At 43.6% G+C, this 144,179-nt stretch overlaps 1 protein-coding gene across 2 annotated transcripts; it reads left to right on the top strand.

Annotated features, from left to right (window-relative positions):
- Positions 1-17,808: 17,808 nt before the first annotated feature.
- On the top strand, positions 17,809-105,855 carry LOC147641020 (ferredoxin-dependent glutamate synthase, chloroplastic-like). 2 transcript variants are annotated; one of them, XM_086817370.1, is made up of 33 exons: positions 17,809-18,449; positions 18,686-18,998; positions 66,038-66,480; positions 66,668-66,799; positions 66,989-67,087; positions 67,246-67,316; positions 68,663-68,759; positions 68,914-69,006; positions 69,134-69,279; positions 69,370-69,529; positions 69,622-69,732; positions 69,833-70,048; positions 70,141-70,298; positions 70,471-70,600; positions 70,686-70,744; positions 71,011-71,116; positions 88,026-88,122; positions 88,370-88,485; positions 88,576-88,773; positions 88,986-89,096; positions 101,914-102,153; positions 102,245-102,343; positions 102,533-102,628; positions 102,708-102,905; positions 103,001-103,075; positions 103,677-103,805; positions 103,980-104,078; positions 104,165-104,307; positions 104,389-104,482; positions 104,611-104,849; positions 104,937-105,015; positions 105,105-105,188; positions 105,263-105,855. In XM_086817370.1, the coding sequence occupies exons 1-33, from the start codon at positions 18,195-18,197 to the stop codon at positions 105,422-105,424; spliced, it is 4,848 nt and encodes a 1,615-aa protein (XP_086673496.1). In that variant the 5' UTR covers positions 17,809-18,194; the 3' UTR covers positions 105,425-105,855. The 2 variants fall into 2 exon arrangements, with proteins under 2 accessions (XP_086673496.1, XP_086673504.1); XM_086817378.1 differs by lacking the exons at positions 17,809-18,449; positions 18,686-18,998; positions 66,038-66,480 and having other exon boundaries at positions 66,961-67,087.
- The last annotated feature ends 38,324 nt before the right edge of the window (positions 105,856-144,179 follow it).

A 144,179-nucleotide genomic window follows, 5' to 3' on the forward strand; every position in this document is an offset into this window, starting at 1 on the left:
ACCAAGCTCTCTTTGGAAGAAGGGGAGTTGAATCTCTCTACCAAAACCATGGGAGTGCCAACTCCCCCCCTCCCACACTATGATTAATACAAATCAAGAAAAAAAATCAAACAAAAATTAAAGATTTAATTTTTTGCTCTAAGAAAAACTTGGGTTTAACCTCTTACCAAGCACCTTGAAACTCCTGCTACTAACATCTAGTTAGTAGTCACAAATTATAGTACACATGAATGAGTGAACTTAGCAAAGAGTAGCAACAACACAAGCATCACATGTATGTATTTAAAAGTACTTTCCTTCATAGATATCCTTGAATGAAAGAGGATTTGCAATCAATACTCTTGCATAGTGGGCAATCACATTATGCTCAAATGCATCAACAATTCTATGATAACCATTTTCACCATCTCCAACATGTACTACGAAATTTGAAATGCATGTGTGATCTATCTTCTTTCCACAAAAACCAACAAGTTGGTCATCTCTTGCTATCCACCTCACCATCCTCTTGATCATAGTCTCATCTTCAGCAACAATGATAGGTACACTTCCCATGCAAAGCCCATTTTTCAACATATGATGCTTATATGTTTCTGCCACATGCTTGAATACATCCTCTCTCAATCCGGTCCTATAACAAAGAGCTTTTCTCATAGCCCTAGATGTAGTTGAAAGATGTGGACCTTGAAGATTCGTGGAGAGAAAGTTATGCAATCTTGTACCTCCCCAAAGCTTTACAGCTTCAAAGAGATTTTTTGTTGTATCAGAATATCGCTTTCCTTGACCCACTCTTCCTATGTTTTGAGAGATGTCGATGAAAAAGTCCCACAAAGCTTTCTTCCCCTCAAATAAGCCATGCTTCTGTGCATTCACAATATCAGTGCAAAACTTCTTTACATCTCCTCGTACCAAGGCTTCAGAAACACTTTCTTGAAGACTTCTCACCTTTACACTCAAAGTAGCAACCGTTGTCCTTGTGAACCATATTTCTTTTTTGAGTCGTCGAACCATTATGTTTTTAGTCCTAGTAATTCTCAATATCTCAGAATGAGTCAAGCAATCCAATCTTCTACCGCCTCAAGTGTCTCTTAATCCTCTTTCCCCTCTAGACTGCATGTCTCGATACACACGCATGCAAAAATCTCTCTCCTTGGGAATGGATGCACATGATGAGCACTAGAGATTGGAGAAGGGAACTCCCTCCAAACTTACCCGCTTGCAATCATTGTGACAAAATGTGCCATTGATCTCAACAAGCTCTGTTCCCAATTAAATCACTGCCTTTGTGCTTGGCTCACAAGTCCAATGCACACCTCCTCTACTATCATCCAAGAAACACTTTACATTGATCATGTGATTTCTAAACTTATATGATCCTTGCCAAAATCCCCAACAAAGAGTAGCAAGCAAACTCTCCTCTGCACAGTACATAAATTCTATTGTTCTCTTCATAGAATAATGATTATTAAAAGAAAGACGAAAACAAATCCATAATGCCAAAAAATACCAAGACTTGTTAAAGCTGTATACCTGAAGGTCTTTGTGGCAACTTAGAACCTGATGCATTGGAAGCATCTACATATCAAACATAGTGAAAACTATTAGTTAGAGTAAAAATTTCATTGTAAAAAAAAACAAATGTCCTTTTCTTGAATTAAGTACCTGTGGATTGGATTGGTTTAAAAAAACCAATCAGATTTCTTTGATTCTTGTCCAAGACCATTACTTTACTTGGGCGGCGTACTTTCTTAAGCTCATCACCATCTCCTTTAGTAGCGGCTTTCACATGAAGCTTTGACTTCATGTGCTCTATCATGCACAATCTCAAAGAACCTCTCTTTGGGAACAATGGTAGCCACTTATCATCCAATGGACACCTTATGAAAACCTTTGACAAGGTAGTGTAATCTCCAATAGTTTCAAGAACAAGTTGAAATTCTAGATCATTCTCACTTCCAAAAGAAGAAATCTCAAACATTGCTTCATCTATTTTTTGTTTATTTTGTGTCTTTATCTCCTCCAATGATGGTGTGACTCCAAGCATGTCATGCCTTTGCTTCCCTTTCTTATCCAAGCCAATAGCTCGTAAATGAGATAATGACTTGATATGTGAGTGTGTGAAATTGTATAGAGTATCATGCCCTCCTTGACCATAAGAGCATTCACACTCCTCACACCAAATTTGAAACAAAGCTTTCCCTTCCTTATCCGTAGACATAAGCTCAAACCTATCATGTCGACCCATGGATTTTAGCTTTTCCTTAGCGTTCTTGATATCCCTCTCCCACCTTTTTATCTCAGATGATATGGCAAGAAGATTTTTGAGTCTATTTTTTGGAACATCTTGGACAACACTCACATCATCCCTTGTCGACTCCATCCCATTGCTAGATACATGAAGATCACTAGCTCTAGCTTCCATGGATGGCTCCGGCTCATTGCTAGCCCCCTCAGAATTCACTCTTTGACGCTTGCACGGTGACTCACTCTCCTCTCTCAATTGAGTGGTGACCTCTTCTACATCAACTGTCCATCTCTCCTCTTGCTTTGATCCAACAAGAAGCATTCTAGAACCTCCCAAAAAGACAAAGTCATTTGAGATGAGACTATCAAGGACAATCTCCTCTCATAAATCTTTATAGGTTCCTCCTTCTTTGAGAAATACAAATCCCGAAACATGGCTTTGATCTGTACCCTCATTTAGACGAATCAATATTTCCTTTCTTGCCATACTTATCCAACATTAGCAAACTACAGAGCAAGAGATTCCCACTTTGAATGCTGCAAAATCAATGTAGACAAACCAAGAAAGCAGCTGTCCACTCAGGATACAACATTCGCACAGTGCTAGGGGGTTGTTCCTGCCCATAATAAGCTCGAAACATAAGCACATTAGTTGAAAATGCCTACCAAACAAAAAAAGGGCTAATGACTTAAAATCACAAATTTCTAAAGTGGAGACAAGTGAATACCTATGGGGTAGATGTCTTAGTGGTTTTTATTGGAGTTCCCATCTCCCATGTGCCCATGTCTGACATGAAACTCAGGAGCCACCAGTCCCAAAGCTCCCTGCCCAACCACTAGAGAAGAAACTTGTAGAAACAACCCACTTAGACAATGATTAGAACACATAACTGCTTGCTGGATTTTCTGTCATGATTGGAACATAATCAGAAATATTGAAACATAATGGTCTGCACTTATGATAATATGGTTTGCACTTATGCATTCTGGCCTGCCCTTATGGCATTGCAACCTGCCCTTCCCTTATGCATTATTCCCTTCCCTTATGCATTCTGTCATTCCCTTATGCATTATGACATGCCCTTATGCATTCTGACCTTCCCTTATGGCATTGCAACCTGCCCTTCCCTTATGCATTGTGCCCTTCCCTTATGCATTCTGCTCTTCCCTTCTGGCCTACCCTTCCATGACTCTCCTTTTTACTACAGGCATGGAATAAATGCCGATCAGGCCTTTGAGGCACTTTGTCTGGACATTGCTGAGTTTCAAGACCAAGGTAGGGTCATAGTGATGGGGGATCTAAATGCAAGAGTCGGACAAATGCAATTCCAGCCTATCATGTAGATGAGTTGGATAAAGAATCTGAATTCGAGGTACAGACTGGATGTAAAAATTACAGCAGAACATTAAAAAACAACAATCAGATAAGTAGAAAGGTTATGTTTGCAGATCTGTTTGCACACAGATTTATTTGAACAGATCTGCAGATCTGTCAAAATAGATCTGCATATTTGTTTATGGATCTGTTCAAAATAGATCTGCAGATCTGCTTACAAATCTACTCAGACAAGATGTTACCGAGTTCTTACCAAGGAGAGATTGAAGCTATTGCTATGAGCTGCAGGGTGAAGAGAAGATGCTGTTGTTGTGGAAGACATGAAGCTGCTGCAAAGGAAGATAAGGAGTTGCTTCAAAGATGATAATTTTTCTTCTTGAGAAAGTCAAGATCGGTGCTGCCCAGGGAGGAGGAATCTGCAGATTTCAAATTGTTGTGTTGTTGAAGAGAAAAGGAAGCTACTACAAATGGGGTTTTCTCGGCATGGTTGCCAGTTTTATGGTTGTTTTTACAAATGCTACAATATTAGGTCTATTGCTTGTTTCAATGAGTTTCTCGTTCCTAGTTGAGCATGCTTTGGTGTCTTCATAGAAGAAAGAAAGACAGTTTAACATGCAAAGGGGTTGGCATTTTTGGAAGGATTGTCAAGAAAGCCTTGTGTGGAGGGAATGCCCTCTATCAACCAGTGTCGATGAAGACCATAATGGCCTTACGAGCCTTGTGAACTCACTGAAATAATGTTGCCTCAAGTAGGAGGCTTTGATATTTTTGTAATGACCACAATGAAAGGTAGCAATACATTCTAATGTAGACAGAAAAGAGAAAAGCGCAGCAGAACAGGATGAGCTCATGTACCTCGCACAAGGAAGAGGTCTTCGTAGATTTCAGCCTTCAACACCTGCATCAGAATGAAAAGGAAGCCGGCCAGTACACAAGAATCATGGAGAAGCCTATGATGTGAAGAAGTCGGCAATGTTCAAATTCTATACTTGAAAGAGAAGTTGCTAAGGCCACTACTAATGTACCTTGGCTGTAGAAGTTGCTAAGGCTGCTACTAATGTACCTTGGTTGTAGAAGTTGCAGACACAGGAAGACGGCATAGAAGACTTACGAACAATGTGCATAGAGGAAATCATGCTCATGAGCAACTGGTGATAAACTCGTTGAGGATTGAGAAGAAACCACCTGAAGATCGTAAGCTGAAAGAGAGGCACAAGTCTATGTCACAATGCTTGTCGAAAACGAGTTGCAATAAGTGTTGCTAGTCTTGAACAAGGTAGCAGGAAACTTCAGAAGTTCAGAAGAAGCAATGATTTGTGGAGCAAAAAGGAAGCACAGCGAGGCATTTTGATGCCACCGGTGGCAGGGGCAGATTTACGAGCAGCTTTGGTAGCGAGCTGCTTACGGAGAGCTTTATCACAAGTGGATTTTCAGGCAGTTTGTTTGGTGCGAGCCATGGATGCCAGCAAGGAAGAATTGTTAGCTTTGGCGATGGGGCGGAAGCCCATAGAAGCTTTTGGCTATGGCGATGATAGGGCAAATGATACAAAGAAGGAAGAGCTTGAGGTTGGCCACATTGTTGCTTGCACAACAATGGACAAATCGACAAAAACCTGCTGCTAGAGTGAAGCTCGAATGTGACGGCCAATCTTTCTGTGGAGAAGAAGAAGTTATCTTCATTGTGATGAAAACCTAAGGGTTTTAAAAAACCCTATTATTTGTGGATGGAAAATCCCTATGAATATATGGTGCATATGAAAACCCCTATCATACATGAAAAAATGGCACAATATTGGCTTGTGTGGTAAACTGTGGATGTATTTGATTGTGATCAACATGCGGGTGCCCTGCCCTTGCGTTGACATAAAATGGATGTAATTTTCTCTCACCCATGTTTATGAGGGTCCTCTGCCCGAGCCCACGGGTGCTCAAAAAGATATTTAATTGTGGTGTGCAATAGTGTACATTGTCAAGGTCTCTTGTATGCCATGGAGAAACCAATCTATGGAGAGAGGTCATCAAATGCATCTCCCCCTCCCCCCCACCCTTCTTTTTTCCCTCTATCCCCTCCTTAAATTTAAGTTCAATATAGAAAATTAAGAGGGGTCTACCTCTAATGTATACGCTTAAGTGTCCCCTTCCAAAAACCCCCTCCCTTACACTCACGTGATACCATACAACATCTATAGTAAACCCCCCGGGGGCTGTCACAACACAGAGTATGCATCCACGTTACTGCCACTTTAAAGAAAGATACATTTTAAATTTTTACTGAAAAAATAAGGCATGGATGAATTATGCTTGAGTTATAGCATTGAAAAATACATAATTAACACAAAGTAATAAATTGAAAAATAAGTAGTTAAAAAATTATTCACTTGTTATGAAATGAAATGGATGTCACAATGGATAACACAGAGTTAAAACCTCACAAACTTTAAAACTTATCCGGTCGTTGTGTAAAATTGAACAAGGACATAAAATTACACAAAACTTTAAAAATTGTTGTAGAATTGAACAATATAGAGAACAAAACTCTCAAATAAAAAGATAAAGCATCGATTCATCATTATTATTAAATATTGATTGTAATATACATAGATTGTATCAAATACTTTTTACAACAATTCACCCTCTCAAGTTTCAATAGAAAGCTAGCATAAGCTCAATGGATGGTCAAAACGTTGCTTCAGGCTGAGTGTTAATCTTTTTTAACATCTCAAAAAAATCAAGTAGGTTTCTTTTAGCTACCTTCTCTTTTACAAACATTTAATGTGTTACAAAAAAGCTAATATGATGTAGTTTATCCCAAGTGGGACGTAATTTCGGTGAGCCTTTGTTGTGCTCCTCAAAATTCTCCTTGAAAAAGCTAATCGTTGGATAATTAACCAACCCAAGGCATATATATCTGATTCTTCACAATAGGCATCTTGATTTTCAGGATCTAAAAGTTTTGGTGCTTGCTAGGGGCTTAATCAATTCCCATGTTTAGCTTCATTCTTCATGATATCCCATGATACATCAATTGTTACCAGGAGGCCATTGCAAATAGTTCACATACTCTCTTTTCTCCCCTATAAACATTAGCAACCCCCAATCTATAATTCCCACCCTATATGCATGATCCTTTGTATATTCCAGCACAATATTGTATGTGTGGAGGTCACAATGAATAATTCCCCCTGCATGAGCAACCCCCATGGCCTCACCTAGTGCATGGATTATATTTGGTAACCCTTCCAAAAAGGCTTCCAGTGGGTCCTTCTATACGTAGGATTCAAAATGGGATCCTCTTGGGATTCTTATTGTGCCTCGCTATTTTGCAACTTGGTGATTGTATGCCTGATAGTCCCACGCTTATAGGGGATGGTCATCTGTAAGGATCCCAACATGCCACCATTGTAGTAAGGGAACATTATCAATAGGGGGACTGGCGGGTAAAAGCAATGCATTTGATAAGGCCTTGGTGCAATATTTACATTCCATAATCGCTTCTACAAATAACATCCTTTGTACTTCTTTGTACTTCTTTCCTACAAAAATAACTTGTGGAGGGAAAAAAGCATAGGCCTTCAAACTCCACTATCCAACACTACCCAAAAGTACCCTCTTCGATTTGGCTCTTGTACTCGATAGCCTCATGAGGCACCCCTACTAGGTATGAGCACTGTGCATTTCTAAAAGTAAGTTCAAAGTGTGCCGTTGTACCTACTATCTCACGTCGTGAAACGCCCCCGTGCCATAAAAAATAAAAAATAATAAAATAAGACGTTTCACGCGTTAAGGTTTCACGCCAAAAACAAAAAATAAATAAAATTCGGACGTTTCACGCATTAAGGTCTCACGCCAAAAAAATAAACATATTGCGAACCATATTCGGGCTACTTTTTAAGTGTCTAAACGACGAAATCACGAAAAAATCAGAGACAAAGTTGTAGTACTCCAAAAACACTACAACTCTCTCATGTAGAGTTTTTCTAAATTCCTTTTAGAACATATTCAAAAACGGGCTACAAAACAGGGAAAATATTTTCAGAAAAAAATTTCATCTTGAGACAATGATGGAAAACTGGTTTTGAGACCTTCTCTTCCATCAAGGATACTATTGGCATGCACCTTTTCTTGAAAAAATATATGTAAGGTCATCCACATACATGTAGCACCTAAACTAATTAGGGCAAACGGACACTCATTTGACCTAGCGAAGGGTACGCCATGCCTTCTAACATTATAAGTAACAAGCTGTAAGAAAACCTAGCGAAGGATATGCCATGCCTTCTAACATTATAAGTAACAAGCTGTAAGAAAACCTAGCGAAGGGTACACCATGCCTTCTAACACTATAAGTAACGGGCTGTAAAAGAAAACGTAAAAAGAAAAAAAAATGTGCTTGCTCTTTAAGGAGCAATTAACATCAAGATATGGCAACGATAGAGGGATTATGTGGGCTCACACCCAGACTAAACCCAATGGCCAATATCTTCGAGCCATTGAGGTCCATGCCCCAAATGCATCTCCCCATTCCATTTACCATGCCTACAACAAGCGTGTCATCAAGTTTTACGCCCCTTGTCACGTCGATCCCTCCAAGATTTGGTCCCTTGCCTAGCATTATTACAAGTCCTAAGCCTTTAGACATGCTAGGTACCAACCCTTTGCAACCGCTAGATACCCACACCTGGGATGTATTGACTAATCTAGGAAGGGGGGTTGCCCAAGGTCTAAGTGAGTCCCTACCCACATTAGCACTCACACACAGCCTCCGTGATTCATACAAAAACACGGCCGTACAGATTTTCAAAGTCATGGGCAAATATGATGGAACAACTGATCCTGTTTAATTCATACAAATGTTTGAACTGAGATGTGAAGCCTTTGTAAATCCAAACTGCCCCACCAAGGTACATGTGTTGAACCTATGCTTAGTGGGGATCTTAGTGGGAAAGGCTAGTCGATCGTTCATCACATTGATGCCAGCGAATGAAGATGAACTTCAGGACTTTGAGAATAGCCTTTATCCCATGGCTTTTCAAGACAAGGTGATCGGTGGAGTGCAGCGAAAGAACTCTATTTAATTGAGCGTGGAAACAAAATGAAAACATTATTTTATCCTCTTCGAATAAAAATCTTGGACTCACGAAGTGAGCCATGGAAGAAACTAAACGATGCTCAATTGAAGAGATGTTTCATGATGGGCTTAAAGAATAACAGCTTACACAACTTGATCATTGTATCCAATCTGAAAACATTCGATCAATGTTGTAAAGAATCAATACATTTAGATGACAACATGATGGAGGATGAACACTATACAAGATGTTCCTCATCCAAATCAAGTGATGCAATGGTTAAAGAAAAATTGATCTCGAAATTGTTATTCCCTAAATTCTATAAAGCCTTGCTTAAAAGCTTTGAACCGACATATGTAAGAGAGGACGAGCCCCTCAAAATCAAACATCCTTAATGCCTCTCCAAGTGATGGGCGAAATGCCTTGTGTTGAATGCAATTACTACGTCCAACCCAATCTCCATTGTGCGTACAAGGTGCCTATTTTTCTCTACTGCATTTATTGCAAAACCTTTGGTCATGGCACACCGAAATGTCCCAATTCATCTACAATGAACTCAAAACCTTCATCTCTTGTGCCCGAAACAAAAACAGTTCAAAGGGTCGAAACTGCTCAAGAAATAGTTCAACGAAAACACTTTAGTGTTTCAATTGTCGTGGATCGCACAAAGTAGTAGACTGCACAGTTTGGAATACTTCCATGCCCACAGTCATCACTGACACTTTGCAACCCATATGTGAAGGATGTGGAATTGATCACATATTCCAAGATTGCCCAAGGTGAGTTGCTTCCTTGCAACTTGTCTCACAAAATATAACTCTTAACATCTTGAGTGTACAAAATAGGTAATTGTCCATGGTATCCTTGAAGGTGCTTACACGCTTACAAGATAAGGTACGAGAAACAATAAAAAAGAATGACTTCTTTAACACTTCAAAATGGGTAGAAGAGCATGTTTTAAAGCAAAAACCAAAAGAGAAAGCAAAACCTTCTAAACCCAAGAAAAACCTTCTAAACCCAAGAAAAACAAGGGGCAACAAACTATAGAAACTAAAGCTGAAATAAAGGACGATATAAACCCAAAAGAACCAAAAGCTACACATGATGCTGAAGCATCAACCACACGACAACGGCTACCACACAAACCACAACACCAACATGTGTGACGCAAGATACAAAAGCTTGAAAGAAATCTTGTTCTCGTTGCATGGGCAAACCTAATGAAAACGTGACGATCCAAGGAAAGTCAGAAGATGATACAAGTTCTAGTACATCACTTAGTGAGTATGAAACAAGTTCTAGTACATCACTTAGTGAGTATGAAACAAGTTCTGATTCGTCACTAGGTGCACCTCGTAGACCAATCAAGAAACTAGAACCCACCCACCCACCCCAAACTGAAAATCATGATCACATGACATATGCGAAATGCAAAAATCATGCTAAGGAGAGTATGCTTAGCATTGTTACGTGTTATACAAGATCACCGATTGTGATTGAACCTCATAATGTTAATCCTAAAAAAGCAACCAAAATACAAGAACTAGAGGAGAATCGCTTCTCCTTTCAAGAGGAAGACGTGCTCTCTACAAAAGACTCATTAAAGACTGATTGCACGAATGATGCGGTTAAAAAAGCACGCGAGGAATTCGATGAATCCCTTACAAAATTAAAGTAGTCTCTCAAATCCTCATTTGGAGGAGTGCTCTTCTCTCGTGTGGTGAAGCTAACATAGTGTCGACACTTGCACTATTAAAGGCTTAACATAAGTTATACCAAGACATAAAGAGCTACATAAGAATAGGACTATAAGAATTCGCAAGTTTCCAAACAGACTTCAATTAAAATTGTCAGAGGACCGAGTGTGACATTGTACACATTGGGGACTCTTGAAAAAGCTGAAAGCCAAGAAGAGGATGAAAGTGAATGGGAATATGGAACCAAAATGAGATCTGAAGCTGAAACATCCATGGTTCCTCTTAAAGATTCTATCATGGTATAGTTGGATTTTCCTACATGCAATGATGTTAAGTGCAAACGCGCATTGATTAGCCCTCGAGCTAGTCATAACATCATGACAATAGACCCTTGGGTGTCATTAAGACAACCTCAAATCATCCCTAAAGACAATGGTCTTACAAGAGATGCTAATAGACAAAACATTGAAGTTCCAGATTACTTTACCTATGCTACTCAAACAATCGGTGGAAATGTGGAATTTAGATTCCATGTTACCCTAGATCCCCTTGAGTATGATGGCATCCTTGGTAGAACTTGGATAAGTGACTCGTTGTATTCAATTGATGAATCCATGCAAACAGTCACCTTGAACACTCCTGCAGGTATGTGAAATTGCTACAGAAGGAAGAGACCTTAGAGGAGCTGGAACTTCCAACATATCTTACTAAGAATATCCCAAGAATTATGGTTGGATTAGAAATTTCCACTAAACTCACTACAATTCAAGCACAGCTTTATCCAACATGAGAGAACAATCTCATGACCCTCGAGTTATGGGATTTGTTAGATCAACCTACACTTACGGCTCATCTTAATAGAATTCCATTCACACAAAACTTGAACATGCCATGTTTAGGGTACTTTGAACATACAATGTATATTGAAACTAACCCCCTTATTTTTGTGATTGAGTATGTGTTGGAAGCAAATTTGATATTGGGGCATAACTATTGTTGCCCAAGCACCACTGTGCTTTGCTAGCGATAGGGTCATCATGATGGTCAACAACACAAAGTTTACAATACCAAACTGCTAGGAAGAGGATCCAATTCTAATGGATTTCTATGATGCTAAACACAAAAAGTTACAAGCCCCTTCCTCGGAAGCCCTTCTACATGAAAACCTCCCATCGGCGTCTCACTAACCAACTCGGACAATAATGTATCTATCCCTTCCACTCCATCCTCACCAACGGATTTCATTGCCAACACCTTGCAATCAATAGCTATTCTTGAAAAAGTTCCTTAATAAGTGCAACCGTTTACCTTAACACAGGGACTCAAGGGAAGAGAATAAGAGCCAAAGCCTCTTCATCAACCAACCTCAACAAAGGAGACGAGTGCATGCTCAAAAGCATCATCATCAACAGCCACTCCACAAAAGACTCAAGCCTCGTGTCGTCAACAAATGACCATGAGTCTCAAACCCGTAACCTCAGCGCCAACCAATGTGAAGGAGGACCTAAAACCTTCTACTTCAATCAAAAAGAAAACTCCACCAAGACAACCAAAATCAAGGTATCTTAATGGTATCAAAATGTGGGTGGAGAAGCAGCTACTTGTAGCCCAAGGTTGCCTTGATCATCAAAGCCTCGTCCTCAATGCAGCACTCAGAGGCTAAACAAAAATTAAAGTACTCCACAACATCATCCACAAAGCCTATGTGAGTTTCGCAAAGAACTCCAACATCTCAACAAGTGTGGGTACCAAAAAGATTACTGCAAGCACAAGGGTACTACCAATGAAATACCAAAGCTTGGATTCCCAAGCGCATCAAAAGTCCCCTAAGTCTGCACAAAAAAAGAAACCTTAGCACCAAAATCATCAGCCACCAATTCATAATGTTCATCAAAGATGGGTGCCTGTGTACATGCTTCAACAAAAAGGATACTATGATGGTAATCCCATCATATGGTTGCCAAGATCGAACAACAAAGGAAGGGACGCTTCACCAACATCTTCAACCCCAATAGCTTCACATAAACTTTGACAAGAACGGAGACCTAGGCAACACCAAGCAAGCCACTCAACCTCTCTTGTGCATATAACACCTACACAAGAGCTTGTGTGTTCAGTTAACCCCAGCGGTGGTAACCAACCAAAAGCTGTACCTACCGCCTCGACAACAATTGAGCCACAAATTCAAGAATCAATACCCATGTTTGCCAATGGAGACTTATGAGCGTATCAAGACAAACTCACAATGCTCTTTTCACCCCTCTAGATGAGAAGCATGTGTGCAGAAGCTACTACGGGACATCCAAAAAGAAGCCTATTCTCTCAAAAAGAAGAGTAGACACAAGACCCTATTTCTCGCAAGGTGGTAGCAAACAAAGAAAAAAAAGAGAGAGAGAGAGAGAGAGAAACAAAAAACAAAAAAAGGAAAAAGAAAAAAACACAAACGCAAGGCTACCACAAAAAATGGTAAAATATCAAGAAACTCTCTTCACTAGCCAATACATTTTCGTTAAGCTTATAGTTTACTATTTTTTTTTGGCTAAGTTAAAGTAATAGCTGTTCCATGAGTATATATCCATACTCATACACTAGAGGACATTTGCACCAGAGCCTCACCACCATCGACAACTTTCCAGGTACATCTTTGGATAGGGGGGCCATGGTGGGCGAAAGCCTGGTCAATGGTACACAACCCATCACCTGGAACTTTCCTTCAAATTGCAAACCTCTCCAAACACAAGTCTTCCCAACACATTGATCTCTAATCCTTGGTGAAGATATATAAATTAGCCTCACAACTCGATATACTTCTTTAATGCCTCGCCAATAAGTGGCTACTTCAACAAGCATCAGAGTCCAATTGACTCCTTTAATGTACTTCATGTATATTTTCTTCATAAGAGCACTTAAATATACATAAAGGCATAAAAAGCACATGGGAATAAGCATGCAGGAACACGTCCTACTCACCAAAATTTGGCAAGAATCCTGCCAACAAAAAGGGACTTCATTGAAGACCAATTTATTCAAATGATGAATGTCGCTTCAATGAATCAAATGAGGAATTGAGAATCATAATCTTGTTCCAATGATTTTGTCTACATTCCTCCAGATCCTCGTTCTCTTCTCCCCCATTATTACTATCTCCTAGTTTCCCAACTAACAAAAATCCAAAATGATTGCTAAAAAACAACGTGAGCAAAAAATATCCAAAAAAAGCTCACAAAAATATAAAAATGCAATCATTCGCAAATAACCCCACCATCCCCACCCCATTAAGAATTCCCATCAACAACGCTTGTTAATTCTCCACACACAAAGGTCTTTAACGCAATCACGAGGACGTGATCAACATCAGGAAGGGGGGAATGTTAACCCATTCCTAGGGTTAACAAGAGCTACTACCATTATCTTATATCAAATAGTCAAGGTAGATACACCAAAATGTTATACATTCAAGATATGAAGCAATGGTGTCCAAATCTACAACTTGGACAGGCGCCCGTAAATGGCCCGATATAATACTTATAGCGATTCCCGCTTCAAAAGCGTGTGGTAGTAAGTTAGGATGAATTTCCAAGTGATGTACTTCATGGATATATTATCAGAGTAGTCATTGTAATAGCATTAGGCCTCTTATGAGCCTAAAGTGCCCAACCGGCCACAATTTAAGTGAGTGTGAACACTTATGGCCATGTATATAAGTGAATATCTCTCATAATACAAAGAGCTCTCCCATTGTGTAATAGAGTCTTGCTCTTGTTAATCCTCTTACTTATCTCTTTCTCTACTGCATGCTAGTGAGTGTGTGTGAGTGACGTGTGAGTCTATGTCATGTTGAAACTCTTTGTGTATCGAGAAGTCCACTTCTAAAAACAAAGGTAAAGAAGGTTTACACGTCTCTATTCCTCATGAAAGGAATCGATTTAAGATGGTCCCATATCCCTTACTCTTCTTCCAGGCTTGGTATCGTTCTTTTTATTTAATCTATTGTTTCCAATTTGTAAGGCGTCAGGCCCTCCTGGCCTATTGTCTATCCTACTTGATCGGATTTTCATAAAAAAAATTGTGTGGTGGATCACTTTGGTTACCGGTAATGCCATCTTTTGTGTGGGCTCAAAAATTTATTCTCATAGTTGACCTTCTTTGGATTCGGAGTTCTTATCACTAAACGATTGTCCGCTGTCGACGAGTGCTTGACTCTGCATCACGGATTCTTAAGTCTTGTTTCAGAAAAATCCTTCTCGCAGATGATGTGTTTTAACTCCTCATCGGGTTTGAACTCAAATCATTTGGTTATAGAATGCAGTTGGATGATGTAATTAACTTAATTTCCTGTTGTAAGATGTCAATGATGCTTGTGTGATGCACATGCCGACTACTAATCCAGCAGAAACAAAGCATGTAAGTTGGTTAGCAGGAGAGGGTTTCAGGGGAACCGTCTCTTTATATGATGTAGCTATTTCAGACCTCGCTAATGCCCTCTTGCAATCCACAAAGAAGAATGCATTCATGCAATCACGGAGCAGGCCCTACAATAACAAAGTTGATGGAGAAGGCCAAAACATCAAAAGCTCCAAGTTCGTCAAGCACTAGTAGATTGGTGAGGGAAGTAGTGAGTGACACACCAATGCATGTGTAACCAAACTTTTTTGGTGATAACATTACTGTTAGCCGGCGTTGAAAACCCACAGTTATAAATCTTGAGGAAGATAACTCATCACATCATCTAGAGTATGCCATAGAAAACCAGCCATGCAAGAAACAAGGTAGGAGATTAAGCTTTCGACCCACTATTCCTTTAACTACAGGTGGTCAAAAAAATGCAGAGGGAGAGACAATTGAAGCAGAGCTACAGGAAATTGTGGACAGTGACATACAGATTCAATGTGGGCTATACGTCGAACATCTCTACATAGCAAGGTAACTTGCCAAGGATGGTTAGGTGGCCAAGATGGCAAGTGCAAAAAGAGCATCAAGAATTACAGGCAAGGTGTTCTAGCTCCTTCTTTCTATGGTATGAGAGAATGGTCTTGGGGGGGGGGAAGGGGGGGGGGGGCGGGGCAAAGGCGTCAATTCATGTGGTTTTGATAGCAATGTGGATCATACTTAAAGAGTATGTAACACCGTCTGTCAATCACGTGCTAGACCCCCGGTTGTTTGGCCAGTGGAACGTGGTACAAACCTGACTGTGGATGAGATTTGAGAATTGGAGGGTGGTGGGTTTGTGTTGCAAAAGGGACAATGTCAGGAAGCAAATGATATAGACAAACGATCAACAAGGTACAAAAGTGGCATATCAGATATGGTAGCCAAGCTAATAGATTCACCAATTTCAAGTACAGCTACGGTCTTTGAGCATTTGGTCATTAAAGTTGGGCAGATGGAAGTTTTTGTAATTGAGACTGAGGAATCACTAGTGCGCAATGAAAAATACCAGGTGACTATGGGAATCCATCAAGCACATGTCCCGATTTTCAAATTAGGGTGCATGTAAGCACCTTTACTTTGTATATTTGCGTATCTTTGGGTTAGATAATATGTTTATATATCAACCCACTCTAAAAAAGGAGGACCTAATGAGAATGTTCAACAGCAGGAGAACAATGTGAAAAGGACCTAGTACTGTTGATGACATTGTACTATAGTTTTGAAAGGATCCTTCACGCTGCAAATAATAAAATGTCAAACTATTTACTTTTCGTTTTTTTTAAATGTTTTAGCAGAACAATTAACATGGTTATATGTCAATGCCTTGAATATGTTCATTCCATTCATCTACCAAAAAAAAAGTGGATAGACATGCATCTACTTTTCTAAATTTAGGGAAAAGCCATGCATGTACTTTTCTAAATTTAGGAAAAAGCCAAGCATCTACTTTTCTAAATTTAGTGGGTAACTATGTAGCTTTTTACTTTTTTGCTTTGTGTATCTATAAATTTGACCCTTTCCTCTTACTCTAATCCTCACTTCCAAATCTTGTTGCTTCCCTCTCCCTCTTGTTGCCTCCCTCGCTCTCTCATTGTATTTCTCTCCCTCTCTATTGTTCTCTTTCTTATAACCCTCACGACCATCAACTACCTTTGTTCATCTCTAATGGCTTCTTCTAATAGCCCTAGCTATACTCTGAAGGAAATCCTGGAAAGGGTTTGCAAAGATTTATGCAACAAAATGGGGGGAGATGCAACAAAACATCTTAGAATCACGGCAGAGGCCCATAATCTTTGGACAAAGATAATAGCGGATGAGCTTATTGATTCTAGAGATTTGTTTGTGTGGAACATGAAGATTGGAAGCGCCATCATCGATACTTGGCGAAGTTTCGGATATATTGCTGAAGAGACAGAGAAGTCGTTTACGGGAGGAGGTAAAGAATAAAGTAGCTGAAAAAAGTGTATAGGTGTACGATCCGTATAGGTAGTTACAGTATGTTTTCAATTTTAAACAATGTTCGATTGCAGTAGCCCATGTGATAACTTTTTTTGGGGAATAAAGTGGTTTCAACCATAAATCGCCATGTCTTTTGTATTAATTGTGGGTTTGTGTTGTTATGATTAATTATGTCAAATTCTTTGTTTATTGTATGTTTTGAATAGCAACGTCATGTTCATCTCTCTCTTATTTCCTCTCTCTGTCTCACTTCCTCTTCCTCTCAAATAATTAGGCCATGATCTCAATCATAATTGAAAAATTATTGACCTTAATAAATTTACATTCATAATTGCTTCTTACACAAGGCATAGTAGATAGCTTGTATGTATAAATCTTGAAATTATTCACCTTGTTAATTGTACTCACGTGCAAAGATATGCTGTCACATGCAAAGGCTTTAAATGCCATGAAATCACCTACAAAGGGCATGGAGTACCATGTAATCACATGCACATATAAAAGATCCAGATGCAATAACATCCACATGTAATAACATCTGGATGTTTGCTCCAATGTTTCTGCATTTGTATCTTGAGTTTATCTGCCACCGTTCTTGTTAGCTGGGCAGTCCTCATTATTAGGGATATTGCCAGCATATTTGGATTGCTTTGATGCACCTCCCAATCCTATGAGCACTTCATCTCCCTTTCGAGCACCCCCATTTCCCATTGTTGGCAGAGCTGCATTTTCATCACCCATATTTGCCTTTGTAAAGGGCTGAGCCGGACCAATAGGACTGTAGGGTAGACGGCCTCTCATCGTGGGTAGCTTCGGCCGCATCAAAGGGGGTGGAGCATTAGAGATGCAGCATAGTGGTGGTCGGGAAAACAAAGGAGGTGCATACCCTGTTCAACAGAGAACCAAATGATGCAAAAGGTATTGTGGGCTGTGAACTTACATTGTCTTGGTGGGTTGAGACATTAGGAGATGTAACCGCCCAATTCCACCTGAAGTCATGAACAGCACCAGTGGACCACCCACACCCGGTGTGAATTGTACAAAGCTGGCCAAGTAAGCTGGCCAAGTAGTTGACCCCATGTTGCCGTGAGCGATGCTGGACTTGGGGAGGCGCACACAACCTTTTGTAGCGGGCCATCAAGCTCGTGACCACACGTTTGAGTGAGCCGCACCAGGTTGTGGGAAAGAGAAGTAGTGAAGAGCCCAGACAGCCAGCGAGGGAGGAGCGAGAGAGTAGCACCACGGGACCCTCTCGTCGTCTCTTAGCTTTGCACAATCGCAAGCTGCGAGCTCCATCACCAGCTCTGTGTACCCTTATCCTCTTCAGCCTCACTCTTACCCTCGCCTGTTCATAAGCAACGTCACGGCCTCTTCTTCTTCTTCTTCTTCTTCTGCTTCTTTTTCTTCTTCATTTTTATCGCCATCGCCCCAGCAGCAGGAGTTCCTGTCTCTGCTTCAATGGCGCTCTCACAGTTTTCGCCTTATCGCGTCCTGAACACTCATCGTGATGGCCTAACCCTAAACGTATCTTTGCCTGGCCCCTGTTCCGCGAAGCTTGATCGGCTGCAGGGTCTCCCTACATTCACTGGTCTCCGCCTGCAGGATCGATTCAGAGTAGTGTATTCTGAGAAGCGAGTCCGCAGCATCAAAAACTGGAAGGGAGTCTGCTCTTCTCTCAGCTCGCAAGCACGCCTTGGCCATACCGTCTCTGAGGTAAGTTTGTGAATGCTCTATGATGGGTAACTATGTAATTGCAAACCCTGTATCTTTTCATTGACGTACATGACCCATGAATTGCAAACTCAAACCCTTTCCTTATCGATACTTCCTGTGTTTCAATCCAACACATCAGTTTTGCTGATGTGTGACCTGATGCATGATTGTGGAGATATGTGATCATTAGGGTGAGGGACTTGTGTCGTGTTTATATTTCTGGGTAATGCTTTCAGGTTGTGAAGCTAGATGATCTCTTGGCAGAGAGAGATGCATGTGGTGTTGGCTTCATTGCGAGTTTAAAGAATGAGTCATCTCACAATATTGTTCAAGATGCGCTCACCGCACTTGGTTGCATGGAACATAGAGGTGGCTGCAGTGCTGATAATGATTCTGGGGATGGCGCGGGGGTAATGACGAAAATTCCATGGAACCTTCTTCAAAAGTGGGCGACTGATCAAGGGATTTCCTCTTTAGACAAAGCTAAGACAGGTGTAGGGATGATTTTTTTGCCAAAGGACAAATCTCTAGCTGCTGCAGCAAAGGAAGGTAACGAGTGGGCAATTCAATTTCTTCATTTACTGCAACATATACATTCTTTATACTTCGTATGTTTGATGGTTGCACTTCTTACCTATGTTTACATGTTGTACTGCCTTAAGATGTGCTAAGTGTGAGGTAGCTAAGTTCACTCATGCCTGAGGTGCCAGGAATGATTAAAACCTTATTGCTTCAGGGTAAGCTTGTACTTTTCAGTATCTCTGAGATTTCAAGTCTGCCAAACCCAGCGTTGTCTCACTCTGGTTGTAGCAGTTTTGTTTGCTGCTGTGATTTGATGCTGGGGAGTAGTTCTCAATGATATTATTAGCCCTCTCTTTCACTCTGCAGACATCTGGTGTCGCTCTAAGAGATGGATGAAGGCATATTCTCCTTTCAAATTCAGCTCTGGAGTTTGGATTCTATTTCAAGGACCCTTCTAGGTGAGAGGCTCCTTAGAAAGCTTCCTAGGGGCTATGGAGACTCCAGAGCTTTCGAAGAAGCTTGACCTCTTGGTGGAGATGGTCATGGTGAATCTACTTGCTCCAAGTCAACTAGGGCTTACGAATAGGCTCTTCGAAGTTTAGATAGAGGGCGGAGCTTCCATGCAATGATTGCCATCAACTTTTGAATGGCTTATATTTCTCAATGGTCTTTTAAGGAGTCTGACGGATGTGTTAGAACTGAGTCACAAAAGCCATCAATTAGTGTCAAACGCGATAATATTTTTAATTGCTCAACCAGGGCTTTTCCTTATAAAAGGGGCCCTATAAATATGAGGCGGTTTTGCTCATCCAAATGTAGAGCTTTCACAAGCTCTCACATGCACTTCTTGTCCTATAGTGCCTTTTGGACATTAGCAGGCCATATTTAGAGATCAGACTTCTGTAAGGTAGGATAGTTCAACTTTGTGCAAGGTGTGAGCCTTTGTATGGGATATTATTTTTGGAGTATACCTAGGTTTAGAGATTTATGGTTTGTTGTAATAGCTTTTTAAGTTGACTAGTGTAATAGACTCGTTACAGTTGCTACACGTTTTGTGGGCCATTTTTGTTAGCATGTAGGTCTAGATAAGATCTAGTTGTTTATCAAGTTTTGATGAGTTTAGCATGGTCAAATTAAGTGTGTGACTTGTGACTGCCCATGCACTTAACATTTGTGAACAAGGGCTTATTAAAGTGTGTGGGTTTCTTGGACTCACAATGTTCTATTGCGTGCTAAGTGGAGCGATGCATCAAGGAGGTTCGAGTGTTTTCATGGGGACCAAGTGAGCAAACTTGTTTTGAGAAGCTTAAGGTGAATGTTGTCGGTTCTGGTGCTTTGACGTTTGATTTGGACGAACCCTCAATGGCTTTCTGCGATGCTCGTGGAGGAAACCTTTGAGAAGCTTTGAAGTTTGTGAAGCGAGCGGAGCTACGCCACAACACTTATGACAAGGAGTTGAACACAATTGGCGGCACTCCTAGATAGGTGTGGAGTTTCGGTCTGCGTAGATCACCAATTACCATGGTATTTGTAGATAGTCTTATGAGGGCTCATCGACTCGACAGCTTTGCTAGTGGCATCCTTTTTCTCAGTTCTATTTTCAGATCGTCTATATGTCAAGCAAGGAGAATGTGGCCTTGTGATGGTGATTTTTTTTGTCACTTTAGCGGACATGCATATCTTATGATTTTCGTCCAAGTGATGGTGAGCTGCTGTACTTCATAGTTATATTCTTTGAGGGTGTGAATACCCCATCAGCTACGTATCTCAAAACTTTTCTTTTACTTAGTTTTTATTTTGAAAATATTCATACATTATTTCTCTTCATCTATCAATTAATCTATTATTATTATTATCATTATTTAAAAAGTCCCCACACCCCCCCCTCTCTTGGTGGTGGTAGTGGTGCATAGTTGCCACGAAACTCTGAAGGGCTCGTTTTTGAAACTCCGTTTCGGTTTGCAATCATGGGCTGAACAAAAAAACGAGTCGAAACCCTTCAAGACCTCGATCACGCGCACGGAAATGACTTGTTAAATGTTTATTTCATTGTTTAGATCAAAAGGCCTAGGCCCTAGGGTTTGGAAATTGTAATTTGTCACACATTATACTATATTACACATTAGTATGCGTAATATAGTATACTGCATACTATAATGTATACTGAATCAATGCATTATGCTTTTGAAATTTGTTTTTATCAACTTTTAAAGAAAAGCATGACCATGTCTCGACTTTCCACCAAGAGTTTTCAGTTGATATGTATGAAGTCATGAATGTACCATTAATGCAGGATTCTATGTAAAATGTGTGTATATCTATGTCTCAAGTAAGTATGTATGTATGTTTATGTGTTTTTAATATTGAAATGAGAAACTCTATTTCTTCTATTTCTTAAAGGGGCCGAAACTTTGAAACTCCGTTTCCTGCCCTTTTTGTTTCCATTGTTTCTAAAACTCCTAGACACTATGTAGTGGTGGTGGTTGTTCCTCCTCCTCCCTCTCTCTCTCTCTCTCTCTCTCTCTCTCTCTCTCTCTCTCTCGGACCCTCCACGAGCTGCTCTGGACCTACCTCGCTCGAGAGGAGTTACCTCGGACCGAGCCTCTGCACTCCAGCGTGCCCGATGCCCTCGATCCCCCTGTCGGCCACGATCACCTCATCAACTCGAGATCCAGGACATGCTCCACCGCCATCGAGCTACCTTTCCACATGACATAGCTGAGGGAGACCTCTCGGCCATACTCGTCAACCCCATGCTTGACATTTTGGAGAGTGGTATACCATCTACTCGGAGCTGATGTTACTCCCATGTTTTTTATGTTAGTTTTCCATGACGAGTTTCCATGGACAGTTTTGTATCACCTCAGTGAGATAGCTATATTTATGTTTTCATTTTGTTTTATTTTCCATTCCATGATGAGATATGCCATGGACATTATTGTACCACTTTGGTCTCATAGGCCCATTGGTGCTTTAGTAGATGCTTAATATATCTTTCTTTCTTTCTTTCTTTCTCTCTCATATTTTCTTCTTTTTCAACTTGCTAGTTATACACATGTATAGTTTTGCAGATTATCTTTATTATATTAGTATTATTTTTTCCTATGTGTGTTCGATGGTAATCTTTCCTATTTTGCTTTGTTTGTTTTTAGTGATTCTCCTCTTTCCATTAAAATTATTTGTAAGTTTAGATTCTTCTGGCCTTATGATGGCATATCTTTTCATCACTTTAGCGGACATGCGAAACTTATGATTTTTGTCCAAGTGTTGACCAGCTGTTGTACTTCATGGTTACATTCCTTGAGGATTTGAATACTGTTAGAAGTCATCTCCTGTCTTTACCAGATACTAGGGCCTTTGTTGTGGGTGTGCCTGCCCTTGTAGGTGTTTTTTCTCATTTTTCCTCACTCCCCATATTTTTCCTATATTTTCCCATTTATCTGTGGCTTGGGGGGGCAGTCATGAGCTGGCAGGCGCATACATCTTCTCGCCGACTATACCCGATTGCAGTACAGAGCTGGCTGACTCGTGTTTGTTGGCCGATTGGTCTATGTGGCAGGTCGTGGAGATTTTGTACCTGTCGGTTGCCTTTGGAGCAGGTCGATTGCTACTTGGGGGACAAATAAAATGGCCCCACACCCCTTGCCATTTTGTGTCTTGTATTCAGGATTCTTCTTGTGCATATAAAGTAGAGTTACACGCCTCTCTCTCCATTGCTGTCTTTTTCTGCACTTGCTCGTGTTTCCGGATTTTGTCATCATCTCCGCTGGGTATTCTGACATGGTATCAGAGCCCTAGGCTCTTGATAGATCTTGGGAGTTGTGTGAGCAAGAGGGGGACCGTTGCGTTGTTGATTGGAGGACTGTTCGGGAAAAGGAGAAGCAAGAGCACGGCGGGTTGATTTGCTGGACAGCCAGTTGTTTGCAGGTGTAAGTTCTTCTTTGTTCCCACCCACCCCTCTTTTCAGTTACATCCCCGCAATGGCAGATCTGCTTGAGATGGTTGAGAGACATGTGAAGATCCTAACACTCCCCACGTTCCCGGTGGACCGTCAGTTGGACGGGAACAACTACGGTATATGGAAGGTTATGATGGAGTCTGTTCTGGAGTCTGACGAGCTTGCTGATTTGGGGTTCCACGGCCGGAGGTAGAAGAAGGGGAGTTATCGTCAATTCGTAAGGACCGGGAGGCACAGGCACAGGCATAGTTGTGGAATTGTGTCAACGCTAGGGTCCGTTCATTTATCTTCCTCAACTGCACAGCGCAGGTAATCAATCATATCAAGCATATGACGCTGGCCAGAGGTATATGGCAGCATTTGGCTTCTCTTTACAACAGGGTATCGCCCATGAAGAGGATTTCTTTGGAAGTACAGATGCGGGCTATGAGCCTTGCAAAGTCGTCGACGATGCGGGAGCATATTAACAAGGTGCAAGCTCTTTAGCAGGAAGTTCTTCAGGTTGGGAAGGAGATATCATTGGAGTACATGGCCATAACATTGTGGTCGCATTTGCCCTCTCAGTACTTAGCATTTTACTCGTCTTTGATTACCAGTGGTGGCAGGCTCAGCACCATCACATGGGCGGAGCTTGTGCCCATGATCTTGGACCAGGAGGAAAGATTCTCGAACCCTCCATAGGGCGGAGGTTCGGAGGCCTTAACTGGCCAACGGTCGAAAGGCCGTAACAAGGGCAAAGGAAAGGCTTCACCACAGAAGTCTTCTGAGAAGAAGTCCGACGTTGACCCCGAGAAACTAGAGGCAGAGAGGACCTGTAATGATTGTGGGGAGAAAGGCCACTATTGGAGGCAGTGTTCCAAGCGAAAGACCGAGAAGGGTGAAGATTCCTCAGCAGCAATCATGAAGTCTCTGGCTTTTGTGCACTTGGAGGTGATGGACACCGATGTTTCAGTTTCTTCAGGCAGGGAGGAGGTTGGAGGACTCTCCGCAATGGATACTCGGGAGCAGTAAGAGGCAGTCATCTATTGCCTTGTCGTCGACAGAGGCAGAGTACTGGGCTGCTTGTGGTGTTGTTTGTGAGGTGGTGAGGTTGCGGAGGTTACTTGGCAGGATTGGGCTCCCACTGGAAGAACCCACGGTCATCTAGAGGCACTTTGTTCGTGAACAGATCGTTGCTAATGACATCTTGCTAGAGTTCTGTTCGATGGAGGACAGTACGGTGGACCTCTTCACAAAGTCGCTATCTCAAGAGTTGCTCAGGTGGCACTCCAGCTCCCTGTGGTTGGTTTCACAACTAGGAGTTGAGAGGGGGTGTTAGAAGTCATCTCCTGTCTTTACCAGACACCAGGGCCTTAGTTGTGGGTGTGCCTGCCCTTGTAGGTGTTTTTTCTCATTTTTCCTCACTCCCCATATTTTCCCATTTATTTGTGGCTTGGGGGCGCAGTCCTGAGCTGGCAGGCGCATACATCTTGTGGCCGACTGTACCCGACTGTAGTACAAAGCTGGCCGACTGGTCTATGTGGCAGGTCGTGGAGATTTTGTACCTTTCGGCTACCTTTGGAGCAGACCGATTGCTACTTGGGGGCCATAAAAAAGGCCCCACACCCATTGTCATTTTGTGTCTTGTATTCGGGATTCTTCTTGTGTATATATTGTAGAGTAACACGCCTCTCTCTCCATTGCTGTCTTTTTTTGCACTTGCTCGTGTTTTCGGATTTTGTCATCATCTCCGCTACGTATTTTGACATGGTATCAAAGCCCTAGGTTCTTGATAGATCTTGGCAGTTGTGTGAGCAAGAGGGGGACTGGTGCGTTGCTAATTGGTGGACTGTTCGGGAAGAAGAGAAGCAAGAGGATGGCGGGCTGATTTGCTGGACAGCCAGTTGCAGGTGTAAGTTCTTCTTTGTTTCCACCCACCCACTCTTTTCAGTTACATCCCCGCAATGGCAGATCTGCTTGAGATGGTTGAGAGACATGTGAAGATCCCGACACTCCCCATGTTCCCGGTGGACCGTCAGTTGGACGGGAACAACTACGGTATATGGAAGGTTATGATGGAATCTGTTCTGGAGTCTGACGAGCTTGCTGATTTGGGGTTCCACGGCCGGAGGTAGAAGAAGGGGAGTTACCGTCGATTCGTAAGGACCGGGAGGCACAGGCACAGGCATAGTTGTGGGATCGTGTCAACGCTAGGGTCCGTTCAGTTATCTTCCTCAACTGCACACCGCAGGTAATCAATCATATCAAGCATATGACGCTGGCCAGAGGTATATGGCAGCATTTGGCTTCTTTTTACAACAGGGTATCGCCCATGAAGAGGATTTCCTTGGAAGTACATATGCGGGTTATGAGCCTTGCAAAGTCGTCGACGATGCGGGGGCATATTAACAAGGTGCAGGCTCTTTAGCAGGAAGTTCTTCAGGTTGGGAAGGAGATATCATTGGAGTACATGGCCATAACATTGTTGTCGCATTTGCCCTCTCAGTACTCAGCATTTTACTCGTCTTTGATTGTCAGTGGTGGCAGGCTCAGCACCATCACGTGGGAGGAGCTTGTGCCCATGATCTTGGTCCAGGAGGAAAGATTCTCGAACCCTCCATAGGGCGGAGGTTCGGAGGCCTTAAGTGGCCAACGGTCGAAAGGCCGTAACAAGGGCAAAGGGAAGGCTTCACCGGAGAAGTCTTCTGAGAAGAAGTGCGACGCTGACCGCGAGAAACTAGAGGCAGAGAGGACCTGTAATGATTGTGGGGAGAAAGGCCACTTTTGGAGGTAGTGTCCCAAGCGGAAGACCGAGAAGGGTGAAGTTTCCTCAACAGCAATCATGAAGTCTCTGGCTTTTGTGCACTTGGAGGTGATGGACACCGATGTTTCAGTTTCTTCAGGCAGGGAGGAGGTTGGAGGACTCTCCGCAATGGATACTCGGGAGTAGTAAGAGGCAGTCATCTATTGCCTTGTCGTCGACAGAGGCAGAGTACTGGGTTGCTTGTGGTGTTGTTTGTGAGGTGGTGAGGTTGCGGAGGTTACTTGGCAGGATTGGGCTCCCACTGGAAGAACCCACGGTCATCTAGAGGCACTTTGTTCGTGAACAAATCGTTGCTAATAATGACATCTTGCTAGAGTTCTGTTCGATGGAGGACAGTACGGTGGACCTCTTCACAAAGTCGCTATCTCAGGAGTTGCTCAGGTGGCACTCCAGCTCCCTGTGGTTGGTTTCACAACTAGGAGCTGAGAGGGGGTGTTACAAGTCATCTCCTGTCTTTACCAGACACCAGGGCCTCAGTTGTGGGTGTGCCTGTCCTTGTAGGTGTTTTTTCTCATTTTTCCTCACTTCCCATATTTTTTCCATATTTTCCCATTTATTTGTGGCTTGGGGGCGTAGTCCTGAGCTGGCAGGCGCATACATCTTGTGGCCGACTATACCCGACTGCAGTACAGAGCTAGCCGACTGGTCTATGTAGCAGGTCGTGGAGATTTTGTACCTGTCGGCTACCTTTGGAGCAGGCCGATTGCTACTTGGGGGCCATATAAAATGGCCCCACACCCATTGCCATTTTGTGTCTTGTATTCGGGATTCTTCTTGTGTATATATAGTAGAGTTACACGCCTCTCTCTCCATTGCTGTCTTTTTCTGCACTTGCTCGTGTTTTCGGATTTTGTCATCTCCGCTAGGTATTTTGACATGGTATCAAAGCCCTAGGTTCTTGATAGATCTTGGCAGTTGTGTGAGCAAGAGGGGGACTGGTGCGTTGCTGATTGGTGGACTGTTCGGGAAGAGGAGAAGCAAGAGGACGGCGGGCTGATTTGCTGGACAGCCAGTTGCAGGTGTAAGTTCTTCTTTGTTCCCACCCACCCACTCTTTTCAGTTACATCCCCGCAATGGCTGATCTGCTTGAGATGGTTGAGAGACATGTGAAGATCTCGACACTCCCCACGTTCCCGGTGGACCGTGAGTTGGACGGGAACAACTACGGTATATGGAAGGTTATGATGGAATCTGTTCTGGAGTCTGACAAGCTTGTTGATTTGGGGTTCCACGGCCGGAGGTAGAAGAAGGGGAGTTACTGTCGATTCGTAAGGACCGGGAGGCACAGGCACAGGCATAGTTGTGGGATCTTGTCAACGCTAGAGTCCGTTCATTTATCTTCCTCGACTGCACAGCGCAGGTAATCAATCATATCAAGCATATGACGCTGGCCAGAGGTATATGGCAGCATTTGGCTTCTTTTCACAACAGGGTATCGCCCATCAAGAGGATTTTCTTGGAAGTACAGATGCGGGTTATGAGCCTTCCAAAGTCGTCAACGATGCGGGAGCATATTAACAAGGTGCAGGCTCTTTAGCAGGAAGTTCTTCAGGCTGGGAAGGAGATATCATTAGAGTACATGGCCATAACATTGTTGTCGCATTTGCCCTCTCAGTACTCAGCATTTTACTAGTCTTTGATTACCAGTGGCAGGCTCAGCACCATCGCGTGGGAGGAGCTTGTGCCCATGATCTTGGACCAGGAGGAAAGATTCTCGAACCCTCCATAGGGCGGAGGTTCGGAGGCCTTAACTAGCCAACGGTCGAAAGGCCGTAACAAGGGCAAAGGGAAGGCTTCACCGGAGAAGTCTTTTGAGAAGAAGTCCGACGCTGACCGCTAGAAACTAGAGGCAGAGAGGACCTGTAATGATTGTGGGGAGAAAGGCCACTATTGAAGGAAGTGTCCCAAGCAGAAGACCGAGAAGGGTGAAGATTCCTCAGCAGCAATCATGAAGTCTCTGGCTTTTGTGCACTTGGAGGTGGTGGACACCGATGTTTCAGTTTCTTCAGGCAGGGAGGAGGTTGGAGGACTCTCCGCAATGGATACTCGAGAGCAGTAAGAGGCAGTCATCTATTGCCTTGTCGTCGACAGAGGCAGAGTATTGGGCTGCTTGTGGTGTTGTTTGTGAGGTGGTGAGGTTGCGGAGGTTACTTGGCAGGATTGGGCTCCCATTGGAAGAACCCACGGTCATCTAGAGGCACTTTGTTCGTGAACAGATCGTTGCTAATGACATCTTGCTAGTGTTCTGTTCGATGGAGGACAGTACGGTGGACCTCTTCACAAAGTCGCTATCTCAGGAGTTGCTCAGGTGGCACTCCAGCTCCCTGTGGTTGGTTTCACAACTAGGAGTTGAGAGGGGGTGTTAGAAGTCATCTCCTGTCTTTACCAGACACCAGGGCCTCAGTTGTGGGTGTGCCTGCCCTTGTATGTGTTTTTTCTCATTTTTCCTCACTTCCCATATTTTTCCCATATTTTCCCATTTATTTGTGGCTTGGGGGCGCAATCCTGAGCTGGCAGGCGCATACATCTTGTGGCCGACTATACCCGACTGAAGTACAGAGCTGGCCGACTGGTCTATGTGGCAGGTCGTGGAGATTTTGTACCTGTCGGCTACCTTTGGAGCAGGCCGATTGCTACTTGGGGGCCATATAAAATGGCCCCACACCCATTGCCATTTTGTGTCTTGTATTCGGGATTCTTCTTGTGTATATATAGTAGAGTTACACGCCTCTCTCTCGATTGCTGTCTTTTTCTGCACTTGCTCGTGTTTTCGGATTTTGTCATCATCTCCGCTACGTATTTTGACATGGTATCAAAGCCCTAGGTTCTTGATAGATCTTGGCAATTGTGTGAGCAAGAGGGGGAATGGTGCGTTGCTGATTGGTGGACTGTTCGGGAAGAGGAGAAGCAAGAGGACGGCGTGCTGATTTGCTGGACTGCCAGTCGTAGGTGTAAGTTCTTCTTTGTTCCCACCCACCCACTCTTTTCAGTTACATCCCCGCAATGGCAGATCTGCTTGAGATGGTTGAGAGACATGTGAAGATCCCGACACTCCCCACGTTCCCGGTGGATTGTCAGTTGGACGGGAACAACTACGGTATATGGAAGGTTATGATGGAATCTGTTCTGGAGTCTGACGAGCTTGCTGATTTGGGGTTCCACGGCCGGAGGTAGAAGAAGGGGAGTTACCGTCGATTCGTAAGGACCGGGAGGCACAGGCACATGCATAGTTGTGGGACCGTGTCAACGCTAGGGTCCGTTCATTTATCTTGCTCAACTGCACAGCGCAGGTAATCAATCATATCAAGCATATGACGCTGGCCAGAGGTGTATGGCAGCATTTGGCTTCTCTTTACAATAGGGTATCGCCCATGAAGAGGATTTCCTTGGAAGTACAGATGCGGGTTATGAGCCTTGCAAAGTCGTCGACGATGCGGGAGCATATTAACAAGGTGCAGGCTCTTTAGCAAGAAGTTCTTCAGGCTGGGAAGGAGATATCATTGGAGTACATGGCCATAACATTGTTGTCGCATTTGCCCTCTCAGTACTCAGCATTTTACTCGTCTTTGATTACCAGTGGCAGGCTCAGCACCATCACGTGGGAGGAGCTTGTGCCCATGATCTTGGACCAGGAGGAAAGATTCTCGAACCCTCCATAGGACGGAGGTTCGGAGGCCTTAACTGGCCAACGGTTGAAAGGCCGTAACAAGGGCAAAGGGAAGGCTTCACCGGAGAAGTCTTTTGAGAAGAAGTCCGACGCTGACCGCGAGAAACTAGAGGCAGAGAGGACCTGTAATGATTGTGGGGAGAAAGGCCACTATTGGAGGCAGTGTCCCAAGCGAAAGACCGAGAAGGGTGAAGATTCCTCAGTAGCAATCATGAAGTCTCTGGCTTTTGTGCACTTGGAGGTGATGGACACCCATGTTTCAGTTTCTTCAAGCAGGGAGGAGGTTGGAGGACTCTCCGCAATGGATACTTGGGAGTAGTAAGACGCAGTCATCTATTGCCTTGTCGTCGACAGAGGCAGAGTACTGGGCTGCTTGTGGTGTTGTTTGTGAGGTGGTGATGTTGCGGAGGTTACTTGGCAGGATTGGGCTCCCACTGGAAGAACCCACGGTCATCGAGAGGCACTTTGTTCGTGTGCTAATGACATCTTGCTAGAGTTCTGTTCGATGGAGGACAGTACGGTGGACCTCTTCACAAAGTCGCTATCTCAGGAGTTGCTCAGGTGGCACTCCAGCTCCCTGTGGTTGGTTTCACAACTAGGAGCTGAGAGGGGGTGTTAGAAGTCATCTCCTGTCTTTACCAGACACCAGGGCCTCAGTTGTGGGTGTGCATGCCCTTGTAGGTGTTTTTTCTCATTTTTTCTCACTTCCCATATTTTTCCCATATTTTCCCATTTATTTGTGGCTTGGGGGCGCAGTCCTGAGCTAGCAGGCGCATACATCTTGTGGCTGACTGTACCCGACTGCAGTACAGAGCTGGTGGACTGGTCTATGTGGTAGGTCGTGGAGATTTTGTACCTGTCGGCTACCTTTGGAGCAGGCCGATTGCTACTTGGGGGCCATATAAAATGGCCCCACACCCATTGCCATTTTGTGTCTTGTATTCGGGATTCTTCTTGTGTATATATAGTAGAGTTACACGCCTCTCTCTCCATTGCTGTCTTTTTCTGCACTTGCTCGTGTTTTCGGATTTTGTCATCATCTCCGCTATGTATTTTGACATGGTATCAAAGCCCTAGGTTCTTGATAGATCTTGGCAGTTGTGTGAGCAAGAGGGGGTCGCAGTTGATGCTGTGGATAATGTGTTGATGCCTTACAAGCACTCAATGTGCCTGTAAATCAAGGGGCTTTCATGTATTGGATGTATACTTGGCCAGGGGAAGCACTGTGAAGACTTTGGATGCCTTCATGTGCGTCAATGTACCATGTATGATCAGAAATTGATCTTAAATCAAGGGGCTTTTCAAGATTGTATGCTGGTTGAGCTTGGCAAAGCAGCAAGCAAGACTTTTATGCCTTGAATCCTCAAAAATCAGCTTGCAGTCAAGGGGCTTTTGCCCAATTTCTGTTCGGGACTGTTGTATGCAGTGTTCGGGACTGTAAAAGTCTGATTTTCACTCATTTGGACAGCCAGAAGAGCATTTATTGCTACTGTACCTGCTGGTACAGATTTGGCACAGCTTTGTGCAAGTTTTGGCATGGCTGTACACTGATTTGAGTGAGGAAAAGGTTCAATTTCAGCTGCTGTACTTGCCGGTACAGGTTTGGTACATCATTTATGAGCAATTGGTACTGTTTTACAGTACTTTGGAAGGGCAATAGAGCACATTTAAGGTGCTGTCCAAAATCTGCAGCAACCAGATTTTGGTGATTTCATCACATAAAGTGGGAGAAAAGTTGCATTCTTGCTTCCGCAGTAGTGGGAGATAAAGCTTGGGAGAACAACAGTGAGCACTTTGTGTGCTTTTGGTGCAGTGTTTGCACATTTTTGCAGGGAGTCAGGCATTGACAGGTTGCATATTGCTATGGCAACCACAGGTGAGAGCTCTTCATTGCTTCACATCAAGAAGCTTGAAGGCTCACATAACTATGATATTTGGCAAACCCAGTGTTATAATGTGTTGCTCCAGAAGAAGCAGCACAAGCCTATCAAAGAAAGGGGTGTAATGCCCGCTTCTCTTACTGCTGAAGAGTGGGAAGATATGGATGAGCTGGCAAGATCTACTATCATGTTGTCTGTGTCAGACTCTTTACTTTTCAGCATTCGTGAAGAGAAGACAGCTTGGGGAATGTGGCAGAGATTGCAGGACTTGTATGCCCAGCAAAGTGCCTCAAGCAAAGTGTATTGGTTGAAGAAACTCATAGGTCTTCAGATGAAGGAAGGGGCGTCTATGAGAGCCCATCTAAATGAGTTTAATGGTATTGTCAGCCAGGTCATTAATCAAAAGTTGGCAATGGACGATGAGTTCAAAGCCACTTTTCTGTTATGTACTTTGCCAGAGAGTTGGGACACATTCAGGACAGCCACTAGCAATTCGCATGCTATGTTGTCATATGCAGATGTTGAGGGTGCTCTTCTTCAAGAAGAGATGAACAGGAAAAACAACTCTGTTGGAAAGTCCAATGCAATGAATGCACGTAGGAGATCCCAGCAAAGGGGAAAAAGCCAAGAAAGGGGAAGGAGCAAGTCTCGCTCCAAAAAGGATTTGGAATGCCATTATTGTGGCAAAAAGGGACACATTAAAAAGCAATGCTACAAATGGAAAAATGATCAAAAGGAAAAGGGAAAAGGCAAAGACAAAGAGAAAGATGAAGCCAAAGATGTAAAGCCAAAGGGCAAAAGTGGAGTCAAGATTGAAGAAATCAATGTGTCACATGCAGGTGGCAGTGAGGATGAGGTCCTATTTACGTCTTCACTTGATGCCCATTCACTTCTTACAGGTGGTCATGGTATGCACTCATGGATCATTGATTCGGGTGCCTCCTTTCATGTCACAGGTTGCAGAGACTTGTTTGTCAGGTATACTGCTGGCAATGAAGGAGTGGTTTATTTGGGTGATAACCATGCATGCAAGATTCTTGGCAGAGGTGATGTGAGGCTTGTGTTTTCAGATGGCTCACAGCTTATGCTCCATGATGTCAGGCATGTGCCTGAGATCAAGAAGAATCTGCTTTCTACTGGACAGCTTGATGATGCTGATTATGTTACCACATTTGGTCGTGGAAAGTGGAAAATTAGTAAGGGCTCACTGGTTGTTGCCAGAGGCTCTAAGGTGGACACTCTTTACTTTATGCATGCAGGTGTTTGTCACCATGCTAATGTAAATGCAACCGAGCTGCCGGAAATCTCTATGTGGCATAGCCGGTTGGGACACATGAGTGTCAAAGGAATGGAGCAATTGTCTCGTTTGGGTTACTTGCCTTCTCTAAAGTTTTCAAGTTTTCAGTTTTGTGAGCATTGTATATATGGTAGGCAACTATAGTGTCCCGACAAGAAAGCTCTTGGACAGAAAGATGCTCAGTTAGAGCTTGTGCATACAGATGTATGTGAGATGCCTCAGCTTTCTTTGGGAGGGGCAAAATATTTTGTGTCTTTTATTGATGATGCCACACGTAAGGTGTGGGTTTATCCTCTTCGTTTGAAGAGTGATACATTCTCAGTGTTTCAGAAGTTTGTTGCTCTAGTTGAGAATCAAACTGGCAAAACACTGAAGGCTTTGCGTTTCGACAATGGTGGAGAGTATATGTCCAAACAGTTTCAGGACTTTTGTGATGCTAAAGGCATCAAGAGGGAGCTCTCTACTCCTTATGATCCTCCACAAAAGGGGATAGCAGAGAGGATGAACAGGACCATTCAGGAGAAGGTCCGTTCTATGTTGTCACATGCTGCATTACCTCATGGTTTTTGGGCTGAAGCTGTTATGACAGCCGTTCACCTTATAAACAGGTCACCTAACACGAGGCTTGGTGGGAAAGTGCCAGAGGAAGTATGGACAGGGAAGCCTCCGTCATACAAGCACTTGAGAGTGTTTGGTTGCGTTGCGTACATGCACATACGTAGGGAAATGCGCACCAAACTTGATCCTAAGTCTCATAAATGCATATTCCTAGGATATGGTGACAAAGGTGAAATGGGGTATAGACTTTGGGATCCCATGAATAGAAAGATCATACGCAGCAATGATGTCATTTTTGATGAAACATGCATGTATAAGGAGCCTGCAAGGCAACAGGAGCCTAGCAGAGTCATCTTTGATGATGATGGACATCATGGACAACAACCAAGGGCTGTAAATCAGCCATTACAGCAGGAAAACCAGCCCTTAAATGGTGCTGAAAATGGTCCAAATGGACAGCCAGAGATGGCAGAAGATATCCCTATGGATATACCACAGTTAGAGGAGATACCGGGCATGAATTTTCAGCCTTATGGCATGGAACAAGAGCCACCAATGGGTGATATGCAGGCTGGACAGCAACCTGCAAATGATGGTCATTGGGTACGGAGGTCTACAAGACCCTCCAGAGCCCCTGATAGGTTTGTTCCAGGGGTTGACTACTTGATGCTCACTGACTGTGGGGAGCCCTCATGTTATACGGAGGCTTTACAGAGGGCAGACAAGGCTCTTTGGGAGCGTGCCATGAAGTCAGAGATGGATTCTCTGCACAAAAATGGAACATGGAAGTTGGTGCATTTGTCTGCAGGCAAGAAGGTTTTGCCATGCAAATGGGTTTACAGGCTCAAAGTTGCACCAGATGCAAAGCCAAGATACAAAGCCAGGTTAGTGGCTAAGGGCTTCAAGCAGGAATATGGTGTGGACTTTGATGAGATCTTCTCTCCAGTGGTCAAAATGACCACACTTAGAGCTGTGTTAGCTTTGGTTGCGCATGATGATCTGGACTTGATTCAGATGGATGTGAAGACTGCTTTTCTTCATGGTGATCTCCATGAGGAGATATATATGCAACAGCCAGAGGGTTATGCAGTAAGTGGAAAGGAGAAGCTTGTATGCAAGCTGAAAAAGAGTCTTTATGGGCTCAAACAGGCACCAAGAGAATGGTATCATAAATTTGATACATTCATGAAATCACAGCATTTCAGGAGAAGTGACATAGATCACTGCTTGTACACCAAGAAAGCTTTGGATGGCAGTCTATTGATCCTCATCTTGTATGTTGATGATATGTTGATTGCCGGGAAATCTCGTAAGGAGATGGATACCTTGAAGCAGAGGCTGCATCAAACCTTTGATATGAAGGATTTGGGTGATGCAAATCACATTTTGGGTATGCGGATACTTCGGGACAGAAATCAGCATGTGTTGTATTTGTCTCAGAAGGAATACATTGGCAAAGTCTTGCAAAGGTTCAATATGGACGGGGGGAAGAAGACTAGTACTCCTTTGCCTCCATATGTGAAACTCAGTGCTATGGACAGCCCACAGTCGGATAGTGACAGGGCTGATATGGCCAAGATTCCGTATGCTTCAGCTTGTGGCAGTCTCATGTATGCCATGGTTGCTACTAGGCCGGACATTGCATTTGCAGTGGGAGTGGTTTCTAGATACATGGCCAACCCTGGCAAGAAGCATTGGGAAGCAGTGAAAGGTGTCATTAGATACCTGAAGGGCACACAGGATATGTGCATATGTTTTGGCAAACAGGATGCATTAGTGCATGGTTACACGGATTTGGATTATGCTGGTCATCCAGATAACCGGAAATCTACTACCGGTTATGTGTTTACATTCACAGGAGGTGCTGTGTCATGGATATCCAGGATGCAGAAGTGCACAGCCGTATCTACTACAGAGGCCGAGTATATTGCAGCCACAGAGGCTTGCAAGGAGGCATTATGGCTATCTCGATTAGTGGTTGATCTGGGTTATACAGGGGATATTCCATTGTTGCATTGTGACAGTCAGAGTGCCATCCAGTTGGCAAAGAACCCTATCTTTCATGCAAAGACGAAGCATGTGGATGTGAAGTATCACTTCATCAGAGAGGTGATAGAGAACAAGCAAATTCAGCTTGTTAAGATTCATACGGATGACAACCCGGCAGATCTGTTGACAAAGAGTTTGCCTCTGGAGCGGTTTGCTCATTGCAGACACTTGATGGGCATTGGATGAGGCCAGTTTCAGCCTTGATATGGCCTTGTATATTATCATGTACATGCTGATTTTTTCTTTTTCCTTCATTTAAGGGCACTTTGCCTTTAAGTGGGAGGTTGTTGGGGTAAAGGCATTATGCCCACCCTTATAGTGTGTACAAGCCCATAAGTTATAGTACATAGTACACTTAGTACTTTTAATGTACTAAGTGCACTATGTGTACTAGTGCAATATACATGTGTGATAGGGGAGTCACACACTCATATTATGAGTTGACTTATCCCCACAACTCTCTCTCTCTCTCTCCCTTGTTTCTCTGTGTATGTCTCCCACACATGAATTACTCTAACCCTAATTCTCCCCTTCAAAGCTTGCTCCTAGGTATTAAGGACCTTTTCAGATTACAAAGAAGATCAATGATGTATGATATCGGTTGGACCTTCCAGACCATTGGAGGATTCATAATACCTTCCATGTGAGTTTATTGAAACCATATACAGGATCACCTCCAAAGGAGTGTGCATTGGAGAATCCACCAAAGGTGGAAGATCAAGAAGAAATTTTGCAACCAAAACAGATTGTGTTTCATTCTGTGAGAAAAAGAGGAAAGACAGTGGTCAGAAAGTTCCTCTTGAAATTCAAGAATTATTCACCATTGGAAGCGAAATGGATGCCAGAGGAGTACTTCAAGAACTATTCAGAGATACTTCGAGCTTATGAGGAAGTGGTTGGTCTAGATGTATTTGAAGTACAGACATAGACGTCTTGAGAATAAGATAGATTCTAGAGGGAGGGATTGTAGCTCTAGCTCTCTTCATTGTATATTGAAATGTAATTGATCTTTATTTTGCTTATGTAATGGTTAATTGAACATGCTCTAGTTTGGGTCGGTCGCATACCAGGTGACCCAAGGAGCAAGATTTCTTTTTGGGTGGCAATAATGTTAGATGACCCATCGGGTGGCCTTTGTGCCAGATGCCTTGGATTTCACAGTCGGGCGGTCATAGTGACTAAATGGCCGAGATGACTGTGTTGGATTTGATAGTTGGGCGGTCAGTGCAACCAGATGGCCTAGATGACTATTTAACAATCGGGTGGTCTGAGAGACCAGATGGTCTAGATGGCTGTATTGATGAACACTCAGGTGGTCATAGTGACCAGATGGCCTAGACGAGTGGTTATGATTGATTGAATGGTTTCCTTGAGAGCTAGATATAGCTCAGGAGCGGTTTCCGATGAGAGCAGATGCTCAACCATGCTAGGAGAATCCATGAACATGAGTATCTTTACATGTGCATTGCATACTGATGTATGTTTGAATTTCTTTGACTTTTGTGCGCTATTTTTGATGCATGGACAATGCTTGGATTTATGGTATGTGATAGTCCACTGGGCTCTAGACTACCTGGCCAGTACCTGGAATACCCAAGATACGCGAATGATGCATAGTTGTTTGTTGACTACATTATGTCTAGTTTTTGTAGGAGGTAAGTATGGATTTCTTTTATCTAACACAACTGATAGGTCATGAAGAAAAACCATCAAAGACAAGTCATTGGTCAAAGATAAGGCATTGAGATGTTGCTAGATGAGCAGATGACATCACAGATATGGGGATGTCCGGATACGCGAATGATGCATACTTGTTTGTTGACTACATTATGTCTAGTTTTTGTAGGAGGTAAGTATGGATTTCTTATATCTAACACAACTGATAGGTCATGAAGAAAAACCATCAAAGACAAGCCATTGGTCAAAGATAAGGCATTGAGATGTTGCCAGATGAGCAGATGACATCACAGATATGGGGATGCCCGGATACACAAGCTCACCAGATGGGGCTAGTACTTGGAACATATGGATATATGCTTGATAAACTTGTACTCTGCAGTTGAGGACAACTGCGATATAAGAGGGAGGAAATGTAAGTATTTGGCCTTCCTAGTACTATTCACATGATGGAACCCTTGCCCAGACACTTGGGGACAGGGACCATAAGGTTTGCACATGGAAAAGCACCAGTTGTGGTCAAAAAGCAGAGAAAAGTAAAAAGTCAAACTAAGTTGACTACGAGCCAAAAGCTTCACTGGCAAGAGGGATGGAGGAGGACCAAAAAGCAAAAGGTTGCTTTTTCAAAAAGCATCTCTAGGGTCAAAAAGCAAGGCCCTAAAGCTGGAAAAGCAAAGTACAAAGCACTTGAGAAAAGTTGGCCCTATTTGAATAGTATTTTATTGTATAAAGTGAAAAAGAGCAAAAGCAAAGCAAAAGCATGGCTAGCTTTTTAGGCTAAAAGCAGGACTCCCCTCAGGTATAAAATAAGCGTGAACCTCTCATCATGATCATCATCGAAGCTTAGTGTTCGTCCACCGCCTGCTGATCTGTCGTATGCTGGACTGTACAAGTGCCTGTGCCAATATGCCCCTAGCTTGTGAACGAGGTACACAAGTGATAAAAGTAGATGAAGTATACGATGTTCAACCATAGTTTTGACGTCCCAATTTGGAGTAGAAACAGCCCACAAAGGCCATACAGGGCAGTATGTACCAAGATAGGTCCAAGGCAGCAGTACCTCACAACTTAGAGCAGCCAGTCGGTGCACAACAGGCGGCAGCAGATCAGCAGCTCCATACAGTCCAATTGGCGCATGGTAGGCAGCAATAGGCAGCAACCAGGCGGCGTAGGCAGCAAGTGTAGGCATATGCTCACTTATGGTAGTGCTATGTGTGAACAGGGCTTAACCAAGGGCACTTTTTCCCCATGTGGTTTTTTCCCTTGGATATCAAGTGTGAAAGGACACTCTACATATAATATTTTGTACTTCTATATTATATGGATGTGACACACATGCAAGGGTTGACTTGCATTTTGTGGCTAGCACACTTTTGGCTCTCTCTCTCTCTCTCTCTCTCTCATTTCTGTGTGAGCTTCTCCATCGTGCACCTAACCCTAATGTGCAGGTTTGTGTGTGTGAGTGTGTGAGTCCAACACCAACAATTGGTATCAGAGGTGGGAGCTGCCTGTGGAGTTCTGCCCCTAAAATCTGCAGCAATCTGAGTTTCCGTCGCTTCCCACACTTCTGTCCTTTGCCTGCGGATTTCCGTCGACGGACTGTGTCTTTTCCGTCGCCTGTCAGCTTCCGACCGCCAATTCCGGCCACCAACAGCCGGCGGCACTAGTGGGGAGAGCACCGCCGCCGCTCAGTACGGCCGGGCGGCACCTCCCATACCACATACCTGCGGGGGCCGACGGCGCTAGTGCGCGGACCTCTGCCCAGCTTCTTCGACGGCGCTAGTGCGCGGACATCCGTCGCCGCCCGTTCCACCCAGCTTCTTCGGCGGCCTCGGCCTGAGTCCGCAGACCTCCCCCACCGCCCGTTTCGCCTTGCCTCCTGAGCAACGTTCGTGAGCTGACCTCCGTCGCCTGGTCCCGGCCGACGTTCGTGCGCTGCCCTTCACCTCCTCTTGGCCCAACCTCTGCCACGTGCAGGTACCTTTATTTCAGAAAATGAAAAATTAAACAAAGAAAAAAAAATTTGTAGGCATTCTGGTGCAGGTTCAGCAACTTTTGGGGGTTTGCCAAAATTCCCCTCTGCATAGACACTTGCAGGAGGCAGAATTGCAAGAAGAGTACCTGCTGCAGAGTTGCCCAAATCAATTTGATGGCAAATTGGACATGCTGCTTTGCTTAGAATTTGGGGGTTTTCCAAATTGAGGTCAAAATCAGCAAATTGAGCCTCTTTTAGTTGCAGAAATTTGGGGCTTTTGTGAAAATTGGCCAATTAACTCCACATTGAAGCGATTGGAGTGCATAAAAATTGGGGCTTTTCTGATTGGAGCATGTAATTGGGCATTACAGCTGTGATTTGTCGCATATGTATACACATTGTGTGTAATTGGACAATTTGGTGAAGATTTACACTTGCTTCAGTTTGCAGGCAAACATTTGCACAGGACATTTGGTTGCTTGGCAGTGCACATTGGTGCTTGGTTTGCTTGCAGGTATATTTTGTTGACATGGCTCAAAATGCTACAGATGTCTCACCCAGGAGGACAAGTTGGATGGAGCTAACTACTCCCTCTGGAGTTTCATGATCCGAAAATTTGCTGGTAGCCAAAGGGCTTTAGGGCATCGTGTGTGGTGATGACACACGCCCACTTACCATACAGCCAGCCACGCCTCAAAGGGGAGGTGCTCAAAGAGCTCCTGAAGTAGAACCTGCTCCCACACAAGAGCAGAAGAGATGGAACTCTAGGGATGCATAGGCCATGTCATTGATAGCCCTTTCAGTGAAAAGGACTACTATTCCGCACATTCGTTCTTGCAAGACATCAAAGCTTGCATGGGACACATTAGAAGCAATGTATCAGGTACGCAACGAGGCAAGAGTTCCCTACTTGAAGAGGCAATTGGATCTTCTTTCTATGGATGAGGGTGATTCCATGGTAGATCATCTCACCAAAATGAAAGATTTGCAGGAACATTTTTTTTTTCCGAGAAAAGATCTTTTCATTAGTTATATAAAAAACGCCCGTAGGGCTACAAAAAATCTCTCCTGCTCATAAGAGAAAAAGAGCAGGGAATACAGCATGGCAGCCCGGGAGACTCTCCCTAGGTGCTGCAAAATACAAGCATCAGCACAATGGACTGAGAGGCTAAATCATACAATAGGGGGGGGGCAGAGCCAAACAGGTGGCCTGTAGTGCCAGCGGGGGGATCCCGTGTGTAAGGTGTAGAAGGGGCCACAACGCCAAGTGGTGTGAAAGGCCTGGCGCCGCAAGATCGCCTCATCCGAGTCTCCCCGGATGCGGTCGTACTGTCCTCGCAGGGTGTGGATCAACTCCTGCCAAATCCCCCGTACAGTCTCTGCTGGTGGCTCCAATCTCCCCTCAAAGGCCGTGAAGCACTGGGCCCTCCAGGTGAACCAGATGGTGAGGCTGTTGAGGAGCTCCCATCGTAAATCCCTCTCCTGTGTCTAGCTGGCGGACGAGAAATCTGGTGCCGGAACCAGGCGAGGCTGGCCCCTAATAAATCTGATGGCCTGACTGCCCTGCTCCATCTCATAGCCCATCGCAGGCCCTGACGAGGTCGACCAAGCAGCGGCACCCCACGTAAACATACCCTCTGGAGAGAGGGGAGCCAGAATACGCAGCATCCGCAGCCAAATTTGCTGCGCCTGAGGGCAATCCCAAAGGCAATGTCTCTGTGTCTCCATAGGGTGGCCGCATCGGACGCAGGCCGCCGGAAGACCGCTGTAAACAAGCCAAGTGCCAACTGCTGAGCCCCTGTGGGCGACCAGCCAACTGAAAAGTCGAGATCCTGCGGGCCTGTCGACTAGCCCAGAGCCGAGCCCAAAAATCCTCCAGGAACTCCTGTGAGAGTCCCTGCAGTCGCCAATGCCCCGCTGCCGCTGGAGAGACCGTCCTCCTCGTCGTCAAAATATGCCGCCCCAGCCGAACAGTTAACTGGAAAAAGGTAATCTCTGTGGCCTCAAGGGATGCATAAGGATCATGCCACTCGTACTCCCCGGGGTCCCACTGTAGCCAGGCCAAAGGGCGCGCTGCATATGCCCATATGCGCCAATCCGGGAGCACATCTGCAGGGTCGGGGTCAATATGCCACTTCCGAGAAGCGGCGGCCACTACCCGAATCCTCTGAAAGGTGCACTCTGCAACCAAAGGCGACTCCATCTCCACTCTCTGGGGTCTGCCCTCATCCTGAATCTCATAGTAGAGGCAACCGCCATCCTCAGTGCAAGCTCTGACTGCAATCAGGATCTCCAACTGCGTAAAGGCTCCCATCCACCATGGGGCCACTGGCTCAAGAGGCGTGAACCACTCCTCTGTGAGTGCCTCCTGAATATCATCCCTCATAATCAATCCCCCTCTGAAGTGACTCAGCCTCTCCACCTAGATCTCCTCTGGGAGACTGCAGAAGGTATGCCAGTCTCCAAAACTACGAGCTGGGCCTGCCGCTAAAGGTCCCCAGGCTAGACGAGGCCGAGAACCCAGCATGACCCTGCTCCGTACGAACCGCTGGGCTCCAGATGAGCGGCTGTCTGGCCCGCTCCTCAACACAAGAAGGAGGTCGCTGAGAGAGCCCCGGTCTCAGCAGCTCCCAAGCTCTCAGGATACTCAAAGCAAATCTGTCCTCCCATCCTCTACTGAGGCCTGTCCTCCTCATCTCTATGAAGATCCAGCGAATCTCTGGTTCCCAAGTACCCCCTGCTGGGGGTGCCTGAGCCTGCAGCCGCTGCAAGAGGAGCTCTTTCCAAGGCTCAGCGCCTGGAAGCAACCCCCGAACAATAAGCTTTCCCAATAAGGCTCTACTCTCATCGACTGGATCTATAATGCCCAAACCTCCCTGAGCCAACGGAAGTGTAATAACTGCCCATGCAACCTTTGCCCGAGCTGGCTGACCGTCCCGCCCAGACCACAGAAAGTTCCTGATCAGCCTCTGTACCTGGCTGATGCAAGAGCTCGAGAAAATCCAGCAAGACGTAATGTACCACATGGTCGCTAACAGCACCTGATTTGCCACCACCACCCTTCCGGCCAAGGATAGTCGAGCTGTACTCCAATACAAAAGCTTCTTCCGAATGCTCAGAAGAAGCGGGGCAATCTGCTGCTCAGGTGATAAATCTAGGCCAATCTGGCATCCCAAATACCGCACTGCTGTGCCTGGAGGAATCCATCTAAAACCGGGGTCCGGTCTCCATGCCGGAGTGGGAGCACTACTGATCCAAAAGGCCACTGTCTTGCGCCAATTGATCAATGCTCCCGAAGCTGCACTAAAAACCTGGAGCGACTGCTCTGCCCGAAGAAGATTGGCCTCTTGGCCATGCAAAAATAAGCCCGTGTCATCTGCAAACTCAGCATCAAGCAGGTCCTCCCCCCGGACTGGGAGCTGCAGTCCTCTCAAACCAACCTCCTCTGCCGTCAAATACATGCTCATAGCCTCCGCAAAGAAGAGAAAAAGAAAAGGAGCGAGGGGACACCCCTGACGGACTGATCTGGTCAGCTCAAAACTCGGCCCCCGTCCTCCTGCAATCAGCACCTGGCTGCGAGCTGTGGAATACAGAGCCGCCACCCCTCTGATCCATCCTGGCTCAAAGCCCAGGCGAAGCATAGTGCCCTCTAAGAAACCCCAATCAACTCTATCGTATGCCTTCTCAAAATCGAGAAGCATCACGACCAAGTCCTCGCCAAGAAATCTAGCTCGGGCCGTCGCCTCCCAGAAAGTAAAGATGTTGTCAAGGATACTGCGCTCCTTGACAAATCCTGTTTGAGTAGCATGAATCAACTCCCCCAGGAAGGGCTGGATACTCAAACTCAAGGCCTTTGCTAAGACCTTGTAGACAGTATTGAGGATCGTAATAGGCCTCCAATGCCGAATATCATCTGATACTCCCTCCCCCTTGGGGATAAGATAGATCAAGCCCTCTGAAAAGCTCTGCGGCATCACCCCAGTGTCCAAAACATGCTGAAAGCCCCTGCGGAGGCCTGGCCCCAAAAGGTCCCAATATTGCATAAAAAAGGCCCGCGTCAATCCGTCCTCCCCTGGGCAACTATGTCGCGGCAGGACCCTCAAGGCCTCGGCAAGCTCAATCTCTGACAGAGGCGCACCTAGAACTGTACGCATCCGGTCTGTGACCCTCCTCTGCACATGGGCCCACACAGTCTGTCTGCATACATCTCGATCCTCAGTGGCTGGCTCCGCTGAAAGCAGGTCTCTATAAAATGCAGTGGCAATGGCTCTAATCTCCCCAAGCTCAGTAGTTACCGATCCATCCGGTCTACCAAGCTGGCGGACTCCTACTCGCGCATGACGGGGTCCAGTGATCTCAAAAAACTCTCCAGTCACTCTATCACCAAGCTGCGTCCACTGAGAGGCCTGATGACGATAGTAAAACTCGTGTCTCTGCTCCTCTACCTCTCTAACCTCCTGGCGTGCCTAGTGCAGCTGGGACGCCACCCACTCACATGCAGGCTGCTGCTCCTGAAGGCGCTGTAGCGAAGCAAGGCTGCGTCTCAGCCGATGCTCCCGCTTGCGAATCTCTCCTAGCCGTGTCAAAGCTGCAGCGTGAAGAAAAGAGCTAAGATCGGTGAGTCCCTGGGCACACTGGCCCGCTGCATCCTGGTCAGAGCACTGACTATCATGCCAGATCCTCTCAATGTCCTCAGCGAGACTGGGATCTGGAAGTATCCTCTTTGGGATCCTCAACTGCAAGCTGGGCTCCCGTGTCCCCTCCTCCAATGTCAATATAACTGGCGCATGATCTGAAAATGAGGTGCCAGCGAGAATGCCGACGGAGCCCCCTTGCTCCCCTAACCAGTCGCCCACATAAAAGCGATCAATCCGTGATAGATTAGTCCCTCCTTGCCGGCGATCCGACCGAGAGAAACTAAGACTGTCCTGAGACCGGGAGAAAGCCCCATGCTGCCATGCATCAGTGATCCTCAGTGACATGCAAAACCGATCCCAAGCTGCAAGCTCCGTGCCGTGCACTGTAACATGATTGCCTCCCACCCTATCTGCCGGGTCCTCAAGCATGTTGAAGTCTCCCCCGACACACCAATGTGGCCTCTGGCAATGCATCTGTAACTTGGGTCTAGAACTCTGCTCTGGCACTAGCATGATTGGGCGCATAGACGTTGAGCACGCCCAATAGCTCATCATGCATCCTCAGAATGACATACTATGCTCTACCAGGCACAATGATCCCTCGATCCACAATGGCCTGCCGCCATACATCTGCAATGACCATGCATACTGCTCCCTGTCCACCCAAAGGACCAAACCCTGCAGACCAAAAAGTGTCCCATCTACCAGGCATCACCAAACCATATCTCCGGATCCTGCTCTCACCCAAGTGGTGCTCCTGCATCATCAAAATATCAATGCTGCCACCAACCAGGCATCTCTGAAGCTCCTGCCTCAAGCAACCACGATAGCGTATAAAGTGTGCTCCGCCAAGGCCCTGTACATTCCATGAGATGATCCTCATGGATGTCCTGCTGAGGTGGATGCTGTCTCAGCCGTGCGGCGGGCCTTCGCAAGCGGCTTGGATGGAGAGTAGTCCCCATCCGAGCGGCTGCGAATCTGCCCACCCGGTGTACTGCAAGAATCCCGGATCAGGCGCCAGTGGCTGTGGCCCATGGCGACTGCCTCCTGCTCTGATAGAGAAACCTCGTGTATACACACATATCCAGGGTCGCGTGCTAAGTCGGCCACTATGCGCATGACCAAATGCCGAATCCCTGAGGTATCCACACCCCCGGGATCCAAGAAAAAATGAGCCAACTCCCAAAGTCGGCCTATCACATCTGTCACCTCCAGATCGCTCATGTGATGAGAAAACTCAACTGCCTGAGTCTTCAAAGTGCTGAGAGCGAGCTCTAGAGTCCACTCCCGGTCGCAAGGGCCACATAGAGGGAAAGAGAAGGCCACCGCTGAGTCTAGTGCCTCCTCTCCGCGGGCCGGAGGTATCACTACATGAACTCGGATGGGTGCTGGCTCATGGGGGCCCTCTGCTCCAAAAAGCTGTGTGAAAGTATAATCAAAAGCCTCCGAGCGCTGTCTAATGCCAAGGCGACTCAGCCGACTGCGGATAGATGAAATCCGTGAAGCCCTAATCGGCATAGGTCTCCTCTGTGATGCTCAAGCGAGATCAGTGCTCAGCGCTCTCCGGACTGCAGGTGAACGCCATGGAACCGCTAGGGCCTCCCGGGAGGGAGAGGCGGGCGGAGGGGGAGGAGGGGGAGGCGAGGGGGATGGAGAGGGAGCCACTGCCGAAACCGGAGCGGAGACGGGAGGAGGCGATGGTGGAAGCGAGGCGGTGGGGGGGGGTGAAGGAGGGGGTGCTGGCATCTCCTAGTCCTCAGTCGTCGGGGTCTCCTCCTCGAGGGGAGAAAAGCTGTTCCTCACGGGAACCCAGTGAGGCTGAGACTGTGGCTGCTGCTGCAGCGGTCTCTGGGCGTGCTGTTGTGGCTGTCTCCCTTGGCGGCGCCCCTGTCCAGGCTGCCACTTCGAGGTCTCTGTGGCCTGAGCAGGTGTCCCGGAGGCAGCCTGCCGAGCCGAATCTGTGGGCGGGCCATCAGTAGCCTGCTGCTGTGGTGAGAGTCGGGGTCTCCTGCGAGGGCAGGCCTTGGCCAGATGACTGACCTGCCTGCAAATGAAGCACTGATTCGGGAGCCCCGAGAACTCCACTCTCTGATCTATCCATCCCCCCCCTATCCTAGGTAGCTGAATGACCTTAGGAAGGGAGGAGATGTCAGACACCAACACTCTGACCGAAGGTAGCCCAGCTGCTCTGGCCACCACTGAAGCTGCTGAGGAGCCAGTCTCTAGTACCGAGCCCACCAATGCTCCGAGCCTGGAGAGGAGCGGAAGATACTCCCGGCGGAGTCCAGGGAAGCAAACTGTAACATGGAAGAGGCACCCCTGCTCCGCCGCTGCTGGGTCAAATCCATGCTGCCAAGGTCTGAAGAAAGCCCGAGCACCCCTGATGTCCAGGGGACTCATGGCAAGGACCTTGGCAACGCTCTGGGCGGCCTCGAACTCGATCTGATAATGTCCCCGGCCCAGGAGCTGTACATCCAGGATCTTGCCCACATCTGCAAGAAGGCGGGCCTGAAGAAGATCCCTGATCTCCCCTCTGCTGGGGCGAGTGCCGACTATACGGCAGATGGTGGAATGAGCCTGGAGGCGTTCCACCTCTGCGGTGAGGCTCGCTTCCTCTTCCGGCGAAAGAGAAAGCCTGATGGGGATGTCCTCGGGGGCGGGCGAGGGGGCTGCGGATGAGTCCCTCTGAGGGGAGGCGGGAGGAGTCTCCATCAGAGTCTGAAGCTCAGGCGAAGGCGAGGCGAAAGCGGAAATCCTGCAAGAAACGGGCTGCACACAGAGAGGCAGAAGACCGGAGGAAAAGGAAAAAAACAAACCCCCCTGGGGGTGAAAAACAGCACGAAAGAGGAGGGAGGGGGCGAAAAGTCGAAGGAGAAGCCGGGGGGGGGGGGGGGGGGCGGCAGCAACGCTAAAGGGAAGGGGGGCGGGGCGTTGCTGAAGATAGGTGGGCGCGAAAAAAAAGGGGGGGGGACGCAGCAGCGAGGAAGGGGGGCGCAAGAGGGCGAGTACGCAAGAAGAAGGGGGGGGGCGCAATGGCGAGAAGAGGGGGGGAGGCGTAGAAGCGATGGCAGGCGGGGGGAGGAAAGGGGCGCGAGGGAGGGAAGGCGAGGGTCGAGCAGCGCGAGCGCAGGGGTGAAGGCGGGAGCTTCAGGAAGCAGAGATCAGCTTAGGTTCTGCACAATCCAGTCCCCTAATCCCCTTGTGCAAAAAAAGAAAATCGATTTGCAGGAACAATTGCTCAACATTGATGAGGTTATCCCAGACAGACAGCTGGTCACCAACACTTTTCATTCTTTACCACCTTCCTACTTGGGCTTTCACACCTCTCTCAACCTCTCTATGAGAGGAGGTGGTGATCTCGTCACTTTTGAAGAGCTGGTGGGTTTACTCTTGCAGGAAGAGCAGACAAGAGCAAACTTATCAAGCAACCGTGGTGGAGACAAGACATTTACAGCCAAGGATAAGGGTAAATCAAAGAGCTTTAAGCATGGGGGACAACAGTCTAGCAAGGTTGGTCATGGACAGTCCTCTTCTGGTGGTGAAAAGTCTGACAAAGGGGATGCAAACAAGCCCAAAAAGAAGGGCAAATGTCACTACTGCCATAAGCTTGGACACTACATCAGTGAATGTAGAAAGCGGATTGCAAAAGAGAAAAGGAAAGAAGTAAGAAATGCAGTAGTAGCAGACTCTTCTGATGACAAAGCACAGCAATCAGCTAATGTAATTCAGGAAGAGTACACCTTTTTGGTCACATGCACTAGTGACACACCAAGTGCTTCAGACAATGATATGTCTTGCATTGCATCTGACAGACAGGATGTATCATGGTATTTTGATAGTGGTGCTTCGAGCCACATCACTTCATGCAAAGATGTATTTCAGCACTTGGTTTATGCTTCAAATGGCCGCATTGTATCATGTGCAGATCATACCACATATCCAGTAAAGGAAATTGGCAATGTCATACATATTGCAGCCAATGGTGCCAATATATGTATGAAAAATGTATTATATGTTCCAGGGATAAAGAAAAATCTGCTCTCCGTCTCAGCCATAAACGACCAAGGTTTAAAGGTTGAATTTGAAGATGGGAAGTGTTTGGTAAAAGACCCATCAAAGGGTTATGAAATAGTCACTTCTGGAACACGATACAAAGGCTTGTATAAGCTGGACAGCTATGACAAGCGTACTTATGATGCAAATACAGTGGCTGCCCACACTCGTGCTATGCATGATGCAGAGCTATGGCATGCTCATTTTGGGCATGTAAATTTTCGGAGTTTGATGCTTTTGCAGAAGCATCATATGGTTGATAATATGCCGCCTCTTGAGTCTCCACCAAGACATGTATGTGAGGGGTATATTTTGGGAAAGATGCAACGAAAACCATTCCCCAAAGATGGAGCTGTTAGAGCTGAAAGTAAATTACAGTTCATACATAGTGATGTATGTGGTCCAATGCGGACACCATCCATAGGGGGACATCTTTACTTCGTCACATTCATTGATGACTACTCCAGGTTTGCTTGGGTTTACCCTTTGAAAGCGAAAGCAGAGGTGTTTGCATGCTTTCGACACTTTGTAGCAATGGCTGAAAATATGTGTGCATGTAAAGTCCAAACACTCCGTTCAGATAGAGGTGGAGAATACATGTCAAATGCGTTCAAGGATTATATGCTTCAAAAGGGCATCAAACACCAATGTACTATGCCTTATACACTGCAGCAGAATGGTGTAGCTGAAAGAAAAAATAGATCTCTCATGGAGATGGCAAGATGCATGGTGAAAGCACAAAAGTTGCCTCACAATTTTTGGATGGAAGCTATAATGTGTGCAACTTATGTGCTGAACAGGTGTCCAACAAAAGCTTTGAAAACCATAACACCATTTGAGGCTTGGTATACCCGAAAGCCAACAGTGGATTATATGTATACATTTGGGTGTTTGGCATATGCACATGTGCCAAAACAACTCCGAACAAAGCTAGATGACAAAGCAATGAAATGCATTTTTGTGGGCTACAGCAATGAGAGCAAAGGATACCGTCTTTATAATCCAACAATACGAAGGAATTTTGTCAGTAGAGATGTGGTATTTGCTGAAAATTCAGAACAGCCCATGTACAGCGTGTATAAAAGTAATAATACAGGCATACAGGACATGTTTAATGGACTATTACCCATTGCAATTAGGGGGGATTCAGATCAGCCAGCCCCTACACAAGAAAATCCTCATGTAGAATGTCATGACCCTGTGAAAGTGGAACAGCATAAGTGTGAGCATGGTGGTTGGTGAGCAAGATAAATGTAAGATAAATTTTTAAAGATGCATACTTGGGTGTCCGGACAAAAGAAATATGTGTGGACAGCCCCAAGTATGATTGAGGACCAAGGTTTTAAAGTTTCTAAGGTTAATAAATCTTGGGTGACCCTTAGAAACTTTAATAAACCTTAACAGGGCCCTAAGATATTTATGGAGGCAGGGCTACTCCACTTTTGGAGTACACGCCTCCTTTCCATCTCTCTCTTTCTCACTTGCTTTTTGGAAGAAGAGTCGGTTGGCTGCGTGGAGAGTACTGCTGACTGGTTGCGTGGAGAGAGACTGGTACAAGTTGGCTGGCTGTGTGGAGAGAAGCCGTAAAGTACAGCAGCTGCAAAACGACTAGTACAAGCTGGTTCAGGCAGTAGGAACACATTGGTACGATAGGTACGGCTGCTCAGATTTTCTGACGCGGACAGCTGCAGGTGCAAACCTGTACGGACAGGTACATGCGGGTACTGCAGTCCTGTCCAGTAGGTACAGTTCAGTCCTGTACAGCTGGTACAGGTACAGGCGGGTACAGTTCAGTCCTGTACAACTGGTACAGGCGGCGCATCACAAGGGTACAGGCGGTGCATCAAAAGGACAGCTGCAAGTACAGTTCTGAGGTGGTTGTAGGGAGAAAAGTACAGACAGGTACACACATGTGCTGCAAGTACAAACCTGTACGGATAGGTGCACACGTGTGCTGCAGAGTTGCTGATACAGGCAGCTGCAAGTATAGACCAATCCCTCTGGTGCAGAACTGCGCATAACAGTTGGTAAACTCTGAACATATCTTTCTTTCTTTCTTTCCACTGGCTTATGTTTGCTACAGAGTTGTTTCTTTTTGCCCTTTGTGAGAGGAGGGGTATGGCAGTTTGAAGGGTGGAAACAGAGTTGGACAGTGGATTTGTACTTGGGCTGAGTTTGAAGCCATGGACATGGAATAGCCAGATGCGTGCTCAAGGCTGCCTTGTTGTATTGTCTTGGTTGATTAGAGGATACCACAGTGTGTCTTGCTTTTGTGGGACACAGATCTGTATGTGAATCCTCTATGCTAAGAGGTTTTGAGGGCTGCCAGATTGGACATGCAGGTTTACTTTCCCTGACTGGCTTTGTTGTACTCAGTTAAACTTTCCATTAAATTTGAATAAAGAAATACCGAAAGGGGCGCCAAGCTTTGGGCCTAACAGGTGTCGTTTTCCTTTTTGTTCTGGAGCATTCTAGCTCCTGTTCATTTGATATTTGTCTGGACTACAATTGGAAAGGTGACTGCTAGTCTACCACACTTTGGTTTCTACCAGAGACCGGTTTCAAGGTTCTGTTGCCGGGACCCATCATCAACTTTCTTAAGGGGGTGAGCTCGTGGTTCTCTCGTGGTTGTCTCGTGGAAAGTCATTGCTGAAAAATTCAGCAACATGTCAGACACAGAAGATGAATATTTTTATGATGAAGAGGAAGAGCAAGAAGCCTCTCTTGAGAGAAATGAATCTGAGGATATTCTTGCAAGAGAACAGGCTGCAAAAGATGCACAATATGAGGATGTAACACAGCCAGAAGACATGCCTAGTAAGGAGGAAGATGATGCTCAGTTTAAAAATCGTTTGGCAGGTGTAATGGATGTGCTTATGCAGCTCACTCAAGTGAGAGGTTTGGTGAATTTATGAGATCCCGTTTTGAGCCTGAGAAGAAGAAGAAGAAAGTGAGTTCTAAGAACCCACCTCAGGGCAATAGTGGTGCCTTCCCACAGGATCCTTCTTTTGAACAGTTTCCGAACATGCAACACACTTTTGGTGCCAACTCACAGAGTTCCTTTTTTGGACAGCCATCTATTCCACAACAGTCTATGCATCTAGGCTATATTGGTGGTTGCTATGTGTTCCAATCCATGACTGGGGGTTATTCTCAGGGAGGCATGGGTATTCCAGGATTTTGGAGCTAGTTTTCAGCCTGGAATGCAAGGGAATATGTATGGTGGTATGCAGTCCGGAATGCAAGGAAACATGTTTGGGGGCATGCAGCCTGGAATGCAAGGAAACATGTATGGGGGCATGCAGCCCGGTATGCATAGTGGTATGTTTGGAAACATGGCCGGAATGTATGGAATGCCAGGTGTGGGAACTGGCAATATTGACCCTATGATGGGCATGAATACTGGGGGTAGCAATCTTGTGAAGCCACTTCCTTACGATAATTTAACGCCTATGGGTAAGGCGAAGGATTATAAGGAAGGGGGAGCTGCAGTGAAATTTGACACGTTCAGTGGGGCCAAAGATAAGCTAAAGGCACTTATCTTTTTACAGCAGTTTGATGTTGCTTTTTCTGGTGGAACTTACATGGAATCCTCTAAGGTGAGAAAAGCTGCGACTTTTCTCAAGGGCAATGCATTGCAGTGGTGGTCCTCTTCTTCTACAGGGCATAGCACCATCCACTTGGATACAGTTTAAACAGGTGTCTTCCGTATGGCTCACATCTACTTTTGAGGTGGATGTAATGACAGCATGACACAAGTTGGATGCATCAAAGTGTGAAAATCTTGAGGATTATAATAAGAAGTTTTGGGAAGCTTTACTCCCAGTTACTTCCTATTGTGCAGTGCCTTTGTCTGAGCAAGTGAAGTATTGTTGTGGGCTGCCCGAGGAAGTGCGTGACTATTGCATAAAGACTGGAGTAACAAATATGTCGCAGATGATAGAGAATGCTATGACAGCAAATGCGTTACTCACTGGGGTCTCATCTGGATTTAAAGGAAGTAAAAGCTTAAGCAAGAAATCTGAAAAGTCAGGGCATGCTTTGCGTGATGCAAAAGGGTCTACAGAGAAGCGGTATAAGAAGTTACCAATGCCCAAGAGAACTCGTGAGGAGAGACAGGCTTTGATGGATGCTCGGAAATGTTTTTACTGTATAGAGGAGAGACATATGTCTTTTAACTGTCCCAAGCGTAAGTCCCAAAAGGACTCTGACACTAAAGGGGAGCCTAAGTCTAAGAAACCAAAACCTTCTGTAGGGTTAGTTCCTGATCTTGTTGGGGAACAGCCAGGTGGTGAAGAGACTGAGTTGTGCAGGGCATGGGGCAAAGTGAGAGATCAGAATGCCTTGATTTTCTTTGACACAGGTGCTAGAGCCAACTTTATTTCACCGGATTTGGCTGGCCGATTGGGGATCCGTGCAGAGGAGATGGGGTCTTTGTATGAGGCTAATATGGCTTGTCTTGGGTATGCAGAACCCGTTACTCCTATTATTGGGAAGCTCAGGCTTCATGTGCAGGGTTATGTGGATAGTGAGGAGTTCTACATCATGCCACTTGATGGATGTGATGTTTTGTTGGGTATGCCATGGTGCCATAGAGTACATGCGGTGGTGGATACATACAACAGGAAGATTACTTTGACTCATAGAGGGAAAGAGCATATTTTGGATGTTAAGCTTAAAGGAAAATCTTCTCCTATTGTATCAGCTTCGGCAATTTCATCAGTAATGAAAAAGCATCTTTCCGCGTACTTGATTTTTGTAAAGGATGCAAAAGATGATGAGTCTAAATCTAATTTGTCTATTTTAGATAAAGATAGGACTGATTTCTTATGTGAGTTCCAAGATTGTTTTTCCGAGTCATTGCCAAGAGAACTTCCTCTGGAAAGGCCAGAAGACCATGCTATTGATCTAATTCCGAGGAGTACTCCACCAAATAGACCGCCGTACCGTGTTAGTGCAGCCCAACAAGAAGAAATTATGAGTCAGGTACAGGAGTTGTTGAATAAAGGGTTGATCTAGCCTAGCTCATCACCCTTTTGCTCACGTGTACTCTTAGTGCAAAAGAAAGATGGTTCTTGGCACATGTGTATAGATTACAGGGCGCTAAACAAGAATACCATCAAGAATTGATTACCTATTCCGAGGATCGATGACATATTGGACAGTTTATAGGGCTCAACAGTCTTTAGTCGGATAGACTTGAAAAGCGCGTATCATCAAATACGCATTAGACTCGAGGATGTGCACAAGACAGCATTTCCGACCACTTTTGGACTATACGAGTTCTTAGTTATGCCCTTTGGTTTGACAAATGCAGAGCTCAACAGTCTTTAGTCGGATCGACTTGAAAAGCGGGTATCATCAGATACGCATTAGACCCGAGGATGTGCACAAGACAACATTTCCAACCACTTTTGGACTATACGAGTTCTTAGTTATGCCCTTTAGTTATGCCCTTTGGTTCGATGACATATTGGACAGCTTACATGGCTCAACAGTCTTTAGTCGGATAGACTTGAAAAGCGGGTATCATCAGATACGCATTAGACCCGAGGATGTGCACAAGACAGCATTTCCGACCACTTTTGGACTATACGAGTTCTTAGTTATGCCCTTTAGTTATGCCCTTTGGTTCGATGACATATTGGACAGCTTACATGGCTCAACAGTCTTTAGTCGGATAGACTTGAAAAGCGGGTATCATCAGATACGCATTAGACCCGAGGATGTGCACAAGACAGCATTTCCGACCACTTTTGGACTATACGAGTTCTTAGTTATGTCCTTTGGTTTGACAAATGCGCCTGCCACATTTAACAGGATGATGGACATGATTTTTCGGCCTCATAGAGCGTTTGTGGGCACATTCTTTGATGATATGATTGTGCATTCACACACTGAGGAGGAGCATAGGAAGCATTTGGCGATTGTGTTTGAAGAACTCCGGAAGCATAGGCTGGTCATTAATGGCAAGAAGAGTGAGTTTTTCTCGGAAGAGATTCACTTCTTGGGGCATATTGTGTCTAAGCATGGAGTCCGTATGGATCTTTCGAAAGTGGAAGCAATTCTCAATTGGCTAGATTTGAGGACCGTGCATGATGTACGCAGCTTTTTGGGATTGTGTTCCTACTATAGGTGGTACATATGGTATTTTGCTGAGATTGCTTCGTCCCTTCATGCCTTAACAAAGAAGGCAACTTCGTTTAGATGGGCTGATCATGAAATTACAGCCTTTAAAAAGCTTAAAGAAAAGCTTACTTCCGATCCCGTATTGGTATTACCGGATCTCCGAAAGGCTTTTGTTGTCCAGTGTGATGCATGTGGAAACAGCATTGGGGCAGTTCTCATGCCGGAAGGACATGTGATAGCCTATGAGAGTCGTATATTGCAGAATGCCGAGAAGCATTTGCAAGTTTATGAGAAAGAGATGTTGGCTGTAATTCATGCTCTTTCTACATGGAAACACTACTTGCTTGGGGCTGATTTAACTGTGCAGACAGATCATCAGACCTTGCGTTATTTCCTCATGCAAACTAAACTTTCTGAGAAGCATATGCGATGGGCCAATTTTTTGTCTATGTTCCACTTTCAGATTGTGCATGTGGAAGGCAAAAAGAATGTTGTGGCAGATGCTTTGTCACGCAAGCCACAGGTCTCAGCAGTTTCACTTGCTTATCATCATGAGCTTGATGAGATGAAAGAGCAGTATGTCCATGATGAGGATTTTGGAAGGCTCTATGATTAGATGTTTGAGGGTCAGCGGCATGATCATTATACTCTTAGGGATGGTTTTTTGTTGATGCATGGTAGACTGTGTGCTACCAGGCAATTACGACTCAAGGTTATGATTGAAAGTCATGCTCCACCGTATGCAGGTCATAGAGGTATTGATGCCACGGTAAAAGCAGTTGAGACTTTCTTTTATCGGCCGACCTTGAGAAAAGATGTTGATGCTTTTGTTAGGCAATGCATCGTATGTCAGAAGGTGAAGTTTGATTGTCAAAAGACACCAGGGTTACTTTAGTCTTTACCTATTCCAGATAGACCATGGGAGAGCATTGCCATGGATTTTATATTTGATCTTCCACGGACACAAACGGGGAATGATGGCATTTGGACTATCATATGCAGGTTCAGTAAGCAGGCTCATTTCATCCCGTGCGTAAGACGATCAAAGTTGATCATATGGTGAAGTTGTTCATGGCGAACATCTTCAAGTATCATGGCTTGCCTTCATCTATCATCAGTGACCGTGATCCACGGATGACGAGTTTATTCTGGAGGGTTGTTTGACAACATGGGTACAACTCTCAAGTTTTCATCTTTGTTTCGTCCACAAACAGATGGTCAATCGGAAGAGGCTAATTCTACAGTGTTAGATCTTCTTAAGTGTTATGTGTCAAAGCACAAACAACAATGGGAAAAGTATCTTCCTTTAGTGGAGTTTGCTTATAACAACACCGTCCATACCTCGACGGGCAAGGCGCCTTTTGAGATTGTGGAAGGAGGGAAGAAGGTACCACCTATTTTGCACACAAAGGATAAGATCTTTGAGACTGATTAGTATGTGGAGAACATGGATGAAGCTTATCGGAGAGTTAAGTTGGCACTCCAGAAAACTCAGCAAAAGCAAAAGAAAGCAACAGACCGTCACAGACGTGCATTAGAGTTTGCATTGGGTGATTGGGTTCTTTTGCGATTTGAAAAAGCTAGGCTCAAGAAAATGCGCTTATTTCCTAAGTTGAGCATGCGCTATTATGGACCTTTTCAGGTATTGGAAAAGATTGGTGAGGTGGCCTATCGCTTGAAGCTACCAGATCACTGGAAGATTCACAATGCATTTCATGTGAGTCTACTTAGACCTTTCCATGGGGATGTCCCTGAGGATGTATCAGATGAGGCTCAGTCGGAAGTTGAGGAACTTGATGAGGTTCTTATTCCAGAGCAGATACTAGCACATAAGGAAAGAAAGGTACGAGGTAAAGTTTTCCGTCGCTATCTTGTGAAGTTCAAGAACTACTCACTGATGGATGCGAAGTGGATGGAGGAAGGTGACTTAGCAGATTCACCTCAGGTTTTGCAGCTTTATCTCGATGCCTTTGAGTTAGAGCCGACTCTTGTTACGGTTCATTCAGGTTCAGCAGAGCATGGGTCTAGAGCATTGCCTGAAGCTCAAGAGGGGGTAGCACCTCCACTCCCTTGATACAGACAGGCTCAGATGACATCTAGAGGTTGCTTGGTGCAGCTTTTGTCTCACCCGAAGGTACTGATGGCTGAGAGTACATCTGTTTATGGGATTTCTATGATATATGTGTACTAGTCACATTGGATGTTGTGGTTGTGTATGGTTCACAGTGGTATACAACTTGGACTACTACTACACCATTGGTTTGCAGTGAATGTTGTTACATATGCATGGCTTAGAGAGATTGGGACGTTGATCTTGACATATTGTACATTTCACTTTGGATATTTTGCTATATCACCAGATTGCAATCGAGGACGCTTGCCATTTTTCAAGAGGGGGGTATGTCATGACCCTGTGAAAGTGGAACAGCATAAGTGTGAGCATGGTGGTTGGTGAGCAAGATAAATGTAAGATAAATTTTTAAAGATGCATACTTGGGTGTCCGGACAAAAGAAATATGTGTGGACAGCCCCAAGTATGAATGAGGACCAAGGTTTTTAAGTTTCTAAGGTTAATAAATCTTGGGTGACGCTTAGAAACTTTAATAAACCTTAAAAGGGCCCTAAGATATTTATGGAGGGAGGGCTACTCCACTTTTGGAGTACAAGCCTCCTTTCCATCTCTCTCTTTCTCACTTGCTTTTTGGAAGGAGAGGAGTCGGCTGGCTGCGTGGAGAGTACTGCTGACTGGCTGCGTGGAGAGAGACTATACAAGTCGGCTGGCTGTGTGGAGAGAAGCCGTACAGTACAGCAGCTGCAAAATGACTAGTACAGGCTGGTTCAGGCTGCAGGTACACACTGGTACGATAGGTACGGCTGTTGCAGATTTTCTGACGCGGACAGCTGCAGGTGCAGACCTGTACGGACAGGTACAGGCGGGTACTGCAGTCCTGTCCAACAGGTACAGGCGGGTACAGTTCAGTCCTGTACAGCGGGTACAGTTCAGTCCTATACAGCTGGTACATGCGGCGCATCACAAGGGTACAGGTGGCGCATCAAAAGGACAACTGCAAGTACAGTTCTGAGGCGGCTGCAGGGAGAAAAGTACAGACAGGTACACACGTGTGCTGCAAGTACAAACCTGTACGGACAGGTGCACACGTGTGCTGCAGAGTTGCTGATACAGGCGGCTGCAAGTACAGACTGGTACGGTCAATCCCTTCGGTGCAGAACTGCGCATAACAGTTGGTAAACTCTGAACATATCTTTCTTTCTTTCTTTCCACTGGTTTATGTCTGCCCACAGAGTCGTTTCTTCTGGCCCTTTGTGAGAGGAGGGTATGGCAGTTTGAAGGGTGGAAACAGAGATGGACAGTGGATTTGTACTTGGGCTCAGTTTGAAGCCATGGACATGGAACAGCCACGAGATGCGTGCTCAAGGCTGCCCTGTTGTATTGTCTTGGTTGATTAGAGGATTCCACAGTGTGTTGTTTTTGTGGGACACAGATTTGTATGTGAATCCTCTATGCTAAGAGGTCTTGAGGGTTGCCAGATTGGATATGCAGGTTTACTTTCCCTGACTGGCTTTGTTGTACTCAGTTAAACTTTCCATTAAATTTGAATAAAGAAATACCGAAAGGGGCGCCAAGCTTTGGGGCCAACAGGTGTCGTTTTCCTTTTTGTTCTGGAGCATTCTAGCTCCTGTTCATTTGATATTTGTCTGGACTACAATTGGAAAGGTGACTGCTAGTCTACCGCACTTTGGTTTCTACCAGAGACCGGTTTCATAGAACATGTGGAACAGCCAGCCATTCAGCCCCCTTCTATGGAAGGAGTGGAAGATCTTGTCAGGGAAGAGCAAACAGCCATAGACACAGCCAAGTCAGTGCCAAGATGATTGTTGAAAACTTTGCAAGAAAGCAAACTTGCAGCTCCACTCACAGGTAGAACAAGGGCTAGTTCCAGCCATGCATTGAATATACATCGTGGGGAGTCTGCATTAGCCATGGGCGGTCTCTTTGATTCTGAAGAGCCTTCTTCTTATGAAGAAGCACATGAGAATGAGCATTGGGTGCAAGCTATGCAAGCTGAAATCTCTTCTATCATGAAGAACAATACTTGGGATCTTGTGGAATCGCCTTAAGGCAAGCATGTCATTGGAACAAAGTGGGTGTATAAAGTCAAAAGAAAATCTGATGGTACTATTGACAGGTACAAAGCAAGACTTGTGGCTAAAGGCCACTCCCAGAAAAAGGGAATAGATTATGAGGAGACTTTTGCTCCTACTTCGAGAATGACCACAATAAGATCAGTGATTGCATTGGCTGCACGTAAAGGATGGAAAGTGCATCAATTGGACAAATAATCTCCTGCTTTGGTGGACAAGGCACTAACACTGAGGTCCCTTTGTAACACACCACCAGTAAAACTGCACTATCCACCAACGGGGTCCACCCGTGTAGAAGCTACTCACGAACACAATGAAAGAACAATGTGCTCATTGTGAAGTGTGCCCAAAGAATGCAATGTAAACAAATGGAGAACAATGCATAGAGAGAGATGTAGACGATAACCCGGAGGCTACCTAAACCTCACTGATTATATTGTGTATGTACAATTGCTGACAATGCCGGAGTAAAGTCCGGAACTTTTGCAGGAAATTGCGGGAATGCGGGGATTGCGAGAAACTGCTAGAGACTGTCGGAAAATGTGGGAAGATGCGGGAACTGCTGTGCTGGGCATGGGCCAGGCTGCCAGAGGCTAGCCGTACAGTCCATGAATTGTAGGTTGCCTTCTCTGCTGCTATGTGCGCTAGTTTGTGGGGCTGATCTGCTGCCTTTGCATGGGCGCGGGCTGGGGCTGATCTGTGTGTGTGGTCTCCTCCCGGGATGATGAGAAATGAAATGAATGAAATGAAATGATATATTAACGTCTCTAAGAGGCCATAGTGGCCTATGAGACCAAAACTGAGAGTACATCTGAAGTTGGTGTCTCATCAAAGAGAACAACTAAATGAGACTAAAAAGTACAATAAACCGATTGTCCTACAGTTATAAGAACAGAACTATAAGACTCCGAGATGATACTGAGTAGAAAATACTGGAAAATACTGAAAAATGTATATCAGGTATATCCATGTACGCTGATCAGTTGAAGTGTTGCCCTCTCCTTAGATCAAGTATCTCCGCCATGGGGCTGTCTAGAATGGAGAGGTCGTAGAAGCGAGGTAGGCGCCTCCGATGCCGAGTGATAATGGCTTTGATCTAGCGATGGTGAGGATGCTGTGGTCGGGATCCTGGTGGGCGTGGGCGACGAGCACGACATAAGATAACTGCTCTATTAGTGGTGACTCCCTGGGAGTGTGGTCGGTGCCCTGATGGCCCAATGGAGGAGGTATCAGGAGGTGTGTGGGCTGGGTTGCTGGTGCTGGTGCCGAAGAAATCTGTCAGGGTCCTCTATCTAGGTACATCATGGCTCGGCCTCCTGTTTGCCAAGAGGGTCTCTTTCTGTCTCCTGAGCTCAAGTAGAAACAATCCTAGGCATCTATGATCCTCAAACTCCATGACCCTGCGTAATGGCCCAAAACCCTCTCGGAAGAGGCAGTGATATCTCCCTCGGATCTCATAATAGACTGTACATCGGCAAATTTAGTGTTCCTCTGTCGCTACCTCCTGGTAGCATAGTTAACAAATGCGGTCATCCAAGATCTGATGCACATATCGCCCTGTCTCAACCGCAGCTGGTGTGATGAGGTTCGGATTTGTCCAATGGCACAACGTATCCCATGTGATAGGTGTACATCCACGTATGCCGGGCGAGTGATAAAATCATCCGGTGAGAGGTGTAGAAAATGGCTCTTGTAATGAGCCATTGTTGCCCAAGGGCTCAAGGGGGCTAGTCCATGTCCTCTGTGTGTCCACGCTGATGATATCCATCGTGATCACGTGGTTTTGCTCTGAGCGGGTGAGATCCAAAAATGGACAATCTAGACTGTACTGAAAGGGGGGTAGTGTCTCTATCTGCAAACCATGTAGGTCAAACCATGATCTCATCTGAGCGTACCAACAATGAGTATCTCCATCCTCTGCCAACTGTATGGATGAGGTCAATGCCAAACGGGAGTACCTTTGCTGAGGGAGCTCCCATAGCGGGTGTAAAAAGGTAACTGCCTGGAATAGGGCGTCGGTTACTACTGGTGGGGCACCCAGCTCAGCCTGAACAATCTCATGTGGTACTGACGATTTGCTCCGAATCATGCAGGCAATCATCATAATCAGTGGTCTCTCCATTTGCCTCCATCCCTCATCTGTCCCTCTCTGAGATCTGTGATGTATACTGGGCCCCCAAATTGGAGCTCCGTATAGGAGGGTCGGTGTGACAAGCGTATCAAATAGCCACAATTTGGTGCGTGGCTCCTGAAACTGTATGTGTGCACACTGCCTCTCAAGTGCCCCCAAGGCTGCATGCCCTTGAGCTAATCTAGTTGCTGCTGCCTCCTTCAGGGAGAAACGCGGTCCTGTGAAAGTAACTCCCAAGTAGACATATGACTTGACGTACTCTACGGGCTCCCCTTGGAAAGTGAATTGAGGCTCTGATCTCGTCACCCATGCCTGTGTGGTGTTAAACACCATAACCTTGGTTTTCCCAAGGTTCACTGTCAGATCTCTATCCGCACAGAAAGCCTGTAATGCATCCATGTGTCTCTGTAGTCCCTCTGGAGAGTCTGAGATTAGAACAATATCATCAACATATAACAAGATGGGTATCAACACCCTTGCCAGGCATGCCCCTGGGCCTCCCAATCTGTCTACATAATCAGAGATGGCATCAATGTACAATCCAATTTCCAAAGAGGGTGGGCGATAGCGGGCATCCCTGCTTCACCCCTATTGTGGTGGTCACCCTATCAAATAGTCCGCTTGGAGCTCGGACTCTGCCTGTCACAGATTCATACAAAGCATATATCCCCCACTGCATATCCTCGGGTACCTCAATGTCATGCTATCTGTGCATAAGCCTAACACGTGGTACGGTATCGAAGGCTTTGCGGAAGTCCACAAAGCAGTAGTATATCCTTCTCTTCTGTGCCCTACGCTCTTCAATAAGTGCCCAAAGTGTCAGTATGTGATCCAAGGTAGTAAATCCTCTCCTGAAGCTAGCCTGTCCATGTGCTCGATGACCATGCCTCTTTGCCCATCGGCTCAGCTCCGACTCCAATATAGAGCCATATAATTTGGCCAAGTAATGACCAATCATGATTGTCCTGTAGTTGCTTGGTACCATGGGGTCCCCACTCTTAAAGAGTGGTACAATGATATGCTTTGTCGAGCTTGTCGGGAAACCCTCACAAATGGCACGATTAAACACATGTACGATGAGCGGAGCCAAAGTGTCTCGTGCATATGAAAAGTGCTCTCCGGCTAGCCCATCATGATCCTGTGCCTTTCCATTCTGTAACCTGTTTATCGCATCTAGCACCATCCGCATAGTAAAAAAGGTGCTGCTAGCCGGTCTAGCTCCCAGTGGAGGGGGGGGTGGGGGGCTGTCTTGGTGCATCATATAGCTCTCTAGCATGAGTATGCCATGCCTGAGGTGCAGTGATTGGAGTACCAGGCTGTCTCTCCTGAAACATCTTCCATGCCCTCTTGCTGTCCTTCCCCAGGAAGAGTTGGTAGATCTCCTCCTCTAGCTTAGCCAGATAGGCTCGTTTCTTCCTCCGCACAAGGCACTGAAAGATCATCCTGGCCTGTCTATGCGTGTGAGACCCAATGGCAATCTCACGCTGTAGGTGTGCTTGTGTCTCACGATACTCATCATCATACCAACTGTTCTGTGGGGCAGTGCTGCGGGGGTGGGTGGAAGGGATCATAGTGTAGGGAAACGCATATGAGGCGGATGCATGTAGAACACCTGCCAATCCTCTCGTGATCTCGTCCTGATCTCGTCCAGAGGGCTATGTGGGTCTAAAGCGAGAGAGAGAGAGAGAGAGAGAGAGAGAGAGAGAGAGAGAGAGAGAACGCAAGTAATTGCTGATTTTTGATGCTTTAACGTGAATGCAAAGGTCTTCTTTTATTCTAATAGGCTGATTTTGCCCGACTACTTCAAGTTTGTCCAAAGTTGGAAAAAATCATTTAAATTCTTTTATCCTATGGTTTTACGCTATGGGTTAAATGCAAAAATTAATGCACTTTTGGGATGCTCTAACTTGCTCGTCTGGCCTCAGAATTGAGTGCTGAAACTGCATCTAAATGCTTATGCAGTGTAGCTCACTCGGAGACTTTCCGGAACGGCATGTGACAGCTTTGAAAAGCAACGTGCAAGGTGGAACTTCCATTTGTTCCGGATGTTTGGGATTTAGGTTTGGGGCAGTTTCACAGTAGTTTCTCTTCACCATTTGATTTTACTTGTCAGACATTTTAGACCTGAGAATGAGGATTTATGTTATGCTTTGATGTCAAAACTCCTACAGGTTGCTCTGCCCACCTCCATTGAGGATGCTTTTGCACAGCTTTTGGCAGCTCTTGGTGTAGAGCAATTGCAGCATGACTAGGGCATTTTCATTCCCCATGCCTCTAGAGCTTGTTATCGTGATCATGATATTGCCTTGGTTATCCAGGGATCATCTTTCACTTGCGACGCCTCTTTGTTGGTGTGAGGTTTCTGCGGTCTCTTTTCTATGCTTTCTCGAGAGACAAGATAGCAGTGGTGTAGTGGGAGATTTGAGTCTTTTTAGAGCGAGTCTTTACAACCATTTTGGCATGCAGACCTTCATGTCTTGCTGTATCTTTGTGGTTCTCCGGCTCATGACAACCTCTCTAGAGAGGGGGTGCACAGCGCATATGGAAAGCCAACCACCATCTGGTCTAGGAAAGCTCGCCGCAGCGCATCCACATTCAAGTGGCCAAACCGAAAGTGCCACAAATCACCAATTTGAGAACCTGTCAAAGAGAAGAGTGCTGAGAGTTTGTATATACCATTCTCCACTCTGCCTTCCCTAACAACTTGGCGAGTCTCGCGGTCCCGTAGAGCAACAGAATGCTCCTCAAACTCCACCCGGAAGCCAGTCTTGCAAACCTCATGCACTGACAACAGATGAAAACCAAGTGCGGGGACGTAAAGAACATGAGAGGAATGCTTCCCCCCTCTGCCATCGGGAATGATCTCCATCCGGTCCTCATTGGGAATCGGTATGGTGGAATTGTCACCAATGAAAATGCGACCTGATTGCCGTTTCAGATCTTGAAAGAAGTCACAGGAAGGAGTCATGTGCTTGGAAGCACCACTATCAAGAATCTATTCCCGAGTATACTTGGCAGTGAAGCCAACTGCCTCCTCGCTTGAAGAAGATGAAGTATCGGTGTCGAACATCTCCAAGTGCACAAAGGCTGGAGTCTTTGCAGCTGAAGCTAAAGAATTTGCACTCTTCCCAGTCCGCTTGGGACACTTCCTCCAATAGTGGCCTTTCTCGCCACAATCATTACAGGTCCTTTCGGCCTTCATTTTCTCTTGGTTTGAATCGGGCTTCTTCTCAGAAGACTTCTCCGATGAAGACTTCCCTTTGCCCTTGTTGTTGTTGTTACGGCCTTTCAACCGTTGGCCAGTCAAGGCCTCAAAACCTCCACCCTGTGGAGGGTTCGTGAATCGCTCTTCATGGTCCAAGACCATGGGCACAAGCTCCTCCCATGTGATGGTGCTGAGCCTGCCACTGGTGATCAAAGAGGAGTAAAAAGTTGAGTACTGAGAGGGCAAGTGTGACAACAACATTATGGCCATATCCTCTAACGATATCTCTTTCCCAGCTTGGAGAACCTCCTGCTGAAGAGCTTGCAACTTGTTGATGTGCTCCCGCATCGTCGACGACTTTGTAAGATTCATCACCCGCATCTGAGCTTCCAAGGAGATACTCTTCATGGGTGATACCCTATTGTAGAGAGAAGCCAAATGCTGCCAAATCCCTCTGGCCAGCGTCATATGCTTTATGTGATTGATCACCTGTGGTGTGCAATTGAGGAAGATGAAAGAACGGACTTGGGCATTAACACGATCCTATAACTGTGCTTGTGCTTCCCGTTACTTCCGAATAGAGGGTAACTCCCCATCTTCCAACTCCGACCGTGGAACCCCAACAACAATGAAATCAGCCAAGTCATAGGACTCCAAAACAAGTTCCATCATTACCTTCCATATGCCGTAGTTGTTCCCATCCAACTGTCGGTCCACCAGGAACGTGGGGAGTCTCGGGATCATCACGTGCTTCTCAGCCATCTCAAGCAAATCTGCCATCTCAAGGGTTCACAAGGTCTTGTGAAGGGAAGGTGGGTGGGAAAATAGAAGAAGAAGAGGCTGCAAATAGAATGCAAGGTGGCTGTCCAACGGTGATGGCTGCCTTCTAAAGTTCCATACAGCCCAAACAGTCTCCAGTCAGCACCTCAATCAGCAAACCCTCGACGTCCCATTGTCTCCAAGCTTCAAGCCACTTGGGGCTCTGATACCATGTCCGAATGCACAGCGGAAATGAAGACAACTGCTGTAGAGAGCTATACACAGATGAAAGAGAGAGAGAAGCTTGTCTAACTCTGCTATATACACCAATAAAATTCCAGAATAATATATACATGGAAGAGTGTGGGGGCAAGGGGCCATTTCATATGGCCCCTGGCCTAACAGGGGTTGCATTGACAAGTTTATCAGACTTGGTGTGGGTAGTTTTTACCAACAGTAGGTGGTTGACTTTTATCTTTTGGATCCGAGGAGATTTTCTGGTGTACAAGTTTCACAAGTCTCTAGGGAGGAGATGTGCCTTGGTGGTTGTTTGCGGAATCGCTTCCATATTTTCATTTTCTTGGAGTTTTCTCCCCACCAGGATGTGAGGAGGGGGTGTTAGCGTGCTCGTCATCTTCTGTTTGGGGAGGTCACACTTTTTTATCTCGGTATGCTTTCCTCTTTTGGTGATGGACATATTCCTTTGGTTGGCGCACATGTATGCCCAGGCAACCACACCCTTTTGAGCCTTTTGTCCATGGGTGCCCCCCCTTTGCATAGTGTGGGCGCCCATCCTCACTTATCTAGAGTAGTGTGCCACCTAGCCTATTGCCCTTCACCTTTGGAGAAGTGATAGAAAGTGAGCTTGCTGGTCTTCGTATAAAAACTGTCTTTGTTCTAGACAAGATTTTTTTTTTGTGAAAATACACCTACTCTTGGGCACTGATGACGTGAGTAGGGATGTTGTAGCACCTAGTCCATGCTATGCATAATGGAGTTGATGATCTTATACTTACTGGACAATCTTTTTCGGTAAAGTTCACGCTTTTTCTATTTTTGTCTGTGCTTGTTTTGTTGTTGTTAATTAGTCATATAAAATTTGTAGCTTGTTACATGGAATGCATTTTGTCATCGTTAATCAGTCTTTCAAATTTCTAGCTTGTTTTATAGAAATCCTTGTGGTCTTTGCATTTCTTGTTGTGTCAATAAAGATATTGTTTTCTGGTTTAGTAATTCATATATCTAGTTTTGCAACTGTTGTGTTTAAATTTAATTTGACTATGTAATTGATGTATTGGTAAGTTTTTTAGTCTCTTAACAGTGGTATGTTATGGTGTTATTTCCTTATATTATTATTATTGTTAATATTTGCTGTGTGTCTTTTACATTTGTTTTTCCTATTTTTGCTTGCTTGTTTTTAGTGACTAATTTTATCTCTTCTTTGGTTTAGATTGTGCCCAGCCATGTGTAGAATCAAGAGCACTTATGATGACTTACAATGACCTGATGGATTGAACTGGTACAAATAGGTTGTGAACAACTTATGAGCACCGGCACCTGTCTTTAAGGAACCTACTGTACCTTATGGTACATGTTTAATATATATTTGCAGACTTATGTGGATTCGTGCATTCATTCACAAGCAGGTTAAGGTGTATTTTTCAATGTATTGCATTTGCTGTATAGTCATTTACACACCCATCATCCAAGACTTTTCAGGTGTTCATAGGATACATTTACCCAAAAGCTCTCAAGTCCTTCTTTGCAAGCTGTTCATGTACATGGTGTGCCGCTTTGGAATCAAGGATAAAAAGGCACTTGTATCTTTGTGAATATATGAGATTTTGGGGAGGGAACAGGGCTGCTTCTTGAGAAATGTGATTTGTCATTCACCATATAGCTGTGTTCATATTTCAATGCTTCACAATTGGCACTATTTTAGAATTCTGTGTGAACAGAGGATGTCCTTTAGAGCATCAACTTGTTTGTGAGGGATAATTTTTGAGTATTTCTTGACTAGTTATGAATTTTGGATATCAGTAAATCATTTCGACTAATCCATTTTGGATCTTGCAGTCTCGTTACTCATTGATGTTCTAAGCTGGACTTGTGATGGTTTTGCAGTTGTAGAGCGTATTTTCACCCAAGAAGGGGTAGAGGTTCTTGGATGGAGGCCCGTTCCCGTGAATCTATCAGTGGTTGGCTATTATGCAAAGATAACTTTACCTAACATCCAACAGGTTTTGGTGAAAGTTGCTAATGAAGGATCTCGTGAAGAGGTTGAAACAGAGTTGTATATATCACGAAAGCTGATTGAGAAGGCAGCAGAGTCTGAGTCCTGGGGTCAAGATTTATATATCTGTTCGCTCTCCAACTCAACGGTAGTTTACAAAGGAATGCTTAGATCAGAAGCTTTGGGAAGCTTTTACTTGGACCTACAGGATTCACTATTCACGTCACCGTTCGCCATTTATCATAGACGCTACAGTACAAATACCAATCCGAGGTGGCCTCTGGCCCAGCCGATGAGATTTCTTGGTCACAATGGGGAGATTAATACATTGCAGGTATCCACACAACGCTCCAAAGGGGCTGTAAAGGCTTTGACCTCTTTATCTGCAAGTTTGCCACATTTTTAAGGTTACGAAATCAAGCTGCTGTAGCTCTGGTTGAATTTTCAAAATCATATGTAGTTTGCCCAAAAAGGAGATTATATTTATGAAACTTGAGCATTCTAAACCATGCTGACTGTAGGGAAACTTAAATTGGATGCGATCCCGAGAATCTTCCATGAAATCTGCTGTTTGGCACGGAAGAGAAGATGAGATTCGTCCCTATGGAAATTCCAAGGCTTCAGACTCAGCAAATCTTGATGCAGTAGCGGAGGTACAGCCACATTCATTGCTTCTGTGATTGCATAAAGTTTTCAGTTTTCTGATGGTAAAGCATTGAGTAAGAAGTGCTTGAAAGTTTAGGTTTTGCTTTAGTGTTGTCTTATGTCTTCACGAGGAAGTAGGGACGAATGCATTTATCATTTTGTTGATCAGATTGATTCGGTTTTCCACAATTGATCAGCTACTCATGAGGAGTGGCAGAAGTCCTGAAGAAGCATTGATGATGCTGGTTCCAGAAGCATACAAGAAGCATCCTACTTTGATGATTAAATACCCCGAGGTACTTAATAAATTGAAATGCAGCTTATTATGGCTTGAAAATCTTAAAAAATGGCATTTGGCATGATTCTGATTTTGTTTTTGAGGTTACCCTTCTAGGTCATGCTAGTTGTTTTCTTGTTAAGTTTTTGTGAAGCTTTTTTGACTCTTGTGCTTCAGGTTGTTGACTTTTACGAATACTACAAGGGACAAATGGAGGCATGGGATGGACCTGCTCTGTTGTTGTTCAGGTGAGGTTATGAAGGCAAACTCTAACTTCCAAGGAGGCTTTGTTGCATCTGGCCAGCTTTTGGTTCCCTCTCTATAAAACATGTGTTTTTGTGTGGTACAGAACATTTTCACTTATCAGTCTTTTGAGTCCTTTTATTACTGATTAAACTGGTATTTTAGTTCCATGTAGTTATGCTGTATCTCATTCTGTTTGATGGTCTGGATGGTGCTGACGTTAGTAGTGGGAGTTTTTAATTTTTGTCTTCTTGCGACCACGTTGCTTTGCCACAGCACTTAAGGCTATTTGCCTCAGCATTGTATTGGATGCAGTTTTGTGGAGGCCTCCCCGTTTACGATTGCCTCGGCTGGTTTAGACAGATGCAAGTAGGCTCCTCTGCTTTTAGAACTTCAGAATGAAGACCACTGGGTTTCTGATTGTACAAGTATAGCAGTCCTTGTGTCATAAGTGCTTTTTCTTCATATAATTGGGGATTGGTCACTTACAGATGCTAGATCTGCGTTTCCCTAGCTTTAGACCTGGCTCTCCCTTCCACCTTTCAGAAGCTCTAGGATGATACTGTATCATGATGTTTCATTTTCATTTTCAGTATTCAGTTTCCATGATGATCATATGCCATGGACATTGTATCTACAGGTTTTGTCTCATAGGCCCATAATCCCATCGGGCCTTCTGAAGACATTAATATACCTTTCTTTCTTTCTTTCTTTCTTTCTTTCTGAGCGCACATAGGAGTGTACCTCTCTCTCTCTCTCTCTCTCTCTCTCTCTCAGCATACATGGATCTACCTGATATACATTTTCCAGTATTTTCTACTCAGTATCATCTCGGAGTCTTACAATTCTGTTTTTATAACTGTAAGACAATCAGTTTATTGTACTTTTTAGTCTCATTTAGTTGTTCTCTTTGATGAGACACCAACTTCAGATGTACTCTCAGTTTTGGTCTCATAGGCCATTATGGCCTCTTAGAGACGTTTATATATCATTTCATTTCATTTCTGTGTGTGTGTGTGTGTGTGTGTGTGTGTGTGTGTGACCATACTTTTTGTCTTGGGATCAGATCTGACATTTCAGCTCTTATTACTTTCTTTGATTTTTTTTTAAGTACCCATGATGATATATTTCATGGACATGATGTAACCTTTTGGTCTCATAGGTCATTTTGGCCCTTTGTAGATGTTAATACAACTTTCTTTCTTTCTTTCTTTCTCTCTTTTTGTTTGTCTCTATCTTTGTCTCTCCCTGTGGGACCATGGACAGTGCTATTGTGCACTCACACAGTTTGTTGACTTTGTGTTGATGGTTTATGGTTGGAGTACTGAGATTGCTGGTCATCCTTATGCAGCAATGGAAGAACTGTGGGAGCTTGTCTTGACCGTAATGGACTTCGGCCTGCCAGGTTTTGGAGAACAGCAGATGACATGCTGTATGTGGCATCTGAGGTTTGTTTCTGTTCCATAATGTTCATAAATGAGATTGGGACTGGTCACTGTGTTCGCTGTTGTTGACATTTTTCCTTAGAGAACAAGAGTGCATGGCATTTCAAAGGGCATTCAAAATAAGTGCAAGGCAGTTACATGCTTTTTGATTTGAAAGGTGGGAGTGCTAAATTTGGACGAATCGAAGGTCATATCTAAAGGGCGGCTGGGTCCAGGAATGATGATCACAGTGGATCTTGAAACAGGACAAGTAATCAATAATTTTTTTGCTGATATGTAAACAAATTCTTTTTAAAATGTGATTGATCCCTACTATAGACATAGCTTGAATGTCGATCATTAAAAACAGCTACATAATAATGCTCTACCATGTGTAGGTGTCAGAAAATACCGAGGTTAAAAAGCGCGTTGCCAATTCAAAACCTTACAAGCAGTGGGTTGCTGAAATGAGCCGACCTTTGCAACCTGTAAAGTTTCCTGCTTCTAACCTTTGGGAAAGTGACAAAGTTTTGAAGCTTCAGCAGTAAGTCCCTGAGCTTAATTTTTTATAGGATCCATTAGTTCACTCATGCATGCAGTCATGTTTTGTCATAACGTTCATGTCTTTGTGTAGAGCATTTGGGTATTCTTTGGAAGATGTGCAGCTTGTGATTGAAAGCATGGCGTCACAAGGGAAAGAACCAACTTTTTGCATGGGGGATGACATTCCTCTGGCTGCGCTATCTCAAAAACCTCATATGCTTTATGACTATTTCAAGCAACGCTTTGCTCAGGTAAGAGTTTGTGTTACATTCATGGTTGCAATCATCTTGGTTTTTGATACGTATTCACATAACAAAAATGTGTGAAATCTGGTTGCTTGCAGGTAACAAATCCTGCAATTGACCCCTTACGCGAGGGTTTAGTCATGTCGCTTGAAGTAAACCTTGGAAAGCGAGAGAACCTACTTGAAGTAGATGCAAAGAATGCAGATCAGGTGTGCCTAGAGAACTAAAATGCCCATACCTTCTCCTGCATTATGCTTGTCTTGTTAAATTCGAGTTGTAAGGTATAGATGGTTTTCTGATGTATGGTAGGTAACTTTGACAAGCCCTATTTTGAATGATGGAGAATTGGACATGCTGAAAGCTGACAAGAAACTCAAGTCATACAGGCTGCCCATCTTCTATGATGTTAGAAGGGGTGTGGAGGGATCACTAAAGAAGGCTTTGAATAGATTATGTGAAGCGGCAGATGATGCTGTTTGCGCAGGATCACAGCTACTTATCCTCAGTGATCGGCTCGATGATCTGGTTTGGGCCTTTTATTTGCTTGTAAAGCTTGTATTTTATGAGACATGCGTGCAAAAATAGCCTTACTTGTTTGGCTTTGTCTCCAAGTGCAGGAAGCGACTAGACCAGCTATACCTGTGCTTTTGGCAGTTGGTGCAGTACATCAGCATCTCATTCAAAATGGTCTACGCATGTCTGTATCTATAATTGCTGACACCGCTCAGTGTTTCAGCACACATCACTTTGCTTGTCTGATTGGTTATGGTGCCAGGTTTGTCCTTGGTTTTTAACATGCTCTTGCTTCACTTTTTGTGTAATGCACTCCTTGCACATCCTGGATACCTGTGCTACTTTACTTTGTGAATTGTTAGTCATCAAACACTCGCATCCTATGCATGTGGTATGTTTGCCTGATACTGGCTTTTACTGATGTCTGTACTTAGTGCAATATGTCCATATCTGGCCTTGGAAACATCACGACAGTGGCGTATTAGTACCAAAACAGTGAACCTGATGAAGAATGGTAAAATGCCCACAGTGACAATGGAGCAGGCTCAGCTGAATTACTGCAAGGTGTAATGTCTGGTGTTGTTGATGATGGAGTGCTAACTTTATGTTGTGGTTGGACTGATTGGGATTGTTTGAAAATGGAATGCAGGCAGTCAAGGCTGGCATTCTCAAAATTCTATCCAAAATGGGCATTTCCTTACTGTCAAGGTACATTGATTTATATGTTATATTTTGGAACCTTATTGTTTAATTGAAGGAAGTTTAATCATACATACATACTTAACCTTTTCATAAAGAAGCTTAGGTGTCATCTAACTTTTACTGTCAGTTGATTCTAGGGTTGTGATTTAACCCATTCTTGACGGACCACCTCATTGTGGAAGCTGAATGAGAATTTATATCCAGAGTTTTGTCCCAGATTCGAAACACAGTAATTTGTTGTGCATGGTTTTGACGATTGACAATGCCTGCAGTTACTGTGGAGCACAGATTTTTGAAATTTATGGGTTGGGAGAAGATGTCGTCAATACATCCTTTTGTGGAAGCGTCTCAAGAATAGGTGGCCTCACTCTTGATGAGGTAGGAGCTCTGACTGTGCAAGATGGTGTTGCCTTACTTGCATTTAAGTATCTTATATTACTTGTTCACATGAATTATATAAATCAAAACACACACGCACACACCCACCCACACACACACACACACACACATGTTAGCCCTAGGTGCATAAAGGCACACGTGTACTACCACATGTGAATACCCTCTTAGAGTGAAAATAAAGCTAGTCAATTCCTTCTATAAAGTATCATACTTTTGGGTGTATTTTTAGAAAAGAAAAAGTGACTTAAAAGCCTATATATATGTATTCTTTGCTCAGAATAGATTTGCCTTCTCGAGTTCTTTATGGCGTGTATGTTTTTGAGAGAAGAAGAGAGCCTCGTGCTAACACACACACACACACACACACACACACACACACACACACACACACACGTATTCTTTTTCACATCCTGCAGTTTGGCACTTGTGGGATTTGAGCCCACAGCCTTGGGGACATGCAAATTTGCTTAACCAACAAGCTCGACGACTGCGGATCACACACACACACACACACACACACACACACATATTTTTTTTTGGGTGAAATCACTGTTTTGTTTATTTATTAAATGTACAAAGGAGTGTGTCTCACTGCAAGACACACACTACTCAGAAATAGTGATAAAACACCTCTAACTGATTGTAAGGAAGCTCTCCAAGACCATGGCAATCTTGAAGAGATAGAAGAAGAGATCTCTTGAAGTAAGTGAAGCAAGAGAAATCAGCAGTAGGAAAGATAAGATGATTCCGGGCCGTGTAGATGGTCACACAGAGCCTCCACAGAGCCCAGAATCTCATCCAAGTAGGAAAGGGTGTATAATCTGGTAATGGTGGTGAAACTATGAAAAACAGCCAGAAGTCTCGACCGAATCTTCGACCTAGAAATCTGATGCGTAAACATGTCGAGACATTGTCGTGGAACTGACGAGCGGAGGGGCAAAACCATAGCATGTGGGGGACTGTTTCTTGTGAGCATCTTCTACAATCTGGTGATGCAATGTGCCTACGGGCTAAGAAAACCCCAACTAGCAATGCTCCCACCACACATCTCCATAGAAAGACCTTTTGCTTAAGAGAGATTACTTTTCCAAAAACGTGAGAGCACATCACGCCACCACCTTTGAGGCTTGTTTAGATGTTATAAGCGATTGCCATGTTGCTGAATCCAGGCAGGGGGGGGGGGGGTGTAACAAGTGATATGCTTTCGCAGCAGAAAGCAAAGGTATACGAAAAGGGTGGAGTTGAGGCCTCCCTGGAACAAATGACCAATCATCTAGTCTCTCTTGGCTTTCAAGCGGAGGCACAGGCTGTAATGGAGCAAGCAATTCCACTAGTGTATTCCAAATCTGTATATGATGCATACCCAATCCAAGTCGTTGCCTCGCTTCAAGGAAGGAAAGTAGCATGCCATGCATGTCAACCACATCATCTATGCTGTGCAATCCATGTGCATGAAGGAAATAAGATCTGCGAGACTCTAAAGCGGCCAAAGGCTCTTGAAACACATTGCTCCAATGAATGTTTTCGAGGCGCAAGGAATTACTGATTGATTTCTGCCACCCATTCCAATGTAGGTATTCTAGAATAACGTGCCAATCTTGAATCAACCTGGTGACATATGGGCAACTTGGGATTCGTCTTCTAAACTTTCCAAAAACAATCTCTTTATAAGAAATAGACCAATGACCAAAAGCTTTGGTTTGCATGATTGTCACCAAGTGAGAAAGCATGATGGCCCAAGGTTGTCATTGACGTAACAATTCCAATATAAGGGTGTTTTTTCAAGCAATGAGATGCAGATGAATATCAAGTATGTTGAGTCCACCATGCATCTTTGGAGTGCAAACCAATTCCTTTTTGAGAAGACGAAGAGATTTTCGATCCGTACTTGTGTGCCAAAGACAATTCAACACCTTTGACATAAGCACATCCAAATCTGATTTTGTCCAAGGCAATAATGGCAAGTGAAACTGAACATATGCAATGAGAATGTATTGTACAATTCTTAGATGCACATGCAAGGGCCACGTAGATAGCTTCCAGTAGTTGAGTTACTATTTGAGTTTCTGGAGCACCCATTGCCTTTCTTGCTTAAGGGAAACATGCCAACCAATAGGATATCCCAAGTGTCTTACAATTTCTGTGGGTGGGAAAATCTGTCGTGGCCATAGAACACTATGCCAGTCACAATAGTTTAGGGGCAAGAGCTTGGATCTCTAAAAAGTCACAAATAGGCCAGCAGTCAATCCATATAGATGCAAGGCATCCATGATATTTTGAAGATCTGTTGGCGTGTTTTTGGGGAAGGAGTCATCGGCATATGCCTGACTAACAAAGTCTTTTCGTCCAAGTATGGTGATGCCATGTAAGTTGCCATTCTCTACCATCTTATCTCTGTATAATAGCATGGGTGCGTTGCAATAGCATAAAGAAGAGCACTAAGTGGAAAGCCAAAGTACGACCCATCTTCTAGGGCATAGATAGACCATTCTCCATGATGCACTGTGCTTGGCCAACCTCATAAAGCCAGTAGATGACATTCTTCATTTTATTGCCAAACCCCATCCTTTCCATGACCAAGGCTACAAAATCCCAATGGATTGTATCAAAAGCCTTTTCAATATCAATTTGTATGACAAGCACATCTTGGTTTGTATATTTAGTATACTCAATACCCACATAAGCATTTGCAATGTTATCCATGATTTGTTGGCGTGGCACAAAGCCATATTGCCTCAGGTGCAAACCATCAAAAAAGAACGTCTTTGATGCGGTTGACAATCATTTTGGCTACCAATTTGTAAATCACAGGCATGAGTGTGATCGGGCGCCAATCTGATAAGCGGTCACATAACTGCTTCTTAGGCAGCATACGTAGTAGGCCTTCCTTCCAACATGAAGGGAGACGGCCAGTAACCCAAGACCGATTGATCATAAATAATAGTTGATTTTTTAAGAGATCCCAATAAGCCACAAAGAATTCCATATTGAGACCATCCCAACCTCGGGATTTCCATTTACGGAGAGAACGCAGTGCAAAATTCAATTCCTCCATGGTAAAAGAAGACTCTATTTGTTGTGCCTGGCAAGTAGTCATAATCGGATTAACAAGATCAAGCATGGCAATCCGAGTGTCCGTGACTTGCTGATTTGGTGAACCGGGCGTAACAAAGAGGCTCTGAAAGTGACTATGGACTTCTTTTTGTAGCTTAAGAGTCTTGAGTCCAATGATCATTAGATTTCTTCAGCCTATGAAGAGAATGCGTTCTTCAGCCTATGGAGAGAATGCGTTCTTCATGAAGTGTAAAGGCTTTTGAAAAAGGCCTTGGAAGAGCAACCTTTATCCATCATAGACTTTTGTCTAGCTCTAACTTACCATTTAAGCAATTTCCTTTGATCATTCCTCTAAATAAAAAATTGAGCTCTTGTCAACACATCAATCTCATGAGGAGCAAGCCCTCGAGGATGACTCGCTATTGATAAAACTTGCAGGGTGTGCTTTGCATCAGCCAATAATTGTCTTTGTACACTTATAAAATGATGTCCATATTCTTGCATGATATACTGCATGCGGGTGACAAAAAGTCACCATGCCATATCAATGTCTACCATAGCATGCATTTGTAATGGCTCAAGCGTTGCAACAACCATACAACTGAAATCATCATGCGAAAGATAAGCATTATTCACCAGCAAGAGTCTTTTGCATGGCAGTAGCCGAGCATTAACATTCAATCCAAAATACATATTCATACACAATGGATAGTGATTTGATAGATGGAGGGAGAAATCAATGGACATGTTACAGGTGAAAGCATCAAATTGAGTGGCATTAAGCATATACCATCGGTCTAGTCTAGCCCAGTAATCCAATGCATTATGCTTATATGTAAAGCCAGGAGCCCGAGGCGTTAGGTACTTCCACAAGTCAGTGGCATTCATGAAGGCCATTGCATTTGCCCAATCACATCTTTCAGTAGCAATCATGTGCATATGGTGAGAAGTGGTATCACGAAAGGCCGGAGAATTATTGAAGTCCCCACACAAAAAGGCATTTGCAATCCACGGATAAGCGGCCAGTGACCTCCACATGATTGCCCGTTCCATAGAGTTTTGCGAGGCATATAAGGATGCAAATTCATAACTCTAACCATTTAGGATACATTGTATGACCAACCATCTAGCAACGGGATCATTGAAGGCCATAATTGGCTGAAGCTCATGTCTCAATAGCATAACAACACTTGAAAACAAACCTTGTCCAGCATAGAATATATGTTAGCTTGCAAAGAAACGTTGTCTACGAGCAAAAGCATTCTGGTTGTGCTCTTGAAGACAAACGATATGCGGTTTGGTTTTATTCACATAGTCCCAAAGAAGCCTCCTTTTATTGGCGTCACAGAGGCCACACACATTATAGGAAACACACTTGATTGGTTTATACATATTTACAGCAGAGATGTTGATGAAAACAAGCGTGAAAATCAGGTGACCATCTAAACATCTACCAATCCATCTTCATGAGGGCAGGACGATTCTGCTAGGGCATCATTTTGCATTCATTTAGAGAAAACCAATTGGCAAGAGCATCAACATCATCATCAATACCATCATACATGTGAATTGATTGCCCATGCAATACAACTGTCCACATTTTGCCTACACAAGCAACTCCTCTAACCACATCTGGGAAAGAGGCAGAAGTGTCTAACCCATTTTTAGAAGCATTTTCAGTCCAATTCCTTTGGACTACGGGTCGAGGATTAAAGACTTTTCTAGGTGTTTGCTAGGCATTCAATCCCTGAGCTTCCTTATCTTTATCCTTGGACACGGATGGTGCATTATTCACCTTGGCTTTGCCCTTGTCCTGACCATTGACAGGTTGCACTTTAGAGGGCTTCACCACTTTTGGTGGTTGAACATTGTTGATATTAGCAACAGTAGGCTTTTCTGAAGGAGATACAACATTGACCGATGCTGGAAACAGTACTGTAGGACATTCATATTGCATATGACGAAATTTCCCACAAGAGAAACAAGAATGAGCAAACCTCCCCCATTTGAGAGTAAAATGAGCATGTTGTGGAACCATGCCATTCATGTCAACATTGATGGTGACACTTGGTGGCGTTGGCACATCAGTGTTCCATAGAAGTAGAAACGATGTGCATTTCCTGAAGCTCTTGGTGGACAAACCACCTTCCCCAAGTTCTGAGCAACATAAGGCAGAGTCGGTTCACAGTAAAGCGGGATGTTGGGCACCTCCACCCATACAAGACATCTATGGCGAATAAGATGTTGGTAGTCCTTTGTAGGTGACCATGGGTACACATGCACCAATCCGCCACCAAAGAAGAGAGGAGATTTTTTAAAAGCATTTGCTTGTACTGTGGTTCAGTGAAGATGACCTCATAATGAACTATGTAGCATCCATAGACATAATTACCTTGTAACATAGCTTTGAGCCACGAACCAACATCGGGTGCAGCTGGCATACGACTCGGGAAGAACAAGACAACCGCCTTCTCAGCCAAATCTAGAACTGGAGTGATCAAAGCCTCACCGGGAATATTGACTGTGAAAGATGGTAGCGAATTGTTTGCCCATGCACGCTTAATCTATGAGAAACCTTCGTGTAAAGTGTTTGCAAAATGCTGCACAGCTGAATCATCATAGGAATGATTTCTAAGATCTGAGGTCGAGACACCTGAAGCTTTCATCTTCTTAGATCTACCATAAACATGGAGAACTTCAGAGGAACCACCAAGAAGCTTCTGCGCATAGGATTCCATTCTAAGCTTCACCGTACACAGACCCTCTCACACATACACACACACACACACACACACACTTAGAAAGGATGTACAGAGAAAAGAAACGAAAGGAAGAAGAAGACCGGATATGCTGCAGATCATAGGGGTTGCAGGATAGAGGACGCAGGCACACAATAGGTCACACATCAAACATACAAGTCGCAGCTCGACAGGTTGTGGGTAGCAAGGCATAGGCGTGCATGTCGCATAGGCGCATACAGGTGCACAGGCGAAGGTCGCACAGATAGCAGCTCGCACAGGCGCACACAGGCGAAGGTCGCACAGGCACACAAGTCTCGCAAAAAACACACACACTCTTTTTTTTTTTTTGTAAAACCAGTTGAAATTGCATTATATCATAAATGTACAAGAGGGTTTGACATCAAGAGGATGTCTAAACCCTAGAAATTAAAAAACAGTAGTAAAAAAGTTCTATCGAAGATCAGGGCAGTGCTCAAGAAAAGAGCCTATGTCCTATCCATCAGAAACAGTAAAAGAAAAGCTGAACACAAGAAACATCCAAATCTTCCTCATGTACGGCATCATATAAGGACTGCCGCAATGAGGCTCGGAAGAACTCATAAGGGTGCTGAAGGGGTGAATTCAAATATGCATGATTTCACTGTAGCCAGAGGGTCCATAAGGCCCAGTATCTGATCCAATGGAAGAAAAGAGAATACTGTGACAAAGAAGCTGATAACATGCCAAACATCCAGAAAAACCTGTAGAACCTGTGTGCAGGAAATCTGAGAGAGAAAAAATAGGAGATCTTGTCCAGAAGGTCTCTGGAATATGAACAAGACCACAATAAATGCGGAATACTCTTAGTAGTATGATGACATCTGCAGCAGACCGCTAAGCCCGCCCAGGGTGGGGGGGGGGTGCGCTCTAACTCTCAAGAGTCACGACTTCTTTATTGGAAGTTTGTTATATTCATACATGACTTCTTTACATAGAGCTTTATTGAAAAAACCACTTTAAAATAGTGCTATGCCCCTCAGATGTGAACATGCCAAAACAAAAGTACTCCTTCCAAATAGGAGAGGCAATCCTTCTTTGAGCCAATTTCACTCCCACTGGAAAAATACCGACAATGCATCTCCAAAGAAAGAGTCTCTGCTTCAATGGCATTTTCAACTTCCATATCAATGTCAGTTTTCCTTTCCACCAAGCTAAAGACTTATCTAGATGCCAAAGAGAATTAGCATGATGAGCAATCCATGGAGGAGGTAATATCAATCGATAAGCCTGTATAGAAGTCAATAGATGCAAAGGCTGAGAGGATAATCTTGAATTTGAAGACTGAAGATGCCAATCTTGAAGCTTGTCTCTTACATCCAATGTTGGAATCGGAATGAAAGGGTGTAAGAGATCTACAATAGCTTTCCATATAGATCTATGATGCATCCCAAGATTGTATTGTTGACATGCTGCCGGAAAAGAAAGAATTTGCCCTCGAGTATCTACCACGTCGTCAATGAACCGGATGCCCAACTTCATAAGATTGTAAGCTCTGATTGGTTGTTGTACAACAAGGGGAGAGTAAAAAACAGCACTCCAATGTAGGCTTTCCATTCAAAGCGAGGAAGCTATAGAATCAGGATGGGGAGACCATTTGATGCGAGAGAGCACTTTCTTTCAATCCTGAATCAAGGAAGTAGAAAATGGACAACCAGGGATTTTACCTTGAAATTTGCCAAGCACTACTTCCGATGGATCAACTAACCAACGACCATAAGCATTTGTGCGCATTTGACCACACAAAATTGCCAACATGATAGACCAAGGCTGCTCTTGTTGAAAAAAGGTTTTGAGCATAGTGATCTTTCTTGCCAGCACATGAAATTTGATGTTTATAATATTCAAACCACCATACATTCTTGGTGAGCAAAGCAGGTCCATTTTGAGCAACCTTAAAGCTTTTTTATGAAGCTTAGTTTTCCAAAAAATCTCCATGGCTTGAGACATAAAAGAAGAAAGATCTCGAGATGACCAATGCAAGAGAGGAAGGTAGAACTGGACATAAGCCAGAATAATGGACTGAACAATTCAAAGCCGTACGTGCAATGGCCAAGTGGAGATCTTCCAATATTCTAATTTGTCCTGAATTTTGTTTAGCACCCAAGATATTTGTTGCTTATTTCTGATTTTCCAGCCAATGGGATAACCCAAATGTCTTACTATGCTTTCCGGATAAATAATCTGCCCGGGCCACAGGATAGCATGCCAGTCACAATGCTTGAGAGGTAAGAGTTTTGATTTCTGAAAATTAATTTTTAGACGAGCTGCCAACCCAAAATCTGAAAGAGTATCCATCAATAGGCGAAGCTCCAGAGGACTGTTCTTTGGCATGAAGAATGAATCATCTGCATAAGCCTGTGCAATGAAAGGCCGTGAACCAGAAATCTGAAGCCCCTCTAACTGTCTAGTATCAACCAGATGATCCATATAAAGAAGCAAAGGATGTGAAGCAATAGCATAGAACAAAGCACTGAGAGGGCATCCCTGTCGAACTGATCGTTCTAGAGTCCAAGACTCAGACAAATGTTTCCCTATAAAGCATTGAGCAGTGGAATCTGAGTAAAGCCAATATATGACATTAACTAGCTTTGGTCCAAAACCAAGTTTAGACATGATTTGAGAAACATAATCCCACTGTACCGTATCAAATGCCTTTGCCACATCCACCTGCATGACCAAGACATCTTGAGCAGAATATTTTGCATATTCCATTGCAATGAGAGTATTGGAGATATTATCATGTATATGCCTTCTTGGAACAAAACCATATTGCCTGGGATGAAGTCCATCATGAAGGATATCCTTTATCCGATGTACCAACATTTTAGCAATAAGTTTATATATAACAGGCATCAAAGTGATAGGCCTCCAGTCATCCATTGTCTCACACAGAGGTTTTTTGGGGAGAAGCTTAACCAGACCATGCTTCCAAGCTAAGGGAAGATGTTGATGCTGCCAGGCTACATTGATGAGCTTTAAGATTGGACCCTTCAATTCAGCCCAGAAGGCTACAAAAAATTCAATCGTCAAACCATTCCAGCCTGGGGATTTATGTTTACCCAAATGCTTAAGGGCTTCATCCAATTCAGTATCTGAAAAGGACATTTCCAGCATTGAAGCTTTTTGCAATGAAACAATAGGAGAAACAAGCTCAATAAATCTGCTCGGAGCCAATGCAGCCTGAGGTGTAGAAGAAGATGGTAGAGAAAAAAGAAGCTGAAAATGATCCAGACATTGTTTTTCTAGCTGCGATAAAGTCTGGGTCCGAAGACCATCGGGTTTCCTGACTCTGATGATGGATTGACTTTGTCTGTACGTGTGTAAATTTCGAAAGAAAGATTTCGAGGAAGCAGTGAAAAAAGAAGCCAATTGGCCATCGTCGATCTGATGCAGATGGACACTGTCCAACAAAGATTGATGCAAGGATTGACGAAAGTAGTGATAGGGTGCAAATAAAACACACACACACACACACTTTTTTAGTAATCCTTATATTACCAGTGGGAAACCTCATTGTGAGGTGAAAACCCACAAACAAAACATCATGATACAACTGAGGCCCCTATATAGGGGTCAGGGATGTGACTGCCTAGAAGAAGTCCAAGAAGGCCATGTATTGCTGGTCATCTATTTGCAAGTTTCGGTAGTCATGTCGAGACTGTCTCAACAAGCGTCGGAAGTAGGCGTATTGATCAAGAGGAATGTGTCCATAATGCATTTGATTTCTATTTTGTCATGCACCAAATGTGGCGGACTGCAAAGTGCTGCACATGGTTGCTAACATCTGTGCCCATGGCTTGTTTTGAGCAGCAAAATCAGCGAGCAGAGTGGCTTTCTTCGCAATAACATGAGTACGAAGGTCAAGAATGTTGACGCTCCCATGATTTCTTGGCATACATAGCTTGTCCTTCCGTAGCAATATGACGCCTTCACTATTGTGCTTAGTTTTCCAAAGTATCTCTAGTATAGCAGACATGTACTCATCCAAGTGCTTCTTTGGCCAAGCAAGTAGTGGCAAGAAGAATTGTATGTATGCAATGAGAATGGACTACACAATACGGAGTCTAACATGTAAAGGCCATGTGGCCAACTTCTAGTACTACAATTTAGCATTTCCTCTTTGTAGAACCCAATCAGCCTGGAGTTTGAACGGCATGTGCCCATGTGTGTATTGGTTACACACACACTTTTTTTTTTGTGAAACCACTGTTTATATTAAATAGTAAACTGTACAGTCATAGTCACCCGAAGCGGGTGGAACTATGAGAATGAACTAAAAAAACTGGGAAAATTCTTCAAACTGTTGGAGAGAAAGCTCGCCAAGATCATAGCAATCTCGAAGAGACCGGATAGGCCAGCATGAAAATAGGGGAAGGGATGAACAACATCAACAGAAAAGTGCAGATGATTTCTGGTGGAATAGATGGTCCAGAGAGCCCAGAAGTGCATCCATGTGAAGAAATCATCATACCTCGGTAGGGCTGGGGACGATCTTCCAAAAATTCCAAAAAGTCGCCCAAAGCACTGTTGAGTGAATTGCAGGAATGCAAGAAACTCCACAATAAGTGAGGTACGGTCTCGGGCATAAGGCGGCAACACCGACATGAAGTTGGAGCAATACGCCTCTGAGCCAGTAGAGTGCCAACCGGTAGCGCGCCCGTAATGCATCGCCAAAAAAAAAAACCCGCTGCTTAAGTGGCAACTTTGACTTCCACACCTTTTTTAAAGTCAATTTCCACTAGGGCAAAGGCTTATCCAAGTGCCACAGCTTGTTCCCATGTTCCACTATCCAAGGCTGAGGAATAAGCAAAAGGTAGGCCTTGGAAGTAGTGAGGAGATGGAATGGGAATGAGGCATAACCCTGCTGCTGCCAATCAAAATGCCAATCCTATAATGAATCCTCCTCCTCAAGTGGGGGTATTGGCTGAAATGGAGCCAGAAGTTCAGCTATGGCACGCCATATCGGTGTATGATGCATGCCCAGATGCCATTGCCTGGTGGCCCTAGGGAAAGAAAGAACCATACCATGCTCATCAACCACATCTTGTACCATACGTATTCCCAACGTCGATAAATGATAAGCCTTTCTTGGGTGATCTAGTGCTAAAGGCCGAGGAAAGGCTCGACTCCAATGAATGCTTTGAGATCGGAGTGAGTTCCCTGTATGTGGAGGTCTACCTGACCAATGGATGAAACATAAGATCTGCTGCCAAGCTGTAATCAAAGAAGTGGCATAAGGGCAACCTGGTATGCGCCCAGTAAGATGACCAAAAATGACATCCGAGTGATCCAAAACGTAGTGACCATAAGCATCTACTTTCATGTGTGCACACATGGCTGCTAACATCTTTGTCCAGGGCTGCGTTTGATGGACAAAGTCAATAAGCAATGTGGCCTTACGTGCTAGCATGTGATAGTGAATGTCGAGAATGTTTAGGCCCCCATGCATTTTTGGCGAGCACAGATAAGCATGTTTGAGCAGATGAATCCCTTTGCGATCCGATTGTGTTTGCTAGAGACAGGCAATGGCACTAGATGAAGCCCTTTGCGATCCGATTGTGTTTGCCAGAGACAGGCAATGGCACGAGACATAAACGTATCAATCTGCTTACTAGTCCAGGGTAACAAAGGAAGGTGAAACTGAATGTATGCCATGATGATTCGCAAGCGGACATGCAAAGGCCAAGTGGATAGCTTCCAGTAATCAATTTTGCACTCCAATTGAGTTAGCGCCCATACCATCTCATCTTTCAAAGAAACATCCCAGTCAATCACCTAAATTCTCACCAAGTTACTTCTTTGGGAGCAATTTCAGTAAGCCTTCCTTCCAAGAATGGGCAACATGTCGTCACGCCAAGTTCCAACATTGATTAATCATGCATAGCAATGGAAGCTTCAATTCCGGCCAAAATGTGTGAAAGAATTCACCCGTCAAACCATCCCACCCAGGAGATTTCCATTTGCCCAAACCTCTAAGTGCAGCCTGTAGTTCTTCCTCCGTAAAGGACTCTTCCAAGCCTGGTGCCTCATCACGTGATAGGATCGGTGTAACCTCATCCAAAAGCATAGTGTGAGCAACCAATGCACATCTTGTGTAAGTGGCATAGGACGGGCAAACAAATCCCTAAAATGAGAGTGACATATTCCCGCAAGCTGTTGCTTAGTAGAGGTCCACGTTCCGCCAAACAACATAAGACGTGCTATGCCTTGCTTTTGTCTCGATGCATGGAGACCTCTGAAAAAAGACTTGGAAGAGCATCCCTTATCAAGCATTGATTTTTTCCAAGCACGCACTTGCCATTTTGCAATCTTTCGTTTATCATTGTCTTTGATACAAGATTCACCATCCATGAGTGTGACATTTTCCTTGACAGTCAGTGGTCTTGTATGACTAAGTTCAGTGTAAGACTGCACAATCCTTTTGGCTTCTACCACCCTCTCCCGTAAAGCACCCATGTACCACTTGCCATAGTCCCTTATCAGCATTTGCATGCGTGAAACAAAACAACGCCATGCAATGGCAACATCCTCATTCAACTACAGTAAAAGGAGTTGCATAGCTGAGCGTACCAAATTAGCAAATACATCATGAGTGAGGTAACTATTGTTGATGCAGCATGTAAAGGCATCATACTGATGTGCATTTAGCAAATACCATCGATCAAGACGGGCAAAATAGTGCGATTGAGCATTATGCTGAAATGTGAATCCAGGAGTGACTAGCATGAGCCATCTCCAGAGATCCAAAGCATGCAAACCCTCAATCATACTATGCCATTCTGCTTGCTCAGGCCGCAAAGAACGATGTGAGGAGTTATCCTCATGGCTAGGTGAGTTATTGAAATCCCCTGTGAGAAACGCATTTGCAACCCATGGGTAACATCGGATGGAGCACCAAAGTTCCGCTCTACGAAGTGATATCTGTGCAGCTTATATACTAGCAAACTCGTAAACCTTGCCAGCAATGAGACACAGCACCACCATCCACCGTCCATGTGAGTCATTATATGCGACACATGGCTGCAAATCGTGTTTAACCATGATGAAAGTACCTGAAAAGTTGCTTTTGCCAGCATAAAAAATTTGATACCCTGAGAAAGCACCATTTCTACCAGCAAACAGGTGTTGATTGTGTTCTTGCACACACTATTGCGGTTGCATACTATTTACATATGCCCAAAAGGGCCTCCATTTATTAGGGTCGCAGAGGCCCTGGATGTTAAAACTAATGCATTTCAATGGTATATACTTATAGAAATAATGAAGGATGAAGAAGCTCGTGATTCCATTTGCGTAGGTGCCTGACTCCCTGCATCACCATGTGAGGGGACAGGAACCTCAAAGCCCATTGAAACATTACCCACATCATAAATGTTATTTGCAAAGAACGGACCCTCTTTAACGACCGTAGCCCATAGCCTTCCCACACCACTAATTTCAGCAATGCGACTAGATTGACCATTAGAGGATATTGAAGCGGTTCAGTTTTACGAGTGGGGACCACACGGGGTTTTACATGGATTGGCTTTTTAGGCTGTTGCCATGCTGATGCATCATCTTCTCTACACTTTTGGCCTGAGTAGAAATAACTTGTGGGACTGCAGGCATCTTGCCTTTTCCTTTATCGCGAATTAGATTCCCAGAAGCAACCAGTTTGCCCTTTTGTTGCTGCTGCATTTGAGTTAATTCAGCCACTTTTGAAGGATGCATGGCTGCAACTAGAGGTTGCAGGAGGGTCTGAGGGCATTCTGAGGCCATGTGTCCAAATTTTTTGCATGTAAAACAAGCATCTGCAAATGTTCCCCATTTCAACTCAAAAAACGTAGGACCCATGGTAAGGTCATCAATCTGCAGCATAATCAAGGGAGGAGTGGGTACATCCGTATCCCAGAGAATGCAAAACCTATTCCCATTGCCATTAGGCCTCGGAGGACAAATAACTTTTCCCAAATTGGTAGCAATATGTGGCAAAGCAGTCCCAAGGCATTTGGTTTCGGTGGCTTTGAAACTCATTTCATGTTTTAGTGTTGAAACGTTTCATGTGCACATTGAAACCATATCGTTTCATGTGGGGAAATAGGTTGTAATTTTGTGTGCTTTTAGCTTTTATAATTCTTTTTCTTTGCTTCTTTCATCCTATTTGTTCTTTTCTCTTCTCTTTTGTATGTCTTCTTTGTATACTGATGATAAATATGCTAATATCATCTTATAACTATTGGCCAATACCTTCACATTTTATGTATATGATTGTTTTGGTCCAACGTTTCATTGTCCACCTCCCTGGTGTTGAAACGTTTTGTTTCAAAATAAATCGTTTTAGCATCGTTTCGTTTCGATTGTGAAACATTTCACAGTGACCTTGTTTGTAGGTGACCACGGCAATACATGAGTCATTTGTGCCCCAAAGTACAATGGCGATTTTTCCAACAACATTTGCTTAAAACGAGGCTCAGAACACAAAACCTCATAAAAGCCTCGTGCTGCAAAGTAAATACCAGCAACACCGCATACACCCAACTTTGAGTTCAACCATTGAGCAACATCATTTGCATTGGGCATTTTTCCTGGAAAAAACAAAATGACTGCATTCTCTGCAAAGGCTTAACAAGGGATACAATATCTGGCAATGCAATTGACACAGTGTGCTCAAGAAGTGGCTTATCCCATGCTTTGCGAATGTCAGCAAAACCCTCATGCATTGCATCATAGACTATCTAAGCATCAATAGTGTCAGGGCGACTGTCCTGCTGCATAACCTATCGGCGTTTAGGTTCCTCACTAGTTGAGTGGGCACGCCTCTCACTATCCCGGCCGTACATTGCAATAGGCTGTGAAAAATTGGAAGCCATTACGAAAAAGAAAAAAACGCAGTTGCTCCTATGCACACTTTTTTTTTTTTTGGGAAACTGCTCTTGCGCGCACACAGTCACTGCTGTTTACACACCGCTTGCGCGCACGCTTTTTTTTTTGGGTGAAAAAGCTTGCTACACATGCGCGCGTGCGCACACACATCTTGCAGCAGAAAGGGCAGACGAGGAAAATTTCTCTCTCTCTCACACACACACAGGGAAGAATACGCTATGCAGGTAAGGGTGACAACTCTCTCTCTCTCTCCTCTTAGGGGATGGGTTTATACATCGACCGCGGTACATGGATGTATACATGCCACATAGCTCTCGCGTTGCTATTGGACAGCTACGAGTCTCATCACATCAGCTAGAGATAGAGGCTGGGAGAGCGGCACGGATTCCTAGAGCTCAGCGGATATGCAGATTGTGCCGCGAGGAGGTGGAGACTGAGGATCACTTTGTATGTAGATGTAGAGCCCACCAGGGGGTCAGAGATAGATATGCAGGATTGTTTGAGGAGCACTCTTCACTACATCAGTTGATGGAGGCCTCGGACCAGTGACAGCTTGGCAGACTACTACTAGAGCTTCATAGTTCTCGAGAGAGACTCCTCCAGACACCCGCTCCCACTAGGGGTGGGAGACAGTCCCAGCTCACAGATTTCTTCCAGAGAGCTATGCCAGTGCCAGCTGATGTACCACGTGGGGTGACCGCACAGAGAGCAGAGGAATTGAGAGCCAGGAGGAGAGACCTAGACAGACTGGACATAGAGCACCCTGACTCCATCACCGAGAGATAGCAGCTATCCGAATGAGACACCAGATGGAGACACAGGAGAGGCTAGCTCGCTTTCATTCAGACTCAGGGTACATGTTCATGCCATTCACAGCCTCAGCATCGGCGATGTATGATATCTTATATCCCTCTTATGGCACTGGATGGAGTTAGACATAGATCTGCATAGCATGCTTGTACTACCCCTTCAGCATATAGAGATGCATCTTGCCTTAGCACTCCATCCACATCCCCACCCCCCTTATATTGTTTGTATATGGGCTCCACCGATCCATGATGATTCACAGTTGTATCCAGACACATGCACTTTTTTTCTTTTGTTTCTTTTCTTCTGATGACCGGAAGAACACAGTTGTATTATTTTTTGTCTCATAGGCCGACTTTGGCCTCTCGTAGACGTTAATATATCTTTCTTTCTTTCTTTCTTTCTTTCTCTCTCTCTCTCACACACACACACACACACACACACCCCCCCCCCATACACACACACACACACGAGTATGAGAAAGAGATTGGTTACACACACACACTTACACACACACACGGGCACACACATAACATAGATTTATATAGGAACTGAATGGGGGAAGGGGTCCATAGAGAATAGCCATTATTGGACTCTTTAGGATGCTGTCAAGATCTGTGATGTCAAAGAGAGGTTGGGAAGGTGTTATGCTGTCAAATAAGACGAGGTCCATTGGGGCAAGGTCGTTTGGGGTGAAGAAGAGGGCTTAGATGAGAATTTGGAACAAACTCAAGAGAGAGGAACACACTGAGCTTTGTTGCTAGACAATGATTATATGCCCATGTGGGGTGTGCCTTCAAATAGTATGTTATGTTGTCCGACCTATAACAAATCATACTCTCGGTCCGGGGGCTCCCGCCACCGGACCAAGCTGCTAGCTCCCAGCTGGGGCTAACACCTTTGACTCCCTCTATCACTTTGGGCCGGTCTTCATAAGGCTCTATGCAACTTTTACCTCTCCCAGTCATGGCCCATTGGCCAACCATCATGGTCACCCATTTGACCCCTTTTGGTGTCCAAACCAGGAACCAGCTAGTGGTCGTGCACATATGGCTCCTCCTCTTTATAGGGCTCTGCATAACTTATCCTCTCCCCTTCCTGGCCCATTGGCCAACCATCGTGGTCACACGTGAGACCCTTTTTGCTTCTGAACTGGGAATCAACTAGTGGTTGTGTTCACAAATGGCTTCTCCTCATTTGGGGTCGTACAACTAGAGCACCGAGCACCACTATTGGAGACTTCACAAGAGGTAGGTGTTGGGCATTCCCAACACAACTGTGTGTGTGTGTGTACATTGTGTAATTTATGCACGCACGCATTTTGTTGAAGAGCAGCAACCTACTTTTACAAACTGCTTTGCATCACCAAGTTGTTTGTTTTGCAGCTAGCCAGAGAAACAATGGCTTTCTGGATCAAAGGTTTTTCAGAGGAAACTGCAAAGCGGCTAGAAAATTTTGGTTTTATCCAGTACAGACAAGGAGGTAGAACATGCTGGCATAGACTTCTTAGTTTGTTGTTTGACTGTTGTTGTCGAAGTTGTGCATGTGGATAGTTTTTTTGGTGTGATCTGCTGGCCTTTTGCTGTGTATATACCAGAACAGCCTGTATTTCTGGATTTGGCATTAAACACATTGGAGTGGTCTGCTTGTTTTTGCTTTGTGCTGTGTTTCCGAGGATATTATAAGTGAAAGCATTTATTGAGTCTTTTTTTCTTTTGTGGACTCACAGGGGAGTACCATAGCAACAACCCAGAGATGTCAAAGCTCTTGCATAAAGCTGTGCGTGAGAGGAATGAGAGTGCTTATGCAGTCTATCAGCAGCATTTGGCTATCAAGTCTGTACAGGTAAGCGTAGGTAAGTGTTTATATCTTCATGCACCTTTTTCGCTGTAATGAGTGGATGATGTAAATTCATCATAATGCCATATCTTTCAGGTTCTTCGGGACCTTCTAGAATTCAGAAGCGACAGGAAACCCATACCTATTGGCAGGGTTGAACCAGCGACCAATATTGTTGAGCGATTCTGCACTGGAGGGATGTCGCTTGGAGCAATATCAAGAGAGACACACGAGGCAATCGCTGTTGCAATGAACAGGATTGGAGGGAAGTCAAACTCAGGAGAAGGTGGAGAGGTATTGCACTGCATCATTGCTTCACATCTGAACCTAAAGATTGACAAAAAAAGAACTATATTAAATCTTGACTCAAAGAAAATCACATTTTGTGTACACTTTGGACAAAAATTACAACTTGGGAATCTGGCATGATATTGATTTCCAGGGGTCTTTACATCTTGACAAAAATATAATAATTTTATTTTTCACCTTGTGTGTGATCGATATAGGATCCAGTTCGCTGGCGGCATCTTTCAGATGTCAACGATGGATATTCTCCGACATTGCCTCATTTGAAGGGTCTGCAAAATGGTGATAAAGCTACAAGTGCGATAAAGCAGGTACCTGTGTTCTTTTCTCTTGTATCTTGAGGTTAGCAATTCGTTTCAACTTCTAGACTGTCAGAAGCTAGTTAGCAGGGCACATGGCCTATAAGGCAGCTGCTTAGATCTTATAAGATCAGATAGCATTGCGTGTACGAGTAGGACAAAATGTGCAAAATGTTAGCACACAGTTTGTTGATCTTGGACTTGTAGGGAAGCACTAGTGACAAGAATATGTTGATAAACTAAATCTGTGCAATACACTTAAAATGAAAGGCGAGAACACAAATTATTGTGTGAATGTATCAAACCTGGGTGTATGTGGATGCTCAAGAATCGGAAAATTTTCATGAAAGCACACAATTCTTTGGAATGATATTATGCTTAAGGGCGCACTACTCTGATTGTATCTCGATTTATTCGATTATAATGAGCCCTGTTTTCTTTGACCAAAAAAAAAGGGGTGCGCTAGTACTCCCATATGGTAACTATGCTGATATGTGGCTTTGGAACTCTCATATTTGTGGAGCTTTTAAAACTTAAGAGCATTGATTCAAATATAATGAGCCCTGTTTTCTTTTACCAAAAAAAAGCGGTGCACTAGTACTCCCATAAGGTAACTATGCTGATATGTGGCTTTGGAACTCTCATATTTGTGGAGCTTTTAAAACTTAAGAGCATTGATAGAGATTATTTATCAAATCTGGGTATACATGGATTGCCTACAGTCCACAGCCAGTTGTGATCTGCACCCCTGAAGGTGCTTACAGTGTAACATGAAGGCCAGCCTACTAAGTGTGTGTGTGTGTGTGTGTGTGTGTGTGTGTGTCTGAGAGAGAGAGAGAGAGAGAGAGAGAGAGAGAGAGAGAGAGAATCTACGTCTGCAACCTCCTGCCAGGAACCGACGAGATCTTGCTGGCTGAGCACTTCGGCACCATCGGTGTTCTGAAGACCTTGCGTGCTTTCTAAAGTCTTTGCAGACTGCTGAATTAGGGTTTGCAGGTGCTGAATTAGGGTTTGAGAGAACGGGTTTTCTTTGCTTTTGTACATGGATTTGGATGACCCGGCTGCTGCTGTTGGTGGCATGGCTGCCAATAGCCTTAACATGGATCTTATTGAAGAGATGATCGAGAAGGATGTGGGTTATGCTTTAGATGCCTCGGAGCAACAAAAACGTCAAAGGCTTGATGTTGATGCAAGCTACACTCCGGTGAATGTTGGAGAGAATGCAGAGGAAAGTTCTCAGGTACCTTCTCCGGAGTTTGCACGTTTGCTGCAAATCATTGGTGAGCTTCTGCAAGAATATGTGAAGGCAAATAGCGTGCAAATGGCTGCAGTAGATAATGGTGGTGTGGCTTATGTATGCATGGAGACTCCTTTGTTGCTACAACAGCTAGCAGATTTTCATGATCGTGCTGCTATCTTCTTCTTTACTGGGCGTATTCCATTGCTGCCTCGTCTTAGAGCATGGTTGGGCCGCTTGGTGTCGCCTAAGGCACTTGAGGAGATTTATGATGGTCCGAGAGGCTTTTATGAAATACTTTTTCGCACTTCGGAAGCCTGTAGGGTAGTCTTGGAGCAGGTGCCACTCTTTTTGGATGGGCAGTTGGTTCATGTGGTTCCGTCGAAGCCTATGGCAGAGTACCAAGATATGTTGCGCCAAGCTTTCCTAGTTTGGGTTGAAGTGAAACAATTCCCACCAATGTTTTGGCGTGTTTTACCAGGTCTCATGTGAGGTATCGGTGATGTCTTGGTGGTGCCTCGAATGACATCTAGAAACTGAAATCGTCTATGCATGTTGTGGGATACTGGGAGACCTAGGCCGACACATTTGTGTGTCAATATGGCTGGGCTGCAACCTTTAATGTATGAATTGAGGTGGGATACATTTGCTGGCCACTGTTTCAAATGTGGTGAGATGGGCCACTTTGTCTCCGAATGTCCTAAGAAAGAACAAGTTGTTGCTACCAAGGATATCGTTGATGGGCAGTTGCCCGTGGAAGATGAGCATGATGCTCCTTTACATGATGCCCAGCACATGGATGTACATGTGGATGTGAGGTTGAGCAGCCATGGGTGGAAGTACATGGTAAAAAGACACGATTTTTTGCCCCGCAGGGGGATTTCTCAGATGCTGTTTGGCGAGGGCCTTTGCGTACTCATTAGGGGTCCTTACATACATATGCTCGTTGCCCTTTGGGTTCAGGTGCCCAGCAACAGACCAGGATTGAGAGGCCGGGAGGCCAACTTTCTCAGGGTACAGGGGCTCTTGGGGTGGATAGAGTAGAACGCTATCCTATTAGAAGTCGCCTAACAAAAGAAGCACAACAACAATTGCCTCTTGTGTTTGGTTCGAAGGTGAGGTCATCTCGCCATTCAATGGTCATTACCCTTCGTCACGTGCTCGGGAACTCCAAGGGCAGTCTGAGATCACAAATACCATGTCTAAAAATGCAATGCTTCAAAAGGTTCGTGATTTGGCAGATTGTCCTGGGCCTAATACACGGCCTTGTTGATTCCTTTTCTGGGAAGGCTTATGAAAATTGTACAATGGAATATAAAGGGTATTTCTTCGCGCCAAAAGCAGTTCAGGCTTTGGCGTAGAACTTTTTGTCATGGTTGGGATGTTTTGTGTGCAGTTGAGAACATAAGCAGCATAAGTTGGCTGGCAAAGCCTATGTATATAAGGGGTTTCATGTTTTCTACAGTGGACATCCTGCTTCGCAGTCAGGTGTTATGTTTGCTGTTCGTTCACAGTTTCAGCCTTCTCTTGTGATTCAAGATGTTCATCGAAGATTTCTAGTGATACAGATTGTTTGGGATGATACACCTTTATGGTTGTTAGGGGTGTATGCTCCAAATAATGCTCGTGCACGCCGTTTGCTGTGGAATGACTTGTGTGCTCTTTCAATCTCTCATCTTGGCTTTGTGATGGGAGACTTTAATATGTGTGTCTCCAGGGAGCAAGCCACGTCGCCTCATTCTATAATGGATGGCCCGGAGAGAATGGCGTGGGAAGCTTTTGCAGCAAGGTCGCTAAAACAAGACATGTGGTCTTGGTTGCATCCAGATGAAAGAGGTTACACTTATGCCTCACAACAGTTTCGGGGCACTTATGCTAGATTGGATAGGATGTATATTTTACATCAAGATCTCTTTTTGCCAGAGGTTCTTACTATGATGGTTGATCAGCAACAACAGGTTTTGTCGGATCATTGGCCGCTTGTGTTTGAAATGGTCTGTCATCCTGTGGATGCATATAAAGGCTTGTTGGGACGCTTATCTTTGCGCTTAAATCACACTTTTTTGGAGCATGAAGTTTTTGATGTTTATATGCGTCAGTTGATACGACATTTCTCCACAAGAGTGTCCATGGCTGATTATCATGCTTGGCCAGAGTTCCTTACCAACACTCGGAATATAAGGCTGGTCAAGACCTCAGCCAATCTTGCCACGTGAGACGTCCTTCATTGACTCTTCGTCTCAGCAGCAGCTGTTACAACCTTATTCTCAGTCACGACCTTATTTGACAAAATAGTCAAAATGCTTCCTCAGCATTCTTGACATAAACCAATCTTTAAAAACAGGTCTCAATTACAGTTTTCAACAAACTCCCATCTTTCCACATCATTCCACGTCATTTCTCATCATCCACATTCTTTTACATCAATTCACATCGCATCGTTCCACATCCATTTACATCGTCCTACATCCATTTACATCATCCACATCCATTCGTATCTATTCTCATCATTCTACATCCCTTCTTGAGTCGTTTTTAAAGGGCTTACAGGTGTTCATGTTTACTGACTCTATGGATGCTTAAGTTGTGGATGCCATAGAATGGCTGAAAAAGGAGCTATCTAGGATGCAAGAAGCACAATATGTTCGCTTTAAACTACTTGCACGTCTTGATGCTTTGCGGGATGCTAACTGTCAATCTCATCGCTTCTATGATAAGTTGCATCAAAAACATATGCGTGAGAATATTGTTAGGCTGATGGATGCCCAAGGCAACCTTGTTACTCAACCTTTTGAGGTTATTCAGCATTGCATCAGGTTTTATGAAGATTTGCTTGCCCCTTGAGAGCATGTCTTGCCGGCTGTCCTGGCTGCAAGGGAGTCATTGTTTGCTGAAGTACGATATCAAGTTGACCCTGATGTGGCGGTTCAGCTTGATGCTCCTGTTACTCAAGGGGAAGTGGAAGCTGTTCTCTCCAAACTTCCCATGGGAAAGAGCCCTGGTTGGGATGGTTTGACAAATGAGTTTTTCCGAAAATATGCTGATCAGTTTGTAGAGCCTTTGACGCTTATTTGTCAAAGGGTTTGGGATGAGGGATATATGCCTGCCGATTGGAAGTTGGGCATACTTCATTTGTTGCCCAAAGTCCCTTCGCCTACTTCTTTGGCTCAATGGCGCCCGATCTCACTTATGGGTATTATGTATAAAATCTTTACAAAGATTTTTGCCAATCGCTTGCAGTAGGTGCTTCCTACTCTTATTCATCCATATCAATATAGATTTGTGCATGGCAGGAATATTTTGCATAATATTCTTAATGTTCAAATTGGCAATGGCAAAGAAGCAGGAGATTGTGATGGTGCAGCTGGATCTTGAAAAAGCTTTTGATCATGTCAGCTGGTCTTTCCTTTCTCAGTTAATGACAGCCATGGGCTTTGGTCCCAAAATGGCTAATTTGGTGCATTTACTTGGCTCAAGCTCTATCAAGCGGATTATGCTCAATGGAGGACTGTCGGATGGTATTTCTCTCACCCGTTCTCTCCGAGGGCTGTCCTCTTAGCTCTCTTTTCTTTGCCATTGCCACTCATCCTATGTTATCTCGCCTAGATGCTATGGCATCGCATGGTGAAGTGGTTGGTTTGCATCTCCCTCATGGCAAGCAATTGGTTGCTCAAGCCCTTGCGGATGACACTTTTATGTTTCTCAGGGCCGAAAAAGCCAATATAGATCGAGCAATGGAAGCTTGGAATAATTTTGCATTGGCTTCTGGGCTGAAAATAAATTCAACAAAATCAGCCCTCATTGTATGCACGGAATTTGATCTTGAGGCATTAGGGTGGCAAGGCCGTGTGGTGCATACAGGAGACATTGTTCGTCATCTTGGGTATCCGGTGGGTGTGGATGTGGACTCCCAAGCGCTTCTTGCTTGGATTTCTGCTCGGATCTCGGATAAATTTGTGTATTGGGAAGCTCAAGGGTGGCCTATGCACGTGAGGGTTAAGGTAGCTCAGGTTATTATGCTTAGCATGATTTCCTATTTTTTGCCTTTGCTACCTTGGACGCACAAATCTCTTCTTTGTTTGGTTGCTCCCATTCGGTTCATGCTGTGGAAGAGGCAAGGAAATATTATGGGTCAAACATGGATAGCTTGGAATCACATTACGACGCCCAAAAGAATGGGTGGGGCTGCTTTACTGGATGTCCGCTTGCATATGGTGGCGCGTAGGTGGGCGCTTTTTCAGGATGTGTGTTTGCAGGAGCAGCCTTGGGTATTTATGGCTCGTGACTTGATTGAGTTGGAGGGATTGTCACATGGACGGACACGTGTGCAGGCTTCATGGTGGGACATTGTGAATGCGGCTCATCCTGTCCGTATTCGCTCATCTCACATTTTATCGCATATTCTCCTTTCTTGGCATGAAGTTCTACTATTGGCTCGGTGGGATCCTGGTCATGAAGAAAGACTACTTTTGAACTCTTTGCAGTTCGAAACATTTGTGGAGTCGCGTGTCATTGTTTGGCCAGACAGAGATGCTTCACGCATACGACTCAACTGCATGGTCAGGTTAGGCTTGGTTAGAATCCGAGATGTTGTGATACCTGGTCGTGCCAGGCCATATTCGTTTCGTCGTATTCGGCAACACTTTAGGGTTCCTCGAACATTTCAGCCACTATCGGTTGACATCATGCATGCAGTTGAGCCTTTTACTCCATTGCCTCGGCCATCTGCAAATCAGCCTTGGCTTGATTGGGCACTATGTAAATCTGGTGACTTGATATCACTTTCAGCTAACCAAGTCTATCATAAGCTCATATCAGAGAATGATTGGGTTTCAGCCAAGGCCAATAAGGTGTGGGGATTGCACAAGTCTAAATCATGGTGGCAAAAAACTCTTATGCGTGGTTGGCAGTCTAAAGTCCCTTAGCAAGGTAAGGTTTTCATTTGGAGGATGTTGGTGGGAGGCTTACCTACACGGGATCAGCTCAGCCGTCGTACAATTACATTGGCCTCTTGCTTCTTCTACACGACATGCACTGAAATAGTTATGCATCTGTTCATGAGTTGTCCAGTGGCCCGTCAGATTTGGTCTTTTGTCTCTCGCGTTTGGGAGGCAGTAGAGAGGTCTACTGTTTCGGCTCATCGGGATTTGTCCTCAAGTCATTACTTCGGACAGTCACCTTGTGATATTCCATTTCCTTAGATGGACAGGACTTTGGCATATTTGGACTACACGGAATGGGTTCATCTTTGATTCCTTGTCTGGAATACATGGGCACATTCTACGTATCCGCGGTTTGCTGCTTTGGCAGTTTTCTTCTCTTCTCTCAGCTCAGCTATTGGATGCAGATGTTATTTCGTTATGGTCTACGGCTGCTCGGCTGGCTCATCTTTGATGCTTTTATCTGGGATGCTTATTTGGCTAGGAGGCTTTCTTATTAGTGTACAGGTTTGCATGGTCATGATCCTTTAGAGGATCTTTTGTGGGGGTTTTTTTGGGGCCATAGGTTCTGTGTGAGCCATGTGGCTGATGGATATACTGGGCCATGGAAAACTTAAAGAAAAAGTAAAATGAAAACATCTGGAAGTACATGTGATCAACAAATGATCCTGTGTAGAGTGAGATATGCTGCGATCTGCTAATGACGATACCCGCCTCAGCCAAAACCGATCTGATGGTGGAGTGAATGTCAGGGCTCTGTGATGGGAGCGTGTCATGTTGGCGGAGAACCTCACGAATCCGTCTGTGTGGTGGAGGGTCCTGATGCTCTGGAGCGGGGACGTCTGGCTCGCAGAATGGATCGAGCTCTCTCGCTAAGAACTCCTCTGGGGCGTGGAGCTGGAGCACGGGTGGTGGGCTCTGATGTCGTAGTAGAGGAACTGTTGTGGGGAGTGGATTCCGATGTGGATGTGTGTACCACAAAGAAATCTGTGATGGCTCTCTGTGAGGTGTCCTGTCGGAGCTAGGGCTCTCTCTCAGCATGCTCCCTCAACGCTACATCCCTGTGTCATCTGAGCTCCATCAAGTACATGCCCAAGCACCTCTGATCCTCAAACTGTATCACCCGTGTGAGTGGTCCGAATCCCTCTCAGAAGAGGCAGTGGAATCTCCCCCGTATCTCATAGTAAGCCGGGCAACTGAACATATGATGGGCCTCCTCCTCTTTTGCTCCTATGATGCATACTGTGCATGTCCTCTCCAGCTCTGCCAGTCTCTACTCTGATACCCTGAGCTGGCTGATCGTGATACGCATAGCATGTGACATGTGTATTTGTATGTATCCCGGTATCTCAAAGAATCCATCCTCGGAGAGTCTCAAGAAGTGATCTTTGTAGAACTCACACTTCTTACCAATCTCTGACGGAGACACCCATGTTTGGTGTATGTGTAGCCCAAGTAGATCTAGTCGGATGATCCGGTTGATCTCCTGTCGTGTGAGATCAAGGGAGTTCTGTCAAGCGTGTATACATGCTAAATATAAGTGCCAGTTTGAAAAAGGGCAGTTGTAACCAGTGGGGCCACCCCAAACTCTGCATGTAGAATGTCATGTGGTACAGTTGGCTTACTCCTGATCGTGCATGACAACATCACTTGTAGCCTCTCTATGCTCCTCCAGTGATCCTTCCCTAGGCCTGGCCCCCAAAAAGCTGCACCATACATGGCCGTTGGTCATACTAGAGTATCGAAGAGCGAGCACTTAGTGCGAGGTTCTTGGAAATGTGCTTGGAAACACTGTCTCTCCATATGGGCTAGGGAGGCGTGCCCCCTCGCAAGTTGGTCAGTGGCAGCTAGGGTCATGCAAAACAAAGGGCCTGTAAAAGTGACTCCTAGGTACACATACTTCTGCACAATCTCCACTAGGGCATCTCTATATATGAAAGAAAATCGTGAGGTGACTGCATAAGATGTGTTGAAGACCATAACTTTTACCCAAATTGACCGTAAGGTCTCCCTCCTTGCAAAATCTGTCCAATGCATTTAAGTGTTTCTGTAAACCCTCGGCTGAATCTGAGATCAAGACAATGTCATCAGCATATAGCAATATGGGCATTGCTATTTGAGCCAATGTTGAACCTCTTCCTCCGAAACTATCCACAAATACTGCAATCTCATCAATGTATGGGCCAAAGAGTGTAGATGAGAGTGGGCAGCCTTGCTTAACCCCAATAGCGCTACATATATCTCCCAAGGTCTCACTGGGTGCACGTACTCGGCCGAGTACTACCTCATATAGTGCCATCACACCCCATATCATCTCATGTGAGAATTGGAGCCCCTGCAAGCATCCTATGAGACGGGATCGAGGGACAGAGTCAAAGGCTTTGCGGAAATCCAAAAGGTAGCAATACACATGTCTCTTTGAAGACTTCACCTCCTCTATGATAGCTTGTAAAGTAAAGATATGGTCCAGTGTGGAGAAGTTTCTCCTGAAGCCTGCTTGGCCAGATGCTCTGTTTCCCATCCTCTCTGCCATAGAGCTCATCATGTCCTCTAGTACTGCCTCATACAACTGTCTTGCATAGGCTTCCCAGAGGCTAGGATCTGTGAGACAGGTGTATGTGCTCTTTTTTCTTCAAGAATGTGCCAAGCTTCTGAGTTGTTCTCGCTCAAAAAGAGCTGGTATAACTCTTGTTCTCGTCTGGCGAGAAATGCCTGTTTCTTTCAGGCGGCGAGTGAATGTACGGAAGATGTGTTGCATCTTATGTGCTGAAATCAGCCCATGTCCCCTCTCGCGTAAGAGGCGAAGCCTGGTAGTTTTGCACTCTTCATCATACCATCCATTCTGGGGTTGGGATCCGATTGGCAAACTTGGTGTGGAGCATGTGGTCACTGGTGTAGGGGAAGCTGGCGTGGGCGGAGTCATGGATGACGGAGGAAAGCTGGGATGTAATGGTGGAGATAGGGAGGGATAAGTTGAGAGCTGAAATGTGGCAGGAGAGGTGGTCCAGATCATGATGGAAATGAATCCGGGTGAAGGTAGTGGCAAGGGGTGTGCTTGTGGGTGGTAAGGTGAGCGATGATATCGTGAAAGAAAGTAATGCGTGGTCAGCTAGTATGGGGGGAGGAGGGACGGTGAAGTCTGGGATGTGTGGTATAAGAGCAGGAGACCTGATGGGGTAATCCACCGTACTAGTGTCTCCCCCATGCGGAAAAGATGTAAGGATGTTTGACTGCGGCCATCTAGACAGCCCATTATTTATAACCAGCTCATGCATTGCCCCCATCTCCAAGAAGTGTCTACCATATGGTGTTGCATTCCCCATATCCTGGTTGGCCCTCTGGAGGCCCATCTCAACGAGTCAATTTCTGACAACATAATGGCATCTTCCTGGAAGTCATATGTTTGCACTTCTTCCCCTTTTGTCCGCGCATTAAAGTCCCCTAATAGGAGGACCTCTCCTTGTTGGGAGAACTCTACAATGTCTGCAAATAATGGTGCATATGGAGTTTCCCCTTTCTCTATCAACTTGCATGCATATTCTGATTTCTCCGGTGGGAAGTAGCATACTGCAATATGCATCACTCTCAAGCTAGGCCTGGCTAATCACATTCACATAAAGCGAGTCTCCTCATCGTGTCTAACCATTGTGAGCATGCCTCTCAAATGAGAGCGAAACAAGCATGCCACTCCTCCCGAGCCACCCACATCCTCCCCCCTTCTCCCGGCCGCCCCCCCTCCCTCCCTGTGGTGCGTGTTTGTCCTCTGAAAGTTGACTCCCATGTGTAACCCTCCACTTTGGGTAGCTCTCTCTCAGGGCCTTGATGCGTTTCTGTGTAGAAGATAATATCCCTATCTGTGTAAGTCTCTGTGAAGCCTCCTGTGTTTGATCATAGAGTTCCATTGCAATTTCATACTCCCATCCTCAATGCATCTATGGTCTCATAGACCCTGCACCGTCATGTGGGGCGTTCATCCGTGATGATGACTTGGTTATCACGATAAACGGCCCATTTTCTTGCCTTGTGGGCTTCCATAACTTGAACCATCCCGGCTTTCCTATGTTCCAACTGTAGGGGGGTGAGGTCATCTCCAAGGTATATTTTGGTGGTTCGGAGAGAGAGAGAGAGAGAGAGAGAGAGAGAGAGAGAGAGAGAAATGAAATGAAATGTTATATTAACGTCTTCAAAAGGCCAAAGTGACCTATGAGACTAAAGTTACAACCATGTGATATCTGATACACTATCTGGAAAAGAAAAGAAAGGACTGAAGGAGAGAGAGAGAGAGTAACTTGGTTGAACACAATGCCAATCAATACACTTAAATACACCAAGATTTAATGGACAACATGCTCAATATAAGAAGTAATTTGCTGAATTGACAAGAGATGCACACTAAGCCGGAACAGCCGATCCCTCCCTCAAATAAAGTATATTGATCTTGGGAGAATCAAGTACATAGTGTCATGGGTATTTTTGACCAGATTTCTATACCAATGCATATGAAAACAGCATTGCAAACAATGTGGTTGTCGGTGTGGCTTGCAACTCACACTACCCTCTCAAGTGCCCATGTTCTCTACCATCTGCTCTCTATTGTTCCACCAACACATGGTAGCAACAATCTGCAAGAGAGCATGTAGGACAAGAGAACACTGCACAGGGTATGTGAACATGGAGTCCGGCTACTTCCTTCCATATTTAAGCATCAAAGCTTACCAGTTACAAGTAGAGTTGATGACAGCTGAAGTCTTGATGGAAGCGTTTGGAGTGTTGAAATCTTCAATTTGTCGTGAAAGAGGATGAAAAGAAACCTGGGAATGTTTCCCCTATGGTCAACTTGAGAAAGGAAGGCTAAAATTAGGGTTTTCAGTAGAAGACCAGGAATTATAGCAAAAATAAGAGCTGTTTTTATGAATTTCAGTCATTGGGAGTGTGTGAGAGAGTGTACACCACTTGGAAACACTCTTGGAAGCTTAGAAAACACACTCGTAAGCTTAGATATGGAGTTGGGAAGGAGAAAGTGCTGAAAATACAGCCAAAAGGTCTCATGAAGAGAGGCGCCTACCTCTAGAGAGAGAGGGAAGAGAGAGATGGTGAGATGTCCACTCTAGGTGTTAGGTAGAGAGGACAAGTGACTTGTGGTGCAAGCTGGGATGGACACATGGTTGGTTGCTCCCTTTGTACAAAGGGGATAAGGTCTGGGCGGTGGACATTGGGTTTTGTCCACCTCGGGACATCAGTGTGTGTGAACACAAGGCTAGTCATAATTTATAAGTGAGTTTTGGTTGCCAAAAACTTAATGAAATGTGTACACACTCACTCATAAATTAATGCTAATTCCTAAGGCTAGATTTATGACCAATACTTACTACATGTTACATGCTACATGCCACATAACCATGTTAGCAGATGTAGTTTCACACGCACGGTTCACGGGCGGGCGTTTCCTTACCCTGAATTACACGTTGGTGAGGCAAGATGAAAACAGCATGTAACTTCAATTGCAAGCAAGCACATAAAGATGCTATGCAATGCAGCATTGGTATGGGCAATCCCCATTCATGAGACTATACCAAAATAGATGTTGTCTAGGTAAGTACACGAGGTATCAGACCCAATGGAACACCAATCCTCTAGGCATTTTCAGGCATGTATACATAGGCACAAGTCCCAGCGGAAAGCCAAGTCCTTAGTATCACATGAGTGGCATCAATCCCCGACATATGTAACTGGCATGGTTGCCAATCCAATGTACATACATAATGAGAAAGCACGGGTGACAAATTGAGTGGCCAAATGGTGACAGAGAGAGCAGTTGGAACTGGAACCTATGCTACTAATTCAGAAAACACCGGTTACAATTATTGGCCTTATGTTGGATGTGGGAATTGAATGCGGGTGCAAAGGCTAAATGTAGGATGTGGGGCCAGTGCTGAAATCTGGTGAAGAATGTGGTAAACTGTGTAGAGCTGGGGCTGATGACGTGGACTTTACCAATGATGACGTGGCAGTCCATCCTGCTGTACGGAAATCTGTACAGGCTGTACCGGCTGCGCTCTGTGCTGCTGCATGTGCGCGATGATGTGATTGTGGGGGTGTCTTTGATGTGTGCTCCTTTGGTATGTTGTATATTACTCCCTCCTATTTTTGGTTTGTTTGTTTTTAGTGATTCTCTTCCTTTCATTAAAAAATTATTCGTAAGTTCAGATTTTTTCTGGCCTTATGATGGTATATATATAGATACGAGGCTTTACAAGTACATGCCTTTTGTAACGTAGGAAGACTTATCTTTTGACCCTAACATATAGAAAATAACTTCTACATGGCATCCGAAGCACGAAAGCGTGCCTCGATATGATACGGATTGTCACATGGACGATCTCGTTCCAGGGCACAAAAGCACTCCATCCTAGCCCCATAGTGGATGTTTCCGGCCGAATATCTGACATTCTTTACCCAACTTATTTAAGTTGTTGGTTTTTCCCAGGCATATCTAAGGCCTTAAGGTGAACTCTTTCAGTTTGGGTTTGACAAGATAAGAGTCTCAGATAAGATTGTGAAGTAGCAGTCAATCTGAATAGCCTAATAATAAAGTGTTTCATCACATTAACTTCATCACTTTGCTGATTTGCCCACATTATTTTATTAATAGGTTGCTTCTGGCCGATTTGGCGTTACGCCAACTTTTCTTGTTAATGCTGATCAATTGGAAATAAAAATAGCTCAAGGGGCGAAGCCAGGTGAAGGGGGCCAGCTTCCTGGAAAGAAAGTAAGCGCATACATTGCAAAGCTTAGAAACTCCAAGCCGGGTGTACCTTTGATATCTCCTCCACCTCATCATGACATCTACTCCATTGAAGATCTAGCACAGTTGATATTTGACCTTCATCAGGTGCATAATTTGGTAGTGCCATCTTCACAGGTTATAAATGAGGGTTATAGAAAAAATGACAGAGTTTCTGGTGCTTTGGTGCCGTTGACAGGTCAATCCCAATGCGAAAGTTTCAGTCAAGCTCGTTTCTGAAGTTGGGATAGGGACAGTTGCGTCTGGTGTTGCCAAGGGTAATGCAGATGTTATACAGGTTCTTCTTTATGCCTCTTATGCAACATCTGCACATTGAATGAACATTCTACAGTCGCTTGTGTTGCAATTTATGCAAACAGGAGCTCTATACTGTCAAGATTAAGTGTTGCTACAGCTAAAGAGGAGATATTGTGGTTCACTGGTTGTTTCCTTTGATTTGTTATGTATGCTGGTTATCATGATGTAGATCTCTGGACATGACGGTGGAACTGGTGCTAGTCCTGTTAGCTCAATAAAGCATGCAGGTGGTCCTTGGGAACTTGGTCTAACTGAGTCACATCAGGTAGAGCAGATGGCCTTGCAGAAAGAAATAAAAACTTGATTTCTGGCCATGCTTGTGGTTAAATTACTGCTTTTTGTAGACACTGATCAACAATGGACTACGGGAAAGGGTTGTTCTGAGAGTGGATGGAGGATTCAAAAGTGGGGTTGATGTAATGATGGCAGCGGCCATGGGAGCTGATGAGTATGGTTTTGGCTCAGTTGCTATGATAGCAACGGGATGCGTGATGGCACGCATCTGTCACACAAACAATTGTCCCGTTGGTGTTGCAAGCCAAGTAAGTAGACATCACTTTCGACCCAGTACAAAGAGTTAGGTTATTCTTTTATAGAGAACTGCTGTTCCAAATGATGACTTTATTTCTTGTGGCAGAGGGAGGAACTTCGCGCTAGATTTCCTGGCGTTCCTGGGGATCTTGTAAATTATTTTTTGTATGTTGCAGAAGAGGTATGTTTTTGCCTTGTCGACAGCATGAGTATGTCTTTTGTTATTCCAAATAGACTGGCAAGCAATGCAGTATGCTGCCATGACATTTTTTTCTGGCAAGCTATACAGTCGGTGGTGACCCAGAAAAATGCTGGCAGCCGGTCTTCACACAAGTGCAGCCAGTCCACGCATTTGGATGCCTGAGTGAAGTCCTGGGAGGAAATGCATATAATTTTTGAGCTTATCTAGTGACACTACGTCAATGGGTTGAATTTAGCGCGAAGAGACTGCTCTTTTTGTGATTGATGAGGCAAATCATTAAGTTATTGTTTTACTTGATTTTCATTTGTTTAAATATCTGCTGACCTGCTTCAAGTATCATGAGGGTGAAGGCTCATATTCAGGATGTTGAGAAGACTCATATTTGCAATGTTGCATTTCTAATTTGCCTCCTCAAGGCTATTAACTGCATCATATATGGCAAAAATAAAAGGCTGCTAATGGTTCTACTAGCGTGGGATTACGATAGCCATCTTATTGCGATCTTATTGCTGCTCTCATCGTGTACTAGCTTCCTCTCAATTGGTCTTAAGCGACGGTTCTTTACCTGTTTGGGTGTCAGGTCAGAGGTATTCTTGCTCAATTGGGCTATGAGAAGCTGGATGACGTAATTGGCCGAATTGAGCTACTTAAACCAAGGAGCATCTCTGTCTTGAAGACTCAACACCTGGATCTAAGTTTTCTACTTTCCGTAAGTTAAACACCTTTGACGGTTTTGTGACAGGCGTGACATTTGAAGGATATCTTTGAAAAAAAGGGAGAGCTAGACACTGGAGAAATTGTTTTGGCTTCTCTTACATGAATTTTTTAAAAATTTACTAGGTTAACTTACATGTTTGAACTTTTCATTCACGGTATTTCAAAGAGTGTTGGATTGCCGAAGTGGAGTAGCACAAAGATAAGGAATCAAGAAGTCCACAAGAATGGGCCAGTGCTTGATGATGTGCTGCTTGCAGATGCAGAGGTGAGATTGGAGAAATGGTTTGAACTCAAAGATGGAAGCGTTTGCCACATTTCAAGAGGCTAAAGGATTTCTCTCAATTTATACAGATTGCGGAAGCGATAGCGGAAGAAAAGAACATTCAAAAAACTGTTAGAATTTTCAACGTGGATAGAGCAGTTTGTGGAAGAGTCGCCGGTGCAATAGCGAAGAAGTATGGTGATACAGGATTTTCTGGACAGCTTGACATCAAGTAAGTTCTTTCCAAGAAGTATGGCTGTTGCACTTCTCTACCAGTTAAGAGGTCATCTTGTTAATGGTTGGACTTTGCCAGGTTTGTTGGAAGCGCCGGACAATCTTTTGGCTGTTTCCTTACACCCGGCATGAATATAAGATTGGTTGGAGAGGCCAATGACTATGTTGGCAAGGTGACATTTCCAAACCATGACCATCCTTACACCCGGCATGAATATAAGATTGGTTGAAGAGGCCAATGACTATCTTGGAATTTGTACTCGATCAATATCCTGCTGCAATACTCACCCAAGCTTTGCAGGGAATGGCTGGAGGAGAGATCGTAATAGTTCCTCCTGAGAACTCCGGATTCTGTCCAGAAGATAGCACTATTGTAGGCAATACTTGCCTCTATGGGGCAACTGGTGGGCAAGTGTTTGTGAGAGGAAAGGCTGGTGAACGCTTTGCTGTACGCAATTCTTTGGCTGAAGCAGTTGTTGAAGGGACTGGAGATCATTGCTGTGAATACATGACTGGTGGCTGCATTGTAGTTCTGGGCAAGTATGTAATCCTGTTGTGTGGGAGGCTATGTTTGTGAGGTGTACCCATTTCCCCTTAGTTTATTTAACGCCCATCTTGCTTTGGCAGGGTTGGAAGGAATGTGGGAGCAGGAATGACTGGTGGCTTGGCTTACCTTCTCGATGAAGATAATTCTTTGCTACCGAAGGTCAGCTGATGTTCTTTGTAACTTTCTCTTTGAATGTGCAACAGTGATCAGAGTCAAGCTCTTATCATTTTTCATTATGTTTATTCTAGGTGAACAAGGAGATTGTCAGAATGCAACGTGTAGCCGCTCCAGTGGGACAGCAACAGTTGAAGGGCCTTATACAGGCTCATATGGTGTGCTTCGAATCTTAATTAGATTTTTTTTTTGGATGGTTTTCTGGGGTTTCTGACGTCTGTTTTATCTTCAGGACAAGACTGGCAGTACTAAGGCCCAGGAGGTGTTGAAAAGTTGGGATAAGTTTTTGCCATTGTTTTGGCAACTTGTGCCTCCAAGTGAGGAAGACACTCCAGAGGCAAGTGCAAGCTCTGGAGACCAGCCTTTACAAGAAGTTGCAAAATTGTCTTCCTGATTGCAAGAAAGAAGCTATATACAATGACAGTGTAAAGGCCTCCATAACAATTACATATATTAGGCAGTAACACTTTTTTTTTGCTAGAGGTAAGCAAGGGCGAGCCAAAATAGTGATCGAGCTGCTGATTCCATCTACCTGCTTTGGCTTCATGCTTGATAAGTTACCACTTTGCCAGCTACATAAAGGCTGTTATTTGAGGAATCTGAAGCAGAGCTGTGATATGACTAGCTTGTCGTAATGTTCTCCGAGACCAGCTTCTTGTGATGTTCACATTCATGAAACCCTCCATGTAGCTTAATAATACATTGATGGCTTTACACGGCCTTTTCTGCTTGAGCTGTACAGATCTACGAATTCTCATTTTTTATTTGTGTATTCCCCTCTCCTTGGACGCTTTTTGATGTCTCAAATTTACCTCCTTCCTTCAAGGTGCAGGATTTGCTTTTCCTTTCTTTAGTTGCCTTCATATGTTTTTTGACCCCATTCTTTAATTAATTAGGATCAGGCTTGAATAAGGAAATCATGTATCCCACATTGCCCCGTTTACACGGCAGCCAAGGCTGTTTTCTAAGATTCGGTTCACAATATTTCTTCGGCATGTAACTCGACTGAACTCTATCATGGTTAACCTTAATGATGTGCCAAGCATGTTGCTTCCAGTGTGATGCCTCAGGCAGGAAAAATGGAGGTGTAGTTACTATGAAACCGTTCCATGAGATGATGTCTCGTTAACTTCCACTGCTTACTATGCGGCACGGCAGTATATTGCTCATCTTCAGCATGGGCTTATTACAGTTGACGTGTAGTTTTAATTTTACTTCCTGATTAGACTTGATATCAAGTGTCGGCAATTTTGAGGTGCAGATCCTACAAGGTTTTTTTCTTTGTTAACGCTCGTTGGCGGCGTTATTACACCCAAGGCTAGCATTCCAAGAAAGTGCAGAAGAGGTTGTATGCACTCAAATCTCTTGATATTGAGAAGCAAGTTCAAGCATAGTCCTTCAAATGAACGTTGGGAGTGTGCCCTCTGGGTCTGATTACAGGTCTCTTCTCTGTTCTTGAGGACTTTCTTCTGACGATCTTAACAGCTTCCAAGACCTAAACACATTGAGTGCCCTATCCAAGAGGGCAAGCAACCCATGAGGAGCGTCGATTGTCGAACCAATGTTCTGCAGTTCTGTTACTTTTTCATAACTCAGAGATGTCTTGAATATGTCTCTCCGTCATGCTTACCACTCAGGCTCATAACTGAAGTTCCTTCCACTGCAACATCTTATGTCCACACAGTTTTAGTTCCAGATGAGATATAAGGTGGTAGTGGAAGCATCAGTGATGTGAGCATGTGTTGCTGCTATTAGCATCTAACCACCACTTGCGAAATTATGTGAACAGGTGTTCCAGTTCCCAATGAGCATCTGCCAGTAACATCCCAACTCTGTATATTCCACCCACATGGTGGCATGTAAGCTCTTCCAAGTAGTGTTGCCATGAAATGAATAAAACAGAATAAAAATGGTAACTAGAAGATGTAAATTGTTTTGCTCGTTGGTTGGAGATCTCTCGTTTAAATGGACTTTTCCGTTCCTAATAAATGTGTTTTTTAATTAATTTTGTATACATAAGTTATTTCAGAAAGTATGGTGTTTAGTTTTTTTTCTTCGTTCGTTCCTCTCCTTAAAGTTAAGATTTTCAGGATGGTGTTTGGTTTTTTTTTTCCCGTTCGTTCCTCTCCTTAAAGGTAAGATTTTCAGTATTTGCACGCAACTGAATCTATGTTTCAAAGAGAGAGAGAGAGAGAGAGAGAGGGGAGAGAGAAGAGAGGGTTAAGCGAAGTTAGAAAAAAGCATGGTTTGAGAGAGAGAAGGTTAGAGACATATATAGAGTGGAGGGAGACGGGGGGGGGGGGGAGAAGTCAGAAAATGCATGATATAGAGAGAATGATAGCAAGATAAAAGAGAATGATACATAGGAGGGACAAGTTAGAAAATGCATGGTTAGAGAGTGAGGAAGCGAGAGAGGGCATGAGAGAGAGCAGTGAAGGGGGCACGAGAGAGAGGGAGGGAGAGGGAGAGAGCATGTGAGAGGAGAGAGGGTATGAGAGGGGGAGAGAGGAGTGGAGGGGCAAGGCTGGCTGGATTGAGTTGGGCTGGGCTACGAGTAGGGAGAAGAGAGAGAATGGTTTTTAAAAAAAGCCCGCTTGGAGAATCCCGCTCCGTCCTCTTCATTCTCCTCGCACGTATCCTTCCTCCTCATCTCCTTACATTGCATAGGGGAGAAATTAATTGTAAAAATATAGGCTAGATTATATTGAGATAGTTAATAAAGCTATTGTAAAAATATAGACTACATTATATTGAGATAGTTAATAAAACAAGAAATAAGTCAATGTGAAAGAGTATCTATTTACTTATAAGTAAATGTGAGATAGTTAATAACAACTATCTCTATGAAAGAGTACTTATTTACCTACATCGAGATTTACTTGGTATCCTTTCTCATGTAGTTATGCCCACGTTGCTTTCTTCCCATGGGCATAAGCATAGTTATGCTTTGCACATAAAAAGCAGTATGCTACATTAACACACACTGAAGATACGAATAAGAAATAAGAATTTATAAATTTATAACTATATATAAAAAACCAAGGTGGCTTCTATTCGCCATTCATGCATAAGTTGTTAACAACTCGATTCATAGGTTGCATCTACTCTTGATGATGATGATGCCTTGATTGGACGGTTGCAGGCTATGATGATTATTTGACAATATTGCAGCTTTAGAACAGTATACAAATATATACGTTCAAAAGGAAAATTTTCTAACTACATCTACTACCCATGACTCAACTATTGAAAGAGTGTTGGGAGACCACTCCGTGCAATGTAGCATGCATGAGGTTGATTGCATCGTAATTCGCAACAAAGCCTTCTTTATACCTATGAGTCTATGCAATTCCATTGAGAGAAGAGAGAGAAATAAAATAAGAGTTGATAGAGTATTGGGTACCAATTTACCCACTGAAGGGAGCCCTTGCAAACAACAAGTAGGAGTATTTGCTTATATTATTCTTTGGAGAACTTACAATGAGTATGAATGACTGCCAGACGTAAGGATGATGTAGACCTGATCCAGATGCTGTCCAAGCTCCGTTGAATTTTTGTTCAATGACCACTATGCAATTCCAAAACTGAGGGATGCACATATGCTGGCTGAATGCTAAATATGCCCTTCGTGGAGATCTTGGGTATGTTGAAACTGCTTGGGATTGATGGTGAATTCCTCTGATGATGATATGAATTAGTGGGGACAGAAGCGCTTTTTTATATGCTATGATGGTGGTCAGTCCAATAGATATTGTTGGCCAGTAGCTTTTGGACAAAAATTAGCATTAAATGATAAATAAAATATTGTGCTTAGGAAAAATTACTTTATTTAATGCTGCTCAACAGGATGGATTGTTAGATTGCATATTGAGCAACACTTGATGCTGGCCAACTGAGTACCCATGCTGGCTCACTGTAGCTATGAAGCCCATGTTGTTGTTGGCTGAGTACCTAGTGTTGGCCAACAGTTGCTACCGTTGTGGGTTGATGCTTGTGGCCTTTGGTTGGCCCATAGGCCTGATTACTATGCAACTACATGCCCTAATGCAACTCTACAGGAATGGCTTGGTTTTTACATACATGAACGGATGAATTCTCCAAGTGGGTAAGAGAATTAAAGCTTGCAAACTCTCTATGGCTATGGAGATTGATCTATGTAACTCGTGCCTGACATGTCCCGGACAAGGCTCACAATGGGGCCATAGTATACAACAAAATATTCCTAAAACGATACATCCTATTGATGAATGATGCACTGATGTAGAGCCAGTGTGTCACATAGCACTCTAGTCCAGAGTGCATGTGACATTCCCTCTTGCTTAGCTTGGTGGCAAGTTCATCACTTCCAAGTAGTCCGCCAGGTGTTGGGGGTTCTCGAGGAAGAACTCTTTGTTGAGCCATATTGCTTCATGGGTACCTTGGTCTCAAAACTTCGTGTAGAATTGTCTTTGTCTTCAATTGGATCCATGCTTCCACCTGTGGAGGGGAATCTGTTCAGTCTCAATAACTTCGGCTTTGTCTACCATGCCCGGTTGTTGCTCATCTGTAATATCTTGCAAAGTTGGACCAATGTAGGGCTTCAACCAAGAAACATGGAAAACATTATGCCTAGTCCAACTATCGGGAAGCTAAGCTTCATAGAGATGCCATTTATCTTTTTTGGACAATGTTTGTCCACTTGCTTCAGTCTTTGCTTCATAACAGGAAGATATACCCAGTCCCCTTCTTTAAAGTTGACATCTCTTCTTGATTTGTTGGCTTGCTTGGTGTATGCTTCCTGTGCTTTGGCAAGGCTCTCTTTGCAGACTCAATGATCTCTGAAAATGTTTATGTGGTCTTGTTGGCCTCCAAGAAAGGTGATAACATTCTTATTAGAAGTGACGAGAAATGGTGATCAAATGCTCCTTCGTACGGAGTTCAACCAATGCTAGATGAGTCGTTGAGGATGGCCTGAACCAAAGGAAGATAATGCTCCCACTTTGACTACTTGTCATGGCAATATGATTTGAGAACATCAAAAGCTAGCTCATTGTATATTTATGTCTAGCCGTTGGTTTGCGGTTGGAATGCATTAGACAGATATAACTTGGTCCCAAAGTTATTGAACAATGCTCTCTGAAAAATTTAATTAAACTTGGGATCCATGTCTGATGTTATTGTCCCTTGGCAAACTCGATGGAGTACCAGTCGGTTGAACAGGCCATCAATGACTTTAGTTGTGGCCATTTGCTTGCATGGGATTAACATGCATAATTTACTGAATCGGTGCACAATGGTCATGGGCTGTGTGTTCTAAGATCCAAATGCAACAGCAAAGGTTGAAGTAACCCTACCTACTTCGTATTAGGGACCTTCACTTTCTAAGCATATTTGACATGCTTGGACATATGGATAGACATCCCGTCTCATCTTTGGCTAATAGAATGATCGCTCAAGTTTCTCAAGTGTACCGTTGATACCACGAATCCCTCCAACGAGAGAATCATGAGCATCATGGAAAGGTGTCTGTCGCTTTTCCTTGAGAATGCACAGCCGATTCTTGTAAAATAACCAACCATCATGAATGGTGTAGTGAACTGGTTCTGACTGCAGGGCCAATCTAAATTGAGTCTCAAATTCCAACGAATCCTTGTATTGTGCCTTCATACTGTTGAGATCTTTTCCCAATATTTCAAGCATAGTAGACTCGTGCAAATTTTGAATTGTGCCTTTTCGACTGAGAGCATCGGCCAACGGGGTTATTTGAGCCAGGGGTGTATTCAATCATACCTCCAAAATGTTGAAAGGTCTGACTCCATTTGGCTTGTCTGTCACTCCACTGGGTGCTAGGCATAGTCTGTAACCATTTCAGTGCGTGGTGATCTGTCTTGACGATAATCTCTCTCCCATAAAGGAAGTGTTTCCAGTGTTTCATTGTTGGTATCACCCCCAATAACTCTGTCATACACAGCATCATCTTGTAAACGTTGCACGTGCATTGGTGAGACCGAATGGCATTCCCCCAAAAACTCGTAATGGCCACATTTAATCCTTAAGGTTGTTTTGGGAATGTCAGCCATAAAGATCCGAACGTGATGAGATCTATCTTTGAAAAGAACTTTGCACCATTGAGTCATTCAAGGATATACTCAATCCTCGGCAATGGGAACCTATTCTTCATGATGAGCTTGTTAAGAGTCGTGTAGTCCACACATAATCATGCGGACTTCTTTCTTCTGCAAACAAGATAGGTGTAGCAAAGGGCGAGGATGATGGCTCGATGAATCCAGCACGGAGTAGCTAGGAAAGATGTTGCTCCAGTTCGCTTTCCAGTGCCTTAGAAAGGTGATAGGAGAACTTACTAGGTGGTTCTTTCCCAGGGACCAACTCAATGCGATGATCCTTAGAACGACTAGGTGGGAGCTGCAGTAGAAGATTATCCTTTAGCAGGATGTCTTGAAACTGTGCTAGGAGACCATCCAACTTTAGCGTTAATTGGGTTGTTGACTGAACAGCGGACTACTAGCTATGGACATAAATCAATTCACGCTCGGCTCCTTTTTTGATAGCTCGTTGGGCGGCCTGGATGTGTGAAATAAGGAGAATACTCCTATCCTCACGAATTAGGATAGGCTCAAGAACACCATCAACAATCATGAAAGTTTCTGCCTCCAATCAAGAATGGGTGCATACTCCCTAAACCACTGAATGCAGAGAATCATATCACACCCCAAAAGGGGTGAGACAATGAAGTCTCGCTCTGCAATGTGGCATTTTGAACCATGAATGAGAATTGTTGAGCCTTATGAGAGATGTGTGTGTGCGAAGGCCAGGTGTGAACCCGTCTACGTCCAGATGATGGGGTACAAGAGTACAACTCATCCTTTTAGCCAACTGAAGAGAAATGGCAACCTTAGAGCTGCCCATATCAAAGAGAACAATGAATTGTTGTCCCTTTGATATTCCATAAGCACAAATGAGGGCTTTCTTTTGCTTCTCAACCTTTCCCTCCTGCTTATTGTCAAATACCGCCGATACAGGAGGTGTAGCTCTAACTGTTGGGGCGAGGGCTACTGTGCAGGCACAGGCTTTGGTGGCTTGCGCAGCCTACCACTTGGTACAATCTTTCTTACCATGCCCCACGGTGTGGCAGAAGAAACATTTGTTCTCCCCCTTATACCACATTTGCTCTTCTGGATATATCCACCAGTGATGCCCTACTTGGCCTTTTCGGCAAGTGTTTTCTTAGGCGCGAAGGTTTTATCCTTTTTGCCTCCTGAAGTGCTATGGGATTCTTTCTTATTATCTTTACTATTTTGAGCCCCTCCCCCCCGTAAGATAATGACTGTTGGGTTATGAATGATTGTTGGTGGGGCAACTAGACTGGGTTGCTTGGGCTTACCTGTGTATAACATCATTTCCTAATTTTGAGCAAGAGTGAGAGCCCTGACATAAGACTATGGCTCAAAATTATGTACAATAAACCTAATGTTCGTATCTTGACCTCTAAAAAGAATTGTTTCATTTTATCCTCCTCGGATATAGCTAACTGTTGTGCTAACCTGATCACTTTATTATAGTAAGTTAGCATGGGTGACCCATTTTGGGAGAGTTTGTAGAACTTATCCTCAAGGTTGGTCATGTACTCTGGAGGGAGAAACCTTTTCTTTAGGTTGGACACAAAAGTGTCCCATTCATACTGTGGAGCCCATGTGAACGGGTCTACATATAGACTCGACCAATTCTGCCACCATCAAGTGACCGTGCTTTGCGTGAAAGGTGAGGTGCCACTAGGTGGATTCGATCTTGTGGATCTGAAGCTTAGCGAATGGAAAATATGTGAGAAATTGATTAATGGGTTGTAATACTGTAGCATGATCACACTTACCATCATACTTACTGGAGTTCAATTGAGCTCATATGATGGTGGTGGTTGGGCTGGTGAGGAACTTTCTCCTTGGTTAGCTAGTAGGGAGAAGAGAGAAAACATTTGCCTGCATAGCAGCTATTAATTGATTTTGGAGTTGCATAGCCTCACGATTAAGCCTTTCTTGGGTAGCTTGGTTTGCTTGCTTTTGATCTTCTTCTGTAATTATTTGGCACTCACATCATGAAACTCATGCCTGGACACATGGACAGATGGATGAAAGCATTGGAACAGGGATCTTGAAGTTGGCTCAAGAAAAAGTACCAGTCTCAATCAAAAAGCATGGATTCAAGTATAAAAAAAGCATGGATATCTTTGGATGATGTAGATCAACCTTGTGGACAAAAACTTTCTGGTGAGGAAGAAAAGGATCATCGCCACTATCTTTTTCACATCCACCGTCAGAGCGCCACTCCTCCACTTTTGTGTCGCCGCGCCACCAGATCGCCGCCCTCCACCTCTGCTCTGCCTGGGTGTGCTGCCAGTAGATGCCATCCTCCGCCTTCGCTCTACAGCGCCCCTGCTTCGCCAACTTAGCCGCAAGTTGACAGTTTCCTTACATACGTCCCCTAGACTTGTTGCACTGCGCTTGTTACACCTGTCGTCTTTGGGCCTTACCACCTGCGCTGCCTCTTCCAGCCGGACACCAGCGCTAGCAGCGCCTACGCCTCCTCCGCCAGTCCCGCCAGTGACACCTGAGCTCCGCCACCCGTCATAGCTCACTCGGCCGCTTCTGCACAGAGCTGTCATCTAGCTTCGAAAGAGCCTCTTTGGGCTAATTTCCTCTCTTCAGTACTTGGATTCTAGCCTACGAGGAGACATCAAATACTTTGTTGGTTGCAGATACCCCCGTGTGATTTTCTTTCGAACTTGGAGATGATGTTGGAATTTGAGTTTGGAACTAGACTTGGATTTGGGGAATTTTGATTCATACTAGCTCGATGAAGACATTCTTTGTGGGTCATCCTTGTGGTGTGCTTGGAATTAGAGATCTTGTGCCTCGACACCAACTTCGATCCGAACTTCTTCATCGACGTACTTGTTTGATATTCTATTCATTTGTTATATTGGTCTTGCCTTGTAAAACTCATGGATTGTTCCTTAATAAATTTTTGAAAGGGTGGCGGGGCCTGTTCCCCGCTTAGTGTGGTGTACTATGCAAGATCGTTGTACCTTTCTTTCTCTCCCCCCCTCTCTCTCTATCTTTATGAGTTGGACACGTGGTTGAATATGTCTCGGTGGGCTTATAGTGGTATCAGAGCAAGGTTTTCTCTTGAAGAAAACTTTCTTGGGGTGACAGAGCAATGTCAAGAGTCAAAGGAGATCAAGGGCCTAATGAAGAGATCAACTATGAGGCTAATACAGGACCTCAAGATGGAAACCCAGGCCGACAATCTGTGTCATGAAATCACGGTCATGACATTAGCAGAGTATTGAGATTTGCAGCAGTTTAGATAGTTTCTCCAAGATGAAGAATTTCTAGCTTGGAGAGCAAAGAGGGAACCGGACCATAGAAGGGCTCGGATGTTCGAAGATTTCATCAACGATCAAGCCACCGAAGCTGAAGGAGTGGAGGCTACCAAAGCCTACCTTCGAGCCAAAGGAATTACTATTGCATAAGGAGTCAGAGCTACCCGATTCGCTACCCATGGAGGACATAGAGAAACTACCCTTGAGTCCACTGTATCGGATGTAGCTTCTTCGGGCCAAGTAAGAGAAAAGAAGGTAAAAGAGCCTTTAACCGGCAAAGTGGACTTCAAGCCGGGAGAAAAGAGTGTCAAGTTCGATGCCTTTTATGGAAAGCGGGACACCCAAAAAGCCTTATTCTTCATCAAACAATTTGATGCTGCCTTTGGAGGCGAGGAGTTCTCTGAAAAGTCTAAACTCTACATGGTTCGTAAGCATTTAAAGGATGCCACCCTGAATTGATGGCTAAAGGTGGTGCAAGATGAGACCGAGCCAAAGTCATGGACCGACTTTAGGATCATGTTCAACAAAAATTTCCTTCCCGCCAACTTTGAAGCAGATGTGCAGAAAGAATGGGATGATGTAAAGTAGAAGGTCGGTGAGAATGTGGCAACTTAATAAATTTTTAGTTGTCTCATTGAAATTTTCAGCTGTCTCATTGAAATTTACTTCTTATACTCCCATTCCATCACTAATGGAAATGCGTAAGTTTGTCAATGGATTGCAGCCTAGGCTTATGCAAGCAATTTACATGACGAGACCAAAAACTTTGGAAGAAGCACAGGACAAAGCCCTTCAAGCTGAAGCCCTACACATGCCTTGGTGGATGGTGGAAAAATGAAAGAATGAAAATCAAGATTCATCCCAAAAGAAGAGGTTCAAAGGAGAATTTCAATCAAGGAATGAGCCTCAAGAAGAACAAGAGTGGAGATAAGCCTCCACTTTATCGAAAAAGAAGTTATCTCGCAAGCAACTTGAAGAATATATTAAAGAAGCAAAGTGCTTCCAATGTGGGAAGAAGGGGAATATGGCTGTAAAATGTCCCGACACGCCAAACCAAGAAGCCAAGCCATCCCGAACCAATGCATTTCCAAAGGAATTTCAACATCAGGATGATACACCGCCAGAGAGGAGGCAATTTTTCAAGGCTTAGGGCAAAGTGGCTAACCAACCCGTGCTTATCCATTTCGACAGTGGTGGTACCCACCACTATATTCATCCTCGAGTGGTTGAAGCTATGAACCTCCCTCCGGATAGGTTCATAGCTCCTATTTCTATAGGTGCTGTCTTCAAGGGAATGTTAACAGAGGTGACTCCTATTTTGGGAAAGCTTCGCTTATAGATTGGAGATTATGTGGATCAATATGAGAACTTTGTTGTAGGCAACGTTGGACATTGCTGTGTAATTTTGGGTATGCCCTAGCATAAGAAGATAGATCCTGCCATTGATTGGGTTGGAAACAAGATTAAAGGTAAGAATGTAACTTTTGATGTAGGAGTTGAGGGGAATTCCATTCATTAGCCATGTACAAGTTCTTAAAGTAATAAAGCAATCTATTTCCTCGTACTTGATATATATAAGAGATCCAAAGGAATCTGAGAGTGATGAATCACTCCCAACTCTTGATCATGAAAGGAAAGATTTTCTAAAGAATTATGAAGATTGTTTTGCAGATACACTCTTCTAGTAGAAGAGCTACCTCCAAAGAGATCGCAAGATCATCAAATTGATATCCTGCCAGGAAGTTCACCTCCAACAGACCTCCATATCATGTGAGTCAAGCACAACACGATGAGATTATGAAAGTGAATGAGCTATTGGAAAAGGGTTTGATTAGACCTAGCTCATCACCTTTTTGCTCCCCAGTCTTACTGGTTCAGAAAAAGGATAGTTCTTGGCGTATGTGTATTGATCACTAGTGGTTACCATGAAGTCAGGATTGTTCATGAGGACATTCATGTCAGCATTCATGACTACTTCTGGACTCTACGAGTATTTGGTGATGCCTTTTGGTCTTACAAATGGCCCAGCTACTTTCAATCGAATGATGGAAATCATATTTCGACCACATAGAAAGTTTACAGCTACTTTCTTTGATGACATTATTGTGCATTCAAAGAATGAGGACGAGCATTGAAAGCACTTAGATATGGTATTTTAGAAACTATGGAAGCACAAGTTATATATGAATGGCAAGAAGAGAGTTCTTTTTGGTAGAAATTCACTACTTGGGCCACATAGTGCCCAAGGAAGGAGTTAGGATGAATCTAGACAAGGACAAGGCTATAATGGAATGGCCAGAGTTGACTAGTGTGCATGTAGTTCAAAGTTTCCTTGGCTTATGCGCTTACTATAGAAAGTGCATCAAGTGGGTTGTCGTGGTGGGCAACTAGTCCACTGCATGATTTGACAAAGAAAGCCATGGGATAAAGAATCCTTTGAAGCACAAAGGGCCAATGTTAATTATTCAAGACCTATCAAATCTTGTCATGGTAGAGTTTGATGCCTTGGGAGATTGCATTGAAGCATTCTTGAACCAAGAGGGCCATGTCGTGGCCTATAAGAGTCAAAGACTTCAAGGATCTGAAAAGACCACTCCTACATATGAGAAAGAGTTGATGGCCATCATCCATGCCTTAAAGATTTGGAAGCACTATCTTATGGGTGTCGAGTTTATTATCAAGATGAACCGTCAAAGTCTTAGGTATTTCATGTCTCAACCTAAGATATCCGAAAAACATATTAGATGGGCTAGTTACTTGGCCACCCGATTTCATTTTCACATTCATGGAAAAAGACAACAAAGTAGCAAATGCTTTATCTCGGAGATGAAAAGATGCAGAGGAGAAGAGAGCTTGAGCTCTTGCAAGCACACACACACTCACAAAACCCTAAAACAGAACACACAAGGTGAGAGGCTGAAAATCTTCTTCTTCTTCACCCAACACTCAACACACCATATACAAAGATAAGAGTACACACAATATGAAAAGGTACTCAACCAAGTACATACTAGGGTTCTCTATAGTGTGAATCCAACTAAATGAGCTAGCACTATAACTATGCCAGAATGGTTGTCACATAGCATGACATCCCACTGGCCGCATATCACCCATGATCTCACCAACCATGCCAGTGGTGTAAGTATGGGGTCTATCCCCCAGGTGGGTCATCAGTGTCCACCGCCTCACTAGATGAGCTTGATATCTCAACACTCTCCCTTGAGCTCAACTCCATCTCATGTACACCAAGCGAAGCCCTGAATTTGTGGAGCTTCTCTATACCCAATGCTTTGGTGAAGATGTTAGCGACCTGATCCTATGTGCTAACATAAACAAGGTCAATGTCTCCTGTATGCCAAAACCTTCTCTCTGACAAAATGGTAGTGGACCTCTATATGCTTCGTGCGTGCATGAAAAACTGGGTTCCTGGCCAACTGTATACTGCTAATGTTATCACGGAAAATGACAACTTGTCTATCCACTGATAGACCCAAATCTCCAACAAGTAGCTTTCTTAACCAGGCTACCTCACATGCTGCCATAGCAACACCTCTGTACTCGGCCTCTATCACTGGATAGAGCAACCGTAGGCTACTTCTTGCTGCTCTAAGTCACAGCAGCACTCCCCAAAGAAAACATGAAGCCACTAGTAGATCTTCTATCTGAGATACTACCAGCCCAATCAGCATCTGTGTACCCATGTACACATATCTCTATCCCAGTTTCAAAAATAGTCCACAATGCAAAGTAGACCTCACATATCTCAGTATGCGTCTCAATGCATCCAAATGTGACTTCCAAGGAACCTACAAAAACCGACGCACCAACCCAGCAGCATAGCTCAAATGTGGCCTGGTGATCATCATGTAGATCAAGCTTCCTACTATGCACCTATACATAGTAGGATCTTCCAAAATCTCTCATGAATCTGCACTCAACTTGCCATTGTGATCCAATGGCACTGAGATAGGCTTACAGCCTGTCATACCATACTTAAACATGTCAAAGCCATATTGTCTCTGTAGTAATCCAATACCATGTGGTGACCTAATCACCTCAATGCCTAATAAATATCTGAGCTCCCCTAGATCCTTCATCTCAAACTTCTGTTTGAGCAAGATCTTTACATCAAAGATCTCTGCATCATGGTCCACCGTAATGATCAGGTCATCTACATAGATGACAACAATCACAACCCCTCTATCACTGTGTCTCACATACAGCGAGAAATTTGCATTGGCTACGTGAAAGCCAATAGTGAAGATATTCAGAAATCTTGTCAGACCATGCTCTTGGTGCTTGTTTTAAGCCATACAAGGCTTTCTTCAACCTGCAAACATGCTCGGGGTGACTCACATCCTCATGACCAGGTGGAGCTGCAACATATACACCTCTTCCTGTAAATCCCCATGCAAGAATGCATTCTTTACATCCATCTGATGTAAAGACGGCAACCAAAAGGCAAAGGGTGGTGTAGGCGATTCTCTAGCAGCGGCGGCTTGCTACAGGCGGCAGTTTTTGGGTGGCAGCTGTGGCCATGCGTAGTTGGTGGTGTTGGAGGCAATTCAGCGCTTCAACCAGTGGTGATAGTGGCGCTCATATGTACTACAGGTGGTAGGGCACACAACATGAGTGGTACGGATGGTATCTCCAAGGTTTTGTTCATGATAAGAAGATAGACTCATGCTTCTTTTATACATATGGGAAGCCCTACTCTTTGCCAAAGGTTGGCTAAGCTTTTGCTTTTCCTCTTTTGCTCTGCTTGTCTTTTTCACTTTATTCAATAGAATATTACTTTAAATATGGCTAGCTTTTCTAAAGTTCTTGTGCTATTCTTTTCGAGAACCAAGAAAACAATACTTACAACTACAAGATGTTTTCTCCAATGGGGATATCTAGTATGGGACCAACTAAGCTAACATTCCATGGCTGGTAAGTTTGCATTAGTGACTTTATCGTTCATCCACCATGATCTAATGTGTCTATATTTTAAAAGTACCTCTTCTTCACTCAATGCACAATGCCACTGAGACGACATAGTCGCTTATGCTCTTCCTGAAAAATCCTCACTACATATTGTACTGTATGGATGTTCAAGCTTTGTTTCCAATGAAAAAGTCATTAACGCTCACGACCTTCTAATATATTCTCTAGTGCATTATTATAGATAGTCTTAACTACCCTCTAGTTGGCTCTAGTCTCATCAGCCAAAAAAATCTGGCTTGGAGAAGCCTTTTTGGACAACAACATTGTTAATCATCTCCCAAAAAAACATTTTTGCCACTGTGTCCTTCTCTTTCATTTCACAAGTTGCAATTGTCATGAGCTCTGGTTGTAGGCTGCATGCCATCATACGACAATTGGAAAAGTATTAAAAACAAAATTAAAATTTTTCAAGAACTTAACAAGATCAAACTCTACCTTGGATCATATACATGTGCAGCCATTGCTATCCATCCTTGCTTGCACCTGAAGTGATCAAAACAAACGCAAAACTTCCTCAAATCCCCGTCTCCAGTTTGGCACATACAGTTCACCATATCTTAACTCGATGTAGGCCATGTGGTTGATATTTTAAACACATAATACCGGTCTGACTCATCTAAAGCTTGCCTAGGAAAACGACACCGTGGAAGAACTCAAAAGCATATTATCTCTTCAATTCTAGGATACTTGACTCTCCTAGAAGCACGTACCATCTTCCTGAATCTACAAGAGAATTGGACCAATTAACAAACTATGTAAACGTTCATTCACAAGAATTATCAAACAATTAAAATCAATATGGAAAGAACATTATCTTTGACATTAAACTAGGGGATGCATGTGTTCCAATAATAATGACAACTCCATGTTGCTAATATTTGATTCATTCTTCATATGCTTCTTGACAATTGCATCCAATACGAGTTGTTTGGTGATATCTATTTATACCTTCCTTGGACCACTTATAACAACCTCTGAAACTGCCTCTTGCACAAGTTCTCTTATCTTTTGCAATGCTTGCCTTGATATGCTCCTTTGCACCTTATGCAAATGTTTCCCTTGATGTATCATCAATCTCGACATATGTGGATCAATAGGCATACAATAGTACACCATAGCACTACACATTCTTCTATATACAGGTTTTTTCTTGCAGTAGAAACAAGTTAGTGATCTATATCTCCGTTGTTAAGCCGAAAGAGGGAAGTTTCTGTGTGAGCTTTCCTATTATGTGAAAAATTACAAAGTTTTAATAAATACTCTTATAAATCAAAGTTTACTGAAATTAAGCCAAGACAATAAGCTTACCAATCCATGATGTTATATTCGGTGCACCGTTCATAGTTCTGCTTCCACACAAGGCATAAGTGCACTCAAATAAGCCTCCACAATAAGTCTTTTGTATAACCCTAGGAAACTTCACATGACTCTCTGTAGGTTTCACCCAATAATGGCCATCATGTGCTTGCTCCATTCTTTGCATTGGAGAGGCTAAAGGATCATGTACATTTGGCAACTCAAAAGCCACATTATCATTATAGATTTGAGGAATCTCTTCTACTTTCTCAATATGTGTGCAACAAATAACAATCTACAAAGAACACCAACATGAGATTCCTCAGACAATAAGTATTTGACCACACTCTTCTGAAGTGGTGTACCTATGGGAGAATCTCCTATTGTAAAGTCAATAATAACTTCTTTTGGGGTTCTTGTTGTAGTGTTGCTTGACTCTCCTATTATTGGAATAACAAGGTATTCTGTTGTTATATCTTTATTAAAGATATAACATGGTTCCTCTCTAGGGGTGTAGCTAACTGGATAGGTATAAGATATTCTACACCATCATCTTGTGGTTTGATTACAAAAACTTTCAATCCAGAGTGAGGACATAGTATTCCATCAAAATCATCACCTTTAGTAATATAATAACGACTTTGTATAGTTCTAAAAACAATAGAATCACTTTCTAAACCTCCCATAAAAATGTGAAAAAAAGTGCTTTCCATGGTAAGAAAAGCTTTCAGAAACATATAATCTCTAAAAAAACCATCTCACAAACATACAACAAACTAATAACAAATTCAAAGTCTAAACACGAATTCTATATATATTATAATTTTTTTAGATCATTATAAATAATGTCGTCAATACACAAAATCTAAAATTCATTTTCAATAATTATACTATACAATAAATGCATGTATAACTACTTTTCATTTAATGATTATTCCATAACTAACTTTTATATATTGATTATTCCGTAACTAATGCTTAGATAACGATTATTCCGTAACTAATGCTTAGATAACGATTATTCCATAACTAACTCTCATATAATGATTGCATAATTTTTATATCTCTGTCGTGATTCCAATTTAAGTTTTAACCTTCTTATCATCTCTTTTATGATTCCATCCATTTTTATTTAAAATAAAGAGTGTGAGGCTTTATCTATATTACCATAGACAAGGCCTTGCATACCTTTTTACCACTTCATCCTTTAATGTTGTCGTATTCTTTTTTTTGTGTTCTACTTTATTTCCTTAATTAGGCATGTCATTGAATGGAAATTCCTTATTATGATCTCGGTGTGTTCTTGGGGGTTGTGGAAAATTCATTGCCCCTCTTATATCATTTTCTTTGATTATTACTCAAACTTTGTTTTCATCTAGACAAATCATGTTGCTTGACTTTTCAAAATAACTTTTTTTTCTTCCCAAAACAAAACGTTTTTTTTTCTTTACCCTCTCCTTAAAAGCAAAAGTCTTTCCCTTTCTTTAAAAACACTTTACGCACCCTTTTCCTCTCTCTCTCTCTCTCTCTCTCTCTGAGATTCTCTACGTCTCTAAATCCTAAAAAGATAGCTCTCTCTCTTTCTCACACTAACTCTTTCTTCACTCTCTTTTTTCCTCTCTCTCTCTCTCTCTCTCTCTCTATACCTTTTTCTCTCCTCATTTTTTTTCATTGTTTCTTCTCTTCTTCTTTGTTTATTCCTTCTTTCTCTAATTTCAAAACCCTAATTTTTTTTAATTTAATCTTTTTTTCTCTATTTATATCTATCCCTCTATTTATATCACCTCTATTTATATCTATTATTTTTTTGCTCTATTTTTTATCTTTTCCTTTCTTATATCTTTTAGGACTCTTTCTTTCTTGTTCATTCTCCTTGCGTGTTACTTCTCATGGCGTCTCCCCAATTTTAAAAAGGGACACATGATGTTCAGTGTGATACTAAGGTAGCTACTAGGACTGTTTTGCATGTACACCCCACCATGGATATAGTCCATGGAATTGGTTTGCTGCATGGTTATGTTGGCATGTTGATAAAAGATGTTGAAGTGGGAGAAGTTCCTCTTTCTTTTCCCCTCTCGAAGAGGGTGATATCAACAAGTTAAATCAAACCAAAGGATACATCATTATAAATGTGGCCAGCGAGAGATTGTACGATAAGTCTTATTTTATTTATCTCCACCTTTCCAATTATGCTATTTTTTAGTGATTTTTTCTAGAGCAATCTGTCTTGTATATGTCAAAGGAACCCTCGCATCCAAATGCAAAACGTGTAAAGAGTACACCTGCCAAGCAACAAAGCCAAGAAGTGACAAGTACCAATAAGAACAGGAAGAAAGTGCAAGAGGAAGATGATGATTGGAGTCCTCCTCAAAGGAATCCAAGTCGAGTTGCTAAGTTTTCGAAGAAAGGTGCTTCTTCAAAAATCATTAAAGAAACTAAGATAGTAGGAGAGGTGAAAGAAGGGAATTAAAAAATAAGGTGAGAATGAAGAGAGTTTCATGGTCTCCTGCAGGTGACTCCTGCAACTTGCTTTTGCGATTAGAACTCTTATAAGATAGTCTTAACAGAGTGAAGGTAATTGTTAACCACTTTTTATTAAATCTTACATAAGGTATCTTTTGGATTACCAAGCATAACATGTGTGTGAGTGTGTGTGTGTGTGTGTGCATGCTACATTTCAGGTGAAAATTCCACTCCTTTGCCACTTATTCCCTTGTGCAGACTTATACCTAACCCCTCTATACAAAGAAGCTGGTAAGGGAACTTGATATGAATGGCTATGTTGCCGATAGATGCAGGTTCATTTGTTCCATCTCTCATCTCATAATCTTGTTAGAGAAGTGAGTCAAGATGATGTTATTGCATGGGATGACATCTGAAAAACGAGGAGTTTGAGAATATGATCAAAGGCACAGAGTGGGAATTTATGAGCAACAAGATGTTGTATGTGTGGGACGGCAATCATCGAGTTGTGGCATGGATGGAGGAGATTAATAAATGTGAGTCTACTTAAACTTCCTACTTTTTTGAATGTGGTCTTTTGTTTTATAAAATAGTTTTGGGACTAATTAGATTGCACTATCTAACTATAGCATTCAAGAATGTCGCATCAAGATATCCTTGTGTTGACGCTATCCTTATTGAATTAAATGAAGATAGTGAGGGGAGGAAGGTTCTCATGGTGATCGCTTGCTTAAACAGGTCGCTTAAATAGGTAAGAGAATATATGTTTTAAGACTCTTTGAATTAAGAATATTCAACATATTATGTTTCAATCTTTCATCACAATAACCTTAAATTTTGTTACCGTAGAATGAATGAAGTGGGCTATGTTTCTTCTTCCCTTGTGGATAAAGTGTGCCTCATTAGGGCACTTGGGCTGGCTAACAAAGAAACAATTATGAAGCACACTAGAGAGATGAACAAGGCATGGATGGACAAGCATTCCTCGACACAAAAAAAAAAAGGCCACCTATCTTGGTATAACTGCGAGCTTTCGAAACTTTCCCAAATAGTATTCCGGGTAGACCTTCAATCTTTAGACACTTGTAATATATGATAAACACTTGCATATCATCCACTAATGTTACAATTTGTGAATAATAGGATGAGTACCTCGCAGCCACCCGAGATATTGACCCCCTAGTAGATAGATTATCTGCACAAGAGTTTGAAGAGAGATGGAAAACAACATTTTATAGACATAAAAGAAAGTGGAGGCATGCTACAAGGCAGCTGGCAGTGATTACAAACCCTGTACGAGAAGGGAAAGGTTTATTTGAGTAAGAAATCCTACGCTATTTCCTTTGTCTATTTCGTAGGCAACAACATTTTATGGTTTTAACATGTTGCGGTTTAATTATGGTGTTTTGTTTTGCAGATGACTAGTGCAAGTTAATTGGGACGAGAAACCGGATTGTTTGACAGAGGATAGGCTATACAGCTTGGCAGACGGCTGGCTCGTTGCCAAATGACCACAAAGCATAGATTTTGGATATTTTTATTAATGGCAGTTTGCAGAGGATGAAGGATTCACAAATCCCTAAAATTACGTAATAATTACTTTTCATATATTTTTCATATTTACAAAGTACTCTATTTTGTTTTAATAATAATTTTAATGGCAATGCAGCAAATACAAGTTTATTCAGGGATTGGCTTCAAAGAGAAGTTATATGGCATGAGATTGGAGCGCAGGGTGTAACCGTCCTTGCATAAATATCAAAAAAGTACAAGGTAATTTTTCCAGATACATTCCTTGAACGATAACCTTGCCAATCTTAAGAGAATGTATTTTGGGAAGCTATTCAAGGAAATGGTGGGATCCCTAAAGAAACAAGGTGTGGTAGGTTCGAATCCTACTGTCGGTGAAGGCTACCAAGCGTGCTGTGTTTAGGTGCATAACACTCCATAAAGCGTACTTACTACTTGGTTATACTCTTATATTTGTAAACTAAACGGATGTAATAATGTGTAGATGGATTTGTAAGTGCCATGCAGAGAGATCTATTACAAATGTGCCTGCAATCTTAAAAGAATGCATTAGGAACTCAATGGAGTCTTTTTGGGCCCTTTAATTTGCCATTGCCTAATGGAGGTGATTAAGAAATAGACAAATAGGGAGATTACATGTGGACTGAAACCAATGGTTTGTAAGAGCCTAGAAGGTAGTGGTCAAACTTAGAATAATAGGCTAAATAGGCTCTTTTTAAATTTTCAAAATCAACTAAAACTCAAAAATTTTATACGTATATGAATTTTTCCCCTATTTTTTATAGAAAAGGATAGCTGCAGCCTGTAGCCATCATTAAGTAAGGTCTCTAAAGTGATAGAGGCCCAAAAACGAGTTCCCATGCATTCAATGCACATTCCCCTTCACTTTTCACTATCCCTCTCTCCCACGTTCTCTCCAAAACGCTCTCTCTTCCCCCTTTCTCATAGCAGGGCGTTTTTCACTCTCTAGACTACTTCTTTTAGCTATCTACCTCTTGATCTACCTCTCTCTTCACTCAGAAACCTAGATCTATAGCTATGGAAGCTTGATCTGCAACCTCCTCTTAGAAGCTATGGAAGTTTGATCCTCACTTACATTTCCTTCCTTCATCCTTCTTCCTTGTCCAACCTCCTTTTACAGAGTGTAACAGCAGAGCTTAGCTATGGAAGCTTGATCTGCAACCTCCTCTCAGAAGCTATGGAAGTTTGATCCTCACTTACATTTCCTTACTTCATCCTTCTTCCTTGTCCAACCTCCTTTTACAGAGTGTAATAGCAGAGCTTAGCTATGGAAGCTTGATCTGTAACCTCCTCTCAGAAGCTATGGAAGTTTGATCCTCACTTACATTTCCTTACTTCATCCTTCTACCTTGTCCAACCTCCTTTTACCAGAGTGTAACAGTGGAGCCAAGCTATGGAAGCTTGAGTTGCAAATGATTTGGCTCTCATAATCTTACTCATTGTCTCCTCTCACCCCCTCTAATATCCTCTTTCAAAGTGCAGTAATAGCACAGGCAAGCCCTTGGAACTTGCTCTACAACTCCTTCTCTTTTGTACATCTCCCTAGTCTAAGTTTTTTTCTCACCATTCTATTTTCCTTTGCCATCAAGGTTTATAATCTCTCTAATATATACATCTGATGTCTTCTTCTAGAGCTCGAAGGCCTCCGATCAGTATTCAATCTCTCTCTTGTAGCAGTGGTCAAGATGAGGATGGGCACTGGAACATCAAACAGTATGAGAAGTGGAATTGGATTACAATGCAGCCTAGTACAAGAGGAACCCACAAGGTGTCAAAGCGATACGTTGATATACAAAGTCACCATTGGAAAGGGCGGATATTGGAGCTCAAACAAGATCGTGATGGAAAAAAGCTAGCCAAGGTCCAACATGTTTACAAGGCAACAGAGCTGAAACTAGCAGACCATGACCAACGTCAACGATTTCCTGCAAATTGTAAGTTATTTCACCACTTTATATTCTTGTTTTTAAATCAATTGTGTGCTAATAATGGTATACTGAGCACTGCTTTGATTGTTCTTGGGTTCCTATGCGTAGATATTTTTCCCTCAAACTATAGTGAGTGGGAGCCTATGGAGGCAATTTCAGGAACCTTTGAAGCATACCATGTGGAGCTTGGTAGTTTAATCTTTGGAGGGTGTCCAGCTGCACAACTTCTTGCACAAAACATCTTCTTCTATGAGGATACATATGTGGTTCCCACGACAGCAAATGGTACTGGAAAATTAGTTCCAAAACCTACGCCAACTCTCACATCTATTGAATGGCCAATTCCAGACAATGCTTCAATGGCCATGGCTTGTTTGCAGATCAAAAGCAAGGTGCAAAATGCTATGAAGTGCACATATGGATCTCACAAAGCAACCATAACCTGCTTCATACCTCTACACCTCTTTGTGTACCTGTTCCGTACAAGTGACACACATCGTACCCCAACTTTATGGATTGCAAAGGGGGAGAGAGCTCTGACTTGTTTCTTATCACCTGCATGGGATAAAAAAGTTGTTCAACACAATGGAGACACCATCAGATGCGGAGTAATAGTTGAGAAGGTTGTGATGCGCTATTATATTGCCAAGCAACAATTGTCCATTGCATTTCCTTACAGGCGATGGAAGCTTACAAATGGAGAATGGGAGGCGTTAGACTCCGACACAACCTCTACAAAACAGGGTGTGCTACATATATCCATGCAAGGTGGGGATGTAGAAGATGTTACTGTGAATGATGACTGGTCCCTTGCCAACTTACGTGACTACTTAGTTCTTCGATTCTCACTGAGTGGTGATTTTGCTTTGATAATCAATGGTAGAGTAGTGCGCAAAAGGCAGGAACGATCTTTTCTTTGTAGAGAAATTACTTTCCCTGGCTGTGTAGCTATCAGATAACCACTGGATATGTAATCTTGAATTGAAGTAAATACAATTTCAATTTTTTTGCCTCACTGTCTTATTAAGGTTTTTCAATTGTCTTGTGCAAGTTTTATTTTTTTGTGATAGTGTAAGGTTGGTCACACAAGCATCTGTGGCTTGAGCCACTAGTAAATTAGAAATGACCTTGCGATGGAAGGATACGTTCTTGCTTTCGCATACCATTTTTTAAAAATTTTTGGTACTTAAAAATTTTAAAAGTTTTTAAAAATTTTATAACAAGGTCGCCCATTTATAAACGATACTTTACTCATTTTCATCAATTGACAATTATCGTTCTCTCCTAACACTTGCTCTCAATTTCGCACACCTTTCTGTATCACACACTCTCTATTTCTTGCAATCACTCATAGTCATGGCACCTCTACTTGACGCACTTATTACACAGCTAGGAAAGCTTGAGTTACTTCATAGGGTTGATGAGATCGTCCCTATGTTTGAGGGAGCAATTGATGTGCGTGCAATAATGCATCTACACGCGGATGCTTTTACAGATGTCATTCAGTATATGGATGAACACATCAGCACGTACTCCATCATGTTTGAGGGTGATGAGGGCCTATGGGTTCCAGTTGACCTCATCAAGTACATATTCAGGGAAGACAAGAATTTTAGATTTCGCCTATCCAGGTTTTTAAAATCCCTCACAGAAAAGGACTACAGAAATGAGGAGGAAGACTTACTCTTGGATCTACAAATGGGCAACATCGGCACTTCTTTCCTGAGCTGGGACATGGTTTTGGTCCTTCTGTTACAAGAGGGTGTGGCGAAAGAAAGTGGCAAGGAAAAAGAAAAGGGCAAAGTAAAGCTAATGGAGCAGGTCCAAGAGGCCCATGCTGAGGAAGAGAATGTTACAGAACAATGGGAGGCCTCAATGGCATTGGTGGCTCAATGGCATTGGTGGCTCTACAAGAGAATGTCCCCGAGGAGGTTCCGGACCTAGTTCTAGAGGGTGATGAAGTACTTGAGGAGGTCCCAGACCTTGTTATCATGTCTTTGCATCCAATCATTATTGATGGGAAAGAGTTTTTGTTTTTGGATGACATTGCCAAGACACTCGGGTTTCGCGAGGATGAGGCACTGTCTATTATTGCCGTGAATGATAGGGGTCAAGACAAAGGAAAAGTGAAAATCTCTTTTGAAGATGACAACCTCACAAAAGCGCTTGCATACGATATTGGTAGCAGTACCTTGGAAGTTGTAGTGGCCAAAGCGCTCGTTGAAATAAAGCAAGATGTGCAATTCTATGAGAGCGTAGCTACCTTTGAACCACACATGCCCTTGGTTGCTGGCGATGCTCAAGACCAAGGAAGCATAAACTTGACAAATGAGCAACTAGTTGCAAGTGACGATGCAACTGAGGTATGTCCTAACTTCTTAGTTGTAAAGCAAATTATTTTTAGTTGTATCATTTCACGCTTCCTAACTTCTATATTGACATGTTGACAGACTGCTTTTGAAGTGGACAAGTTTGCTATGCGCGTAGGAGGAACGCGGCCAAAGTCAGAGGGTCGAGATGCATCTCTTTGGCACTACATACCTGCCCTCAGAGCCGACATAGTGCAGGTTTTTCATTTAGACTATGCAGAGATCGCCTATGCCGAGCTCCTAAAATGTAAAGCACTTAGTGCAGTCTTATCGGAGAACCCCTTAGCCTCGAACATAAATAAATGTATTTTGGTAGCTAGGGAAGCTGCCTTGTATTGCTTTACGGGCAAGCATCCCGGCTCAGTTTTAGGCCATTGTGCCCTTTCTCAAGCTCAAGGAATCAATGAGCCGAGTGATATATTCCAAAGCTTAGGCCAGAAACCAGCCTCTAGAACTCTCTCTCCTGAGCTCTTCCAAGAGCTTATTAAAAAGATGTAATGCAAACTTCTCTTCTAAGTTTAATAAATTTTTTTTGTTGTGCATTGTAAGTTGTGATTTTTCCTAGCGTACTTGTGATATACCATTTCAAGCCTCGCAATTTTAAGATTTTGTTCATGTGTTCATATAGAAAATATTGTTTAGGATTCATTTTAAATGAGATCGTGATTAAAAAAAGTAATCGAGATTGGGTTAGAGCGGTATGAAAAAATGTTGTATTTATAGATGTATACACACTCACATATATGTATATATATATGTACATATATGTATATATATACATATATGTATATGTGTGTGTGTGTGTGTGTATCTATATATATATATAAGATTCTAGGGCTATTGAAAGATATATATATAATATATATATATATATATATATATATAAGATATATAGGATATATATATATATATAAGACATAAGATATTATAAGATTTTAAGGCTATTATAAGATATATATATAAATATATATAATATCTTATATAAATATATAAGATTTTGGGGCTGTTAGGGCACCTAAAGGGTCTTATGAGCCTCACCAGACCAAAGATATCAAAAAAAAATAGAAAAAATGCCATGTGCGCTACGGCGCGTAAATCGACATTTTGACCTGGTCAAACTAGCGATTAACGCGCCGTAGCGCACATGGCATTTTTTTTTAATTATTTTTTTGGCCTTGAGGCTCATAAGGCACTCTATAAGGGTCTCTAGGTGACTTTATAGGATCTACCTTTTTGTATATATAAAAATATATATATATATGTGTGTGTGTGTGTGTACATATATATATATATATATATATATGTGTGTGTGTGTGTGTGTGTGTATATGTATATATATTTGTATATGTATATATATATGTGTGTATATATGTTTGTGTGTGTATATATATATATGTGTGTGTGTATGTGTGTGTGTGTGTGTGTGTGTTTGTGTGTGTTTTTTCCTGTGTGTATAGTGCTTTTATATTTTTTAAATGAAATGTTCATTGGCACTGAGCATACAAAAAAAAATGGACTCAACAAAGAATGTAACACAACTCAAAAAGCTTTCATTAATGTGTGAAAATGCTACAAAGGAATTTGGGAACATTACAAAATTTTGTAGGGAGAATTACAAAGTGGGTTAGCCTATTGAGGTAGAAGGCTATGCTCTAAACGTAGACGTAGGCCTAGGGACATATCTACAGGCTTCAAAGTAACTCTCTTGGCATGTACCATAGCCAGCACTGAGTCTTCAAAAACAGAAACTACAATATCTTCAGCAGCTTCTTGAAGAGCTTCAAGAGCTATGCTCTGTATGCGGTCAACCCTGTCAGAATATTTTTCCATTGTTTCTCTCACCAGTCGAGAGAATGGTGCCTTGGGGATGAGAAGATCTGTGCTTTTCTGATATTTCCTAATCTCTCGTAGCGCGACTGTCCCTGGCCTCCATTTTCTCTTCTTCTTCGTAATAACTGGTGGAGGCGGTGGTGGTCTTTGATTCTCCCACGGTGGTCGTTCTCAGACCTGAACTTCTTTTTCTTTTGTGCACGCTCTTCCTCTTCTTGTTGGTCCCGAAACTTGCCCTCCATTCTTTTACCACACTTCTTGACTGGACGTCTGGATGTTGTGGTTGCTTGTGGCTGTGCTTGGCTTGCCCTCCTTGCGTCCTCTTTGGGCTGCTGTCTCTTTTGCATTTCTGTCTCCCAAGCTGCCCTCACAAGAGCAAACTCTTTGTCAATGGTATCTTTCGTGATGCCATAGGACAAGAGCTCGACCTCCCTGTTCTGTAAGATAACCTCTAGCTGTTCTAGGGTGTCGGCCTCAATAACAATCTCCGGTGGTTGCCCTTGACCTTCCTCGGCTTCTTTTCGACGCCGCTCTTCTTCTGCTTCTCTACTAGGCTCTGCTTCTTCAGCTTCCTTCCTGCGTTGCGCTTCTTCGGCCTCCTTCCTGCGCTCTTCTTCTCTCATCTCCTTTGCCTCTTACTCTGTTACGATAGGTAGACTTGTCCTTTTTGCTGTAGCAGGTAGTGGGCCGAGTTGATCGAAAAACCGCAAGTCTTGCTCCTGTTCTTCTGGCATGGCCTAGGTATGTACGAGTGCAAGAGATAGTGGGAGGGCAAGAGAGAGTAGAGCACAAAGAAGAAATTGAAATGTGGTGGCTATAAATGAAAAATGACTTAAATATGTCTATAAATATAATTTTTTAAAACTTTTAGAAAATTTAAAAACACAAAAAGATTATAATCAGAGAGTTTAAGCCCATGAGGAACCACACCGACGCTTGCTTGCTACCCACTGCCGTAGTCTCTCCCTAGCATTTGATCTGTTGTATCCTTCAGTTCTTCTTGCATTAAGAGTTTTCATTATTTGACGCCTAAGAGACAAATTACCACGAGTTTTCTGCCTTTTTTTGCCAACCAGAACGCGATAGAACCAGTTGAACATTTCATGGAGTGCATTACTCTTGACTTTGCCACCACCATGGCGAGTGCCCTTAAAATACACGGCCTTTGCTTGGTAATGTGATTTCTCCATGCCTTGATTGCTCCAAAGTGCTAAAGAGCCATATCTATCGAGAAAGTATGGCCCATGTGCATACAATATATGCTGCATAGAAAATTACAAAAAGTCAACAAACAGTATGAAGAACATACTACAAGGACACAAGAAATACAACATTACCATGTAGTGAGTAATGTGTGTTTCTCCCCATGCCTCGACCATTTCTTCTGTAAATCTACAAGTGGCTTGTTTAAGTGCCTCAATACCATGGTCATCCAGGTGAGGTCACTCTAGAAGATCGACCATTTTATTACACACCTCCCATACATGTGCACGTTTTAGGCCAAGCCTGGCATCATTTCCTCGATATGTTGTGACATCACATATCTTCTTCCAAATTTCAAAGTCAGTGTGGCTATGAGAACCCAAGTGGTTTGATAGCAAGTGTCTTGCCTTTGATCCACCCATACAAATTTTATTAGGGTTGTCTTGTGTAGGGTTTGATTTTCTGTCCTTTGTCAAGACCACTGCTCCAGCATGTAATCCCATAGAGGAAAGTACACCCTCTAGTGCACGTATTGACTCTTCTCGTCGATCTTTGGGCTCCATGTTCCAGACATAGTTTATGTGGAGCATCAATAGCTTATCCAAAATCCTGAGTCTTGCATGTATTGTGCACACATGCACTTGACATAGTGGAATTTCCAAGATTGGGTTCCAAGCATTGTTCTCCTGGTCACGACTAGGTGGCTTGCTCTGGTCACAACTTAATATGCCATTATGCCATACCTTTGATCCTTTCCTCTGTTCAGCATAAAAAACGATTGCTTTTTTTTGCACCCACCTGTTTGTGACTTTTACCTTTTCTAGGTTGTTTCCCTTTTACTCTTGAGTCTACTGCTGTCTTGGAATGACAACAGTAAACACATGAGAATATAGTATTCGCACCTGTTTTACAACCCAACATACGCTTTAAGGTTTTTAGATCGCCACCCAAGTGCCATTCAATGTTAAAGCAGCCTATTCCGGGAACATCAAGCTTTTGACCATTGACCTGACAAGAGAGGACATGTTGAATGCCAGACCGTTCAAAATACCACCTCAAGGTATCATGGTTCTCTTTTGGGAGGACCCATACTGCTTGCCACCAGATGTTCTTCTCTGATTGAATGCCGTAGTAGTCTTGCTTATGCCCTTGACCCCTATTGTTGTTGTCTTCAGTTGCATCCAACTCTTGGGTCTCTAAAGGCTTTCCTCTAAGTGCTCGGCTCATCAAGGTAAAACTAACACGCTCCAGTCTTTGACCTTTAACCACTTGACATTCATCCAGCTTCAAGACAAACACGGCATTTCCACCTGTCTCTTCAAGTGTGAGGCCATAGTACTGAATCATTGCTTTTTGTAGCACTTCTGTGTCAATGTAGACATTGTTATATGCATTGTATTCAAAGGGTTTGATTGTTGGCATTGGCATAATATCCTCCACCCACTTGTACCCACCCTCGAACATGGATGCAATATCACCATTAGCACACTTCTTTGCCATTTGTAAGCTATAAAGTGTTGGAAGCAAGGATTGCATAACTCCCTTTGGTCGCAACCCTAAAGTGATTGACCTGTACATTGCTCTGTCCTTTCTGGCTAATACCTGCTGAGTCACATATATCAAGCATCTCTTTGGGTGTGACAATCTCTTTGATTTCCTTCAAGAAATGTTGATGAAGGGTCTCCCGCAGCTTATCATTACCAAAACCTGTTATCATTTCCATGATATCCTTCTCCTAAAGGACATGCTAAAGAAGGGAGGCATTAACATTGTCCTCAGCGTTGTTACATCCTAGTATAGCTGTTGCACAAGCCCTACAATCGCAAGTCACCCATGAGAGATGCTTTATTCATTAATTGCTTCTCAAAGCTGCTATAATTCCTACAAAAATTTTTACCTGGTTGTTTGTTTACGCCTCTTGCATGCGCCTGCTATCTTAGAAAGTAACCCAACAGCTTTACGTTTTCTTTGCCTTGCGTGATATCCAATGGGAAGGTGAGTGAAATGGTGAACACGACGCCGAAGATTACGAGTGGAGTGTTGAAGACGAACATAATTATCGGTAAATTGATTTATTGTGCGCACACGATCCGCTAGATTATTCTTCTGCACCTCAAGCTCCTCTGAGAGCTCTTTAATCCTCTGCATCAAACTATTGATCTGCTTAGTCGATGCCGCTTGAAGCTGGTCGAAGGCAAATTGTGTTTGCCTCTTTTCAGCTGCCTCATCTAGCCACAACATGTGTAATCTCCTACAATAGCCAAAAAGCCCATTGAAACCATCACTAACAAACTTAAGAAAACTTGTAATGCTTTTGAATGGTGGAGGGGCACCAGATATTGGATCTGGTGGATAAAGATTTCCATCAATCCAAAGATCAATGGCCTTTGCTCCTTGCATTCGAAGCTGATCGTATGAAATATTGGGTGCAACATGCCTACTGCGTAGGGTTGCGTATTTTGTCTCCAAATCAACCTGAAGGCGGATCTTAGAAGGCTTATTGGTGATGTCTTGTAGTGCCATCTACAAGAAAGTAGGCTTGTAAGCTTGGGTTGAATAGGAGTGGAAGGAGCAGGATATGGTATCAAAAAATAATGGGAAGAATGGAGATGAGGGTTGCTTCTCTAGAGCTGCATTGTGGATAGAGAAAGAAGCCAGAAAGGGAGCCAAAGAAACATAGAGAGGATTGGCAATGGTGAGACGAAAATGCAAAGGAGACAATGCATCATGGGAAGCTTCTTTAGTGCAAGCTATGGTTGCTAAGTAATATAGAGAGAGAATACATCATGAAAAGGTTCTTCTGTGCAAGTCATGGCTACTACTGTGGGTTTGGAGAGAGAACCAAGTATTGTAGAAAGAATGCTCCTGGTAAGCTTCTTCCTTGCAAGCCATGGCTACTACTATGGGTTTGGAGAGAGAAGGCTCATTTAGGAGTACAGACCTGCTAGCTATGGAGAGAGGACCAAGTACTGTAGAGAGAATGCTCATGGTAAGCTTCTTCCGTGCAAGCCATGGCTACTACTGTGGGTTTGGAGAGTGAAGGCTCATTTAGGAGTACAGATCTGCTAGCTATGGCTTTTGGAGTAGAGAAAGACGCTTTTTTCCATGGAGGAGGAGTGCAGGGCGTTTTAGAGAGAAGATTTAGAGAGAGAAAGAGATCTGGTGTACACACAAAAAAGGGGGGAAGAAAAGTGACGAATTTTTGGAATGTTTGGAGTTCGAAAAGGTTGCTACGGGCTATGATAACTGACTGACAGCCCATTACAAAGCTTTAAAGTCACCTAGGTGGCCAGATCTAAGAATATCTCCTTTTTTTATATTTTTTTTGTTTTTGTGAAAAATCAAATATATGCTTTTAGGACTAGGCCTCTAGGCTTGGTCAAAGATGGATTAGCATTTTAAGCATTTCACTAAACGTCCAAATTAAAGGGCCCAAGAAGACTCCATTGAGTTCCTAATGATGCAATCCAAAACATAAAAGCACTATGTATACACAACAACAACTTCAAGACCTTTGGGATGTAGAGATATACAAGAGATGCTCATTGTTCCTTGACTTTCCAAGTGGCAAATTTCCCAAGAGCGAGAAGGAGATGTATACTCGTGCTTGTAAATCAAAGCAACCAACCATGGTATGAACTATACAATTAGATATTTCACTTTAATTTAAATAGTATTTCTTATATCTTTTCAAATGGTGAATTCTATTACGAAGCCTAGAAGTCTACGTGACAAATCACATGTTCAAGGCAAAGATAAAGGTCTTATGAAAGATGAAGGGGATGATGAAGATGAAGAGGATGACGAAGAGGATGATAATGATGAAGGGACAAAAGTTTCAAAAAAGGATGCAATGAAGAGAAAAGGAAAGTTACTTAGGAAGAGGACAACTCTGATACCTCTCCATCAGAACATGATGAAAGCGGTTCTCTGATAATAGCATACGCAAGATTAAGGCAACCCCAAAAGTTGAAGAAGTTGATCATGCAACAACACATGCAGGGTACTCTTTTACTTGTGGTTCATTGTTTGGTATTATTGTTACATTATTTGCATACTAATATAGATTAAGTTATGGATTCAAATAAGCTTGGCAGAGGTGAAGTGCCAAATGTACCATTGCGACTATTTATTCACCTAGCCTGGGTGACCTGACTCCAATCCAAATGAATTTACCAGTTATGATTTTACTCATTGGTAATGATAATGTAAAGTATTTATGTGATGGATGTACTTACAAAATGTATGTCTTGATGTACCATGATAGTAGTCCTTGGTGCTTCTAGTGAACATCAAAGTGATAGTTCCTCTACCATTATAGAAGCCTCGGCTTTAACAGGTGTAATAGTTATGTGAAATGATTGTAAAGGTGTGTCTTTTATATCTTGTAATAACAATTGATGTATAACTCTACTCAACATGGTGTGGGAGGACATCATTTTACAAAGATGATGGTATGTGTTGGGGATCCTTTGAAGATAGGCCGTGCACTTCTAAACTAGCAATGTCCATCGGAGCTAAACATGTCTTTGATATGTTGTTGAAGGAGGGCAACATGGGAGACAAGACCTTTATTGTTAAAAGTGTAAATACAAACATAGTGTGTGATTGTATTGTAGTGAGGTTGCCCACATGATGTTTTGTTTATGGTTTCCACAATGACATTGTCCCACCATATGGAGTCTCTGCACATGTGAGTGATGAGACTATTTTCCCTTCATTATTAAGACCTCGTGTGTTGTTGTGCATATGTTGCATTTGTGTATGTCATGCTTACGTTTTTGTGTATGTCATTCTAATTAATTCCAAGTAGATGAAGAGGAGCATGCATTGCTTTAAATTTGTGAGACTATCTTAGACGACAATGGCTCTATTATTGTCATTGGTACTATGTATCCAAGTGGTAACCATTATAGCTCATGCCGAGTGTTCTGGCTTCTCCTTGGACACTTTGGTGAATGTACGATGTACAACGTAGATTGGAACGGCCTTTGGACAAGAGGTAAGCAACACTAACCATAGAGGTTTCCATTGAGCATCACTTTTTGCTACAATAAATCATCTCATACTCGTGCATATACATATCATTGTCGTTGCTATGACTAAGAGAGAGTGCGTAAAGAGAAGGGTAGAGACAGAGAGGGAGGGAGGCGAGAGTGAGCAAAGAGAAGGACTGAAGAGTTAGCAAAGATAAGGAGAGAGAGAGAGAGAGAGAGAGAGAGAGAGAGAGAGGAGAGAGAGAGAGAGAGAGAGAGAGACAAGAGAAGGATAGAGCGCGAGTTAGCAAAGAGAAGGATAGAGAGAGAGAGAGAGAGAGAGAGAGAGAGAGAGAGAGAGCGAAAGAGTCAAAAGAAGGTTAGAGAGAGGAGGAGGATAGAAAGAGAGAGAGTAAAGAGAAGGATAGAGAGCAACAAGATGGATAGAGAGAGAGATGAGGATATCGAGAGTGAAAGAGGGAAGGAGGATAGGAGGTAAGAGAAGGATAGAGAGGGAGAGAGAGAGATGCAGAAGATAGAAGGATAGAGAGAGAGAGAGAGAGAGAGAGAGAGAGAGAGCCAAGAGAAGGATAGAGAGAGGGGGAGGATAGAGAGAGAGAGAGAGAGAGAGAGAGAGAGAAGGATAGAGAGAGTGAGAAAAGAGATGGATAGAGAGAGAGAGAGAGAGAGAGGAGGATATAGAGAGCAAGAGAGGGAAGGGGCATAAGAGGTAAGAGAAAGATAGAGAGGGAGAGGAGGATACAGAGAGCGAAAGAGGGAAGGAGGATAGGAGGTAAGAGAAGGATAGAGAGGGAGGGTGGGAGAGTGAAAGGGAGGGATGGAGGGTGGGAGAGTTAAGGGAGGGAGAGTTAAGGGAGCGAGAGAAATGGACGGTGGTAAAAGAAGAGAGAGAGTGTGTTAGCAAAGAGAGACAAGGATAGAGAGAGTGATTTTTGAGGGAGGGTGGGAGAGTGAAATGAAGGGAGAGAGTGTGGAGAGAGAGGGAGGGTGGGAGAGAGAGAGGGAGGGTGGTAGAAGGAGAGAGGAGGATCTCCTAGAGAGAATGAGGGAGGGAAGAGAGAGAGTGGGGGAGGGAAGAGGGTGGGAGAAGGAGATAAAGGGATGGTGGGAGAGATAAAGAAAGGGAGAGAGGAGAGAGAGGGAGGGTGGGAGAGAGGGAGAGGAGAGAGAGGGAGGGTGGGAGAGAGGGAGAGGAGAGAGAAGGAGTGTGAGAAAAGGCGAGAGAGAGAGAGAGGGTGGGAGAGTGAAAGGGAGGGAAGAGAGAGGGGGGAGAAGGACAGAGAGGGTAGTATGGGTTGGGCAGTGGTGGGACAAGGAGAGAGAGAGAGGGAAGAGGGTGGAGAAGAGAGAGATGGAGGGTGGACTGGGCGGTGGTGGGCGGAGATGGTGGTGGCAATAGTTAGAGAGAGATTGTTTAAGTAGAAAGAGAGGGCAGCCAAGAAAAGCTCCCTCCACCAAGCTCGCTTGATGACCATCCCCTCCTATGCGCTCCAAGAAGGCTAAGTGGGAATTTGTCTCCCAGAAATGCAATAGCCTAGGAGTCAAGAGGATTACATCTTCATGTTTGTACCACTGAAACTTGGTTTTCAAACAATGGAAGCTCATATTTGACTATGAGCAAAGGATTCCCTCCGGCCACAACTCTTACTGGCAAATGAACAGAAACGAGAGAGTAGATAGGATGTTGCCTAGGTGGTTTGAGAAGAAAATGTGGGATGCCATTGAGCACCAACACGGCAAATCCAAAGCAACCAATCCGGGAGACATTCCTGTGGATTCATCAACGGGGGACATAGAGGCAGGTTGCAATCTTCATCCCTTCCTTTGCATGCTTTGTTTTCTTATTTCATCATGTTAGATCCACTATGCCACATGAGGAAATCATTGGAGAACAACCTACCATTGTGAAAGAGAAGACTAGTGGACACAAAAGGCGCAAGCTTACACGCATGTAGAAGGGTACCAAGGACTTTGAAGAATGCACAAAGAAGATCATGGACTTCTTTGGAGAGGTTGAGGACAAGCAATCTACTTGGCAACATGAACTAGTGGAGATCTCTAAACAAGAATTCGAATCCAATGTCCAAATTGCAAGAGAGTGTCTCCAAATTGAACGTGCTCGACTAGATAATTATGGAGTTGGCTAACCCATGGGATTGGATGGGGTTAGGCTGGACTGATGGATCCCTAAAATGAGACTCAATTTTGTTAATCAAGCCTTGTTCCAAATTGCTAATGCAATCAAGGCTGTCTCAGATGTTTTAGGGATGCAAGGCCCATATTTGTAATTGTATCAAGTTATATTGTAATGGCAATTCTTCTTTGGCATACAGCCTTTATGGACATGTAATGTTGGCATTAATGGAATGGAAGTGACCATGTGTCCTCGAAAACCCTGCACTGTTTTGGTCCTTTTCTGTAGAGTGTGTTGCAAATTTGTTCATTGTCAATCTTTTGATACAAAATGGGATTTCCCTAGTTATAGTGTTGAATGAGATATCCCTGCAGGATATGTATTGTCTTCACTGGTATGGCAACTGTCCGCATGAAACCCAAAGCATTTTTCTTTTTGCAAAAAACAGGCGCATTGTGACTTGCTCCATGCCACCACTAAGCATATGTTTGATTGAAACCTGGTTGTTGGTATGCAAATAGCTTCCAGCACTGGCCTTAAAGAGATTGTTGTTGGCAGACCTTTATATATTCGCACATACCTTTATAAAATCGCACAGATATGATACGAACATCGTGATTATATATACGCACGAACATGAAAATGGACAAATGTGCCGCCCACTGCACTACCTCAGCCTGAATACAGCTCGTGGAATGCGGAATTCAATGTGTTATGTAATACATCAAATAATAGTTGATGATGTGATTCAGATTTGCGGGGGTAGATTTCTGTGAAAGTTTCTACCATTTGCAAACCCATGTAGCATGTTCTTGGTAGGGTTATAAGGTAATCATGGTTGGTTTTTGCTAGAGGTAATCATGGTTGGTTTTTTTTTTCTTGCATCCATATTTCATCTCCAACGGGTTCAATAAATACACATTCACATGTCAACAGGTAGAGCTTCTTTCAAGATTTCATCATTTCCATTTGGTTCCGCTTGTTGGGTATTGTATTGAAACTCATGGGAGAGATGTTGAAAGGCTGCTGGTCTATGAGTACATGCCCAATGGTAATTTATGGGAGCATTTGTATCAACCCTTTGTGGAAAAGAAAACCTCAATTGGGCACCACGTTTGAGGATTGCACTGGGGGCAGGAAGAGGACTTGAATATCTTCATGAAGCAGCAGATCCGAGGGTTCTTCATCGAGATTTCAAATTAAGTAATATATTGCTTGATGAAAAATGGAGGGGAAAGGTTGGTTTCTTCTTTTGACTTATTATCGATAGAAAAAGGTGCATTTGATTAAATCAAAGCTAAGGGAGGGGATCAGTCTTTTCATGGCTAAGAGTGTGGTCACATACGAGAGGGTAGAAGAGCCACATTGGATGGGGCTATCATGCCCTATGCTAACTAGAGAAAAACAGCGAGAACCCATAGACCCATGAGATTTAGCTGAGTTTAATCTCAAGCTCCCCAAGTGAAACAAGAGCACATGTGCAGAGGGCAGATGCACCAAATTGTCCAGATCAAGGGTTTATGAAGTTTGTGTTCTTACCTTTTGGGAGAACGACTATGAATCTGACCCACCTACAGGTACAAGGTGGACATCAGTCAAGGCTGGTGTGGTAGCAGTGTGGGAAATCAGGCCGACCAGAAGAAATAAAATAAGTGACATACAAAATAAGTGCAACCAATTGTCTTAAAAAAAGATTGAAAAAAAGGGTGTACAAGAAAAAGAGTCTGGTATTACATCAATGTTAGGAAGCTATGCAATACATAACAGCCTGATGCTATGGGGCAAGCTTTGCTTCATCATCCAAGTCATCTCCAGCTTTGGCATCCAACATGATGTTGTGCAAGATGCAAGATGCAACATGCTACAATGGTCTTCGACAAGTACTCGGGGGCTTCGGACAAGCAATCTTGCCATTAGAGTATCTCCATCTTTGTTTAAGATGACCAAATGCTTGCTCAACCACAATGCGAGTTGAAGATAGCTTGAAGTTGAATTATCGTTGCCTGCTTTTTTGTGGCAAGACATATGGTTTCATGCACCAATCCTTGAGAGTGTACCTGCCATCGCCCACAATGTACTCTCGAATAGAGAGGCACCCATGTATGAATGCCGAACCATTGAGATACAAGCCACTCTCAATTACATGACAGAAGTGAGAGTTTCAGAAAATTCTCTTGTCATTTGCGGACCCAGGCCAACCGGTGAACACATCCAAGAATCAGAGGTCCATGTCTACAATGCAGTGAATTGACATGGAGTAGTTCTTGTTGCGATCGAACCAATCTGCTGCAGTTTCGTCTTTTGGCTTGTCCATGTTGAAGTGTGTGACATCTATAGCACCACAACAATTAGGAAGACCATGTTGTGCAAAGAAGCCTCGCTTGACCTAGGCGACAGTGGAAGCATGTTGTGGCCATTGAATGTATTGCTAACGATGCGAGAGAAGGGCCCTGACAAAGTTGTTCACAATTTTTGAGGCAGTAGACTTGTCAATGCCAAAATGCTCAACAATGTCGATGAGGCAGGCCGCAAAATCACCACACAGCAACTTGCTTCTCCACGGAGATCAGACATCCACTCACCATTTTAATTCACTTTAAATAGTAATAGTTAGTTTATCTCTGACATGGTTGGTGTTCAATGTTTACCTTCATGGCTAGGAACTTTTTGCGTGTTTGAAACATTTCAGGTCAAAATCTCCTTTTGAAAGAGGTTAGGGAGCATAAAGTGTTGTAGTTTCCTATGCCCCTAGATTAATTAAATGCATTCATGAGTTTTCCAAAAGAGACTCTCTCTCTCTCTCTCTCTCTCTCTCTCTCTACACACACACACACACACACACGTGTGTGTGTATGTATGCATGCATTATAATATCCTCAAGTCATGGGCCTTCTCTTTTGATTCTTATTTTAAGTGTCAAGTTCACTACTCTCGCTCTTGTGCTTTCAACCCCGAGCTAGGATGATGCATCGCTCCTTTCGATCAAGCTCAATGCCACCCAATGTTGCCTACAACTTCTACCCCACCTCCTCTGCCTCTCGCCAACACATCTCACTCCTCTCCTCAATTTACTTCATCACCTTTCCTTCTCCTCACCACTCAGCATCGCTCCTTGCCTAGCCTAGCTCTTCTCCTTACTACACCAGTTTCCTCCTCTCACAAACTTGGCTTTGGCATCGTTCACCATTGATCACTTGACCTCCACGGCTTATGTCAACACCAACAATCCTTTCTCCTCTCGTGACTTTGTTGCTCACCATCAACTAGATAAGTAAGGTAAGAATTTTTTTGTATGCTACTAAAGCTTCCATTGAGAGGAGGGCTTGCATAATATGGCCCCTCCTCGTGACTTTATTGCTCGCCATCATCCAGGTAACATGTGTAAGAAATTAAAGCTTCCATCAAGAGAAAATGCCTCAGAAAAATTGAAACTGATAAAGAGTTGTCCTAAAAAGATGACGCTTATTTGAGTGTGTGTGTGTGTGTGTGTGTGTGTGTGTGTGGTGTTGTGGGTGGGGGGGTGTAGAGGTGCTTTGCATAGGGAGGGTTGCCAAGAGTGCCTGAGTGGCTTCATACACGAGGTAAACATGCCATCTACCACTAGTGCGGCATGCTTGCATTCCCCTAGTTGTAAGAAAAAATTTACTTAGAATGGGATATCCCTCATGTAACATAACGCCAAATCTCCATAACCAAGACCAAGAAGAATACTAGAGGGGAGGACTCCTGAGTTTACCACCGAACCTTAGAAAGAACATATTAGCAAACTAGGTTTCCCTAGCCCCACATATACCCATGCTTTCCCCCATGTCTACATTGGTTGGCCCTGCCCAAGCCCTCTCTCACCCTTGAACCCTGGTGGCTCTAGTCGAATGCACCCTTTAGTAGGCACTCTTCGTTAGATACTAGACATTTGTCTAAGTCCAAGCTCCCCATACTGTGTGAAGACATTACTCCTCCCCCTAGTTTTCATACTTAAAAACAAAGTTTGGAAAGCTCCAAGAAAGTGTATGCAAATGCTCCCAAGTTGATGCTTCCTTCGGTCGATCCCTCATCTTCACTAAACACTCATGATAAATCATGTGCCTAGTTTGCCGATTTTGTAAAACATAAAAATATCTAGAAGATATGGCAGCTCTAGGAACTAATCTAGGACATCGAGGCGGCCAACAAGATTGTTAGACTTTACAATCACTCTCCATATTTGATTGACACAGAAACTTGGGTGAAGTTTAGAGTGCTCGTGTGATTCTAATTTATATGTAACACTTTCCACTTGACTAAGTCTTGTGAATGCACCACAATACCTTGGAGAAATTTTGTGACACTTTCTCGTCTCTTGAGAATTTCATATTTCTAAAACCTTCAAGTGTACTCAGTCACCAACCTTAAAAGGCTGTCATTTACATGAGCTTTAGTAAGATCTTGATTCTATCACGTGTGACAAGTATCATATCATGATATCCTCACGAATCGCATTCCCTCCAAGTCTAACCCCACCACCAAAGGAGCTAAAGGTGTAAAGCTCGTGCTAAGTGTTTGAAACTATTGCATGCAAACTCCAAGTGAGGTAGAAGCTCTTCCCAATTGGACTATTTCTTACGAACATATGCTTGTAGCATATCCTCCAAGACTAGGTTAACCCTCTCACTTTGATCATCAATCTTTGGGTGATCATTTGTAACTCATACTAAGAAAATGTTATGGGCTACCACACCTCCCAAGAGAGAACTCTAAACCTTACCATTGAAAGAAGCAGCAGACAACAACCATCATTGGGTACTTACCAATGCTCCGAGCTCACGTCCCTTGAGGTCTTCAAGCTCACTTTTGAAAGCTCCAATCCTCTAAGATCCACCTCCACGTTGTCACCGTAGAGTCGCTCACACCACAACACAAGGCAATCTCTCTCTCACTCCTCTACACATACATATATAGAGAAGGAACATGCACTACAGGACACTCTCACACACTCTCTCTCTTTCACAAGACAAGGTAAGAGCTCTCATAGCAAAA

The sequence above is a fragment of the Cibotium barometz genome, chromosome 2 (genome assembly GCF_041138505.1).
Source record: "Cibotium barometz isolate CiBa-2024 chromosome 2, ASM4113850v1, whole genome shotgun sequence".
In the NCBI taxonomy this organism is placed as follows: domain Eukaryota; kingdom Viridiplantae; phylum Streptophyta; class Polypodiopsida; order Cyatheales; family Cibotiaceae; genus Cibotium; species Cibotium barometz.

What these genes read in the sequence shown, in the direction of transcription:
- LOC147641020 (XM_086817370.1), top strand. Translation starts at nt 18,195, where the DNA reads ATGGCGCTCTCACAGTTTTCGCCTTATCGCGTCCTGAACACTCATCGT. An exon ending in TGCTGTATGTGGCATCTGAG is followed by an intron (nt 68,760 to 68,913) that starts GTTTGTTTCTGT and finishes TTGATTTGAAAG; the next exon opens with GTGGGAGTGCTAAATTTGGA. An exon ending in ATAATTCTTTGCTACCGAAG is followed by an intron (nt 105,016 to 105,104) that starts GTCAGCTGATGT and finishes TGTTTATTCTAG; the next exon opens with GTGAACAAGGAGATTGTCAG.